Raw genomic sequence first — 144,179 nt, 5'->3', positions numbered from 1 at the left:
CACTCACCCACTTACTCACTCACCCACTCACTCGCTCACTCACTCACCCACTCACCCACCCACTCAATCAATCACTCACCCACTCTACCACTCACTCACTCACCCACCCACCCACCCACTCAATCAATCACTAACCCACTCACTCACCCACTCACCCACTCAATCACCCACTCAATCACCCACCCACTCACTCACCCACGCACTCACCCATTCACTCACCCACCCACTCACCCACCCACCCACCCACTCACCCACCCACCCACTCACCCACCGACCCACTCACCCACTCACTCACTCACCCTCCCACCAACCCACTCACTCACCCACTTACTCACCCACTCACTCGCTCACTCACTCACCCACTCACCCACCCACTCAATCAATCACTCACCCACTCTACCACTCACTCACTCACTCACTCACTCACCCACCCACCCACTCAATCAATCACTCACCCACTCTACCACTCACTCACTCACTCACCCACCCACCCACTCAATCAATCACTAACCCACTCACTCACCCACTCACTCACCCACTCAATCACCCACTCAATCACCCACCCACTCACTCACCCACGCACTCACCCATTCACTCACCCATTCACTCACCCATTCACTCACCCATTCACTCACCCACTAACCCACCCACTCACTCACCCACCCACCCAATCACCCACCCACCCACCCACCCACTCACCCACCCACCCACCCACCCACTCACTCACCCACTCACTCACTCACTCACCCACTCACTCACCCACCCACTCACCCACCCACTCACCCACCAACTCACCCACTCACTCACCCACTCACCCACTCACTCACTCACCCCCTCACCCACCCACTCACTCACTCACCCACTCACCCACCCACTCACTCACTCACTCACCCACCCACTCATTCATTCACTCACTCACTCACCCACTCACCCACCAACTCACCCACTCACTCAAACACTCACTCACTCACCCACTCACTCACCTACTCACTCACCCACTCACCCACCAACTCACCCACCCACCCACTCACCCACCCACCCACTCACCCACTCACTCACCCACTTACTCACTCACCCACTCATTCACCCAGTCACCCACCCCCTCACCCACCCACTCACTCACCCACCCACTCACTCACTCACCCACTCACCCACCCACTCATTCATTCACTCACTCACTCACTCACTCACCCACTCACTCACTCACTCACTCACCCACTCACTCACCCACTCACTCACTCACTCACCTACTCACCCACCCACTCACCCACTCACCCACTCACTCACCCACTCACCCACCCACCCACTCACCCACCCACCCACCCACCCACTCACCCACCCACCCACCCACCCACTCACCCACCCACCCACCCACCCACTCACCCACCCACCCACCCACCCACTCACTCACTCACTCATCCACCGACCCACTCACCCACTCACTCACCCACCCACCCACCCACCCACTCACCCACACACCCACCCACTCACTCACTCACTCACCCACCCACTCACTCACCCACCCACCCACTCACCCACTTACTCACTCACTCACCCACTCACTCGCTCACTCACTCACCCACTCACCCACCCACTCAATCAATCACTCACCCACTCTACCACTCACTCACTCACTCACTCACTCACTCACCCACCCACCCACTCAATCAATCACTAACCCACTCACTCACCCACTCACCCACTCACTCACCCACTCAATCACCCACTCACTCACCCACTCACTCAACCACTCAATCACCCACTCAATCACCCACCCACTCACTCACCCACGCACTCACCCATTCACCCACCCACCCACTCACCCACCCACCCACCCACCCACCCACTCACTCACTCACTCACTCATCCACCGACCCACTCACCCACTCACTCACTCATCCACCGACCCACTCACCCACTCACTCACCCACCCACCCACCCACTCACTCACCCACACACCCACCCACTCACTCACTCACTCACTCACCCACCCACTCACCCACCCACTCACTCACCCACTTACTCACTCACCCACTCACTCGCTCACTCACTCACCCACTCACCCACCCACTCAATCAATCACTCACCCACTCTACCACTCACTCACTCACTCACCCACCCACCCACTCAATCAATCACTAAACCACTCACTCACCCACTCACCCACTCACTCACCCACTCAATCACCCACTCACTCACCCACTCACTCAACCACTCAATCACCCACTCAATCACCCACCCACTCACTCACCCACGCACTCACCCATTCACTCACCCACTAACCCACCCACTCACTCACCTACTCACCCACCCACCCACCCACTCACTCACCCACTCACCCACCCACCCACTCACTCACTCACCCACCCACTCATTCACTCACTCACTCACTCACCCACTCACTCACCCACCCACCCACTCACGCACCCACCCACTCACCCACTCACTCACCCACCCACTCACTCACCCACTCACCCACTCACTCACCCACTCCTCCACCCACCCACCCACCCACCCACTCACCCACCAACTCACCCACCAACTCACCCACCCACTCACCCACCCACTCACCCACTCACTCACTCACCCACTCACTCACCCAGTCACCCACCCACTCACTCACCCACTCACCCACCCACCCACTCATTCATTCACTCACTCACTCACCCACTCACCCACCCACTCATTCATTCACTCACTCACTCACTCACTCACCCACTCACTCTCTCACCCACCCACCCACTCACCCACCAACTCACCCACCAACTCACCCACCCACTCACCCACCAACTCACCCACTCACTCACTCACCCACTCACCCACCCACCCACTCACTCACTCACCCACCCACCCACTCACTCACTCACCCACTCACCCACCGACTCACTCACCCACCCACTCACTCACCCACTCACTCACCCACTCACTCACTCACCCACTCACTCACCTACTCACCCACCCACCCACCCACCCACTCACCCACCCACCCACCCACCCACCCACTCACCCACCCACCCACCCACCCACTCACCCACCCACCCACCCACCCACCCACTCACCCACCCACCCACCGACCCACTCACCCACCCACCCACCGACCCACTCACCCACCCACCCACTCACCCACCCACCCACTCACCCACCCACCCACTCACCCACCCACCCACCCACCCACTCACTCACCCACTCACTCACCCACTCACCCACCCACTCACCCACCAACTCACTCACTCACTCACCCACTCACTCACTCACCCACTCACTCACTCACCCACTCACTCACTCACCCACTCACTCACTCACCCACTCACCCACCCACCCACCCACCCACTCACCCACCCACTCACCCACTCACTCACCCACTCACTCACCCACTCACTCACTCACCCCACTCATTCACCCAGTCACCCACCCCATCACCCACCCACTCACTCACTCACCCACTCACCCACCCACTCACTCACTCACTCACCCACCCACTCATTCACTCACTCACTCACTCACCCACTCACCCACCCACTCATTCATTCACTCACTCACTCACCCACTCACCCACCCACTCACCCACCAACTCACCCACTCACTCACCCACTCACTCACTCACCCACTCACCCACTCACCCACCCACTCACCCACTCACCCACCCACTCATTCACCCACCCACTCATTCACCCAGTCACCCACCCCCTCACCCACCCACTCACTCACTCACTCACCCACTCACCCACCCACTCACTCACTCACCCACCCACTCATTCACTCACTCACTCACTCACCCACTCACTCACCCACCCACTCACGCACCCACCCACTCACTCACCCACCCACTCACTCACTCACTCACCCACCCACTCATTCACTCACTCACTCACCCACTCACTCACCCACCCACTCACGCACCCACCCACTCACTCACCCACTCACCCACCCACTCACCCACCAACTCACCCACCCACTCACCCACCCACTCACCCACCCACCCACTCATTCATTCACTCACTCACCCACTCACCCACCCACTCATTCATTCACTCACTCACTCACTCACCCACTCACTCTCTCACCCACTCACCCACCCACTCACCCACCAACTCACCCACTCACCCACTCACTCACCCACTCACCCACCCACTCACCCACTCACTCACCCACTCACTCACCCACCCACTCACTCACCTACTCACCCACCCACCCACCCACTCACTCACCCACTCACCCACCCACCCACTCACTCACTCACTCACCCACCCACTCATTCACTCACTCACTCACCCACTCACTCACCCACCCACCCACTCACGCACCCACCCACTCACCCACTCACTCACTCACCCACCCACTCACTCACCCACTCACCCACTCACTCACCCACTCCTCCACCCACCCACCCACCCACTCACCCACCAACTCACCCACCAACTCACCCACCCACTCACCCACCCACTCACCCACTCACTCACTCACCCACTCACTCACCCAGTCACCCACCCACTCACTCACCCACACACCCACCCACCCACTCATTCATTCACTCACTCACTCACCCACTCACCCACCCACTCATTCATTCACTCACTCACTCACTCACCCACTCACTCTCTCACCCACCCACCCACTCACCCACCAACTCACCCACCAACTCACCCACCCACTCACCCACCAACTCACCCACTCACTCACTCACCCACTCACCCACCCACCCACCCACTCACTCACTCACTCACCCACCCACCCACTCACTCACTCACCCACTCACCCACCGACTCACTCACCCACCCACTCACCCACTCACTCACTCACCCACTCACTCACTCACCCACTCACTCACCTACTCACCCACCCACCCACCCACCCACTCACCCACCCACCCACCCACTCACCCACCCACCCACCCACCCACTCACCCACCCACCCACCCACCCACCCACCGACCCACTCACCCACCCACCCACCGACCCACTCACCCACCCACCCACTCACCCACCCACCCACTCACCCACCCACCCACCCACACCCACTCACTCACCCACTCACTCACCCACTCACCCACCCACTCACCCACCAACTCACTCACTCACTCACTCACCCACTCACTCACCCACTCACTCACTCACCCACTCACTCACTCACCCACTCACTCACTCACCCACTCACTCACTCACCCACTCACCCACCCACCCACCCACCCACTCACCCACCCACTCACCCACTCACTCACCCACTCACTCACCCACTCACTCACTCACTCACCCACTCATTCACCCAGTCACCCACCCCATCACCCACCCACTCACTCACTCACCCACTCACCCACCCACTCACTCACTCACTCACCCACCCACTCATTCACTCACTCACTCACTCACTCACTCACCCACTCACCCACCCACTCATTCATTCACTCACTCACTCACTCACTCACTCACTCACCCACTCACCCACCCACTCACCCACCAACTCACCCACTCACTCACCCACTCACTCACTCACCCACTCACCCACTCACCCACCCACTCACCCACTCACCCACCCACTCATTCACCCACCCACTCATTCACCCAGTCACCCACCCCCTCACCCACCCACTCACTCACTCACTCACCCACTCACCCACCCACTCACTCACTCACCCACCCACTCATTCACTCACTCACTCACCCACTCACTCACCCACCCACTCACGCACCCACCCACTCACTCACCCACCCACTCACTCACTCACTCACCCACCCACTCATTCACTCACTCACTCACCCACTCACTCACCCACCCACTCACGCACCCACCCACTCACTCACCCACTCACCCACCCACTCACCCACCAACTCACCCACCCACTCACCCACTCACTCACTCACCCACTCACTCACCCAGTCACCCACCCACTCACTCACCCACTCACCCACCCACCCACTCATTCATTCACTCACTCACCCACTCACCCACCCACTCATTCATTCACTCACTCACTCACTCACCCACTCACTCTCTCACCCACTCACCCACCCACTCACCCACCAACTCACCCACTCACCCACTCACTCACCCACTCACCCACCCACTCACCCACTCACTCACCCACTCACTCACTCACCCACTCACTCACTCACTCACCCACTCACTCACTCACCCACTCACCCACCCACCCACTCACTAACCCACCCACCCACCCACCCACTCACCCACCCACTCACCCACCCACCCACCCACTCACCCACCCACCCACCCACTCACCCACCCACCCACCCACCCACTCACCCACCCACCCACCCACCCACTCACCCACCCACCCACCCACTCACCCACCCACCCACCCACCCACTCACCCACTCACCCACCCACTCACCCACTCACCCACCCACCCACCCACTCACCCACCCACCCACCCACCCACCCACTCACCCACCCACCCACCCACTCACCCACTCACTCACTCACCCACCCACCCACTCACCCACCCACTCACTCACCCACTCACTCACTCACCCACCCACCCACTCACTCACCCACTCACTCACCCACTCACTCACTCACCCACCCACTCACTCACCCACCCACCCACTCACTCACCCACCCACTCACTCACCCACCCACCCACCCACCCACTCACCCACCCACTCACTCACTCACTCACCCACTCAACCACCCACTCAATCAATCACCCACTCACTCACTCACTCACCCACCCACCCACTCAATCAATCACTAACCCACTCACTCACCCACTCACCCACTCACTCACCCACTCAATCACCCACTCACTCACAAACTCACTCACCCACTCAATCACCCACTCAATCACCCACTAAATCACCCACTCACTCACCCACTCACCCACCCACCCACTCACCCACCAACTCACCCACCAACTCACCCACTCACTCACTCACCCACTCACCCACCCACTCACCCACTCACCCACCCACTCACTCACTCACCCACTCACTCACTCACTCACTCACCCACTCATTCACCCAGTCACCCACCACCTCACCCACCCACTCACTCACTCACCCACTCACCCACCCACTCACCCACCCACTCACTCACTCACCCACTAAATCACCCACTCAATCAATCACTCACCCACGCACTCACCCATTCACTCACCCACTAACCCACCCACTCACTCACCTACTCACTCACTCACTCACACACACACACACACCCACCCACGCACTCACTCACCCACGCACTCACTCACCCACTCACTCACCCACTCACTCACTCACCCACTCACCCACCCACTCACCCACCAACTCACCCACTCACTCACTCACCCACTCACCCACCCACTCACCCACCCACTCACCCACCCACTCACCCACCCACCCATTCACCCACCCACTCACCCACCCACTCACCCACCCACCCACTCACCCACCCACCCACCCACTCACTCACCCACTCACTCACTCACTCACCCACTCATTCACCCAGTCACCCACCCCCTCACCCACCCACTCACTCACCCACTCACCCACCCACTCACTCACTCACCCACTCACCCACCCACCCACCCACTCACCCACCCACTCACTCACTCACCCACTCACCCACCCACTCACCCACCAACTCACCCACTCACTCACTCACTCACCCACTCACCCACCCACTCACCCACCCACCCACCCACTCACCCACCCACCCACTCACCCACTCACTCACTCACTCACCCACTCATTCACCCAGTCACCCACCCCCTCACCCACTCACCCACCCACTCACTCACCCACTCACTCACCCACTCACCCACCCACTCACTCATTCACTCACTCACTCACTCACCCACTCACTCACCCACTCACTCACTCACCCACCCACTCACGCACCCACTCACTCACCCACTCACTCACCCACTCACTCCCCCACCCACCCACCCACTCACCCACCAACTCCATCACCAACTCACCCACCCACTCACACACCCACTCACCCACTCACTCACTCACCCAATCACTCACCCAGTCACCCACCCACCCACTCACTCACTCACTCACCCACTCACTCACTCACCCACTAACCCACTCACTCACTCACCCACTAACTCACCCACGCACTCACTCACCCACGCACTCACTCACCCACGAATTCACTCACCCACGCACTCACTCACCCATTCACCCACTCAACCACTCACCCACTCACCCACTCACCCACCCACCAACTCACCCACTCACTCACTCACTCACCCACTCACCCACCCACTCACCCACCCACTCACCCACCCACCCACTCACCCACCCACTCACCCACTCACTCACCCACTCACTCACTCACCCACTCATTCACCCAGTCACCCACCCCCTCACCCACCCACTCACTCACTCACCCACTCACTCACCCAGTCACCCACCCACCCACTCACTCACCCACTCACCCACCCACTCATTCATTCACTCACTCACCCACAAACCCACACACTCATTCATTCACTCACTCACTCACTCACCCACTAAATCATCCACTCAATCAATCACTCACCCACGCACTCACCCATTCACTCACCCACTAACCCACCCACTCACTCACCTACTCACTCACTCACTCACACACACACACCCACCCACTCACTCACCCACGCACTCACTCACCCACTCACTCACCCACTCACTCACTCACCCACTCACCCACCCACTCACCCACCAACTCACCCACTCACCCACTCACCCACCCACTCACCCACCCACCCACCCACTCACCCACCCACTCACTCACTCACTCACCCACTCATTCACCTACTCACTCACTCACTCACACACACACACCCACCCACTCACTCACCCACGCACTCACTCACCCACTCACCCACTCACCCACCCACTCACCCACCAACTCACCCACCCACTCACCCACCCACACACCCACTCACCCACCCACTCACCCACCCACCCACTCACCCACCCACCCACTCACCCACCCACCCACCCACCCACCCACTCACTCACTCACTCACCCACTCATTCACCCAGTCACCCACCCCCTCACCCACCCACTCACTCACCCACTCACCCACCCACTCACTCACTCACCCACTCACCCACCCACTCACTCACTCACCCACTCACCCACCCACTCACCCACCAACTCACCCACTCACTCACTCACCCACTCACCCACCCACTCACCCACCCACCCACCCACTCACCCACTCACTCACTCACTCACCCACTCATTCACCCAGTCACCCACCCCCTCACTCACTCACCCACTCACTCACTCACCCACTAACCCACTCACTCACTCACCCACCCACTCACCCACCCACTCACCCACCCACTCACCCACCCACCCACCCACTCACCCACCCACTCACCCACTCACTCACTCACTCAACCACTCATTCACCCAGTCACCCACCCACTCACTCACTCACCCACTCACCCACCCACTCACTCACTCACCCACTAAATCACCCACTCAATCAATCACTCACCCACGCACTCACCCATTCACTCACCCACTAACCCACCCACTCACTCACCTACTCACTCACTCACACACACACCCACCCACTCACTCACTCACCCACGCACTCACTCACCCACTCACTCACCCACTCACTCACTCACCCACTCACCCACCCCACTCACCCACCAACTCACCCACTCACTCACTCACCCACTCACCCACCCACTCACTCACTCACCCACTAAATCACCCACTCAATCAATCACTCACCCACGCACTCACCCATTCACTCACCCACTAACCCACCCACTCACTCACCTACTCACTCACTCACACACACACACACCCACTCACTCACTCACCCACGCACTCACTCACCCACTCACTCACCCACTCACTCACTCACCCACCAACTCACCCACCCACTCACCCACCAACTCACCCACTCACTCACTCACCCACTCACCCACCCACTCACCCACCCACCCACCCACCCACCCACTCACCCACCCACCCACTCACCCACTCACTCACTCACCCACTCATTCACCCAGTCACCCACCACCTCACCCACCCACTCACTCACCCACTCACCCACCCACTCACTCACTCACCCACTCACCCACCCACTCACCCACCAACTCACCCACTCACTCACTCACTCACCCACTCACCCACCCACTCACCCACCCACCCACCCACTCACCCACCCACCCACTCACCCACTCACTCACTCACTCACCCACTCATTCACCCAGTCACCCACCCCCTCACCCACTCACCCACCCACTCACTCACCCACTCACTCACCCACTCACCCACCCACTCACTCATTCACTCACTCACTCACTCACCCACTCACTCACCCACTCACTCACTCACCCACCCACTCACGCACCCACTCACTCACCCACTCACTCACCCACTCACTCCCCCACCCACCCACCCACTCACCCACCAACTCCATCACCAACTCACCCACCCACTCACACACCCACTCACCCACTCACTCACTCACCCAATCACTCACCCAGTCACCCACCCACCCACTCACTCACTCACTCACCCACTCACTCACTCACCCACTAACCCACTCACTCACTCACCCACTAACTCACCCACGCACTCACTCACCCACGCACTCACTCACCCACGAATTCACTCACCCACGCACTCACTCACCCATTCACCTACTCAACCACTCACCCACTCACCCACTCACCCACCCACCAACTCACCCACTCACTCACTCACTCACCCACTCACCCACCCACTCACCCACCCACTCACCCACCCACCCACTCACCCACCCACTCACCCACTCACTCACCCACTCACTCACTCACCCACTCATTCACCCAGTCACCCACCCCCTCACCCACCCACTCACTCACTCACCCACTCACTCACCCAGTCACCCACCCACCCACTCACTCACCCACTCACCCACCCACTCATTCATTCACTCACTCACCCACAAACCCACACACTCATTCATTCACTCACTCACTCACTCACCCACTCACTCACTCACCCACTCACTCACTCACCCACTAACCCACTCACTCACTCACCCACTCACCCACCCACTCACTCACTCACCCACTAAATCATCCACTCAATCAATCACTCACCCACGCACTCACCCATTCACTCACCCACTAACCCACCCACTCACTCACCTACTCACTCACTCACTCACACACACACACCCACCCACTCACTCACCCACGCACTCACTCACCCACTCACTCACCCACTCACTCACTCACCCACTCACCCACCCACTCACCCACCAACTCACCCACTCACCCACTCACCCACCCACTCACCCACCCACCCACCCACTCACCCACCCACCCACTCACTCACTCACTCACCCACTCATTCACCTACTCACTCACTCACTCACACACACACACCCACCCACTCACTCACCCACGCACTCACTCACCCACTCACTCACTCACTCACCCACTCACCCACCCACTCACCCACCAACTCACCCACCCACTCACCCACCAACTCACCCACCCACTCACCCACCCACTCACCCACCCACCCACTCACCCACCCACCCACTCACCCACCCACCCACCCACCCACCCACCCACTCACCCACTCACTCACTCACTCACCCCACTCATTCACCCAGTCACCCACCCCCTCACCCACCCACTCACTCACCCACTCACCCACCCACTCACTCACTCACCCACTCACCCACCCCACCCACTCACTCACTCACCCACTCACCCACCCACTCACCCACCAACTCACCCACTCACTCACTCACTCACCCACTCACCCACCCACTCACCCACCCACCCACCCACTCACCCACTCACTCACTCACTCACCCACTCATTCACCCAGTCACCCACCCCCTCACTCACTCACCCACTCACTCACTCACCCACTAACCCACTCACTCACTCACCCACCCACTCACCCACCCACTCACCCACCCACTCACCCACCCACCCACCCACTCACCCACCCACTCACCCACTCACTCACTCACTCAACCACTCATTCACCCAGTCACCCACCCACTCACTCACTCACCCACTCACCCACCCACTCACTCACTCACCCACTAAATCACCCACTCAATCAATCACTCACCCACGCACTCACCCATTCACTCACCCACTAACCCACCCACTCACTCACCTACTCACTCACTCACACACACACCCACCCACTCACTCACTCACCCACGCACTCACGCACTCACTCACCCACTCACTCACCCACTCACTCACTCACCCACTCACCCACCCACTCACCCACCAACTCACCCACTCACTCACTCACCCACTCACCCACCCACTCACTCACTCACCCACTAAATCACCCACTCAATCAATCACTCACCCACGCACTCACCCATTCACTCACCCACTAACCCACCCACTCACTCACCTACTCACTCACTCACACACACACACACCCACTCACTCACTCACCCACGCACTCACTCACCCACTCACTCACCCACTCACTCACTCACCCACCAACTCACCCACCCACTCACCCACCAACTCACCCACTCACTCACTCACCCACTCACCCACCCACTCACCCACCCACCCACCCACCCACTCACCCACCCACCCACCCACTCACCCACTCACTCACTCACCCACTCATTCACCCAGTCACCCACCACCTCACCCACCCACTCACTCACCCACTCACCCACCCACTCACTCACTCACCCACTCACCCACCCACTCACTCACCCACTCACCCACCAACTCACCCACTCACTCACTCACTCACTCACCCACTCACCCACCCACCCACTCACTCACTCACTCACTGACCCACCCACCCACCCACTCATTCACTCACTCACCCACTCACCCACCCACTCATTCATTCACTCACTCACTCACTCACTCACTCACCCACTCACTCACCCACCCACTCACCCACCCACTCACTCACCCACTCACTCACTCACCCACTCACTCACTCACTCACCCACTCACCCACTCACCCACCCACTCACCCACTCACCCACCCACCCACCCACCCACCCACTCACCCACCCACCCACCCACTCACCCACCCACTCACCCACCCACCCACCCACTCACTCACTCACTCACTCATCCACCGACCCACTCACCCACTCACTCACCCACCCACCCACTCACTCACCCACTCACCCACCCACTCACTCACCCACTCACTCACCCACCCACCCACTCACTCACCCACCCACCCACTCACCCACCCACTCACTCACTCACCCACTCACTCGCTCGCTCACTCACTCACCCACTCACCCACCCACTCAATCAATCACTCACCCACTCAATCACCCACTAAATCACCCACTCAATCAATCACTCACCCACGCACTCACCCATTCACTCACCCACTAACCCACCCACTCACTCACCTACTCACTCACCCACTCACTCACTCACTCACACACACACCCACCCACTCACCCACCAACTCACTCACCCACGCACTCACTCACCCACGCACTCACCCATTCACTCACCCACTAACCCACCCACTCACTCACCTACTCACCCACCCATCCACTCACCCACTCACCCACTCACTCACTCACCCACTCACCCACTAACCCACTCACTCACTCACCCACTCACTCACCCACGCTCTCACTCGCCCACGCACTCACTCACCCACGCATTCACTCACCCACGCACTCACTCACCCATTCACTCACACACTCACCCACCCACTCACTCACCCACTCACTCACCCACTCACTCACTCACTCACTCACCCACTCACCCACCCACTCACCCACCAACTCACCCACTCACTCACTCACTCACCCACTCACCCCACCCACTCACCCACTCACCCACCCACTCACCCACTCACCCCCCCACTCACCCACCCACTCACCCACCCACTCACCCACCCACTCACCCACTCACTCACCCACTCACTCACTCACCCACTCATTCACCCAGTCACCCACCCCCTCACCCACCCACTCACTCACCCACTCACCCACCCACTCACTCACTCACACACACATACCCACTCACCCACGCACTCACTCACCCACTCACTCACCCACTCACTCACCCACCCACTCACCCACCCACTCACTCACCCACTCACCCACCAACTCACCCACTCACCAACTCACCCACTCACCAACTCACCCACTCACCAAATCACTCACTCACCAACTCACCCACTCACCCACCCACCCACCCACTCACTCACCCACTCACTCACTCACTCACCCACTCATTCACCCAGTCACCCACCCCCTCAACCACCCACTCACTCACCCACTCACCCACCCACTCACTCACTCACCCACTCACCCACCCACCCACTCACCCACCCACTCACCCACCCACTCACCCACCAACTCACCCACTCACTCACTCACCCACTCACCCACCCACCCACTCACCCACCCACCCACTCACCCACTCACTCACTCACTCACTCACCCACTCATTCACCCAGTCACCCACCCCCTCACCCACCCACTCACTCACTCACTCACCCACTCACCCACCCACTCACTCACTCACCCACCCACCCACCCACTCATTCACTCACTCACTCACTCACTCACCCACTCACTCACCCACTCACTCACCCACCCACTCACGCACCCACTCACTCACCCACTCACTCACCCACTCACTCACCCACTCACTCCCCCACCCACCCACCCACCCACCCACTCACCCACCCACTCACCCACCAACTCACCCACCAACTCACCCACCCACTCACACACCCACTCACTCACCCACTCACTCACCCAGTCACCCACCCACTCACTCACCCACTCACCCACCCACTCATTCATTCCCTCACTCACCCACTCACCCACACACTCATTCATTCACTCACTCACTCACTCACCCACTCACTCACTCACCCACTCACTCACTCACCCACTAACCCACTCACTCACTCACCCACTAACTCACCCACGCACTCACTCACCCACGCACTCACTCACCCACGCACTCACTCACCCATTCACTCAAACACTCACCCACCCACCCACTCATTCACTCATTCACTCACTCACTCACTCACTCACTCACTCACTCACACACACTCATTCATTCACTCACTCACTCACTCACCCACTCACTCACTCACCCACTCACTCACTCACCCACTAACCCACTCACTCACTCACCCACTAACTCACCCACGCACTCACTCACCCACGCATTCACTCACCCACGCACTCACTCACCCATTCACTCAAACACTCACCCACCCACCCACTCACTCACTCACTCACTCACCCACTCACTCACCCACTCACTCACTCACCCACCCACTCACGCACCCACTCACTCACCCACTCACTCACTCACTCACTCCCCCACCCACCCACCCACCCACTCACCCACCCACTCACCCACCAACTCACCCACCCACTCAAACACCCACTCACTCACCCACTCACTCACCCAGTCACCCACCCACTCACTCACCCACTCACCCACCCACTCATTCATTCCCTCACTCACCCACTCACCCACACACTCATTCATTCACTCACCCACTAACCCACTCACTCACTCACCCACTAACTCACCCACGCACTCACTCACCCACGCACTCACTCACCCACGCATTCACTCACCCACGCACTCACTCACCCATTCACTCAAACACTCACCCACCCACTCACTCACTCACCCACTCACTCACTCACTCACCCACTCACTCACTCACCCACCCACTCATTCAATCACTCACTAACTCACTCACCCACTCACTCACTCACTCACTCACCCACTCACTCACCCACTCACCCACCTACTCACCCACCAACTCACCCACTCACCCACTCACCCACCCACTCACTCACCCACCCACGCACCCACTCACTCACCCACTCACTCACTCACCCGCTCACCCACCCACTCACCCACCAACTCACCCACTCACTCACTCACCCACTCACCCACCCACCCACTCACTCACTCACCCACCCACTCACCCACTCACTCACTCACCCACTCACTCACCCACCCACTCATTCAATCACTCACCCACCCACTCATTCAATCACTCACTCACTCACCTACCCACTCATTCACTCACTCACTCACTCACTCACTCACCCACTCATTCATTCACTCACTCACTCACCCACTCACTCACTCACTCACCCACTCACTCACTCACCCACTCACTCACCCACTCACCCACCCACTCACCCACTCACCCACCCACTCACCCACCAACTCACCCACTCACCCACCAACTCACCCACCCACCCACCCACTCACCCACCCACTCACCCACTCACTCACCCACTTACTCACTCACCCACTCATTCACCCAGTCACCCACCCCCTCACCCACCCACTCACTCACTCACCCACTCACCCACCCACCCACTCACTCACTCACTCACCCACCCACTCATTCACTCACTCACTCACTCACCCACTCACTCACCCACCCACTCACGCACCCACCCACTCCCCCACTCACTCACCCACTCACTCACCCACTCACTCACCCACTCACTCACCCACTCACCCACTCACTCACCCACTCACCCACTCACTCATCCACTCACCCACTCACTCACCCACTCACCCACCTACTCACCCACCAACTCACCCACTCACCCACCCACTCACTCACCCACCCACGCACCCACTCACTCACTCACCCGCTCACCCACCCACTCACCCACCAACTCACCCACTCACTCACTCACCCACTCACCCACCCACCCACTCACTCACTCACCCACCCACTCACCCACTCACTCACTCACTCACCCACTCACTCACCCACCCACTCACCCACCCACTCATTCAATCACTCACCCACCCACTCATTCAATCACTCACTCACTCACCTACCCACTCATTCACCCACTCACTCACTCACCCACCCACCCACCCACTCATTCACTCACTCACTCACTCACCCACTCACTCACCCACTCACTCACCCACCCACCCACTCACGCACCCACTCACTCACCCACTCACTCACCCACTCACTCACCCACTCACTCCCCCACCCACCCACCCACCCACCCACTCACCCACCCACTCACCCACCAACTCACCCACCAACTCACCCACCCACTCACACACCCACTCACTCACCCACTCACTCACCCAGTCACCCACCCACTCACTCACCCACTCACCCACCCACTCATTCATTCCCTCACTCACCCACTCACCCAAACACTCATTCATTCACTCACTCACTCACTCACCCACTCACTCACTCACCCACTCACTCACTCACCCACTAACCCACTCACTCACTCACCCACTAACTCACCCACGCACTCACTCACCCACGCACTCACTCACCCACGCACTCACTCACCCATTCACTCAAACACTCACCAACCCACCCACTCATTCACTCATTCACTCACTCACTCACTCACCCACACACTCATTCATTCACTCACTCACTCACTCACCCACTCACTCACTCACCCACTCACTCACTCACCCACTAACCCACTCACTCACTCACCCACTAACTCACCCACGCACTCACTCACCCACGCATTCACTCACCCACGCACTCACTCACCCATTCACTCAAACACTCACCCACCCACCCACTCACTCACTCACTCACTCACCCACTCACTCACTCACCCACCCACTCACGCACCCACTCACTCACCCACTCACTCACTCACTCACTCCCCCACCCACCCACCCACCCACTCACCCACCAACTCACCCACCCACTCAAACACCCACTCACTCACCCACTCACTCACCCAGTCACCCACCCACTCACTCACCCACTCACCCACCCACTCATTCATTCCCTCACTCACCCACTCACCCACACACTCATTCATTCACTCACCCACTAACCCACTCACTCACTCACCCACTAACTCACCCACGCACTCACTCACCCACGCACTCACTCACCCACGCATTCACTCACCCACGCACTCACTCACCCATTCACTCAAACACTCACCCACCCACTCACTCACTCACCCACTCACTCACTCACTCACTCACCCACTCACTCACTCACCCACCCACTCATTCAATCACTCACTAACTCACTCACCCACTCACTCACTCACTCACTCACCCACTCACTCACCCACTCACCCACCTACTCACCCACCAACTCACCCACTCACCCACTCACCCACCCACTCACTCACCCACCCACGCACCCACTCACTCACCCACTCACTCACTCACCCGCTCACCCACCCACTCACCCACCAACTCACCCACTCACTCACTCACCCACTCACCCACCCACCCACTCACTCACTCACCCACCCACTCACCCACTCACTCACTCACCCACTCACTCACCCACCCACTCATTCAATCACTCACCCACCCACTCATTCAATCACTCACTCACTCACCTACCCACTCATTCACTCACTCACTCACTCACTCACTCACCCACTCATTCATTCACTCACTCACTCACCCACTCACTCACTCACCCACTCACTCACTCACCCACTCACTCACCCACTCACCCACCCACTCACCCACTCACCCACCCACTCACCCACCAACTCACCCACTCACCCACCAACTCACCCACCCACCCACCCACTCACCCACCCACTCACCCACTCACTCACCCATTTACTCACTCACCCACTCATTCACCCAGTCACCCACCCCCTCACCCACCCACTCACTCACTCACCCACTCACCCACCCACCCACTCACTCACTCACTCACCCACCCACTCATTCACTCACTCACTCACTCACCCACTCACTCACCCACCCACTCACGCACCCACCCACTCCCCCACTCACTCACCCACTCACTCACCCACTCACTCACCCACTCACTCACCCACTAACTCACCCACTCACCCACTCACTCACCCACTCACCCACTCACTCATCCACTCACCCACTCACTCACCCACTCACCCACCTACTCACCCACCAACTCACCCACTCACCCACCCACTCACTCACCCACCCACGCACCCACTCACTCACCCACTCACTCACTCACCCGCTCACCCACCCACTCACCCACCAACTCACCCACTCACTCACTCACCCACTCACCCACCCACCCACTCACTCACTCACCCACCCACTCACCCACTCACTCACTCACTCACTCACCCACTCACTCACCCACCCACTCACCCACCCACTCATTCAATCACTCACCCACCCACTCATTCAATCACTCACTCACTCACCTACCCACTCATTCACTCACTCACTCACTCACCCACTCACTCACCCACTCACCCACTCATTCATTCACTCACTCACTCACCCACTCACTCACTCACTCACTCACCCACTCACTCACTCACTCACTCACCCACTCACTCACCCACTCACCCACCCACTCACCCACTCACCCACCCACTCACCCACCAACTCACCCACTCACCCACTCACCCACCAACTCACCCACCCACCCACCCACTCACCCACCCACTCACCCACTCACTCACCCACTTACTCACTCACCCACTCATTCACCCAGTCACCCACCCCCTCACCCACCCACTCACTCACTCACCCACTCACCCACCCACCCACTCACTCACTCACTCACCCACCCACTCATTCACTCACTCACTCACTCACCCACTCACTCACCCACCCACTCACGCACCCACCCACTCACTCCCCCACTCACTCACCCACTCACTCACCCACTCACTCACCCACTCACTCACCCACTCACCCACTCACTCACCCACTCACCCACTCACTCATCCACTCACCCACTCACTCACCCACTCACTCACCCACTCCCCCACCCACCCACCCACTCACCCACCCACCCACTCACCCACCAACTCACCCACCCACTCACCCACCCACTCACCCACTCACTCACTCACCCACTCACTCACCCAGTCACCCACCCACTCACCCACCCACCCACTCATTCATTCACTCACTCACCCACTCACCCACCCACTCATTCATTCACTCACTCACTCACTCACTCACCCACTCACCCACTCACTCTCTCACCCACTCACCCACCCACTCACCCACCAACTCACCCACTCACTCACTCACCCACCCACCCACTCACTCACTCACCCACTCACTCACTCACCCACTCACTCACTCACCCACTCACACACTCACCCAACCACTCACCCACCCACTCACCCACTCACTCACCCACTCACTCACCCACTCACTCACTCACCCACTCACTCACCCAGTCACCCACCCACTCACTCACCCACTCACCCACCCACTCACTCACCCACCCACTCATTCATTCACTCACTCACCCACCCACTCATTCATTCACTGACTCACTCACTCACCCACTCACTCACCCACTCACTCACTCACCCACTCACCCACCAACTCACCCACTCACTCACTCACTCACCCACTCACCCACCCACTCACCCACCCACTCACTCACTCACTCACCCACTCACTCACTCACTCACCCACTCACTCACTCACCCACCCACCCACCCACCCACTCACTCACTCACTCACCCACTCACCCACCCACTCATTCATTCACTCACTCACTCACCCACCCACTCACCCACCCACTCACTCACCCACTCACCCACTCACCCACTCACGCACTCACTCACCCACTCACTCACCCACCCACTCACTCACTCACCCACCGACCCACTCACCCACTCACTCACCCAACCACTCACTCACCCACTCACCCACCCACTCATTCACCCACTCATTCACCCACTCACCCACCCACTCACCCACCCACTCACCCAACCACTCATCCACCAAACCACTCACCCACCAACTCACTCACTCACCCACTCACCCACTCACTCACCCACTCACTCACTCACCCACTCTCTCACCCACTCACTCACTCACCCACTCACTCACCCACTCACCATACCCACTCATCCACCCACTCACCCACCGACTCACCCACCCACTCACCCACCCACTCACCGACCCACTCACCCACCCACTCACTCACTCACCCACTCACTCACCCATTCACCCACCCACTCACCCACCCACTCACTCACCCACTCACTCACTCACCCACTCACTCACTCACCCACTCACCCACCCACCCACCCACCCACCCACTCACACACCCACTCACTCACTCACCCACTCACTCACCCACTCACCCACCCACTCACCCACCCACTCACCCACCCACTCACCCACTCACTCACCCACTCACCCACCCACCCACTCACCCACCCACTCACTCACCCACTCACTCACCCACTCACTCACCCACTCACCCACCCACTCACTCACCCACCCACTCACCCACCCACTCACTCACTCACTCACCCACTCACCCACCCACGCACCCACTCACCCACTCACTCACTCACCCACTCACCCACCCACCCACTCACTCACCCAGTCACCCACCCACTCACTCACTCACTCACCCACTCACCCACCCACTCACTCACCCAGTCACCCACCCACTCACTCACCCACTCACTCACTCACCCACTCACCCACCCACTCATTCACTCACTCACTCACTCATCCACTCACCCACTCACCCACCCACTCACTCACCCACTCAATCACCTACTCAATCAATCACTCACCCACTCACTCACCCACTCACTCACCCACTCACTCACCCACTCACTCACCCACTCACTCACCCACTCACTCACCCACTCACTCACCCACTCACTCACCCACTCACCGTACCCACTCACCCACCCACTCACCCACCCACCCACTCACCCACCCACTCACCCACCCACTCACCCACCCACTCACTCACCCACCCACCCACCCACTCACCCACCCACCCACTCACCCACCCATTCACCCACCCACTCACCCACCCACTCACCCACTCACTCACCCAGTCACCCACCCACTCACTCACCCACTCACTCACTCACCCACTCACCCACCCACTCACCCACCCACTCATTCACTCACCCACTCACTCACCCACTCACTCACCCACTCATCCACCCACTCACTCACCCACCCACCCACTCACCCTCCCACTCACCCACCCACTCACCCACCCACCCACTCACTCACTCACCCACTCACTTACTCACCCACCCACCCACCCAATCACCCACCCACTCACTCACCCACCCACCCACTCACCCACCCACGCAATCAATCACTCAATCACTCAATCAAATCAACCACGTGGCTTATCATCACATCGATATTTATAGAAACCAAAAACTCTGAACGCGACCACGGGTAGAGAGACACGCAATCTCAAAATATACAGCAGGTGTGAGGGTAGGGATCGAACCCACCACCTTCTGTATAACAGGCGAGGTAGTTACTTTGAGAAAGGAGAGGGAGGTAGAGGGAGTGGGGGAAAGTGAGGGAGAGAGGTAGAGGGGGGAAGAGTGGGTAAAGGGAGGGAGGGAGAAAATGTGAGTATTGCTTGCACTCACCACGATACACTCACCATCACATTCATACCATCACTCACATACTCAACACGATACTCACACACCCACACACATTCACCCATATAAACACACCCCTACCATCCAACACACACTAAATGCTAGTCACATACTCACAAGCCCACAAACTCACGACAATGGCCGCCATTCGCCACGATGTGGCAGTGATGTCATCACAACAACCCAGGTGCCATGGGTTGACTGCTGTACCAGACTAAATGCAGGAGGAGGAGGTCACGGGACAGACCCAGGTGCCATGGGTTAACTGCTGTGCCAGGCTAGGTGCAGGTGGAGGTCATGGGACAGATCCGGGTGCCACAAGTTGGCTGTTCCAAGCTTGGTGCAGGAGGAGGAGGTCACGGGACAGATCCTGATTCTATGGGTTGACTGTTATGCGACAATTCAACTCGGGTGACAGCCAAGGGCAAAGGTCGGAGTGCAGCCAGTAAACTCCTGACCCCTGAACCTGGACCACCCAGAAAGAGGAGGGGGGATGGATACACAGGGAGAGAGTGGAGGGAGACAAAGGGAGAGAGAGGAGAGGTAGGAGGAGAGTGTGTGGAGAAAGTGAGAGCTTCGATAGAGATGCATGAGGTAAAGATGCCCCAGAATCAATGACGACTACAAGGTATGATGGGAGGCGAGGTCATGTGACCCATGTGGCACAGGGGTGGAAGTGCTGGCTGGAGCCATCGCTGTTGGAGCCGCATGGGCAGGGGACATGGAACGCATCCTTCATCCCAGTACCTGCACCAACTACAATCACCACCACAACAATAACCAAAACAACCATAAAATAACAACTATAACCACACCTCAAATTAGCACAGTTGGCTGGGTACAGTGCGATAGAAGTTCAAAATACATACAACTACCATAAACACCATAAAAACCATCATAACAACCTACACCACAACTATTACCATTACAATTGTAATGCGGGCGTAAGCGACCTTCCGGATGTGACGTCACGGGGGGTGGAGTCATGTGACGTGGGTGGAAGGTTCGGGTCCTTAAGCGGGTAAACCGGAAGGGGAAGGCAGTCGGGGTGTGAGCGGAAAAGAGTGAGGCCACGCGGGCGGGTGAGAAGAGGGGGAGCACCGACGGCCATCGGGAGCCAACCCCGAAGACAAGAGGAAGCTGCGGAGTGGTGTGCAGCTGCAGAGGAGACAGCCAGAAGGGCTGCGTGTTAGAGGCAGCAGTGTGGCTGCCAGGAGGAGCTGCGGAGAGAGAGAGAGACAGCACGAGGCTGTCAGAGCTGTGGAGAGAGAGGAGTTGCAGCGAGTACAGCCAAGGGGGGCTGTGTGAGAGAAACAGCAGCGGGGCTGCTGTTGTGGATCGGGCCGACATTGGAGTCAGCACCGTGGAGAAGTTACAGAGTAAAGACAGCCGTGTGGGTGTACAGCACGAACCGAATAAAGGACACTGAGCCAGACATCGTGGTCCAGTCGTTTATTACACTGGTGTCGGAAGTGCAACGGCATGTCGAAACAAGTGAGGAAGAAAGTTAATCCGGCGCCTGCATCGGCTTCTTCGTCCGACGACGACGAACTCCCTCCAACCACGGATCCTGTTGGGGTGGTGGAGGAGAGCCCGGCTGAGGCGACCACGGGAACGGGAGTGGAGGATGTTGGCGCGGTGGCGGGTCCGTCGACATCATCAGACGCGGATCAACGATGGCAAGCGATGGCGGTACAACTGGAGGCACTTAAGGACGTCCTGGCGCATCTATGCCATCTCGTCGCGCCAGGGACGATGGATGATGCAATTGGTGCTCCGCGGGCCGCCACGTTGCCTGTCCTGCCGCCGCCATTGCCCACGCGGCAAGAGGCCGCCATTTTGCGCGCTCCGTGGCGCCAAACCGCCATCTTGGCCACGCCGCGGGCCGACACCATTTTGAATTTGCCATCACAACCACCACCATTGGAAGACGGCGGGAAGAGGAGTCGGAGTCGCCACCTTACAACGGTTAAAGAATTTTCCGTCGGTGGGGACTGGAGCGCGTTCGCCTGCCGCTTCTTGGCGGCGGTACGCACAGCAAGATGGACCGATGCGGAGGCTTTGGAGGTGTTGCCGACTCTCCTGGACGACGAATCTGTCCGATTCTTCCGTTCCATAACGACCGATAAGAAGGCAACTGTGGTGTTTTTCAAGAAATGGCCGATGCTTATGAGCCACCAGATGATGCGCATCGGCGATTCGCTCAACGACAACGAGCACCAGAGGAGTCGCCCGTGGCGTTCAGGGGTGCGGTGCTGGAGCTGGCCATGGCAGCTTATCCTGAGACGCCACAGGACCTGCTCGAGCCTCTCATATTAGGGAAGATGTTGGAGCTGTCTCGGGATCTAGGGATCCCCATGCCTGTGTGTGGGCATGAGAAGCTTACTTCCCGGACGGCTGCTAAGTGTCTCGATGCGCAATTCAACCTCCGTCGCTGGAAACAAGTGACGGCGTGGACGGGGGGGCCCGTCAAAGAAGGGGATGCGCTGGGGTGGAACCCTGCGCAGGCTGTCTATGTTCCGGATGACCGGGGCCCTCAACAACTGACGGCCGCCTCCGCTCCATGGACGGGACGCGGCGGGCCGAGACCGCGCGCGGCGCTACCAGAACGGGGCCGTCAGGAGGCGAGGCCTGCGCTTCGGCGCAACGAGGCCGAATGTTTCCGCTGCGGGCGTAGGGGCCACTACGCCAGAGACTGCTGGGCCCGCTTCCCGGCTCCGCCGCAGCAGGAGGCCTCGGCACCGGTCAAGTCGGCTAAAGATCCTCCGAAACAGGCATGTCGGCACGCACCAGACACTCGGCAAGGCTTTACACCTCACCCATCACCGTCGTTGCGCCATCCTAACGTTGTGGTTAAAGCATGCCCTTCGACGGGGCCTTGTCGCTCGGTCACGCAGTGGCGCAAGTTGGCACGGAGAGTCGTCGCGGCCGCTACGGGCTCGTCCACTGTACCGGGGTCTATACAAGGGGTGGACGTACGCATTTTGGTCGACTCCGGCGCGTCTGCGACTATTATTTCGGATGTCATTTTCCATCTGTTGGGCATCCCGCCGGGGGCTGTGCGTCCGGTTTATGGGTCGTGCGTCGCTGCGAACGGGGGTAGCATGGGTATCGTGGGTCAGGTGGATGCTAAGATATCTATTGGGGATGTGTCGGCCTCGGGTGTTGTGTTGATATCGAGATCTTTGGCGGTTCCTTGTTTGTTAGGCACCGATTTTTTGGCTAAGATGCCCATTTTGATCAAAATCAATGAGAATTGTATTGAACTGCCGGGGGGCCGTCAAATCTCGTTTCTGCCGTCGCCCTGGGGGCGACCTGCTTCGGCCGTACAAGTGCAGGCGCTGTCCGTCGCATCTGTGGACATCCCACCTGGTACACAGATGCTTATACCCTTGCGGTATCGGAAGCCCCTGCCTGATCGGCTAGGAGCAGTAGGGGTCTTGTTGTCACCGTCCGCCACGATAACAACCGGGTTGGCGTTAGTGGGGGCACAGACCATCGTCCGGCCGGATCAATTACCGTTTTTACAGGTGCTTAATGCGGGGGGAGAAAACGTCCGTGTCCCGGCCGGTACGGTTGTGGCACATGCCACTACGGCGTTTGCGACCCATGATTGTCCACATAGCCGGGGAATTGTTGCTGGGGTTTCCGAGCCAAGGAGTTCGGATGATCGTTGGGTTGCTCATTTATGTGACGGAAATTCTTCCCTGTCCATGGAGCAACGTGGTGCGCTGCGTAAATTGTTGTTGACATATTCCGATGTGTTCAGCTCCGATGATTTGGATTTGGGCCGCACTTCGTTGCTTTACCATCACATTGAGACGGGCGATGCTGCCCCTATTCGATTAAATTCGCATCGGATGAGTCCTGCGGAGCGAGAACACGTACGGGGGGCAGTGGAAGACATGTTGGCTGCGGACATTATATCGCCATCTAACAGCCCATGGGGCGCTCCAGTCGTCTTGGTTAAGAAGAAGGATGGCAAATTGCGATTTTGTGTTGATTTCCGCAAATTGAATAAGATATCGGTGGCAGATGCGTACCCCCTGCCGCGTATGGATGACTCCCTCGACGTATTGTCGGGGGCTAAGTTCTTTTCCACACTGGACCTCTCTTCGGGATTTTGGCAGCTTCCCCTTGACGAGTCCTCACGGGAGAAAACCGCATTCCGTACGCCGCAGGGGTTATTTCAATTCAACTGTCTCCCGATGGGATTGAATGCGGCCCCTGCTACATTTCAAAGATTGATGGAGCTCGTTTTGACGGGGTTGCAGTGGGAGACGTGTCTTATATATTTGGACGATATTATTGTCTTCAGCCGCACATTTGATGAACATTTGACGCGGCTGGAGACAGTGTTCACGAGGATGCGTTCTGCCAAATTGAAATTCAAACCAAAGAAATGTCACCTACTGCAACGGTCCGTCCGCTATTTGGGGCACATTGTCAGTGCTGAGGGAGTGTCCACGGATCCGGAAAAGACGGCGTGCGTCCGGGATTGGCCGACTCCGGCCACCGTGGGGGATGTTCGGCGGTTTTTGGGATTTGCCTCGTATTACCGAAGATTTGTGCCGGGTTTTGCGACGATTGCGAGGCCCTTGCATCTCCTTACGGGTAAAGGACGGAAGTTTGTTTGGGGACAGCCGGAGGAGGCGGCCTTTCGGAGTCTGCGTGATCTATTGGCCACGGCCCCAACATTGGATTATCCCGATTTCGATCACCCATTCATTCTTGATACGGACGCGAGTGACACAGGTATTGGGGCGGTGTTATCACAGTCTAAAGGGGGTGTAGAGCGTGTCGTGGCGTATGGTAGCCGAGTCTTGTCTCCTGCGGAAACCCGCTACTGTGTCACTCGCAGAGAACTATTGGCGGTTGTTTTTTTCCTACGGCAATTTCGACCATACCTCTACGGTCGTTCTTTTATTGTGCGTACGGATCATGCGGCCTTGCAATATGCCCTTAAAATTGACCAGCCATCCGGACAGTTGGCACGTTGGTTGGACACGCTACAGGAATTTTCCTTCCAAATTCAACATCGGAAGGGAGTGCGCCATGCGAACGCTGACGCACTTTCCAGATTACCGCGGCGCGCCCCTTGTAAATGTGAGTCGGGGACGCATAGGTGTTCGCCGATTCCAAACCCCCCTCAGCCGCTTACGTTGGCCGTCGAGAAGTCGGACACTCCGATGGAACCGGGACCGGCTGACGGGGTTTTGAATCTGCCGCGGTCTGTCTGGATCCGGGAACAGATGATGGATGAGTCATTGGTGTCCTTGCGGAAGCGGTCTGCTAGGGACAATGGGAGTCCGAGTACGGCTATGGGGCCGCAAACCGCTCTCCGAGATGGTCTGCTTATGTGGCGGGAGGGGTTCCAGGAACGTTGGCGCCTGGTGGTACCAACGTCCTTGCGATTCGAGTTGATTAGAACCCTCCATTGTGACACTCTCTTACATTTAGGGGTGCAGAAGACCTTGTTGACGTTGCAACGTCATTATTTTTGGCACGGCATGGCGACAGATGTCGTAGGGCACGTGCGCGCGTGCCCTGCGTGTGCACGACGTAAGCCGCCGAAACATCCTTACGTGCCGCCTCTCCAGTCGATTCAGGTGTCTCGAGTCAATGAATTGGTGGCACTGGACATATTGGGACCTTTTCCACCATCGGCGAGGGGTAATAAATATTTGCTGGTAGGGGTTGAGTACCTCTCCCGTTGGCCGATGGCCTGGCCGTTGCCCGATCAGTCGGCCGCGGCCATTACCGACGCCTTTTTGTTTGGGTATATTATGGATAAGGGGGCGCCTGAGAGACTCCTCACGGACCAGGGCAGGAATTTCTCTTCTAAATTATTGGCGGAAGTGTGCGCGGGCCTTGGGACTAAGAAAGTACGGACATCCCCATACCATCCGCAGACGGATGGTATGGTTGAACGGCTGAACAGGACATTGTCTGCCATGCTTTGCCATACCGTGAGTGAACAACAATCAGATTGGGATCTGCACATCCCCGGGGTGCTTTCGGCGTACAGGATGACGCCTCATGCGGCTACAGGATATTCGCCGTTTTACCTTATGTATGGTCGGGAAAACGTGCCGCCGGTGGATGTGCAATTGGGAACTGGGGTGAAGGGACCTCGTAAACCACTTCCTGAATACATTCAGGACACGGTTCGCCGAGTCACGGAGGCGCGGGAGAATGCCCGCGTGGCTACGGCCAAAGCCCAGGCCCGGAACGAGCGATATGCGCGACGGTCTGAGGGGGAGTGCCCTTGGAAGGTTGGGGACCTAGCCTGGCTTCATTGTCCACAGGTACGTCCGGGGACCTCGCCGAAATTGCACAAACCCTGGCATGGTCCCGTACGCCTCATTGCGGTTCCCAACCCACAGTCAGCACGCGTCCAGATTGGGTCTCGTCGCTGGGTTGTGCATACGTCGCGCTTGAAACCATATGTTGCTCCCTTACATGATGCGTCATCCCCCAATGTTGCCTTGCCGGGGTCTGTTGCTGCTGACTCTCCCCTGCCTGCGTCCATTGATCTTGCTAGAGCGCCTGTCGTACCTGTTCCAGACAGGCCGGCCGTGACATTGCGGGGGACGAGGGGCCCTGCTCGGAGGACGCCTGCCAGGTCTGCGGGACCTTCGAGCCCTGCAGCCCTTCCGACCCAGCTGCGGGCACGGTCACAGGACAAGCCCAAGACTAACTCTTTAGGGACACGGGACGTCGGTGGACTTCCAGCTGCGACAGGGGGATTACCCCCTGTCATTCCTCGACTTTCATCGCGTTCCCGTTCTGCGAGTGGGCCGCCGACCGTCCGGGACGGGCCGGCGACCCGCACACGTTCCAAATCGCTTACGTTTCGTTGATTGTTGCTGTCTTGTTATTTTTTTTCTTACAGTTGTATTTATTGCATGCTTTTTGTACGTTCGTTGATGTTAATTGCGTTGTTGTTGTTGTTCTTGCTGTTACATTGTATGCTTAGTGTCCTTTAGGGGGGGAAGCTCGGTTCGCCGCATTACGATTTGCTATTGGTCAGCCGAGGTCGGCTGGGATTTTTCTACGGGGGAGGGTGGTGTAATGCGGGCGTAAGCGACCTTCCGGATGTGACGTCACGGGGGGTGGAGTCATGTGACGTGGGTGGAAGGTTCGGGTCCTTAAGCGGGTAAACCGGAAGGGGAAGGCAGTCGGGGTGTGAGCGGAAAAGAGTGAGGCCACGCGGGCGGGTGAGAAGAGGGGGGGCACCGACGGCCATCGGGAGCCAACCCCGAAGACAAGAGGAAGCTGCGGAGTGGTGTGCAGCTGCAGAGGAGACAGCCAGAAGGGCTGCGTGTTAGAGGCAGCGGTGTGGCTGCCAGGAGGAGCTGCGGAGAGAGAGAGAGACAGCACGAGGCTGTCAGAGCTGTGGAGAGAGAGGAGTTGCAGCGAGTACAGCCAAGGGGGGCTGTGTGAGAGAAACAGCAGCGGGGCTGCTGTTGTGGATCGGGCCGACATTGGAGTCAGCACCGTGGAGAAGTTACAGAGTAAAGACAGCCGTGTGGGTGTACAGCACGAACCGAATAAAGGACACTGAGCCAGACATCGTGGTCCAGTCGTTTATTACACAATTATAACAACAACAAATATAACCACAAATGTCAATGAATCCACCCCGACGCGACCGAGGGAAAGAAGATCGAATGGCCCTATTAGAGCCTGGTAAATTTTAGAGAAATAGTTTGAGAAAACAAAATTTAGCAAATCTTTTGGAAATGTAATGTAATGCAACACAGTGACAGAGAGAGAGAAAATTGCCTATTTCTCTCTCTAAAATTTACCAGTCTCTCATAGGTCCCTTTGCTCTTTCTCTCCCCCGGCCGCTTCTGGGTGGATTTCTACACATCTCTCTGTGTGTCTCTGTTCGTCAAATTTCACACTTAACTTCCAATTATAGCAATCTTTGGAGATCGTAATCAACCAGGCTATGCGTTAACTGTGTGTTAGCCGACTCTGTGTTGCATTACATTACATTTCCAAAAGATTTGCTACATTGTTTTCTCAAACTATTTCTCTCTCTAAAATTTACCAGGCTCTCATAGGGCCATTCGATCTTCTTTCCCTCGGTCACTTCGGGGTGGATTCATTGACATGCTAATTTCTCTGCTCCAGCAGCTGCTCCAGCAGACCCACCTCTCTCTCTGCCCCCCCCCCTCTCTGTGTCTGTGTTGTCTCTCTCTGCTTGTGTGTCTGTCTGTGTGTCTCCGTGTCTGTGTTTTGTCTCTCTCTCAAATTTAGTTCTACCTGATGACGGTTGCTTGTGTTGCAATCGCAACGTCGTACTCTATTATTTAATTTATTTTCTTTCTACGTGACTTTACAGAAAGAACCAGAGAGTAATTCCTGCAGTCACCAAAGCTTCAAATCAAGGTATAACCACAAACACCACAACCGCACATATACCCACAACCTACTCAACCACAATTATAACCACAACCAAAACCACCAAAGGCACCACAACCAGAGCCACCACAATTACAACCAACACTACAACCACCTATACAACCAAAACTAAAGCCAAGATTATAACCGCAATCACAACCACCATAACTAAACAACAAAAACATTGATGCAGATACTACACAACCACTGCATAAAGGGTCTTTATCTCTCTGTGGGTGGGTGAGTGGGTGGGTGAATGGCTGAGTGTGAAATGGACTCGAACCTGCACCTCTGCATTGCAAGTGCAGTGAGCTGACGCCCCCCGCGTGTGGAGGGGTAAAGTTGTGGGTACACCCACCTCGCTCCAACGGGTCTGGACCAGCGTGGAAGAGTAGACCAAATACTCCCCATAGCGGCCTCTAGTGGGGAGGCCATTTCTGCCACGACAACAAATCCGCCCCTCCAGATACAAAAAAACTAAATTTAACTCATCCCATCAGCCACAATCTGGCAGTGCCTCTCCTCATCATCAGCAAGGCCGCGCTCTGCTTGGAGCAGCGCCGTGAACTCAGCAGGCGCCCAGAACGTAATGGCTATGAGCCAGGCGCCTCCTCTGCCTCTCCACCACCGCCACTGCTGATGTGTCCACACCGTGCAAGGTTTTCACCTTCTTCGGGCTGAGTCGATGTAGAGGAGGACCAGCCAGCGAGCCGCCGCTTCAGCAGCTCGCGAGCCACCGATGGTGGCCGCGAGCGGGAATCCAAATCAGCCGCTCGCCACCCACAATGCACAGCGCTGCCTCCACTCGCCCCAGCCTCAGCGGAGGGAGGGGCGGGGAAGAGGGGGCGGGCCGAGGGGGGTGAAGAGGTGGGGCCAGGGGGTGGGCATGGGGGGGGGGCTCGGGTGAGGGGCTCAGGGCTCTACGTCTCGGTGGGCGTGGTCACCTGGTACCGCCCCCTCGTCTCGAGTCACGCGCTTCCCCCTGGCAGTTTGTCCGTTAGAGAGGCGGGGAGAAACTCTAGCGAAGGTGAGGAGTGGATCCTAGCTGTGGGTGGGTGGTGCGGTGGTGTGAGTCTGTGTGTGGTGTGAGTCTGTGTTTGTGTGAGTCCGTGTGTGTTTGTATCCGTGTGTGAGTCTGTGTGTGTGGAGTAGTTAACGCGCTGTCAACACCAGTGACGATTATATGAACCGGTCCTGGGCGTCCCCTAGGTCGACTCAGCCTCAAATGAGTACCTGGTGTGGTGTGTAAATATCGCCACTCGGAGACAAAGGGCGTGATGTTGGCCACCCGCGCACCGTGTATGCTTTTCCGGCCTTCATAGGTGATGCTGGCTAACAGCACTTGCCCCAACAGTTTATTTCAGCTATAAGGGGGATATTTATCTTTGTTGTTCGTGGTGGTGATGGTGGTGGTGTTGATGGTGGTGTTGTTGGTGTTGATGGTGGTGCTATTGGTGTTGTTGGTGGTGGTGCTGTTGGTGTTGTTGGTGGTGCTGGTGACGGTGTTGATGATGGTGATATTCTTGTTGGTGGTGGTACTGGTGTTGTTAGTGGTGATGTTGATGGTTTTAGTGGTGTTGGTGGTGGTGTCGGTGGTGGTTCCAAAGAGCCATCCTGGGTTTAACCTAGCTGGATTGTGTGAGGAACTCACAAATCCTTGAAGGATCTGGACACATTCCCACCAGTAAGCTCCTCCGGCAGGCAAGGCTGCGTTTGCTGGGTCTTGTAGCCCGCATACCCAAGCAGTTTCTTTTTGGCCGCATAAAGGGGGCTAAACGGCCACGACATGGGTTGTCGAAAATATGGACTGATGCTGTATGGGAGGATGTTGAGTTGAGTGGACTTGTGAAAGACTGGTACCAGCGGTGTAAATAGCATCCTTCACGAGGAAGCTCGTGAAGGAGGCTACTGGACAGTTGGAGGCAGACTGCCTCCAACAACAACTGAGGGCAGAGGAGTGACGCTCACAACGAGCGGCGGATAAAATTCGGCAAGTTGGCACAGTTGGGCATACAGCTGGTGTATCTACCAATCATCTCAGCCAACCTTTGGAACCTGGGTCTGTCCCGTGACGTCTTGTCAGCGAGCCTTCGACACTTCGTGTGGCCTGAAAGTGCACCTGGCCTGGCAAAGGCGCCGTGGTGACATCATCGCTACTTAGTGGCGAATGTCGGTTGTTCTTTTTGTGTTTAGTGTTGTGAGTGATTGGTGATGATGTGAGTCTGTGTTGATGATGTGGGTTCATGGTGTGAGTCCGCATTGTGACTTGACTCGTGTTGAGATGTGGGTGCCGTCACACCCCCTCGACTCTATGTGATCCTCGGCTTCGTCTCCTGTTTCGCACGCAGAGACCTGGACTGCGCGAGAGACGCTGTTAGTTCTGTGCACCCTGCTCTGCAATTGGCCACCATGGAGGTACGTGTGGCTCTTCGACTCGTGTGGTGAAGTATTAATGGACGTGTGCTCTCCACTCCGCGTGTGGCTACCTGTCACCTATCCATACACCTAAGTGTGCATCTGCTTGGCTGCCTGAGTGTGTGTGCATCTATCAGAGTATCTCCCCAAGATCCTCTCTGTGCACCTGCCTTTCTACGTTTTAATAATCTACTGTACTTTTATCCAGAGGTGTGGACTCGAGTCATGTGACTTGGACTCGAGTCAGACTCGAGTCATGAATTTGATGACTTGCGACTCGACTTGGACTTGCATAACAATGACTTTGTCCCACCTCTGCTTTTATCTATCCACTACTGGATGAAGGCCTCCTTCCTTGAGACCCTGCTACCCCTCACGATCCTGCGATGGAATAATCCACCAAGCACCGATTTTGTCGCTCCATCTTTTTAGCAGCCGTCCTCTCAGACGTGTTCCGATACTTGGCTGCACCTCCGTTATTGTTCTAGACCAGGGGTCTGCAACCTTTAAGACATAAAGAGCCACTTGGACCCGTTTCCGAAGGAAAAAATAAACTGGGAGCCGCAAAACCATTGCAACTATTAAAACAAATATAACACTGCATATATTGTTTCTTACCTTATTGCTATATACAGGATCGTGCAGTCAGCTGTCAATCTGAATAAAAAAAAGGACTTTTTCACTTAACAATGTAAAATATATTTTTGCAAATTAATAGCTAAATTACCTGGTTAATGGGATTTTTGCTCCTGAACCTCAGTGCACAGTGACTGCACATCAGGGCTGTAAGACGTCACCTTCATTTCCACACATGCTTGCAAGCTGTCATCTGTGAGGCGTGATCGATGTTTGTTTTTAATATAGTTCATGTTGGAGAAGACCTGCTCACATACATATGTGGAGCCGAAGATCGACAGGACTCCAAATGCATACTTTTTCATGTTTATATAAGTGTTGGGGATGGCATTCCATGTTTCGAATACAAGTTTGTCCTGTTTGGGAAGGTTTTCAATATCACTCCATTTATGATTCTGAGCCAGAATGGCCTTCTGACGGGCAACATCCTCAAGAGTAGCGGTCAAGCATTTGAACTTGGACACCCATATATCTTTGTCGGCTATATCGGCCAGTTCCATCTCAAGATCAGGTTGACTTACACCTGCAAATGCAGTCATATTCAATAGGGATGGATCGATCGCCAGGGGAGTGACAGGGAAGGATAATGTCGTTTTTTCCTCTCTGAACTCACAGAATCGTTTCCCAAACGAACTTTGCATTGTGGTGATTGCAGACTTGAAATATTCCAAATTTATCGTATCATGACTTTGTTTGAACTCTCTCAAAGAGGGAAAGTGAGACAGTGTACCTCTCTGTAAATCTTTGACAAACACTGTCAACTTGCGCTCGAATGCCAAAACCTCCTCCAGCATGTGCAGGGCTGTGCCTCCTTTCCCCTGAAGGGTTGTATTTAGCGTGTTTAGATGTGCTGTCATGTCTACCATAAAATGTAATTTTTCCAGCCACTCTGGCTGTTCCAGCTCAGCAAAGGTGAGCTCTTTGCTGCCCAGGAAGGTTTTTACTTCTTCCAAACATGTGACAAAGCAACGGCAACGTTATTGCCTGTCACCGGGCGGGCAGTGTGGAGCGGAGCGGCGACCTGTCAGCAGCGGCAACGCCAGAGCAGGTGTCACAGTGCGCCTCCTCCCCTCGCTAGCATCCGCCCCGGAGCCGCGGTCAAGGTTCAAAAGAGCCGCATGCGGCTCCGGAGCCGCAGGTTGCCGACCCCTGTTCTAGACCATCAACCATCGTTGTTCCTCGTGGCCGTTGCATGTCCTGGCCCAGCCCTACTTCTCTTAACAGTTTGAAGGATGCCATTAACCTGCGTGTGTCCTTTAAATACACACGTGTCTCATTGTTAATCAAAGTGTGACATCTGACATTGGCCAAATATCCGAACGCTGAGAACTGACATCTCAGCAGGACCCTCCTGAATGTGGAGCCCAGGATCTCAGAGATCCTGGCTCAGTACTCGCCGCTTGCACTATCCCCCACATCTTGCTAAAGCCTATGTGGTGGACCTTTGTCTTTGTGCATGAGGAAAGCTTGGCTGTTTTGCGAATGAAAGGGACAACAAGAGGAGAGGATTTATTCGCGTCTTTCATGGAGTTTGCTAAAGAAAAAAAACTACGGATGGATAATCTTATTTCTGTCTGTACTGATGGTGGAAGAACAAAGGATTTGTAGCGCTTCTCCGTGAACATGAAAAGAGAGCCATCCTAAGTTTTCATTGCATTCTGAACCAGCAGGCGCTTTGCGCTCAGACGTGTGGCCAGGAGCTTGGTGAGGTGATGTCGCTGGTCATTCGAGTGATCAACTTTATTGTTGCCCGAGCTTTAAATGATCGCCAGTTTAAAGCTCTGTTAGAAGAAGTTAGGAATCATTATCCCGGTCTGCTTTTACACAGCAACGTGCGTTCGTTGTCAAGGGGGAAGGTGCTCAGCCGTTTTGCAGCTTGCCTGAGTGAAATCCGGACTTTTCTTGAAATGAAAGGTGTCAAGCATCCTGAACTAGACAACACTGACTGGCTCCTGCAGTTTCACTATCTCGTGGACATAACTGGCCATCTGAACCAGCTCAATGTGAAAATGCAAGGTATTGGAAATACAATCTCATCCCTTCAACAAGCAGTGTTTGCATTTGAAAGCAAGCTGGAAGTCTTTCTCAGGGACATTGAAACAGGTCGTCTTCTGCACTTTGAAAGACTGCGACAATTTAGAGATGCATGCTTAGCAAGTGACTCCACTCAACATCTGGATCTCCAGCAGCTAGCTGGCTTTACGTCCAATCTCCTGCAGTCATTCAAAGCACGTTTTGGAGAATTTCGTGCGCGCACTGGTCTTTTCAAGCTCATCACTCATCCACATGAGTGTGCAGTGGAGAAAGTCGACCTGACATGTATCCCCGGGGTCTCTATCGGAGACTTTGAGCTGGAAGTTGCTGACCTGAAGGCATCAGACATGTGGATGAGTAAGTTCAAGTCACTTAATCGAGAGTTGGAAAGTCTTGCGCGACAGCGAGCAGAGCTGGCGAGGGAACACAAGTGGACAGAAATGAAAAATCTTCAACCTGAAGACCAGCTGATTCTTAAAACTTGGAACGAGCTTCCTGTGACATACCACACAATGCAGCGTGTGAGTATTGCCGTATTGATCATATTTGGCTCTACATATGCATGTGAGCAGTCATTCTCGCATATGAGGAACATTAAGACCAACCTATGCTCACGTTTAACTGATGGAAGCCTCAACGCCTGCATGAAGCTCAACCTCACCACGTATGAACCAGACTACAAGGCCATCAGCAAAACCATGCAGCACCAGAAGTCGCATTAAAAGTAAGACATATTTAATTTATTATACGTTAAAAATACTATATGGCTCTCAATGAAATATATTTAGAAATATTTGGCTTTTATGGCTCTCCCAGTCAAAAAGGTTCCCGACCCCTGCCCTAGGCCATTGAGCTGGTTCAGATGGCCAGTTATGTCCACGAGATAGTGAAACTGCAGGAGCCAGTCAGTGTTGTCTAGTTCAGGATGCTTGACGCCTTTCATTTCAAGAAAAGTCCGGATTTCACTCAGGCAAGCTGCAAAACGGCTGAGCACCTTCCCCCTTGACAACCAACGCACGTTGCCGTGTAAAAGCAGACCGGGATAATGATTCCCAACTTCTTCTAACAGAGCTTTAAACTGGCGATCATTTAAAGCTCGGGCAACAATAAAGTTGACCACTCGAATGACCAGCGACATCACCTCACCAAGCTCCTGGCCACACGTCTGAGCGCAAAGCGCCTCCTGGTGCAGGATGCAATGAAAACTTAGGATGGCTCTCTTTTCATGTTCACGGAGAAGCGATACAAATCCTTTGTTCTTCCACCATCAGTACAGACAGAAATAAGTTTATCCATCGGTAGTTTTTTTTCTTTAGCAAACTCCATGAAAGACGTGAATAAATCCTCTCCTCTTGTTGTCCCTTTCATTGGCAAAACAGCCAAGCTTTCCTCACGCAGTCTGTCACCTGCAGCATACCTGGCAATTATACTGAACTGAGCTAGATGGCTAACGTCTGTTGACTCATCTAACGCGAGAGAAAAGTATGTCCCGGCGTTTATGTCCTTAATTTGTGTTTCCTCGACTTGATTTGCCATCATGATGCTACGATCGTGAACAGTTCTTGCTGACAGAGGCATGTCTTTTATTCGTTTGATTTTCTTGTCTTTATTTGGGAAGTCATCAAACAGTTCATTGGCCACATCAAGCATGAATGTTTTGGCATAATCGCCATCTGTGAATGGCTTTCCATTCCTTACTATTGCCAAAGCACCCGCAAAGCTAGCGGAATTCCCGTCACCTTGCTTGGTCCACACACGTAGTTGCTGCTGACTCGTCTGCACTCTCCGCTGTAGCTCTTCGCATGCCTTTTTCCTGCTGTCCCCCGCTGGATATTTCGATGCAAATGAAGCATGGTGCGTATCAAAGTGCCGCTTTATATTTGACCGTTTCATCGATGCAATTTTATCATTGCATATTAGACATACCGCAGATCCTGCTCTCTCCACAAATGCAAATTCCTCTGTCCACGCAGCCTGGAATGCACGGTAATCATCGTCTTTTTTAAATCCTTTATATTAAGTTCGCATGCTTGCTTGATTGCTTGCGTGCTTGCTTGCTTACGACCGTGCAAATCTTTCGGTCGTTTTTTAACCCACTTCCCATGATCCAATCGAGCTGACATTTTCCACACAGACTCGTTGTGCCAGACAATTAATGTTCGTGAAAAAAAATTCCCAAAATTTTACACTTTTTAGGCAAAACAATTTTATTTTACATATATTCAAATAGAACTCATTCTTGGCTTTGGTTGAACGTCACAGTATAAGAGCCCAGAGCGTAACCCCTCCACAGGCCGTGGCGGAGTAGCGCAGTTGGTAGCGCCCTCGCTTCCCATGCCAAAGGTCGCAGGATCGATCCCCGCGTCCTCCACAGGCGAATATATTTTTAAATCCTTTATATTAAGTTCGCTGCCACGCATATAAAGGATTTATAGTGAAAAACTTTGTTTTTACGGGTTATACTTATTTTCTTTTCGCCATCTTTTCCGTTACAAGGGTTGAAGCGGATAAACTAGTTGGCTATCTGATCAAATGGATTTCTTCACCTTTACAATGACCCGTGACATGCTCGCGAGCCATAGGTTCCCGACCGCGGCCCTAGGTGGAGGAAAGAGTAGGATTCGTGGGGAGCTTAGGTGAGGATAGACCGAGGAGTTAGGCGGGTACCGGGACGGTCCACGGGAAGGACCAAGTGTAGAAGTGTCTACCTCGGGTGTGTTCCGGTGATACTGTACGTGAGTGTAGTAGTTAATAAACTGGCAAGAGCCCTTACAGAGAATCTCGTCTCCGTGTGAGTTTACACCACAATACACGCACAAACTAAGCCGAGGTACTATGGTTTGGGATATTAAGTAATTTTCTTCTTCACAATTTATAGTTACCGGAACCATACATGTCAACCCATACCGTGTGCCCGCATTCCTGTCCAGGGAAATTGAGTTTTCAGGTCAATACGGCATGTAGCCGTTTCAATATGGCCAAAATTAGTTTTTTATTTGTTTGTTTCTCTCTTGTGATGGGACTTTGTAGGATGCACGTTGAGATTTATAAGGGGCACGGGGTGACCAATAAGGTCTGAGTTGGTCTGTAATAAGGTAGGCACTTATAAGGGATTGACAGGTATGCGAAACAGTTCATTTGTGTGGTCGCTGGTTCAGAAACTTTTCCTAAAAACAGTGCTCCCTTGATTGGTCGTCGGCCTGTCTCTGTTTCACCGTGACTGCCACGAACCTCTCTTTCGACGGGAGAGGAAGAGTTTGCGGCAACGGTCCTCACGATTGGATGTGAACGTTTAGTGCCTCCATTGTGTGGACCGCACTGCCTCCCGCTACCCACGCAGGGGCTGCACTGCCCTCTCATACCCACGCAGAGGAATGCCCACCACGGGGTTCGCTCGTCACTTTGGAAATCGCGCGGACTCCACTGCGGTTCGTTCTGATTGGCAGCGCGGTCATTGGCGGCTGGGAGCCATGGCTTGATGAACTTGCTACGTGTGTGTTGTATGGCTGTTGCGTATGTGGACCTATATGGACGTTGAACTTCTTTCGCACCGTACGTAGCCAAACGCGCTAATCAGAGACGCGGGGGAAAGGACAACACTAAACAACACGAAGCAGTTTTAAAGGAGTGAGTTTTACACCGGAAGCCACGGTGCCGGCTCAGCTGTGCCACGGCCATCATTACGAGGCCCCGCTCCCCACCCTCGCCACGCGCCGTTCCTATGCCGAGGCCGAGGACTGCCACCGCGAGGTGCCTCCCACCCCGCCGTCGACAGCAGAGCCGATCCGGGCCTCTGTCGATTACCGCACGCGGAGCGATTTCGAGGGATCGCGATGCAGATTTTAAAAATCGATTCGTCTGCGGTCTCCTCAGCGCTGCTTGCCTCGGGCGTGCCAAGGGGCTCAATTCCACCCCCGCCCCAACCACCACCGCCACTGAGCCTCAACGAAACGACCGTGGCGCGTTGCAGCCCGTGCGGCCGTATCCTCGCCAAATGATCGCGTACCTTAAATTCACGGTGCGATTCGATTCCCTCATCATCCCGCAGCACCAACGCACAGAACGGAATCGACAGTCGCGATTCTTTCGTCGCTCGGGCCTGGACCGCCGCGCGGCGCCCGCGTCTCCCGCCACCGCCGCCGCCTCGAGGTTCGACTCCCGCTGAGGAGTCCCCGCAGAGGAGCCCCCGAGGTCCCCGCGTGACCCCGCGCGTTCCGTCTTCAAGTGGCAGAACGCGTGACCCCTCCCCCTCCGCGGCCTGGGAGCGGTGCCAAACAGCCAACTCCACCATCACCACGTAAACTCAGCGGCGCTCACCCCTCGCGACATCGCCGTGACTGAATACATCGCTCACCGTCACTGCATCACGATAACCTATCACTACTTTGTTACATCGCTCAGTCACTAAGATCACGATAACCTATCACTACTTTGTTACATCAATAACCGTTACTCGCCATCCACGACATCCTCACCATAACTACATCACCTTCACTCGCCATCACGATATCACTCACCATCAATACATCACTATATCACCATCGCTACATCACTCACCATCACTATATTACCATCGGTCAGTACCTGTACTACTCTGAACGCCACATGACTCTTCATGACATCACTGAGCATCATTCACCATCGCATCACTCGACATCATAACATTGACGCAGCAATATTACACCACTGCGTCGTGAGATAACAATCATATCAGCAATCGGCATGACATCACTAATTTCACTATATCACCCACTTCACTACATCACTCAACATCACTGTCTGACCCATTTCATATCAATCACCGTCACTGCGCCCGGGCATATCTTGCACATTTATATTTAATTGCCGTAAAAAAATGATGTTCAATCCGTCCTGTCTATGGACCTGGATTTGTTTCCCAGGAGCATTTAAACTCAAACCTTCGTATATTTTACTGTACTGTTTCTCGTCAGCCCTCTCGTGCTCGTTAAGCCAATGCTTCCCCAAATACATTGCGCGCACATTTTACTGCTTATGAAGACTCGGCGGCTGATGGACGTTATATCACACCCCCACTGGTAATGATTTTAAGTCAAAATGTTAATTTGGTTGCCTCTGCATGAGACCTGTCAGTAGTCGTTACATCTTCAATTACATCTTGGGGTGGCAGTGATGAATAGTCAAGGTGGTGAGTGGTGTAGCAAAAAGTGACTGCGTTTGATTCTGTGAATTTGGCGCCTTTCTGTGCGGAGATGTGTCTGTTCTCTACTTCTGTATTGGAATCATCCGGGTTCCCCCGGGTTTCCGCCATAAAAACAAACCTCAACGTGAGTTAAAATTCGTAAAATGAATAAAAGTATACCCACAAATTATCCTGCAGTCTTTGCATAACAATCATCGCCCCCTCGTGGCAGACTAATGCCTTATTAGGTTGTTGAGTCACCTTAGGCCGCGCATGGACGACTGCCAATCGGGGGCACGGATCTGTGCTTGGAGACGATTCGTTACACGCAATTTAATCGCACGTTCGTGCATTAAATCGCACTTGCACAAGACTTTCGACTGTGAGAGAGACATAATATTCTCCATGACCCGGCTATGTGCACCACTTATAAAATATGAGTTAGGTTGCAGTATGTTTATGGCACTGCCTTGTTCGGTTTGGTCCAGTTCATGATACTGTAGAAATGCAGTTGACATTGTATAACTTATACTTGTGTGTGTTGTAAAGTTTGAATTTGCCCCTCTGATTAAGTGTACCCTTTGCAAACGAGACATTCCATCTCGACGGTTTATCCAGGTGAAATGTTTTAATTTTCGTTGGTGGCGATGAAGTCAATGATCTTTCCTCCCACGGGGGCCCCTGGGCCATGCAGGGAGTCTCCCGGCACGAGCGACGAAGATGCCGAGGCCCCAGGCTCAGCGCGGTGCGGTGCAGGGCGAGGAGAAGCCCTACGTGTGCACGGTGTGCAACATGAGCTTCACGCAGATCGGAAACCTCAAGGACCACCAGCGCATGCACACGGGCGAGCGGCCGCACGTGTGCATGGAGTGCGGCAAGGATTTCCTGCACTTGTCCTCGCTGCGAGCCCATCACCGCACGCACACAGGCGAGCGGCTGCACGTGTGCAACGAGTGCGGCAAGGGCTTCTCGGACACGTCCAACCTGAAGAAGCACGTGCGCACGCACACGGGCGAGCGGCCCTACAAGTGTGATGAGTGTGGAAGGGGCTTCTCGCAGGCGTCCACACTCAAGGTTCACCAGAGGTCCCACCGCGGTGAGTAACTTACTGCTCATGTTTTTTTCTGGTGATGATGCATTGTTATAATCTTCAGCAGCAGCAAAATAACTGTGTAATATCGAATGTGGCTGTTGAGGGCCTTAACAAAATACGAATTAGCACACTGTGAAGGCTTGTAAAGGAAGAGGACACCTGCTCTTAAAAATCCCACTGATAGAAAATGTTTTGCGGTGGAGACTTTGCATGCTACATATTATTTTTGTTGATTATTTTTGTCCCGGCCATCAAATTTTGTTCTACCTGATGACGGTTGCTTATGTTGCATTCGAAACGTCGTACTCTATTTTATTTATTTTCTGTCTACGTGAACCAAAGAGTAATTCCTGCAGTCATAAAAGCTTCAAATACAGTTTGAACCACCTCTACGAGGAGGATGTAAGCTGTTTTCTCTCTCTCTCTGTGTTTCTGTTTGTCAAATTTCACACTTAACTTCAAATTTAGCAATCTTTGGAGATCGTAATCAACCAGGCTATGCGTTAACTGTGTGTTAGCCGACTCTCTGTGTTGCATTACATTACGTTTCCAAAAAAAATTCTAAGTTTGTTTTCTCAAACGGCCTATTTCTCTCTCTAAAATTTACCAGGCTCTCATAGGTCCATTCGCTCTTTCTCTCCCCCGGCCGCTTCGGGGTGGATTTCCACACATCTCTCTGTGTGTCTCTGTTTGTCAAATTTAACACTTGACTTCTAATTTTAGCAATCTTTGGAGATCGTAATCAACAAGGCTATGCGTTAATTGCGTGTTAGCCGACTCTCTGTGTTGCATTATATTACATTTCTAAAAGATTTGCTAAATGTTGTTTTCTCAAACTATTTCTCTAAAATTTACCAGGTTCTCATAGGACCATTCGATCTTTTTTCCCTCGGTCGCTTTGGGGTGGATTCATTGACATGCTAATTTCTCTGCTCCAGCAGTGCCCCAGCAGACCCACCTCTTTCTCTGCCACCCCCCCCCCTCTATTTCTCTATTTAAGGCCTCGACACAGAGGCATTGGGTCTCTGTGTGTCTATGTTGTGTGTCTCTCTCTGTGTGTCTATGTTGTCTCTCTCTGCTTGTGTGTCTGTCTGTGTCTCCGTGTGCGATGCGGTAGCTGTCTTGGTTCAATGGATAGCCAAAAGCCGCTGCGAGGATGACCAGAGTTTGCGTGATGGTTTATGCTCCTTGACGAGATCAGCAAGACATTGTGGTTCATTTGTGGCAAGCACTGTGTGTAATGAGTAGCACCTTATAATGTATTCGGTTGGCAACTAGAAACCAATGCAGCTCAGTGAGTCCTGGACGGACACGGTCGGATCTTGCAGTACCCATCACGACACATACCAGCAATTTTTTTACACTCTGCAGCTTGCTTATCTTTTTGCAAGAAGTTTTGTAAAGTAGTGATTTGCAATGATTATTGAGCTTTGTCGATATTATGCTACGCACCACCGTGGTGGCTATGTCACGACTCAATAGTGGTCGAATGTGTCGTAGAGCCCTGATATGAAAGGACTTGACTATATTTTGCACGTGATCAAACGACAAATTCTGGTCGAGTATGATGCCGAGGCTCTTTAGATGAGTAGAAAACTTTAATCCTGGAGTTCGTGACTGCCACACCTGATCCTCCCACACCTGATCCTCCCACACCTGATCCTCCCACAATATTTTTCACCTGCGCCTGGGTGCCAACCAGCAGAATGTCAGATTTTTCTGGATTAAGCAGCATTTTTTTTCATGCAAGCTACACGTGCACCGCTAGTGTGCAATTTTCGAGGTTGCCGAGGCTCTCAATATCTAACTTTGAATTCACTGCAGTGTACATTTGTGGAAAGCCCACCTCAAGAAGCACAACATGCTCGCCCCAGGCAGCGAGGTTGGGACGTCAGCGTCCGCGAGCCACCTAATGCAGCAAACACTGAGCCGGTCAGCAATCCCGGAGAACGCGGTGGTTGATTTTGTTATCGAAGGTGCAATCTCTTTGCGAGCCGCCGGCAGCGACAAGTTAAAGACCTTGGTCCACACATTGACGCAGGGATACGAAGGTCCCGTCGACACGCACCATCATTCGCAGGATTGTCGGGCATCACACTATCATGCTGCCCATCGTCGGGGCGTTCTTCTCCAACCTGGACGTCGCCATCTCACTCACCATCAACGGGTGGTCGAACCGCAACCTGAAGGGATTTTGGATGGTCACGGTGCACTGGATCGACACCAAATCTGGTGCGTTGAAGTCCATGCTGCTGACGATCCTCGATGTGCAGTCTGAAAGCGCTGTCGGCAAGCGCATTGGCACCATTTTGCTTGAGCACCTCCAAAGTCTCGGGCACAACGTCTCAACTAAGCTGCTCGCTGTCACCAGCGACAATGGCTCCGATACGATCAGTGCTGTCAAGACGTTGTTCGCCCTGGTCAGCGCGGATGCCGGATATGAGCAGTTGGGGGTTTGCCACCATATTCGCTGCGTGGATCATTCGGTCCAGATCGGCGTCGTCTAAGTTCTCAAACTGATGAAATCGACCAACGCCGAACTGCGCTCATCAATATCAGGTGCAGCAAGGTCGCCCGGCAGTCGTACCGCCGCAAGGCCTAGATTGCCAAGCTCGCCAGCAAGGAGCCGACACACCAGGACTCGCCGACCAGGTCGAATTCGACGTTTGACATGGGCGACGACGCCATGAAAAAGTGTGTCCCATTGGACATTATCATGGTGCGCTTCTAAGATGTGATCGGCGTCGGTGCTTTCTGAACTGCAGTGGGCAAACATAGAGGGCGTGACAACATTCCTGTGAATGCCAGGTCATGACCTCGTTGGCGGCAGACCGCAAGTCGACATTGGATCTCGTTCCGGTGACGATGGAGAATCTGATCCGTCATTGTGATCGCTCTTAGAGCGATCGATGAGTTCTTGACCGCGATGGGGATGAAGGCCGAGCTGGTGTGGTACCGCGACTTCCTGGTTCAGGAACCTGCCATTGTGGCATCCTACTTGAATCCACAGCTGCCGAAAACGAAAGACCAAGACGAGCTGGCTACACTGAAGGCCACGTTCCGCTCTGTCCTGCAGCATCGCTACTCGGACATGCACACGATCCCGACGACGGCAGTCGCTGCCCATATGGAGGAGGGGTCGCTGTTCAGCACCTTATTTGGCAACGTAGGCAGCTCCATCGATGACGGTGATGAAGTCGATAGATTTCTGAGCATGGGCGTCACGACCGCCAGTGGTGTGATGCAGTGGTGATCTCCCCGCCTGCGAACCCGTGAATAGCGGAGCCGGGTGGGAGTTCACATGCGTTCGTCAGTCGCGGTCGTAGACGCTTTTCATCCAGTCCATGTGCTTGCGCTCGTGGATCGCGGCCAGCTGCCTGAAGGTCCCGTCTAAATGGGCCGGAGCGGTGCAGGATCTTATTGCCTGTCGTTCGTCCGAGGACGACGGCAATGACGAACTTGATCAGGTCGTCATCGACCAAGACGTCTGGGATGAGGAGGTTATGGAGGACGGTGTCGTCGACAGCCTCAACACCCGATTCAAGAGTATTCTATATGAATAAAGCGGTCTACCTAGCATTTACCTGTTATAAACCTTTTTCATGTGTATTACCCCGGTAATTACCCTGTAATTGGGTAATTTGTGTGGGGTAAGTGTAAAAGGTAGGGTAAAGGTAGGCTCGTTATTTTTACCTTTTACCTTACTTTGCCGCGGTCTACCCCTGTGGTACGCCGACAAGGTACGGCACAGGCGATTACTGTTCGTTGCTCACCTTGATGAACTGTGATCGACCATGTAGGTATGACTCAATCTACCCCAGTCCCGTACCCGATACACCAAACCTTGACCTTAGCCGGCCGATATGGATCTCATGGTCACTGGTGTCGAAGGTGGCTGAGAGATCGAGGCCAACCAACGCTGCGGCACACTGGTCATCCATGGTCTTGTCGAGATCATCAGTGATCTTTGTGGAACTTCCGGTATGCCGACTGCAATGGGTGGAATCTGCTCATCGAAGTGACGTGGGGAAGAAACCGCTTAAGACACCGGTGCTCTATGACCTTGGAAATCGTACTCAGATTTGAGGTTGGGTGATAGTTTGTGGTGTCACTATGGCTCAAAGCAACTTATTGCAGGAGTAGTGTTACCTGTGCCATTTTGAACCAGTCTGTGAAACAGCTCTCGCTTAACAAAAGATTTGGCAGGTGGACAGTCAGCGGTGCAAGCACGTCCGAGCATGATTTGAGAATCGACATGTGGATGTAGTCGAACGCGATGTCATATTTTGGCAGCCGTGCTATGAACATTGACACTTCTGCCGCCGATATTGGTGCCAGTGTAATAAAGGACTTCGCCACGCACTGCCTGGTCTCTGTCACTCATTATTTGGGGTAACACCCGCACCCCGCTGGTCCTGACACCGGACCAGCTGCTCCTCACCAACTGACCCGGAGCCCTTCCGGGCTCCCACATATATCCCCTTCACCACGTGATCCTGTCTCCTTCCTCTCACCACGCCCTTCCGAACCTTCCAGATCTGGCCTCCGCATAGCGCCCTGCTGGCTCCACCCCTAGGTTCCGCCCCCTCTCACCTCGCTTCCGATTGGACCCGAGGTGAGCGGTGGACCTTCACATACGCCCCCATACTGGCTCCGCCCCCCAATACCCCGGGCCGTATGATTGGCCCAGAGGCCAGCAGCGAACCCCGCTTACGCTCGCATTACACCAGGGTCTCGAGTTTTGCATTGGTTGCAGGTTGATGAAACTCAGATGGCAGACTGGGAGAATGCGTTGCAATGAGTCACTCTTTGGTTATTTCGGTAAAGTCACGTAGAAAATAAAATGTAATAATAATAGAATACGACGTTTCGATTGCCACACAAGCAACCGTCATTAGGTAAGAATGAATGAGAAAAAAACATAGTAAACTTAGAAACACAATGCAACACAACACATAGAGCAGGACAACACAACAGCCAACACCCCACCTGGCTGACCATGCTCCTCCAAAGAATGACAAAAAGAAAGACAGCGCCACTGTGTCGAGGCTTGAAATAGAGAGAGGGGGGAGGGGTTGGGGCAGAGAGAGAGGGGGGGGATTGGGGCAGAGGATCACGCTTCTCATTCATTCTTACCTGATGACGGTTGCTTGTGTTGCAATCGAAACGTCGTATTCTATTATTCTTTTATTTTAGACGTTATTTTACCGAAAGAACCAAAGAGTAATTCCTGCAGTCACAAAAGCTTTGAATCTAGTTTTCAATGAAGTCAGTTGGCAGATCTGCAGGCTGCTCTGTAAGCAAGTCGGACAGTGTCAAAACAAGTTTTCTTCCAAAGATGCTCTGGCCTCCTTTGCATCTGCTCCGCAGCGATCGCCTCCGGTGACAACCATTGACTGCACACTTTCCCCATTCTTTTTTTGCTTGTTCGCATCGGCACGAGTACATCAAGAACAGCAGTCATGTCATTTTCTAATTAAGCTGCAAATGAATTGGCCGTCGATGCAGGATTTAGATGACCGGATCTTCTGATGGAAACGGTCTTGGTCCAGTCATTTCCAGTCTGATATCGTTGTAATGGGTGGGTGAATAGTCAGTAATACCACTTTGCACCTCACAAGACTTTGATCTGAAATACCCACGTTTTAGATAACAACATTGGTCACAGTTACGGCCTCAGTGGATGTGATCCAATATGTTTCCTAAGCGACATGTTGCACTGCTGACGTGTTGGGTTAAACTGTGACCATCGATAATCTTGGAGAGATCGCTGTCCGGGACAGTTCAGGTCACCGCAGATGATGTAACGAGAGCCAAGTGACCCACCATCTAGCAGACCGCAAAGCTCGGAAAGGAATTCCAACAGCGGTGAAGATGGCGGTCGATAGATGACAGCGATTGTAAGCCTCCGCATGCTGTTTGGTATTTTCACGAGTCTCTCAGGACTTTCACGCTGTGAATCAGTGCGCCAGGCTTCCCGCGACGGAGCTGATGTACAATAGCCTATCCTAGATTTGACGTTTTCGTGACTGCAAGGATCCAACCAAAGAGTCTGAATAGCCTATCCGTTAGGTGCAGCCTCACGCTTAATTACGTCCGGTGAGTTCTCATATACCTAGGTTTCGGTAATGGCCAATATGTCAAGTCCACAATCTTTGATTAGATCTTGGATCAGCACCATCTTGTTTAACTCTGGAGCGTGTGTTGATTAATCCCTGGTCCAGGCTTTGACTCGATATCCGACAGCAGCAGTATGGCGACGAAGGCACTCTTCTGTGATCGTGTGGATGTAGGGCGAAAGATGAACTGACCAGATCTGTAGCACAACTATTTGCGAGGCATCGCAACAAGTGACTAACACAGTCGGGTAGGGGGTCGCCATTTCCACAGCAGTACGTAGCATAGTGGGTGCGGAACTCGAGTAGTTTGAACTGGAAAGTTGACCGATCAACACTTCCTTCTGCACGGTGGATGCTGGGCCGAGTCTGCTGGTGAGTCCCACCGCAGTATCGGTGACGTTTGGATGAGACAAAATTGATTTGTCGATCTAGGCCAAGAGACGTTCCGGCGTATAGAGCGCTATTTACAATGTTTTAAACCGTCGTGTGAGCCTGAGAAACTTGGTTTAAAAAATCTACATGAAAATATCTTGAGTGGTAGCTGTGGAAGTTGAGTTTGTGTGGCGACTGCACTGCTGTGGATTTGACATCCCCACCTGAGCTGTGCAAGGGGCAGGGGCACAACAACCTATTTCACGGGGGGGGGGGGGGTGACTATGAAATATACGACTGTGGGCCCGCCTCCTTTCTGCCGACTCACTTTTACTGAAATAGCTATGGATGTTTCTAGCCCGTATACAATATGTAGGCTATAACTAGTTTAACACGTGGGCTTTCGTGACCGATATCCATTACTAAAGGTTTTTGGGTTAGATCGCGTAAGTATATATATGTGTCGTTAAAACCCGCCATGACCCAACACAGCCCCCCACATTGTGCAAGAGCGCAGAAGCGTGGTCAACACATCTACGCCTCTATTTAATGAATGAAACAGTAAGATTTCTCCACAAATCTGGCTATCGCCTGATGAAGCTAGTTGTAATTGCTGGCGAAACGTCGTACTCAGATTGTAAATGTTGTGGCTTGGCTCTCCAACACACCGGTGTACTGTACTAGTGACGAATTGGCATGTTCTGTTTACGTGACAACCTTTACTAGTTGGCTGTGTCGGGTGGTGGCGGGTTTTAACGACACATATTTACGCGATCTAACCCAAAAACCTCTATTGATTTGAAGCTTTTGTGACTGCAGGTATCCATACTCTTTGGCTCTTTCGGCAAAGTCACGTAGGTAGAATAAATAATAGATCACGACGTTTCGATCGCAACGCAAGCAATCGCCTGATGACGTTTCGATCGCAACGCAAGCAATCGCCTGATGACGATTGCTTGCGTTGCGATCGAAACGTCGTGATCTATTATTTCTTCTACCTATGTGACTTTACCGAAAGAACCAAAGAGTACCAAAAACCTCTGTTATGGCTTATCCGTGTATTGGGTTTAGAGGAAGACAGTCTTATGGTGACAGTATTAATAAGAGGATTTAAAGATAACAATACTCACAATTAAGTTATCATCCGTTTTGCTTTCATGCGCATGTCCGCAAAAAAGCCTGGTGGTGTTCAGTAGCAAAACACCAGCAGTAGTGCTACTATATTTTACGCTGTGGATGTTCACAAATATTTTTCATTTGTAATAATGCTTTTTGGTATTTATGGTTAATTGTTGGAACATTTTTTTTAACAAAAATTTCTTAACATTTTTGTCCTTGATAATTGGTTTTTTACCCTTCTATCTGGCAACAAAACTGACACCTTATTACAAGGAGTCATGTTTGCATAGACCACAATACCTGTAGTCATAATGCAAACAAAAAACACAACTCTGATAATGTGCACTGTCACCATGAGACTGTCTTACTGACAAATGAGGTTCCAATGGTGTAAAATTTTGTCCATGTTTATCATCTGTTGATTCGGGGCCCCGTTGTGGCCGACTGGGCCTCTATGCATCGCATGACACTGCATACCCCCCATAGTTGTGTCCCTGGCAGGGGGCATGTGTGATCTGAGCACTGCTGGAAATCCCCTTGCCAGTTTCTCCCATCTCTGTGTCTGTCTCATTTTCCCCGTTCCATGATTCACTCTGTCGGTACCTTCTTGTGGCCATCTCCATATTTCTCAATCTGTTACTTTGTCACCAATTCTCACTTTCCGTCTCTGCGTCTCTGTGTCCACGTTTTTGTTCACCTATTTCTCATTTTCTATGACTCACCATGAAATTCAACGTTATCTCTCTCGATGTCCCTTTCCAAAGCTCGTTTTTTTTCAATTGCACTTTCCGTCTTTCTACATGTCTCTGCAAATCCACGACTGTCCAATCTCTTTCACACTTGTGAATTAACGACTTCTAAAAGCAGCAGGGCATTCCGCTGGGGTATTGAATCCAAGACTAATCTCATTCCTATTGGTGACAGTGTGGTGACACGGACAAGTGCTAGCACATTCGCCGCTTGTTGCTGAGGTTCGCGGTTCAAATCCAGTGGCTGCCCTGGTCATGACTGCAGTGTGTAATAACTGTTAACACACTCCACGCCGTCTGCTTCGCAGTGGATGTTACAGGTCACCATTGACTCGGTGAGGCTTTCCCGAGTAAATGAGCGTAATAGTAAAAACTTTATAAAAAGAGCTTATATTTTGATTGTGCAGAGGCTGCAGAAAAGCAGTGCGTGCGCATGGCGGCTGAGAAGGCGTCTGCCGTCGACACCAAAACCCCCAAGAGGCGGCAGAGGGGCAAGGGCCAACAGCCGCACGTGTGCACAGCGTGCGGGAAAGTCTTCAAGCACCTGTCGTCCCTCAAGGTCCACCGGACCATCCACACGGGCGAGCGGCTGCACGTGTGTGACGAGTGCGGCAAGGGCTTCTCGGACACGTCCAACCTGAAGAAACACGTGCGCACGCACACGGGCGAGCGGCCCTACAAGTGCGGCGTGTGCGCCAAGGGCTTCTCACAAGCGTCCACCATGAGGATTCATCAAAAGATGCACTCCCTGAAGACGCCGGGTTCGTGTTTATCCCTCTACCCTCGCCGCACTGCACAGTGTAGGCGAGCGTTACTCATCTCGTCACACAATGTTTGCTAGGACAGGGGTCTGTAAAGAAAATAACAAGAATAGCCATTCTTTTTCGAATTCGGTAAAGAATATATATATTTCAAGAGCCACAACGCATGTGAATAATGCCATGAAGCAGTCCTTAAAGAGCCGCATGCGGCTCCGGAGCCGCAGATTGCCGATCCCTGTACTAGGGGTTCCTCGAATAGCACTTAAATGGGAACTCTTCTTATCCACGGCCCTATTACCCGAGACTCCTATTATCTGCGACAGCTGTATGATCCTTGGAAACACCCATTATCCATGGTCCAGTTTCTTCATATTATCCCTGGTAAGCCTCAATTTCGTAAAGCAACAATGCAGTGTGACCAAAGGAACTGCATGAGCACCACTTGATTTTATCACGAAAACACGTACACACACACAGACCCTTACAAAGACAGCCATACACAGACACGGATACAGACAAGCAGACAGATGGTGACACACAAAAAGGAGGAGACATACACACGGAGACACAGACACACCACGTCACACACCACACCAACACACCACACCAACACACCGTCACAATAAGTACCGTTATTTGCCACTAAGTGGTGGTAATATTACCACGGCGCTTCTGCCAAGCTAGGTGCACTTTGAGGCCATGTGCAGTGGCAAATGCTCGCTGGCAGGACGTCACGGGACAAACCCAGTTGCCATAGGTTGCCATACCCGAATAGTCCCCTCTATCCAGCCAAACAAAAGCTGTTTGTGCAGGCTGTGGCTGGACATGCGGCCTATATACCCCAGGCAACGCAGCATTGTCTGCTGGAGAAGCTCACTGATGGGATTGTGTCATGATCTTTCAAGGATTTGTGAGCTCACACAATCCAGTCTGGTTAAACCCAGGATGGATTGTAGGCACAGATGTTCCATTAGAGGGTCTCACATTTCGCAAGCATAGAGAAGGGAGGACATGACTGGCCAAGAAGACCGGAAGTTTCATGCGGATTGACAGACCCAGGTAGCTTCCACCCAGTGTTACGGAATGAGACCTCTGCTGTCAAATCGGAGCTGATCAACAGCATATTACTCAGGTACAGAAACCTCTCTACTCTCTCCACAACTGCCCCATAAGTAATAGGGAGTTGAGGGGGTGGAGTGTTAGATGACACAAAATACCTAGTCAGGTGCTTAGTTTTGGTGGGGCTGATGGTAAGGCCCCACCTCTTAGTAGTATGCTCCAGTTTCAACAGCAGTGTATCCAACTTATTTGAGTGCACAGCAACCACCAGATCATGAACATATATAACATGGTTAACCAATAGGGAGCTATCCCTCGACCGCACCCAGGCATCAATCAGCCTCCCATTGTATCTGTACAATGGGAAGTACAGCCATGGAAAGCTTTTCGAACTATGTGGTCGAAAGAGATGTTAAATAGTGTAGGAGCCAGAGGACATCCCTGTCGCATCCCAAGGTGACTCCTGGCCATGCAGTATTTACCTGGGCCTGCCCACCATCATGAAAGTCCTTACGATTGTGAGCAGTCAGGGACTCCGAAAGCACGAAGAACAACCCAGAGCCCTGGCCTATTGATGGTATCATAGGCCTTGACCACGTCAATATAGCACAGATGTAGGTCCTGTTGGAATTCCCTGCAGCTCTGCCGTAGCAGACGGCCAGAGAATATGGCGTCCGTGCACTGCCGCCCCGGCCTGAAACGACATTGGGGCTCTGCAAGCCTCTCCTCAGCGTGCTGCCTGGCAAGACCATGTTAAATACTCCTTGCTAGGACCTTTCCCGGCACACTGAGGAGGGAGATAACCCCAGTAGTTGTCACAGTCTGTGCGGTCCCCCTACTTAAATAGGGAGACCACCAGGTCATACTTTCAATCCTGCGGAACCCATCCAGACTGTGGTAATCTATATACAGTGGTACCCCGGAGATCGAACTTAATTCGTTCCAGAAGGCCATTCGAACACCGATTTGTTCGAACACCAAATTAATTTTCCCCATAAGAATTAATGTAAATGACATGAATTGGTTCCAGACACAAGAAATCTCTCATTATAAAGCATTTTTACACAAAGTTTGCAGTAATTACATGCATAAAATCATACAAGAAACAAGAAATAAATGGAATAAATGAATAAATATATGGAATAAATGAAATAAATGAACTTTGAACTTCACTTTACCTGTAGTAAGGAGAGTTTATGGCTTGAGTGGAAGGTGGTGAGGAGGAGGAGGTGGTGGTGTTATTGTTTGGAAGGGGAGTCCCCTTTGTCTGGGCAAGCATCATACACGCTGGCCATACGCGTCTCAGCCGTACAGGTTTTTTCAAGTCGCGATTGCCCGTTCAACCTCCAAATTTCGTTCGGTTTCTGGGGCAATTTTTTTTCGGAAATATTCGAACTACGATTTGTTCGAGTTCTGGTGCGTTCGATCTCCAAGGTTCTGTGTATAAAAGGGAAATTTGTGAATGTGTCTGTTAAACATGTTTAGCGTACTTCCCGACATGCAACAAATTGAAATTTGCCATGTGGGTACTTTCCAGACTGTACACCATGCAAAAATTATAAAAATAAACTTTTTTTTGGGGGGGGGGGGGGGCGCAATAATGCATATATTTTGCACGGCAAGTGAGCTGTGACGTCACATCTCTGTCATGTCACCCAAACCCTCTGCGTTGGCCCTCGCACAAATGCGCAGCTGGGGGAGGAAATAATGGATATAATATACTAGGCTACAAACTTTAAATTTGCCATGTGGCTAGCTCCCATTCTGTACACAATGTAAAACGTTTAAAAATATACTTTTGTATTTGGGGGGGGGGGAATCACCATGAAGTGTGTGGCGTCAACCCTCATACAGGACTGGCGAGAATGGATATCTGGAGAGCGTTTGTGGTATCGATTAAACGGGAATAGGCCGATTCTAAATAAATCTACAACCTTCGATTCCTTTGCTCGATTTAAAGAATCGAATATTGGCGCGCGAGCTTAAGTTTTTATTTCCACTGCGCGTTGGATTTTATTTTAATCAATGAGGTAATGATCTAAGTTTTCTTTTCATTTGTATATGTTATGTTTTTAAGTTTTAAGAAGTTTCTAAATTTATTTTTCTCCCGGGCAATCTACACACACGCCACCCACCCACACACCGTCATGCATACAACTACACCACACACACCACGTCACACACACCACACATCACAAACACCATATACACCACTAGATACACACCTCTTGACCCATACCAGTTCACACACAACATGTGACCCAAACATATAATAATGCAATTTAATCAAAAATTATACTTGGAATTATTCTATGCTACATTCAGCAAAAAACCAGGACTAAAAAACACGTGGTGCTCAGCGAAATCTGAAGGTGAAGCAAATATTCGATGCACCCCTTAACTGTACACGTGTAATTTATGGTAATTTTCTTGAAACTAATTAACATTTAATTGGTTGGAATATAGGCTTACATCTAGTTGAGATATTGTTTAACTTATCAACTTTTGGACCTGTTTATATGAGTTTTAACAGCAATATTTAGCATAAAACACAATCTGCTGGTTAACCTGATACTACAAGCAATAGCAGCCACCTATATGGAAATCCACATTGCTTCTCACCCTCTTATTAGTTAATTCGTTGTGTCTAGCCCTGTCCCTTCCCCTAGTCACCATTCTCCTTGTCTAATCCTGTCCCGGCCACCTATTCCTCATGTCCAACCCAGACACGCTTGTCCATTTCCTATGCCGAAATATAACTGTTGTCACTTTATAATTTACCTGTGCCTCGTGTCAATTCTGCTGCTATTTGCCATGTCTAATTCTAACACTGACCACCCAGGCATCAATCAGCCTCCCACCCACCCCCTCTGTCAGTCCCAGGAGAGGAGGTGCAGGTGGAGGCTGGGAGCTACGAGCTGCCAGACGAGACGTGCCCCCCAGGAGATGGACCCGTGCCCCTTGGCTGGGTGGATGGGGAGGAGGAAGCCTTGGGAGACCGGGATGTGGAAAGTGAATGTGACGTGTTCAGTGACGGTGGGTCCCAGCTCGCGACACCATTACTCGCCTCTCACAAAGTAAAATGAATGCATGAGCCTCACGCAGAGTACACTTGTATGAGCACACTTTAGTTAGCTGCATGCCACGGTGGCGAGATGTAAACTACTTCACAGGGTATATAGGAGGTTGTGGGTTCAATGCCGACCCTGACGCCTGTATTTTGTATTTGCCTGTCTCCCCATGGTTACTTGGATTTTTCTCCGAGTCCTCCAGTTTTTCCCTCCACGTTTATAAACACGTGTTTAGAGTATTTGGCTGCTTTAAATGTCCACGTGATACACCACGTGGTTAAGCTATTTCATCTGTGGCCAAGTCGCTTCTGAAAAAGAGCTATATAGCTCAGTGAGCCTTACCTGATAAAATTTAAAGTTTTAGTTTAGTTTATTGTTTTGTGGCACCATTCCTCGGCCATCCTCTGCATCCTTGCAGTACCTTAGTTTTTACATCCACTGCAAGCCATATCAAAACCAAGCTGATCTGGAGCTTGTTTCCACCATCGGTTGTATTTGGGCCATCCTGGTGCTTGAACCTTACTTGGGGGTGACTGGGCACATGGCCTGTAATCCAGCACTCTGGGCGTCGAGGTGCCATATCTTGGTTCGCGAGAAGGCGGCACAGAAAGTTGAATCATCGCCATCTGTTTATTTCCATCTATACATGGGGATATAGAGTATTGTCCCCTCGTCCAAGGCATGGGTTTGCTCAGGGAGCTCAGATTTCCTACATTTGTATGAACGCTCATTAATTGGATGACATTTTAAAATAAACACCCAGCTCTAACATTCTGTGACTCTAGTAGTAATATGTTTTTAACCTTTCAACTGGTACAAAAACTGACACCTTTTTGGCGTCATCTGGTCCAACACCAATGGAGACTAGGCTCTAAGAAAAGCTGTCTCTGGTGTGGACCAATCAACTTCAAGGACAGTGCATATCATTATCAGAGTTGTTTCTTTTTGTTTGCATTTTGACTGCTTGTGTTGTGGTTATTGCAAACATGACCCCTTGTATAAAGGTGTCAGTTTTGTACCAGTTGAAAGGGTAAAAACCTATTACTATATTTTGCCACTGGTAAAGGAGGTCTCATAGTGTAAATTCTGTGACTGATTAACGCGGCATGGATTGCTTGAAGTGCGTCACGTGACCGCGAGCAAGCAGCCAACCAGAGGTGCGCCCCTCCAAAACATGTACGCCCCTTGATTGGTTGAAGTGCGTCACATGACCGTGAGCAAGCAGCCAACCAGAGGTGCGCCCCTCCCAAACATGTACGCCCCCGGATTGGTTGAAGTGTGTCACGTGACCGCGAGCAAGCACCTCTCTGGCCGCTGGTTGTATAACCCCTCCCCCACCCCCCGCAAGCTAACGACACAACTCCCGGCTCTAAAAAAATAATAATAATTAATTTTACAAGGGGACAATGCACACACAACACGCACACGAATAAGACTTTAAAAAAGTTATCTTTGTGTTTCAAAAAGGGTTGTCATTTCAAGGTGGTGCGTTCAATATCAACTGATCGTGCAAAGCAGTTGCTGCCGTCGAGTTACATGAATAAGAAATGTTTTAGTCATTTATTTTCGTTAATTGCATAATCTTGCCGATGAATATATTGACGTATACTTTTGCCTTTGCATATTAGAGTGTCATATGTTTGTTTAGAATTAAAATTGCTTAACACGAAGTGTTCGAGTGCTTCTTTCCCAGTCCATGCAAAACTGTCTTATTCATAAGAACTGTAACCTGCGTTGAGATATGAATTTGGAGACCTAACATAACATAAACACACTAAGATAATCAATAAATGTTTAATCAAAGATAATCGTTTATCCCGATTGATACAACTCTGGATAACCAAACTAAGCCTAGTTATCATGACTGCAGACATCAACATAATCGCAAGCATTTGCATAAATTAATACGATTATGTCTGTGATTATCATAATTTATGCATATAATTATATACATTACCATAATTTATGCTAATTACGCATTTTTGAAATTTTATTAATTTTCATTTTTATCAAAATTTCATAATCCGGCATATACAACATAGTGGGTGGCATCATCCGGGATTTCTCGCAGACAGTGTTTTGCATGGATGAAGGAACAAATCACTACGTGTTAACCAGAGTATTGTGATCCAACATTGCCTTGTGATTGTAAACGGGCGTAAACCTTAAAAAAAAACGCACTCTGAGGTTAAACTCCAGAATAGCAGGTTGGAACAAATACAGTGGGATTAAGATAACATCATATCGAACCGATTGCATCCTGTGATAAACTGTGTTAGAGATACGCACTCTGAATTGAAAATAACAGAATAGCTCGAGTCAAACTGACTACACTGTGATATAATTGTTATATGCACTCTGAAAGGGAATGTCAAAGTAGCTCCTGCCACACTTGAGATGCTAGGATTAGGAGGAATTTTTGAATGGATTGTGGAATACTGGGAACTCGTATTAAAACGTACAGGCATTTCTGCTACAGAACAGACAAGGCAGAGAGACATATGAGAAGGGAGCTGTATCGATGACACTAATACACCTCAAGGGAAACTAATTGACTCGATAAAATGTGACAAAGGCGAACACGATGTAAAAACTGCAGAAAAAGCAGGACAGGACTCATGCCTTTTCACACAGGCATACAGACAGAGATTGTGGAATGAGGAAAAATTCGGAAAGGAAACGGGAGAGAAACCGTCTCTACTCAACGAGGTAAAATGTCCCCACACCCTCGCAAGGGAGGAGAAATCAGTGTTCGCGACACCAGCGAAACTCACAGACGTTGATCCACAGAATAAATATGAAAGTAAGAGTACACAACACTCTTGGGTACGTGCACATGGTCCAGGGACAGATCGCACAAAAATTATGGGTATCGACCAAAATATCCTTGACAAAGAAAATTCCTCACAATTCGAGAGAAGGGATGGAGAGATACAGAGGAAAATAAAAAAGCTGGGACTGACAACCCCGAAGCTAGAGTGAGGCAAAATGTTAAAATAAAGTTGCCAGGATATGCTCCACTAAGAGCAGAGGCAAAAACTGCAGGGAATTGGCAACACGCCCGACACAGCACAGATCAAAGTGGCAGCTCGTCTGATGACTCCTGACAATGACCAACTATCCGAATACTCTTTCAACAGTAAAACCATTAAATTGATGGACAAAGCTCTCATCAGAATTCCCGATTTTGACCCACACAATAAGAACAGGGATATACACACCCACATCGCAACAGTAGAAGAGGAGGCAATGATCAGAGGTCTGAGGAGACGGGATGAGAAAGCGATTCTGTTGAAAAGGAGTTTACATGGACAATCTATACCATGGGTAAAGTCGCTACCATACAAGGTTAGGAATGATTTCAAACAACTGAGCCTGGCAGTGATTCGGAAGTTTGGAGAATATTCGACACTCACTGAGGGGTTTTATGCTGTAAAATCGACCCAGAGCATGGACCAGGACCCACGTGACTACCTTTTACAATTTAAAAAAGCGTATTATGCAGGCGATGTGAATCGGTATCACGTAGGGGACCATATGTTCAAAATGATGTTTTTTTGAATCCTTGAGCCCAGAGATTACAGAAAGTGTGAGAATGGGTTTGAACCCAGAAACAGCCTCCTTACACCGCATAGAGAGCAAGGCGTACATGGCATGGTTATACAGAGCTAAGAATCATAATTCGGATCCAGAACACAGGGAGAGGGATAATGAACCCAGCCTCTCAGAGAGAAATAAAAACCATCAAGCTGCCCCACAATACAGAGAGGAGCGAACACGCACGCACAGACGGCAAAATAACACAGAGAGAGATTGGCACACAGATTGGAGCACAGGGCCAAACATTTATAGGAATCGCAGGATGTGGAGGTCAAGGGCAGATCCATATCAGCACCCCATGCCCCAACACACGCCAGGTCAAAATTACACACACAGATGGCAAGGTAACAATCCAGGAAAAAGGTGGCACACAAATTGGAGAAGCATGGGGCCAAAAATGTACGAGAATCGCAGGATGTGGAGGTTAAGAGCAGAACCATATCACCACCCCATGCCACGACACAAGCAAGGTCAAAAGTACACACCCCGATGGCGAGATAACCATATAGAGGGAGGGTGGCACATAGACTGCGGAGGCACAAAGGCAAACATTCATGACGATCGCAGGAGGGGAGGTCAAACACAATCGGTCCACTTCCGACCGATTCCCCCACCGGCTATACCAGGAGGGAATAGAGAGACAGATAATAAGGAAAACCTAAATGCGTCGAGTACCAATTCGAATGTGGTAGAGAACGCAAACACTGCTCCCGTAATTGACGCACGTAAAAACATGACTGCAGTGAAGTGTGATCGGACAGTAGATAACGGACAGCAGAGACAAAGAGAAGGACCGGATCGCGCAGGAAAAACAGTGCAGCACGTTGCAGGATTGCGCGATGGTGGTGCAGGGAGATGGAGCACACAGACACGCCCTGAGGAGTGTAGGCGTCAGCATTTGAATGGAAAATATCCCAATGAAACAAAAATTAATGTGGATCGGAGTGCTGAAATGGAGGAGGTGAATTTCCAGAACGTATCGAGAGTTGTGTCGAAATCCAGCACCCTCACGGACACGGAGGGGGAGACACCACGGGGCACAGAATCGACACACTGACTCGGCAAATGTGCATGTTGTCGCAGAGGGAGCAAGTGCCACTGATAACGGAGTGCAGAAGTTGGTTGTGTGCGCGAATTCTGATTATGCGCAGCACAATTTTACACCACACACTCCCACAACGCGAGAGAGTGATAGAGGAAATTACAAAAACGAACCTGAAAACCGTGATCGAATGATCAAAGCGATAAGTGGTAAACCAGACACTCGGAGCTTGGAAAAAATATGGCAAGGAGGTAACATGAGGAAAATAACGCATAAATGCGTTCGAAACCACTACCTAGTGTTTCCCAGGATATAAAAAAAAATGTAAAAATTTTTTTTAAATATAAAAAGAAAAATGACAAAAAAATTTCAGTAGTTATGATGGATAAGAACCAATGTAACTTGTTGCCTTGATGTTAAAATTTTTTTTTCCTTATTTCAAATGTAACCATGCAAAGTTTGTGATACGTACGCGCGCGTTGTAAGGAATAACCGCCGAAACACGAGGGCGGCTGATGGCTTCATAACGGAAAAAAGGGGCATTTATTTTGTTAAAAATTCGCCAGTGGCCAAATCGACCACTGATAATTTTTAAAAGGGCGGATTATTGTATCTATGCCCCGTTTTTCAAAAATTTATATTAAGAATAATTAGGCCAACATTTTTTAAATATTTATATTTTTTTATTAAATAATGAAAACAACCCACTACTCGCCACATTCCACGACAGGCATCTGGGAAACGTGGAATGCCATCAAATAGAGAGGGATCTGGCCTCGGGACGACCCACTCAGGGGGAGAAGGGGTCAAAGGGTCGCGAGGGGGGGTCTGTGCCTTGGATAGCAGGGACGTCTGTTTTTCGGTTGTTGTTTCTCTCGCAAGAGATGCGCAGAGGGGAGGGGTTCACGTTTTTGGGTTTAAAACACAAACGCACATCACGCAGTGCAGTCTGGTTCGAGTCGCGCTCAGTCTCGGGACTCGGCTTGCGACGCAGCGTTGCGACGGGGCTCGCAAGGGAGCTGGGGCGCATCATGCCTCGAGGAGAGATGGGACGACGAGGGGTCGTTAGGGCAGAAGTCTGAGTTCAGCCTGGGTCGAGGCTGGGTTTCAGCCGTGCTCCGGCTGGCGGAGCGTCGTGAGGGAGCAAACACCGATACCGATGGCCGGTGTCGCTTCTCGCAGAACTAAGTGGCGAGGTGTGGTTAAGTGCGAGTGAAGCTTGCGAAATTCCAGCTATCATTCTCGTGAGAGAACCTGAACCAGCGAAAACCTGAAGGAAGGGCGGGAGAGGCGCCATCGGGTACCCGGGTGAATCTGGTAGCTGCACTCCAAGGGAGAGAGCGTGACCAGCAACCGAGAAAGAGTGTCAGCACTGACGACCTGCGGATGATCTGCGAGCGCTTTTGGGCACCGCCGAAGGCGAGCATCGTGCCGACTCAACATGTTATCATCCAGCAGTGGAGAAGCCTGGAGCTGCCACCAATTGAAGAGGAGAGCGCCATCGAATGCGCCGTGTGTTTGATGCACACACACCGACCAGCACCCGCTGAGAACAGACAAGACGTCCAGCAGTGGACGATGGAAACAACGCACCACGACGGCGAACATCGTGCCAACGCCACTCAATCTAGCAGCGGAGAGAGAGTGCACAAGCAGCACCAAGCCCGGGCGCCATCAAGCGCCAAGCAACCAAGTTTCCTCAAGGAGCGTCGTGCCGACGCCACTCATCTAGCAGTAGAGAGAGAGAGCGCACGAGCAGCACACCCGGGCGTCACCGAGCGTTGTGCCAACTCGTCATCCAGCGGTGGAGGAGCTGCGCGCTATCCGACAACGGAATCATCGCGCACCACGACGGCGAACATCGTGCCAACGCCGCTCAATCTAGCAGCGGAGAGAGAGTGCACGAGCAGCACCAAGCCCCCGGAACCATCAAGCGCCAAGCAAGCAAGTTTCTTCAAGGAACATCGTGCCAACGCCGCTCAATCCAGCAGTGGAGAGAGAAAGCAGGACGGGCTCGCTGCGGCCACGCCCAAGCGTGAGAGAACCTCTCTGGCCGCTGGTTGTATAACCCCTCCCCCACCCCCCGCAAGCTAACGACACAACTCCCGGCTCTAAAAAAATAATAATAATTAATTTTACAAGGGGACAACGCACACACAACACGCACACGAATAAGACTTTCAAAAAGTTATCTTTGTGTTTCAAAAAGGGTTGTCATTTCAAGGTGGTGCGTTCAATATCAACTGATCGTGCAAAGCAGTTGCTGCCGTCGAGTTACATGAATAAGAAATGTTTTAGTCATTTATTTTCGTTAATTGCATAATCTTGCCGATGAATCTATTGACGTATACTTTTGCCTTTGCATATTAGAGTGTCATATGTTTGTTTAGAATTAAAATTGTTTAACACCAAGTGTTCGAGTGCTTCTTTCCCAGTCCATGCAAAACTGTCTTATTCATAAGAACTGTAACCTGCGTTGAGATATGAATTTGGAGACCTAACATAACATAAACACACTAAGATAATCAATAAATGTTAAATCAAAGATAATCGTTTATCCCGATTGATACAACTCTGGATAACGAACTAAGCCTAGTTAGCATAACTGCACACATTAACATAATCGCAAGCATTCGCATAAATCAATACGATTATCTCCGTGATTATCATAATTTATGCGAATTACGCATTTTTCGAAATTTTTTTAATTTTTATTTTTTCATCAAAATTTCATAATCCGGCATATACAACACCACTGCTGCCCTGAGGGAGAGCCGTGCTCTGTCCACTGCTGCCCCGAGGGAGAGCCGCGCTCTCTACACTGCTGCCGTGAGGGAGCCAGACGCACTCTCTCCACTGCTGGCCTGAGGCAGGGCCATGCTCGGTCCACTGCTGCCCTGAGGCAGAGCCGTGCTTTGTCCATTACATTAGTGCTGGAGGTTTTTTTGTGCTTAAATCCACTGCTGCATGAAGGCCCACCGCACAATCTTAAGGATGTACTTGACCAGTCTGTTGGGGGCCGCCGCACGCTGTGGTTGTTGGGGGGCGCCTATCCAGGACCCTGCTGAAAAAGAGTGCAATGACTGGAAAAAATATGTAAATGCTTGAACCGAGTGGAGTGTGGCCGAATTCCAATTCCTCTGAACCACGTGACCTCATACCGGCCCATCCCACTCTCCACAGCCCCTTGTTCGTCACACACCTACCGCCTGTCACCATGTACCGATCTCTCACTGGACAGGAATCGAGGTTGAGGTGAGGGGGTGGTGATAAGTTACAAAAGTTTAATTTAACTTGAGATTAAGTAAGGCTTTAGCTAAAAGCTAAAATGTGGTGTAATTGCATGATGTAGTGGCAACACTTGTGCCTTGCAGCAAGAAGGCTGTCTCTGGTGTAGGCCATTCAGTTTGAAAGGTGTGTGGTTAATGCAGACTTGATGCCTCGAAATAGGTATCTATTTGGTGTTTGAACATCTTAACACCTGTTTTATTGCCAGAAAGGGTAAAGGCTATTCTTATTTTTTCATTATTTGGATTCTGGCAAAAAGTTCCCATATATATCAATGTACTATACAGTGGTACCCCAGAGATCGAACTTAATTCGTTCCAGAAGGCCATTTGAACACCGATTTGTTTAAACACCAAATTAATTTTCCCCATAAGAATGCATTTAAATTAATTAATTGGTTCAAGACACAAGAAATATCTCATTATAAAGCATTTTTACACAAAGTTTACAGTAATTACATGCATAAAATCATACAAAAAAACAAGAAACAATAAATGTAATAAATGAATAAATATTTGGAATAAATGAAATAAATGAACATTGAACGTCACTTTGTTGATGGTTTGAGTGGAAGGTGGTGAGGAGGAGGAGGCGTCATGCACGCTGGCCATACGCATTTCAGCCGTACAGGTTCTTTCAAATCGCGATTGCCCGTTCGACCTCCGAATTTCGTTCGGTTTCCGGGGCAAAAAATGTTCGGAAATATCGTTCGAACACCGATTTGTTAGAGTTCTGGTGCGTTCGATCTGCGAGGTTCTACTGTATTTGCAAACATTTATGAATCATCATAGGTGGCTGCCAGGATTGTAACAGAGGATCTCCGCAACGCTGGTTGAGTGCTCTGACATTTAACTTTGCAAACCACCAATAATCCGCAAATTAAAGATTCACGTGTTATTCGATTGCGGATGTTTGGATTTCTGCTTGTGACTGCCTCGCTGACTGTAATACGGCCGCTAAACCGCGCTCGCTCCATTGTGTCTGCACCCAGGTGGGGTAAACGAGAAGCCGTACATGTGCACGGTGTGCGACAAAAGGTTCGCCAACGTTGGTGGCCTCAAGGACCACCAACGGACACACAGGGGCGAGCGGCCGCACGTGTGCACGGCATGCGGCAAGGACTTCCTACACCTCTCCTCCCTCAAGGCCCACCAGCGAACGCACACGGGCGAGCGGCCACACATATGCAACGAGTGTGGCAGGGGCTTCTCGGACACGTCCAACCTTAAGAAGCACGTGCGCACGCATACGGGCGAGCGGCCCTACAAGTGTGGCGAGTGTGAAAGGGGCTTCTCGCAGGCGTCCACGCTCAAGATCCACCAAAAGACCCACCGCGACAAGGAGGCGAAGGCCGCCCTGGGCCTGGCCGTGAAGTAGGCGCCGAAGCCCACGGCCCCGCTTCTGCCGGCGGCTCAGCGAAGGTGCAGGTGGAAGGGGAGTTCCGTAACTCCGACGTGTTTTTTTTATAAAAAAAATAAAATCTGACATTTTTGCATCGCACTGCAATTCTGTCACGGTTCATTCAAAAGTGAAAATGTTAATTTGCAGTGATGAGGCGTTTACTCCAAAAGCAGGAAAGTGTTTAGCTAAGAATTGGAATGTAATGTATGTTTTACAATTTTGGGAAGGGTGGTTGGTGTCTGTTTGGTGTGCTTTGTTCTATTTTGGGTTTTCTTAAAACTACAGTTGTTTTAAATTTTGATTTAAAGCTTTCGTGACTGCAGGGATTCATCTTCTTGGTTCTTTCGGTAAAGTCACTTAGAATGGAAATAATAAAATAAGTAAAAATTTGTATTTATTAAAACGTAATAAAATAATTTTCACGATGTTTCGGCCACAACGCAAGCAGCCGTCCTCAGGTGGAGAACAGGTCTGTCGAGAAAACAGAGTCTGAATGGCACGCCCCAGGCTTGGAGCGACTATTTATGCTGGGATGGAGGAGCGAAGAGCGTCTTGACAAAATAATTTGCATATCAAGAGGAATTTAGCATATTTATGGGAAATGCAGATATGCGATTAGTACTATTTGTGAAATGCGTAGGAGGTTTGGCGAGGGGTTTAAAGTCATTATGCCCATGCATTATGCAGGATTAGCAGTATCAAAGGGAGGGAGTAAGGTTAGAATTAATAAAGGGAAGGAATGTTAATAATATGGTGCCGCAGCAACTAATATGCTTATAGACTATACATTGTAATATTACACTGTATTATTCTACCCACCCAACTGTATACCACACTGCTGTATATTCACTATACAATTACGATACTATATATTACCTTATACATTGTATTAAACATTACACTTTTATACTAGGTACTAAGAGGAAGCAACAAAATATGTCAATGGGAGAGTGGTGAGAGGAAGCTTGCAGCGGAGCAAAGAATCCATTCCCTGCGGAGAATACAAGATATATAGTCAATGTCAGTGAGTGGACTGCGGTCTGAAAGTCACCGTAAACGTGATCACAATCAGTTAAGATCCGAAATGGTTTATTACGTCCTTCCAATGATTGCTGAGCCAGAATCCATCTTCTCGGTTGAAATTGTCTCTGTGTTTGTATATGTGGATCGCCTCATGGACGAATCTTTCATGGTAGCCGGATGGCTTGCAGAGAATCTCTGTCTTGGAGAAGTCAATATCATGTGAGCCCACTGAATTGTAACAATGATCTGCCACGGCTGAGGTGTTTGTCCTACCATGTTTCAAGTCTGCTTTATGTTCACGGATGCGTTCCGAGACATGTCGTTTGGTTTCTCCAATGTAACTGCTACCACAGAGGCAACTTAGTTTGTAGATGCCAGGGTACTGTATGTCTGGAACCACGTCTTTTACAGACGGGACCAGATCACGGATTTTATGTACTGTGTTGAATCGGACCTGGATCTTGTGTTTTACCAGGATTTTGGAGATCTTTTTTGTGACCCCAGCAATGTAGGGTAAAGTGATGGTTTTGAAAGGCTCCTCAACAGGATCCTTCTTGATGGTTGGAGTGATGGCTTTGCGGATTGTGTAGTCGGAGTAACCATTAGCCTTAAGAGCTTGGCGTACGTGTTTGAGTTCACTGGCAATGTGTTCCTGGTCGGAGATGCATTGGGCTCTATGGTATAGAGTCTTGATGAGGGAATTCTTCTGGGATGAATGGTGGTGGGAATCCGGTTTTAGGTAAGCATCTGTATGGGTGGCTTTCCTGTAGACAGTGGCTCATTGAACCATCAGGTCTCCTTTTAATTAGGACATCCAAAAAGGGTAGCTTGCCATCTTTTATCGACTTCCATGGTGAATCTGATGGCTGGGTGTATGGAATTGATGTGGTCGAGGAATTGGTCTAGAGCAGGCCGGCCGTGTGGCCATATGACAAAAGTGTCATATACGTACCTCTTCCATAAGGTCGGGTGTAGAGTGGCAGTCTGGATGGCGTCAGTCTCAAATTTCTCCATGAAAGCGTTGGCTACAACCGGATATAGGGGGGAGCCCATTGGGGTGCCCTCAGTTTGTTTGTAGAAAGTTCCATTCCAGGTGAAGTATGTGTTGGTTAAGCAGTGTCTCACCAGGGGGGGTACCCCAGTATCCAGTCTTTGATGAACCAAGTCTTCAATGATTGCGATGGTGTCAGGTACAGGAACTTTGGTGAATAAGGAAACCACATCAAAACTGACAAGCAGGTCGTCTGGAGACAGGGAAATTCCCTTGATTGTCGATACCAGATCAGTAGAGTTTAGTACCGCAGAGGTGGTTTTTCCAGTGAAAGGCCGCAGGATTTCAGACAAAAAACGAGCCAGTTTGTAAGTGGGGGAGTTGATAGTAGAGATAATGGGACGAAGAGGTGTATCTTCTTTATGTATCTTTGGCAAGCCATATAATCTTGGTGGCCTGGCTGCAGAAGGTTTCAACAAGAACTGTTTGGTTTGAGCTCTTAAGGCTAATGGTTACTCCGACTACACAATCCGCAAAGCCATCACTCCAACCATCAAGAAGGATCCTGTTGAGCCTTTCAAAACCATCACTTTACCCTACATTGCTGGGGTCACAAAAAAGATCTCCAAAATCCTGGTAAAACACAAGATCCAGGTCCAATTCAACACGGTACATAAAATCCGTGATCTGGTCCCGTCTGTAAAAGACGTGGTTCCAGACATACAGTACCCTGGCGTATACAAACTAAGTTGCCTCTGTGGTAGCAGTTACATTGGAGAAACCAAACCGACATGTCTCAGAACGCATCCGTGAACATAAAGCAGACTTGAAGCACGGTAGGACAATCACCTCAGCCGTGGCAGATCATTGTTACAATTCAGTGGGCTCACATGATATTGACTTCTCCAAGACAGAGATTCTCTGCAAGCCATCCGGCTACCATGAGAGATTCGTCCATGAGGCAATCCACATATACAAACACAGAGATAATTTCAACCGAGAAGATGGATTCTGGCTCAGCAATAATTGGAAGGACGTAATAAACCATTTCGGATCTTAACTGATTGTGATCACGTTTACGGTGACTTTCAGACCGCAGTCCACTCACTGACATTGACTATATATCTTGTATTCTCCGCAGGGAATGGATTCTTTGCTCCGCTGCAAGCTTCCTCTCACAACTCTCCCATTGACATATTTCGTTGCTTCCTCTTAGTACCTTTCACGTGACGGTCAATGGTATAGTGTATAGCATATCGTATAATAATAAATAGTATAAAAGTGTAATGTTTAATACAATGTATAAGGTAATATATAGTATCGTAATTGTATAGTGAATATACAGCAGTGTGGTATACAGTTGGGTGGGTAGAATAATACATAGTGTAATATTAGAATGTATAGTCTATAAGCATATTAGTTGCTGCGGCGCCATATTATTAACATTCCTTCCCTTTATTAATTCTAACCTTACTCCCTCCCTTTGATACTGCTAATCCTGCATAATGCATGGGCATAATGACTTTAAACCCCTCGCCAAACCTCCTACGCATTTCACAAATAATACTAATCGCATATCTGCATTTCCCATAAATATGCTCAATTCCTCTTGATATGCAAATTATTTTGTCAAGACGCTCTTCGCCCCTCCATCCCAGCATAAATAGTCGCTCCAAGCCTGGGGCGTGCCATTCAGACTGTCTTCTCGACAGACCTGTTCTCCACCTGAGGACGGATGCTTGCGTTGTGGCCAAAACGTCGTGAGAATTATTTTATTACGTTTTTACAGTTTTGTTTTTGTGTTCCCAACTGTGCATAGACCACTGAGGCAGGAGCACTGGGATTTGATATCTGCTGACTGTTTTACTCAAAAGGTCATGTAACGATACTTGGACCTTGTTTTAATTGCTTTTTATATCCGTTGTGTACGAGTAACCACACTACGGTAATGCTTAGCGTTCCCCTAATTCGTGGAAGGTATATGTAATGGAAATATTACAATACTGTATACGTTGTGCTCTAAATACCATGGACCGTTTTTTATATTACATGACAAAAGGCTAAAATACAAATTTCTTCAATCATCGAACATTTTTTGGCCAGAGCTTGGGGATATTTTTTAAAAAGGTGTGCCACGGTGGTGAGATGTTAACTATCTCGCCTGGTATACAGGATGTCATGGGTTCGATCCCGACCCTGACGCCTGTATATTTGTAATTTGCGTGCTCTCCCCGTGGTCGTGTGGATTTTTCTCCGGGTCCTCCGGTTTTTCTCTTCACATTTAGAATGAATATGCATTTATAGTATTTGGCTGCTATAAATTTCCACGTGATAAGCCACTTCGTTGAGCTATCATTTGTGGTCAGGTCGCTTCTGAAAAATAGTCGTATAGCTTAGTGGACCTTACCTGATAAAATAAAAATAGTTTAATGGTTCCTGTATAAAAAAAAAGGCTATTTTATACTTACGAGTGCTCCACAAGAGTACCACGTCTCTTATCCATGGCCCCTTTGTCCGAGTTGTTATCCATCGCAAAGGCGATCTGTGAATCCCACTTACCCAGGCATTGGTACTTTTTTCCTGTGATCCATGGCATAAAGGGGGGGAAGCTCGCCTAAAGACTCTGCGAGGAGATGACAACCAATTGAAAGATTTATCCGTGCTGTAGAGATGTAATGGCCCAGTTACTCTGCGTGTACAGGAAGCCTTCCCCTGGTTGTTTTGAGCAATCCGACACTCTTCCTGCAGTTGTTTTTACTTTACAAATCGCAAAAGTTTTATCCGTGATGGCGTTTGCTGTGGGTAATGATTCCAGTGAAGGTGGCGTTGGGGCTTACACATTGTGGCAAGCACTTTTACAGTGTCTTCTGTGCCTTGCATTATTATCCAAGTGATTTAAAATATATAAATTGTGGTAAGAGGAAGTTTAAAAAAAAATTACCTCTACAGCTGAAAGTTAGCCCCAGATAATGTGCCTCTGCTAAATTTGTCTGCTTGCCGGGTGCAGATTATACCCTCCCAAGATACTGTGCATTTCAACTGCTTTTTCACAACTGGCATTATTTGACGTTGAGTCTTTGTGTCTGTTTTAACAAGCTTATGCCGAGCTATTTGATGCTGCCAGAACTCTTCATCTTTTAAAATCCGAATTGTGTTTTTCGAACGTGCTTTATCGGAAGAATGTGTTTGAAGTTAGAAAATCACTGTGCTTTTAATTGTACCCTTAGAGTACTCTATAGCTGTTTAAGGGAGCCTTGAGCATGATTCGTAATGTTTTTAGAGTTAAGAATAACCACTTTAGAAAACGCACGTTTGTCTTAAAAGTTTGTACAGAACGTTTTGAGAGAGCTAGAAAGAAGTATAAGAATCAATTTTTAAACGCGGTGGTGGTGGTGTGTTGTGAATTTATGATCTTAAATCCTGCTTACCTGAGAGCACAAATATACTTTGTAAAATATCCCGCTGGGCCTAAAATGTTAAATTGCATTGTACAAAGAAATGAGTAGGGTCATGGTTCAATCCCTAGTGCAGAGGAGAACGTCACGAGACGGGCACCCGGGTGCAGTGAATCGAACGATGCTGGCGGGTGGTCACGGAGATGAGACGCGAGTGTTTAGGCCTTACTCTTCATCAGCGGATGTGGTGTGTTCTAGCGACTGTATGATACAGTTCCACTGTGCTGTGTCTTTGGTTCTCTGTAAGCCTTGTTACTGTCGATTCTGGAGGACAGGTGGCAGCCGACTGCTGGGTACTCGCGATATACAAGCCTTCTCTGTGGAGGCCGATGCTGAACTAAACACAGAGGTCCTCGCAAAGAATGGAGAATATTTCCATTATAATGTAAGACATTCAGGACATGTGAATAGATGTACTGTACTGTGTCCATTGCAGTTGAACCTTCATGAGGTATGAATGGAACATCCATGATTTTTATATTTTTTTTAATGTGGCACGTGTTAATAACCGAGTTTCAACTGAAAAAACATTTTACAATGTTGTATTGAGTTTTTAGGCTGTTCACTGCCGTGGCGGAACCAATCACAGTAATTATGTTCCCACGCCAGGACCAATCTCTGAAATCTTAATCACTGTTAGCTTCCTTGAGCCTATTGTACATGGCTCATATTAAGAGTCACTGGGATTTGCCACAGTGGTAATTTGCAATTCATGATAAAATTCAGTCTTCCAAAAATCAGTCCATCCTGCCTTCGCCGGCCTCTTCATCATTTCAGACCCAATCCACATTGAAGAATTGTGTACACGTTACACTGTTTTCTCCAGTTTCCTTCCAACAATGGTCAGACTTGAAAAAGATTTTGACTCAAAACTTTTGTGACTGCAGGAATTAATATTCTTTGGTTATTTCGATAAAAGTCACGTAGATAGAAAATAAATAAAAATAAAGTGAATAAAAAATAATAAAAACAAAACCCACTAATGTAGACTAGCCTGCTTCTTAATCTGAGTGAGTGTACTGGCAGTCTATAATGTAGACTAGCAATGGTTATTAAGCTAGGTGAGTGTACTGGCAGTCTATAATATGGACTGTATCCTGGTTCTTAACCTCGGTGAGCGTACTGGTAGTCTATAATGTAGACTGTAGCCTGGTTCTTAACCTCGGTGAGTATACTGGCAGTCTGTAATGTCGACTGTAACCTGGTTTTTAAGCTTGGTGATCGTACTGGCAGTCTATAATGTAGACTTATTCTTGGGTTCTTTTGGTAAAATTAAAAAATAAAAACCACAACGTTTCGATCACAACACAAGCGATCGTCTTCAGGAGGAAAGAGGGGGAGGTCACCAAAGGCAACCGTTTTTTAAAGGTTTAAAAAAAGTGGGCGTGGCACAAGCACTCCTGCGGTGAAAGCATGGAACATGCAGTGCCAACCAAACGTCTTGGTGGCAGAATTAAGTGGGCGGTGCAATATGTGCCCTGGGTTAAGGTAACAAAACACAAATCAAGTCATGACTTGACCTGTGCTCCCTTGACAAGAGAACGCAAATCAAATCATTGGTTGACATTGTGTCTGTGTCTGTATATATGGATGGCTTCATGAACGAATCTTTGTTGATAGCCAGTGGGCTTGCAAAGTACCATCGTCTTAGAGAAATCAATTTCGTGTGCACCTGCCGCATTCAAATAATGATCAGCCACGGCAGAATTGTTGGTCCTACCGTATTTCAAATCTGCCTTATGCTAACGAACACTGTCCGAGACGTGTCGCTTAGTTTCGCCAATGTAACTGCTGCCGCAGATACAGCTTAGTTTGTAGATGCCGGGATATTGCATGTCAGTGATATTGTTTTTCACAGATGGGATCAGATCACGATTTTTATGTACTGTGTTAAATGGGACCTGGATCTTGTGTTTGTTCATGATTTTGGAAATCTTTTTGGTTACCCCTGCTATGTATGGCAAGGTGATGGTTTTGATTGAAAAATATTCTTATTTTGCCCATAATTCACATCAGCCCAACTTTTGCAAACCTGTTTGAATGTTTTCCTATAATTTCTTGCAGTTGGCTTTCATTGGTTATAATTACCATTTCATCAACAATTATGATACATTTAATCCTGTCTCTATGTTTATGCCTCTAATCAATCCAATGCAAAAGTGGTTATTGATCTTAATGGGTGGCAGGTTGTGGCACAGTGGTAATAATTGTGCCTCGCAGCAAGAAGTACCTGGGTTTGATTCCTGACCCGGGTGCGTTGCTGTGTGGTGCTAGTGTATTATTTGGCTGTTCTGTATGGGTTTCCTCCAGGTTCTCTGGTTCTTCCCATAGCAAAACAAAAACCATAAAAAGTAACTGCCTTTGGCCACACATACCATTGCTCAAAAGAAAATATCTGCAAATTTTGACACAGCAGCAACATCTCTGACTGAAAGCTTGGCAGGACCCTCCTGAAAGAAGGTGGGTCCTGTAAAGGAAAGCCTGAGCCTCAAGACTCATTTTTCAGGAGGGTCCTGCCAAGCTTTCCTTGGTAAACAAGTGGGATGATAAAATAAAAAATAAATGGACTCTCAACTGACCAAATAAAGGACATTCAGTTACACCACTGAACTATATGTGAGAAAAGGAACATTACATGCCCTAAAACCAAAACGGCGCACACATTTCCGAGACACACCTAACATTGGATGTCTTGGGCTGTGCTGCACCATTCAGACGAATAATTACAAACAAAAGTGATCTTAGTCGGGTGGCATCCTATTGAGCTCAGATATAGTTATCTCGTGACATCAATCAAGGGTAACTGATTCATGTGAGTTTGACATATAGGCTTTCGCGACCAATATTCATAGTAAAGGTTTTTTGGATTAGATCGTGTAAGTATAAATTTGTCCTTAACCTGCTACCACCCAACACAGCCAATTAGTAAGGTTTGTCACGGAAACAAAACGTGCCAATTAGTTACTACTTCAGCCCACCGGTGTGTTGGAGAGTAAATCCACAACAGTTACAATTTGAGTACTGTAACATTTCTGGTACAACTCTGGCAAAATCGCCCGATGATGCTGTATGTTATTACCAGCGAAACATCACGGTACTCAAATTGTAAATGTTGTGGATCTACTCTCTAACACACCGGTGTGCTGAACTAATAACGAATTGCCACGTTTTGTTTACGTGACAAACCTTACTAATTGGCTGTATCGGGTGGTGGTGGGTTAACGACACGATACTTACGTGATCTAACCCAAAAAAACATGGTTCATGTGGACATCCATGGGGGAACAGATATAAACATTTCATGACAAAGTTGTTGCTGATATATTGCACAGACTACACAATAAGACATCCTTATACAACTTCGTGTTATTCACACTCCACATGAAATGTGCTTACGTACGTAGACTTGCTTTCCCTGTGACTTTATGCAGGTCTAAGTATGTGCTTTCAACCGGCACTGCATACTTTTATTGAAAGTTGGTATTTGTGAGTTTTCACCTGGAGACTGATTATATTTACCTAAAGTAACACGCAATTCTTTATGGGTATCGGTTGGAAATAGGATGAGGAAATGAGCTGAGTGACATATGTGATGGCTTTTAATTAGATATTAAACGAGTCGAGCATGTTGTGGAAGTTATAAGTAACTAAATTAAACCAATCATTAAAGCAACGTGAAATCTACACGTGGCCCATAATGCTTACACAAAAATTAATATATCGTGTTAATAGCAGCTGAGAATAAACGCTTTCGGATATACGGTGGATATTTGCTCCTGCATAATGTTTGGTAATATTGCAATAATGTAACATTTTTATTATTTAAAATGTTATTAATAGCTCATGAACATTGAATGTTATTTTCATAATTTAAAAAAAACATTGTATACTCTCGTGTAATAATTGCTAGTTATTTGGTGTAATTAAACACTAATGCCATTGTATGAACCGTACAGTGCTTCAGAGTTGACATTAAAGATCCCATAACGTCATGCAAAGAGTAGCTAGGCCATTGTGCCAGCGGTCATGGTCCTAATTGACCAAATTTGACACTGAGGCTTTTTTGCAGTAAATAAGCTTAATAATAAAACCGTGTTGTGTATTTGTATCCATGTGTGCCTCCTGTAGGCTTCTTCTATCTGTGGACTATAGCCTGGCTTGCAGGACAGCAATCATTTCTGCCTGAAGATTAGTTAGGTCCTCCTGGTTTTCCCTAAAGTGGCCCGATGGAAACACACCCGACTTTAAAAAAGCATTCGCCATATCCCTCCGTTGCCCCCCTTAGGTTTTCTTTTAAGTTAATTTCTGCAACCGGCTTGCAATCGTTAAGCGTAAAGGATGAGACGACGGGGTGTGTAAAGGTCAGATGACGGAAGCAGTCGATTGCAGATGCTCACCAGTTTGCATTCACAAGCACCTGCCCACGAACGCGTGCCGGTAAATCCCCCGGCGCTCACGAATCGCCCGTCGCTGGGCAGAGTGGATTGCAGACACTCGAGCGGGTCGGCTGCCGAGATGGCACAGGATAATTCGTCAATGTGTACACGGCTCGTGACACACCCTCCCGTCAATTGCTCGTGGTTGGAAACAGAATAGATACAAAAAAATACTGCCCTTTAAGTGGAATGCTGTGCACTTCGCGTGGGAGCGAGTCCACCTCGAATGGCTTCTGGTCTCATGGGTGTGTCGGGGTGATTGTCACTCACCATTCAACAGCCTGTAGGTTCCACTTACCGTCAATAGAGTGCAGAGGCGTTACCTCGCTAGGGCACATGCCATGGGCCAGAGAGAGGCCAACAGTGGATCCCAGTAAACGGATCCTGGGACACATTCTCCGGGTCCCCGGGTGGAGGGGGGGACCGGGGGAATGATGTCACCTGAAGAGTGTTCCAGAAGGAAGGCGTGGCCAGGGCGGAGCCGGCCACGAACGGGTATATAAGCCAGAGCTCAGGGAGCTCTGGCTCAGTTATCTACACGCCGAAGACTGAAGCCCGGGCTGGAGAATAGGACCCTGGACCCAAGCTCTGCAGCCTTCTAAGGGCTGGAGCTCAGTGAGGCCAGTGGTCAGGACCCACGGACCAGGAGGTAGGCCTCGGCAAGGTAAGGTAAAAGTTAAAAGGTAAAAACAACGAGCCTACCTTTTACCTTACCACAATACAATCACTCTACCCTACCTTTTACCCTTTAGCAGGTAAGGTGAAATGTAAGAGGTAAAAAGCAACGAGCCTACTTTTACCCTATTTTTGCTCTTACCCCATACAAATTACCCGATTAAAGGGTAAATACTGGGGTACTACACATATAAAATTTTTAAATAGTAAATGCTAGGTAGAGCGCTTTATTCATATAAAATACGCTCGATTATTCCAATTTTACACGCTTTCTTTTAACTCACTCTTGTCGTGTCCTCAAATATTGTAACTCAATTTTAACCCACTTCCCAATGTGGTATCGACTGCAAACTTGGTATACTTATGTCATACTGATGACAATACTATATTCTATAAAAAATAGAAAACATTTTAAAACATTACTTTTTATATGTTATATTTCGGCTTGGGTCTAATTATCCACGCTCAACTGACGGCTGTAATTGGCCACGGTCCCTGACGTTGTGGCAAGCCTCGGGGCCACTTCCTGGAGTCGTGGAGTTCTGCCATTACTAGTACATTTCATAAAAGCATGTTTTAAAAAAAAGTTTTTTTTAAACATTACTTATTAAATGGAGGCCACGGACTGTGCCACGGAGCTTTTAGCGGTAAACAAGGTACCGTATTTACCGGGTAACACTTCGCACTTTCTTTACCCTACCGGGTAATTCTTCCGAGCTACCTTTACCCTACCCTTTACCCAGAACCGGCCCTAGACCTTTGGGGGCCCTAAGCAAAATTTGGTTGGAGGCCCCTTTGATGTATGATTTTTTTCACCCACTAGCTAGCAGTGACTCTAGGGGGCCCTCTGCTGGCCACGGGGCCCTTTGCAATTGCAAGGGTCGCTTAGTGGCTGGGCCGGCTCTGCCTTTACCTTACCCCTTGGCATGTCGACACCTTTACCCTTTACCCTTTTACCCGGTAAAAAGGGTAAATTACCTTACCTTGCGGAGGCCTACCAGGAGGTCAGGGTCAGGTAGCCTCCCCTAGGTCCCAGCCAGAGGACGATATGGAAAGGGTCACCAGAGTAGGTCCTGTATAGTTCGGAGGCCATAGCTCCCTAGGAAGCGGATGAAGGGACCGATATACCCTTCATGCTAGGGACCCTGTAGTAAAAGACAATAAACGTGTGCCTCATAAATAAGTTTATTCGTCATATTTACAACATTCTAGAATGTAAAAGTGTTGTTTAATTTAGCACGATTGCTGGAGCTTTCCAGTGGATATTCATGATCATTACAGTTTATATTGTTTAATTTGACAGTAAAGTTACCGGTATATGTTTCAAAATATTACATTTCGTTTTTCAGTCCCACCAGGTTTTAATTTGATGTTGAGCCGATTTCAATATGCGACGGCACTTCTGATCTCCGATGGCGATGCTTTAAGAGACATCAACGTCATGGCGTTGTTCAGGTGCAGTCGCTTTACGACAAAAGGTGTAAGGCAAGCATACTTTGGTTGTGGGTGTGGATGTTTTAGGTTTCTACGATGCCTTATACTGGTAGGAACCTCCTGGTTCCACCAGCCCACAGGGGATTATTGTGTCCGTCCGTCGTGCATCCAATAATGGGAGGGGTGGGGCTGGGTGGAGAGGGGAGGGAGGGGCTGGGTGGGGAGGGGCTGGGTGGTGAGGGGAGGGTGGGGAGGGGCTGGGTGGGGTGGGGTGGGGCTGGTCACCCTGTGGTGCCCTTATAAAACTCAACGTTTAACCTACTCACGCCGGCTTGTGCCCGCCCTCACAGTCGGGCATATTTGCGGAATACACCACGCCGCCGTTGACCCTGGCCATTGACCGAGCAACCCAACGTTCCTACCAGCTCCCTCCGCAGGAATGTGTTATTGCTGCTGTAGATCTTAACAGAGTTGAGTGTACATATGTAACGTTCTTGTAGGCAGACATAGTCTTCGTAGAGGAAACACGGTTTATTATACCATAACAGTTTACACTTAAACCCTAACACAAAGGGGTAATGGCCGCTTCCAACCACAACCTGGGGAGGTACAGCCTCCGGGCTATCGTACCTAGAACTCTGACTACTCTAGCCCTCCGGCTGGCTAGACCTAGGGGAGGCTGACCCACCGCTGGCCCGGTGGGTCCCTGACCGCTGGCCCGTCCGGACCTGGCCCTTAGAAGGACATCAGGCCGAGGGAACCTCAGGGTCCTAACCTCTCGACCACTGGCACCGCACTGAGCCCTGACCCTTAGAAGGACGTCGTTGGCTTGGGGTCCAGGGTCGTCTTCTTCTCCAGGTGGCTTCTGGCTTCGGCTTGAGGCGGATTGACTCGCGCTCTCAGGGACCCGCTTTATATACTCTTTCTCCATGAGGGGCGGGGTTCTGGGGGATCATAGCTTCCCCCAGCCCCCTCCCCTCAGAGGGGTTCCAACCGCAGTTGACCCGACCGGTCCGGACCGGTTTCTACTGCTCCCCACCGAGGGGCGGGGGATTCTGTGGGATCGTAGACACTGGCCACAGCCCCCTCCCCCCGGCGGGTCCCGGCTAAGAGTACACAACCATCCCATACCGGTAAGCCCCCTGGTTGTGGCGCGTGTGTGTCAACATGACCACCACATATACACAGTGGAATTTGTCTGCGATGACCCAATTTCCGCTTGCTTTGTTTTCTGCCATTCACATTCAATGGTGGCAAGCGCGTAAGAATCGGTGACATCAAGGCGAGTGCAAGATGGTGTCGTGTCCCAGCTTTGGGCGGAGGAATACGACGAGCACAACTGAGAGAGTGGAAGTGGCATTGCCTGTTTTAATACCTGACGTGGCAACTGCGGGTTTGGTTTGTGTCTGAACGCAAGCCACTGGGAGATCCGGAGCCCTAACGGTCTGGGTCACTGTCAGAAGGAAACTCCCACGACTCAGGACTTCACGCGTCTGGGGGTGCAGCTTTTCAGTCGAGAGGTTTTGCTTTTCTCGCGTGCGCGCTTCGGACAGCCCGACGTGCAAGGCTGCTTTGTGTGCAAATCGACGAGCGCAAGTTCTTATTTTTTTATTCAAATGGACGCCGCTACTACTGTATGCCGCCACGTAAAGAGAAGAGTCCCGATGGTGCGTTGCTGTGCATTTTATTCAACGTACATCATGTACCGATGTCGTATTTAAATACTCACGATATAACTGTTCATAATGATGCTACAAAAACCGTAACAATAAATGCTTATAGGGTACCGTGGAGAGTGAATTACTTCATTATTGTGCCAAACATGAAGGCGGCAGCCTGCAGTGCAACGAGTTTTATGGGAAAACACCGAAGGCCGCTGTGCGTAGTCATGGCTCGGCCTCCCAACACTCAGGGGTCTGGCTCAGCGCTCGGCTCACAAAAATCCCCGGGCGCGGCTGGGAACCACGGTCAGCCGGCTCAAGTGCAGCATTCAGCCATAGCTCACTTTGAGCCAGTGCCAGAGCCTGAGCTATGGACGAGGAATGCGAGACCGAGTAACGCCAGCATTAAGCAATCAGGTGGACCAACAGTCGAGTTGCACGGCTTACGATGTCACCTCGCCACAGAGCACCTTTAGCACGCAAGAAAGGGGGATGGATCCAAGGTCATTAAAGCGCCCAGCTGTCACCGACACCACTACGTTGTAGAGATTATTCATAAACGTGTAATGCGGGTGTAAGCGACCTTCCGGATGTGACGTCACGGGGGGTGGAGTCACGTGACGTGGGTGGAAGGTTCGGCTCCTTAAGCGGGTAAACCGGAAGGGGAAGTCAGTCGGGGTGTGAATGGAAAAGAGTAAGGCCACGCGGGCGAGTGAGAAGAGGGGGGGCACCGTCGGCCAGCGGGAGCCAACCCCGAGGACAGGAGGAAGCTACAGAGTGGTGTGGAGCTGCAGAGAAGACAGCCAGAAGGGCTGTGTGTTAGAGGCAGCGGTGTGGCTGCCAGGAGTGGCAGGAGCGACGAAGAGAGAGAGACAGCACGAGGCTGTCAGAGCTGCGGAATGGACGAAGGAGAGAGGAGCTGCAGCAAGTACAGCCAAAAGGGGCTGTGTGAGAGTAACAGCAGCGGGGCTGCTGTTGTGGACTGGAGCGACATCGGAGTCAGCACTGTGGAGACTGAACGAGTAGAGACAGCCGTGTGGGAATACAGTACGAACCGAATAAAGGACACTGAGCCAGACATCGTGGTCAAGTCTTTTATTACACTGGTGTCAGAAGTGCAACGGCATGTCGAAGCAAGTAAGGAAGAAAGTTACTCCGGCGCCTGCATCGGCTTCTTCGTCCGACGACGACGATCTCCCTCCAACCATGGATTCTGCTGGGGTGGTGGAGGAGAGCCCTGCTGAGGCGAGCACGGGGACGGGAGTGGAAGATGTCGGCGCGGTGGCGGGTCCGTCGACATCATCGGACGCTGATCGAAGATGGCAACAGATGGCGGTACAACTGGAGGCACTAAAGGACGTCCTGACGCAATTATGTCACCTCGTCACGCCAGGGACGACGGAGGAAGCAGTCGGTGCTCCACGGGCCGCCACGTTGCCTGCCCTGCCGCCGCCATTGGCCACGCGGCAAGAAGCCGCCATCTTGCGCGCTCCGGGGCGCCAAACCGCCATCTTGGCCACGCCGCGGGCCGACGCCATTTTGAATTTGCCACCACAACAACCACCATTGGAAGATGGCGTGAAGAGGAGTCGGAGTCGCCACCTTACCACAGTTAAGGAATTTTCCATCGGGGGCGATTGGAGCGCTTTCGCCTGCCGATTCTTGGCGGCGGTATGCACAGCAAGATGGACCGATGCTGAGGCCTTGGAGGTGTTGCCGACTCTACTGGATGACGAATCTGTTCGATTTTTCCGTTCCATAACGACCGATAAGAAGACGACTTTATGTGGAGTTTTTGAAGAAATGGCCGACGCTTATGAGCCACCTGATGATGCGCATCGGCGATTCGCTCAACGACAACGAGCACCAGAGGAGTCGCCCGTGGCGTTCAGGGGTGCGGTGCTGGAGCTGGCCATGGCAGCTTATCCTGAGACGCCACAGGACCTGCTCGAGCCTCTCATATTAGGGAAAATGTTGGAGCTGTCTCGGGATCTAGGGATCCCCATGCCTGTGTGTGGGCATGAGAAACTAACTTCCCGGGCGGCTGCTAAGTGTCTCGATGCGCAATTTAATCTCCGTCGCTGGAAGCAAGTGACGGCGTGGACGGGCGGGCCCGTCAAAGAAGGGGACGCGCTGGGGTGGGACCCTGCGCAGGCTGTCTACGTGCCGGATGACCGGGGCCCTCAACAGCTGACGGCCGCCTCCGCTCCATGGACGGGATGCGGCGGGCCGGGGCCGCGCGCTGCGCTACCGGAACGGGGCCGTCGGGATGCAAGGCCTGCGCTTCGGCGCAACGATGCCGACTGCTTCCGCTGCGGGCGTAGGGGCCACTACGCCAAAGACTGCTGGGCCCGCTTCCCGGCTCCGCCGCAGCAGGAGGCCTCGGTACCGGACAAGCCGACTAAAGATCCTCCGAAACAGGCATGTCGGCACGCACCAGACACCCGGCAAGGCTTTGCACCTCACCCATCACCTTCGTTGCGCGATCCTAATGTTGTTGTTAAAGAAAGGCCTTCGACGGGGCCTTGTCGCTCGGTGACGCAGTGGCGCAAATTGGCACGGAGAGTCGTCGCGGCCGCTACGGGTTCGTCCACTGTACCGGGGTCTATACAAGGGGTGGACGTACGCATTTTGGTCGACTCCGGCGCGTCTGCGACTATTATTTCGGATGTCATTTTCCATCTGTTGGGCATCCCGCCGGGGGCTGTGCGTCCGGTTTATGGGTCGTGCGTCTCTGCGAACGGGGGTAGCATGGGTATCGTGGGCCAGGTGGATGCTAAGATATCTATTGGGGATGTGTCGGCTTCGGGCGTTGTGTTAATATCGAGATCTTTGGCGGTTCCTTGCTTGTTAGGCACCGATTTTTTGGTTAAGATGCCCATTTTGATCAAAATCAATGAGAATTGTATTGAACTGCCGGGGGGCCGTCAAATCTCGTTTCTGCCGTCGCCCTGGGGGCGACCTGCTTCGGCCGTACAAGTGCAGGCTCTGTCCGTCGCATCTGTGGACATCCCACCTGGTTCACAGATGCTTATACCCTTGCGGTATCGGAAGCCCCTGCCTGATCGGCTAGGAGCAGTAGGGGTCTTGTTGTCACCGTCCGCCATGATAACAACCGGGTTGGCGTTAGTGGGGGCACAGACCATCGTCCGGCCGGATCAATTACCGTTTTTACAGGTGCTTAATGCGGGGGTGGAAAACGTCCGTGTTCCGGCCGGTACGGTTGTGGCACATGCCACTACGGCGTTTGCGACGCACGATTGTCCGCATAGCCGGGGAGTGGTTGCTGGGGTTTCCGAGCCAAGGGGTTCGGATAATCGTTGGGTTGCTGACTTATGTGACGAAAATTCTTCCCTGTCCATGGAGCAACGTGGTGCGCTGCGTAAATTGTTGTTGACGTATTCCGATGTGTTCAGCTCCGATGATTTGGATTTGGGCCGCACATCGTTGCTTTACCATCACATTGAGACGGGCGATGCTGCCCCTATTCGATTAAATTCGCATCGGATGAGTCCTGCGGAGCGAGAACACGTTCGGGGGGCAGTGGAAGACATGTTGGCTGCGGACATTATATCGCCATCTAACAGCCCATGGGGCACTCCTGTGGTCTTGGTTAAGAAAAAGGATGGCAAATTGCGATTTTGTGTTGATTTCCGGAAATTGAATAAGATATCGGTGGCAGATGCGTACCCCCTGCCGCGTATGGATGACTCCCTCGACGCATTGTCGGGGGCTAAGTTCTTTTCCACACTGGACCTCTCTTCGGGATTTTGGCAGCTTCCCCTTGACGAGTCCTCACGGGAGAAAACCGCATTCCGTACGCCGCAGGGGTTATTTCAATTCAACTGTCTTCCGATGGGATTGAATGCGGCCCCTGCTACATTTCAAAGATTGATGGAGCTCGTTTTGACGGGGTTGCAGTGGGAGACGTGTCTTATATATTTGGACGATATTATTGTCTTCAGCCGCACATTTGAGGAACATTTAACGCGGCTGGAGACAGTGTTCACGAGGATGCGTTCTGCCAAATTGAAATTCAAACCAAAGAAATGTCACCTACTGCAACGGTCCGTCCGTTATTTGGGGCACATTGTGAGTGCTGAGGGGGTGTCCACGGATCCGGAAAAGACGGCGTGCGTCCGGAATTGGCCGACTCCGGCCACCGTGGGGGATGTTCGGCGGTTTTTGGGATTTGCCTCGTATTACCGAAGATTTGTGCCGGGTTTTGCGACGATTGCGAGGCCCTTGCATCTCCTTACGGGTAAAGGACGGAAGTTTGTTTGGGGACAGCCGGAGGAGGCGGCCTTTCGGAGTCTGCGTGATCTATTGGCTACGGCCCCAACATTGGATTATCCCGATTTCGATCACCCATTCATTCTTGATACGGACGCGAGTGACACAGGTATTGGGGCGGTATTATCACAGTCTAAAGGGGGTGTAGAGCGTGTCGTGGCGTATGGTAGCCGAGTCTTGTCTCCTGCGGAAACCCGCTACTGTGTCACTCGCAGAGAACTATTGGCGGTTGTTTTTTTCCTACGGCAATTTCGACCGTACCTCTACGGTCGTTCTTTTATTGTGCGTACGGATCATGCGGCCTTGCAATATGCCCTTAAAATTGACCAGCCATCCGGACAGTTGGCACGTTGGTTGGACACGCTACAGGAATTTTCCTTCCAAATTCAACATCGGAAGGGAGTGCGCCATGCGAACGCTGACGCACTTTCCAGATTACCGCGGCGCGCCCCTTGTAAATGTGCGTTGGGGACGCATAGGTGTTCGCCGATTCTAAACCCCCCTCAGCCGCTTACGTTGGCCGTCGAGAAGTCGGATACTCCGATGGAACCGGGACCGGCTGACGGGGTTTTGAATCTGCCGCGGTCTGTCTGGATCCGGGAACAGATGATGGATGAGTCGTTGGTGTCCTTGCGGAAGCGGTCTACTAGGGACAATGGGAGTCCGAGTACGGCTGTGGGGCCGCAAACCGCTCTCCGAGATGGTCTGCTTATGTGGCGGGAGGGGTTCCAGGAACGCTGGCGTCTGGTGGTGCCAACGTCCTTGCGATTCGAGTTGATTAGAACTCTCCATTGTGACACTCTCTTACATTTAGGGGTGCAGAAGACCTTATTGACGTTGCAACGTCATTATTTTTGGCACGCCATGGCGACAGATGTCGTAGGGCACGTGCGCGCGTGCCCTGCATGTGCCCGACGTAAGCCGCCTAAACATCCTTACGTGCCGCCTCTCCAGTCGATTCAGGTGTCTCGAGTCAATGAATTGGTGGCACTGGACATATTGGGACCTTTCCCACCATCGGCGAAGGGTAATAAATATTTGCTGGTAGGGGTTGAGTACCTCTCCCGTTGGCCGATGGCCTGGCCGTTGCCCGATCAGTCGGCCGCGGCCATTACCGACGCCTTTTTGTTTGGGTACATTATGGACAAGGGGGCACCTGAGAGACTCCTCACGGACCAGGGCAGGAATTTCTCTTCTAAATTATTGGCGGAAGTGTGCGCGGGCCTTGGGACTAAGAAAGTACGGACATCCCCATACCATCCGCAGACGGATGGTATGGTTGAACGGCTGAACAGGACATTGTCTGCCATGCTTTGCCATACCGTTAGCGAACAACAATCAGATTGGGATCTGCACATCCCCGGAGTGCTTTCGGCATACAGGATGACGCCTCATGCGGCTACAGGGTATTCGCCGTTTTACCTTATGTATGGTCGGGAAAACGTGCCGCCGGTGGATGTGCAATTGGGAACTGGGGTGAAGGGACCTCGTAAACCACTTCCTGAATACATTCAGGACACGGTTCGCCGAGTCACGGAGGCGCGGGAGAATGCCCGCGTGGCTACGGCCAAAGCCCAGGCCCGGAACGAGCGGTATGCTCGACGGTCCGAGGGGGAGTGCCCCTGGAAGGTTGGGGACCTAGCCTGGCTTCATTGTCCACAGGTACGGCAGGGAACCTCTCCTAAATTGCACAAACCTTGGCATGGTCCCGTACGCCTCATTGCGGTTCCCAACCCACAGTCAGCACGCGTCCAAATTGGATCTCGTCGCTGGGTTGTGCATACGTCGCGCTTGAAACCATATGTTGCTCCCCTACATGATGCGTCATCCCCCAATGTTGCCTTGCCGGGGTCTGTTGCTGCTGACTCTCCCCTGCCTGCATCCATTGATCTTGCTAGAGCGCCTGTCGTATCTGTTCCAGACAGGCCGGCCGTGACACTGCGGGGGACGAGGGGCCCTGCTCAAAGGACGCCTGCCAGGTCTGCGGGACCTTCGAGCCCTGCAGCCCTTCCGACCCCGCTGCAGGCACATTCGCGGGACAAGCCCAAGACTAATTCTTTAGGGACACGGGACGTTGGTGGACTTCCAGCCGTAACAGGGGAATTACCCCCTGTCATTCCTCGAGTTCCATCGCGTTCCCGTTCTGCGAGTGGGCCGCCGACCGTCCGGGACGGGCCGGCGACCCGCACACGTTCCAAATCGCTTACGTTTCGTTGATTGTTGCTGTGTTGTTGTTCTTGTTCTTACAGTCGTATTTATTGCATGCTTTTCGTACGTTCGTTGATGTTACTTGCGTTGTTGTTCTTGCTGTTATATTGTATGCTTAGTGTCCTTTAGGGGGGAAGGTCGGTTCGCCGCATTACGATTTGCTATTGGTCAGCCGAGGTCGGCTGGGATTTTTCTACGGGGGAGGGTGGTGTAATGCGGGCGTAAGCGACCTTCCGGATGTGACGTCACAGGGGGTGGAGTCACGTGACGTGGGTGGAAGGTTCGGCTCCTTAAGCGGGTAAACCGGAAGGGGAAGTCAGTCGGGGTGTGAATGGAAAAGAGTAAGGCCACGCGGGCGAGTGAGAAGAGGGGGGGCACCGTCGGCCAGCGGGAGCCAACCCCGAGGACAGGAGGAAGCTACAGAGTGGTGTGGAGCTGCAGAGAAGACAGCCAGAAGGGCTGTGTGTTAGAGGCAGCGGTGTGGCTGCCAGGAGTGGCAGGAGCGACGAAGAGAGAGAGACAGCACGAGGCTGTCAGAGCTGCGGAGTGGACGAAGGAGAGAGGAGCTGCAGCAAGTACAGCCAAAAGGGGCTGTGTGAGAGTAACAGCAGCGGGGCTGCTGTTGTGGACTGGAGCGACATCGGAGTCAGCACTGTGGAGACTGAACGAGTAGAGACAGCCGTGTGGGAATACAGTACGAACCGAATAAAGGACACTGAGCCAGACATCGTGGTCAAGTCTTTTATTACAAACGATAGAAGACTGAACAATAACAAATACCGATCATGGATGTGGACCAGTAGAAAATGACGTACAGGAAAAAAAAGTGTGAATCGGCCCAGGCATCATTGGAGATATTGACGTCGTCTTATTCCAATTGTGAATGGTGTCTTAAATAGAGAGCAGTGCTCCAGGGAGGCAGAGCTGTTTAATCGTTACACAAGAGCTCGCCAGATGGTGTAATGTGGCATTTTGGATAGATATCAGTTCGACACGTAGGCTTTAGGTATGTTGAGACAAGAGGTTGGATAGAAGTGTTGAGATAGAGTATGGATTTGACTACACAGAATATATTAAACATCGAAAACGTAACGTGCATTTATACATATAAAATATGTCTATATACAAATGTATATGTGCTATGTACAGGGATGTATACGCTGTAAGAATTGTATATAACAGTACATGTGTTTTATGAATATGTAAAAAATTGCCCCAGCACGCAGACAGGGGGATATAAATGGGGATTAATCGTGAAAATTAACACCGAATCCATCAAACGGCAGCCTTGCTCTGCTGCCTGGGCCTATTTTATGGATGCATCCAGATTGGCTGAGTGGTTCCGTAGCAGCAAGGTCACTCGCTAACAATGCTCACAAACTGGAGAGGAAAAGTAAATAATAATCTGCTTCCATAAAACAGCAGTCCACTTGGATTAAGGTTTCCGAAGGTCGTGCCTTTTAAAGTCATCATCAGCCATGATCAATCCACTGCTCGATGGAGGCGATCCCAATCTTCTGCCTCCACATTCCTACGATGTAATAATTCACCTGCACACAAACCGTTTTCGTCGCTCCATCTCTTTAGTGGACGCATTCCATTCCTTGGCTGTCACTTATCCTTGTCCTGCCCAAGCCCACTTTTATGAACCTGCACATGTTCTGTCATCCACGTGTTCCTCTCCCTGTGTCTCAATGCAAATCCAAGCGTGCATCTCTCCATGCCTCTTCTGTGGGCTTAAGTGTTGTTCTCCGTTTCGTAACGAGCGTGTCCCTGAACTGTGCATCGTGGTACGCACTCGTTAGAAACTTCCTCCGGGAGCCACATTCGTACGTTGCTCTTCAAGTCCAGCATTCCCAAACAACTCCATCCTGCCTCTCTCCTCCACATGTTTCACCTTCGTTGAATTCAGTCCACTTTCAACCGTTGGTCGAGGTATACACATTCTGCCGTGTTATCAAGTGCAGATTTTGCTACAAATTTTCTGGCACGCGATGTCAGACCCCACTTGGTGGACTGCTCTTGCTCAAAACCATTGTCGTTGGGTTGACGGACTACAAAGTAACTGATGACACCGTGTTGAAGTTGAAACCTTTTCAGGGACTCGCCGTGTTCGGATGAGCACCATTGCGCTTAACTGATCGCTGTTCAGCAGTGACCCCACGTTGGCAATACACACACAGGACACCACATGCCCACCTTCACGTTCATTCATGTGCAGAGCACAGTGGACTAGGGAGCCAAGAAACACGTCGCTAGTGATGTCTTTGAGGAGGAAAGGGGCCTCGCTGTGAGCCCGACTGAGCCCATAGCAAGGGCGCTTTAGTGTGGAGAGACACTGGGGCCATAAGAAACGAAGGACACTGCCGGTGCCAGGCAGTTTCCCCCATAACTCCTGAATTACCTGAAGAGTTAATATACTGTCTGGCAAAATCTTCCAAATGTGCCTTGTTGGCTCGCCCTGCCCGTGTGACGCGTGCCCTCTCTCCAGCATGATGCCAGTTAGCCACCTCAAACCTCACGGAGGATACGGGCACTGGGCGCCGAGATTTAAGGGAACACCGGTGAGGCCGTTCCAATCGGTGTCACAGCTGGTCAGAGCAGAGAAGCGCTAGGAGGATCTCGGAATAGGCAGCATTGATCGCTCCCTCCACGTGGAAGGTGGTGACCGGGAGAGCGCTTCTCCCATCCACACGGGACCTCGGGATTACCTGACGCGCAGAGAGGGCACACGTCACGTGTTGAACACACCGTGATACAAAGCACAAACATTCCGCGTGTAGCCTTAACAGACTGTCGGGGAAAGTGCTGTTAGCGAGCACCTATGAAGACAGGAACGTACACGAGGGGGTGGGTGGCCAGCACCATGCCCGACCGCCTTTGTCTCTCCAGTGGTGATGTTTACACGCCGCACCAGGTACTCATTTAAGGATGAATTGACCTTGGGGAGGCCAGGGACCAGTTCAGATAATAGTCACTGGTGTTGGCTGTGAGCGGGAATCGAACTCGGATCGCTGGGTTCGTAGCACAGCACACTAACCGCAATACTACCGCTGTACATACCCCACTACCCACACCCGCTACAAAGACATAGATCCCCCGTATAGTTTTGAGAGACTTTTGGGGAAAGTGCTATTAGTGAGCACCTATGAAGGCTGGAACGGTACACGAGGGGGTGGCTGACCAGCACCACATCCGGCCGCCTTCGTCTCCCCAGTGTCGATGTTTACACACCGCATAAGGTACTCATTTGAGGCTGAGTCGACCTATGGGAGGCCCGGGTGAAGCGAGCGCGGGTAAAGCGAGCGCGGATGAAGCGAGCGCGGGCGAAGGGAGCACGCGGATGAATTGGGCGAGGGGTTAAGCAAGGGAGAGGTGAAGCGGGTGAAGTGAGCGCGGGTGAAGCGAGGAGGAGTGAAGCGGGCGAAGCGAGCGAGGGGTGAAGTTAGTGAAGCAAGCGAGCGGACCTCATGGAAGTGGCAGCTGCACTTGCCGGGCAGGAACTCTGCAGGCCGAGCCACGGTTACGTTCCACGTGTCCACGATGGAGAATCCGAGCGTGCGCGCTTCCTGCACGATGCCTACATTGCGCTGCCACAAGGCCCTCTGCTCACTCTGCAGGGACACACAAATACAAAATTCCCTGTATAGCCTGGAACAGACTCTTGGGGCAAGTGCTGCGAGCGAGAAACCCATGAAGGCCAGCATGGTGCACGAGGGGGCGGGTGGTCAACACACCCGGCTGCCTTTGTTTCCCCAGCGGTTACACCTTTTATACACCGCATTTGTACTCATTTCAGGCTGAATCAACCTAGGGGAGGCCCAAGATTGGTTCAGATAATTGTGACGATTATAATCATCACTGGTGTGGGCGGCGAGTGGGAATTGAACTTGGGTTGCATGGTTCATGGCGCGGCGCGCTAAGCGTTCCCCAACAGACGCACAAACACGCACGCGCACAACCTGGTATCACACTTCCGTATGCAATGCACACCCTCAGACACGATAATGTCCCAGAAAAGTGTGGGTAGAGGACGTCATCAGAGAATCATCGTTGATCCCGAGCTCTCGGCCTCCTGGCTCCTCCTTTGCACAACCCTCTCCCACAACCTGTCACCTGCTTCGCCCCAGCTGATGCTGCGATTCTCATCAATGTCTGGACCACCTCTCAATATCATGGCCTCCCCAGTGGCCTCACCTCCAAACCTCAGATGATCCACGTGCCATCTGGAAAACTTCTCGCTCACACCCATGGACCTGTTTCCCCATGTTAGTGTGTAGGTCCCTGAGGGGTGCTGAGAACCAAAATCCCTTCAACCATATGGTGGGCTTCTGTCCACGGAAGTCAAATGCGGATTTCAGGTGGATGGAGCGGGCTACGGGTTGAACTCTTGGTGGCCGGAGGGCAAGCCAAGGCATCCGTGTTGGTGAATCTGTGCTACTGTGGCCGACGGCATTTGTGCAGGAGTTGTCCTTCCCACGCACCTTCCGATTAGCACGGGTGGTTATACTTACGGTGCGAAAGAAGTTCCACGTACGTACATACCATAACTCTTGAATCCCTCCGCTGGCTTCAAATTCAGTCCTGGACAACATCACCCTCAACATCTTCCACGTCCTCCATTGCACTGGCCCATCTGACTCCTCTCCACGCACTCTGCCTACCTCTCCCCTCTCCTATCACTCGACATCTCTCGTATCACTGGCAGTGCTGGCTGCTACAGCAACTATAATTAATATATATAATAATTGAAACTTATATAAGACGCATGTTATTCACTCACTCTGAAAGCGGCGCAAGGAGGAAACACAGACCCAACACCAACAATTTCCCAAGCTCTGCAGTCCTCTATATATTATGGAGCGTTATTGGCAAAGGAATGAGTGGAAGAAAACTGGAGCACTAAGATAACCCCCACGTGTGCAAAGGGGGAGACATACCAGGTCGAGTCCAAATGTTGCTGTACTGCCTTCTGGCGTGATAGAATACAACTCTTTGACGCCCACTGGAAGGGACTTTCACAATATTCTTCGTGCGATCCACCAACCCTCGCCTCCAGTGCTGGATTACAGGCCACGTTGATAGACCCAAACGCCTAGCTACGAAGGCCTTCCATTGAAGGCCGGAGTGAACTTTTCCTCTGTGGGGAAAGTCACTTCTCCGCATCTGGAGCTTCCATCAAGCAGCCACGCACGCTCAGCTCCCTTACCCTAGCCACGGTCACGTGCCCGGTGGACGGCACGAACTACTTGGGATGTTAAAGAGAGGTCAAACTGCAAACACGTGCTCATTCTAAGTCTCTCTCCCACCTCCGGTCTTTTCTCTTTCTGGCTGCCGTCTCGGGGTTGCCGTCACCTTGAGAGTTGTGTGTGGGCCTAGGGATAGCTGGGGCCTCGCGCGTGGCCAGTGCCCCTTGTGCCGGACGCACTCACCAGAGACAGGGAGCGCGTGCTCTCCACTGGCAGGCCAAAGCCCATGCTCAGCGTCTTCACCAGCACTCGTGCCCTGGACAAGCCCTCCCTGCGGCCACAGGCATTCGGCAACGTACATCGGGCAAGCAGCGCGCATCAATATTCCGCTCACAACTGGGGGTATGTACATTTATTTTAAAATATATATATATTGCCGAAACATCAAAGATGTAGCTCATGGCAACGAATTTCGGTAGATACCGCCGCAGTAGGAGGTCCAGTGAGCGCAGGTGGTGGGGCCACAGCCAGTGCACGCCGCCCAGCAGCAGCACGGTGCGCCACCCGTCGATAAGGGGTCGCGAGCTGCACACCGCACGCACAGACGGCACACACAACGCACGTGCACACCACACGCACACACACATCGCACGTGCACACCGCACGAACACACACACCACACATGCACACCGCACGCACACACACAACAGCCTCACACCGTGAGGCTCCTCCTGAACGAACCGAGGCCGTGCAGCAGCTGGCTGTTGCTGCTGCTCTGCGTACGACGATGAGTGATGGGGACACGCGGTGCCGAGGGTGCACGTTTGTGCGCAGCATGGGTTGTGCTGCAACTCGCGTTAGCGTGCATGGACCGACGAACGTCGCAGTGGCAGATGCCGCTGCTTGGGGCCACAGAGACAATATGAGGAAGGATCTTACGTCGCGCCAGTTACCCTGCTCCGCTTACGTCGCACCAGTTACCCAGCTCCGCTTATGCCGCACCAGTTACCCCGCTCCACTCACGTCATACCAGTTACCCCGCTCCACTCACATCACACCAGTTACCACGCTCCACTCACGTCACACCAGTTACCCCGCTCCGTGCACGTCGCACCAGTTACCTCGCTCCGCTTACGCCGCACCAGTTACCCCATTCTGCTTACGCCGCACCAGTTACCCCGTTCCACTCCCGCTGCACCAGTTACCCCGCTCCGCTTACGTTGCACCAGTTACCCCGCTCCGCTTACGTCGCACCAGTTACCCCGCTCCGCTTACGTTGCACCAGTTACCCCGCTCCGCTTACGTCGCACCAGTTACCCCATTCCGCTTACGTCGCACCAGTTACCCGCTCCACTTATGTCACACCAGTTACCCCGCACCAGTTACCCCGCTCCACTCACGTCGCACCAGTTACCCCGCACCAGTTACCCCGCTCCACTCACGTCGCACCAGTTACTCCGCACCAGTTACCCCGCTCCGCTCACGTCGCACCAGTTACCCCGCTCCACTCACGTCGCACCAGTTACCCCTCACCAGTTACCTCGTTCCGCTCACGTCGCACCTGTTACCCGCTCCACTTACGTCGCACCTGTTACCCCACTATGCTTACATCGCACGAGTTACCCCGCTCTGCTCACGTCGCACCAGTTACCCCGCTCCGCTTACATCGCACCAGTTACCCCGCTCCGCTCACGTCGGACCAGTTACCCCACTCCGTTCACGTCGCACCAGTTACCCCGCTCCGCTTACGCCGCACCAGTTACCCCGCTCCGCTTACGTCGCACCAGTTACCCCGCTCCGCTTACGCCGCACCAGTTACCCCGCTCCGCTCACGTCGCACCAGTTACCCCGCTCCGCTCACGTCGCACCAGTTACCCCGCTCCGCTTACGTCGCACCAGTTACCCCGCTCCGCTCACGTCGCACCAGTTACCCCGCTCCGTTCACGTCACACCAGTTACCCCGCTCCGCTTAGGCTGCACCAGTTACCCCGCTCCGCTTACGCCACACCAGTTACCCCTCTCCGCTTACCCCGCACCAGTTACCCCGCTCCACTCACGTCGCACCAGTTACCCCACACCAGTTACCCCGCTCTGCTTACGTCGCACCAGTTACCCAGCTCCGCTTATGTTGCACCAGTTACCCCGCACCAGTTACCCCATTCCGCTTACGTCGCACCAGTTACCACGCACCAGTTACCCCGCTCTGCTTACGTCGCACCAGTTACCCCGCTCCACTTACGTCGCACCAGTTACCCCGCACCAGTTACCCCATTCCGCTTACGTCGCACCAGTTACCCTGCACCAGTTACCCCACTCTGCTTACGTCGCACCAGTTACCCTGCACCAGTTACCCCGCTCCGCTTACGTCGCACCAGTTACCCCGCACCAGTTACCCCACTCCGCTTACGTCGCACCAGTTACCCCGCACCAGTTACCCCACTCTGCTTATGTCACACCAGTTACCCCGCACCGCTAATGTCACACCAGTTACCCCCCACAGCGAACCCCGCTGCTCTTGACAAACTATTACAGTGGAAACCCTCACAATGGTCAGAGGTTTACAAGTCCTGCTGGAACGAACATTGCAACGGTGCTCATCTCCTCTTAACAGAGCTGAGCCAGTAATGGAAATTCCACATTCCTCTGGCAGGGGGCAAGTATATACATAGGGCAACCGCTGTTGATCTTCGCACAAAGCGGTACTAATTTTATTGACCCCGGAAGGATTGAGAGGCTGCGTCAACCCCCCAAACCAGGAACTGAACTCGCAAACCTTTTCCGAATGTAAGCGGCTCGCTGTACCGCTGTGACCCGCCTGGCCAGTTGAGAGGCTGAGCAGGTGAGACGCAAAGCCCTGAGCACAATCACCAACGACTGCACAGATTCATGACTCTCAAAGAGTAAAAATGTTGCACCGACGATACCGTTGGTAGCTGAGCTGGCACGGCCGAGATCCGCAGAAGCAGCCACCCATCATTAAACCGGGGCATAATAAAAAAAATTCTAGCAGCCAAATACACTAAACGTATACATACTCTTAGTTCTTTCGGTAAAGTCACGTAGGTAAAAAATTAAATTAATAAAAATAAAACAATAAAAATCACGACGTTTCGGAGGCAACACAAGTCTCCGTCAGCAGGTGGGACAGTCACAGCCAGATTTGCTGCATCAAGTGAGGCAAGGATTCCAGATGTAATCCCTTAAATGCAAGTTGTGGGGGGGAGGAGAGGGGGGGGGGGGAGCTCATCAGAATGTGGTAGCCAATGAATGGGACGTATCGGGAGGGAGGGGGGCGGGGCTAAAAGAAGGCACGAAGTGCTACGTAGAACGTATCGGGAGGGGGGCCAAAAGAATGCACGAAGTGGTACACGAGAGTCGGCGACGTGGACGTGGTTGTGCGCAAGCAACTATTGTTGCACACGCCAACGTATTGGATGGAGAGGGGGAGGGGAGGCCAAAAGAGAGTGTGGGGTGCAAGTGTACGTGGACATGTGTATGTACAAGCACCTGTTGATACACATGATAGAAAATAACGAAAATGCCCATGTTTATACCAGTGCTGGCTGAACAATAAAAAGAGTACTGTTAAACACTGGGGATGTTAACACTCGGTAAAATAAAGTAAAATAGTGCCTGTCAGATAAGATGGTCCAAAAATGTGTAATTAAGTCTTTTTTGCATGGTTGATAACATCTTTCCAATGATTACTAAGTTTGTACCCATCATCACGGTTGAAATTATGTCTGTGTTTGTATATCTGAATGGCTTCCTGTACAAACCTTTGATGGTAGCCAGAGGGTTTGCAGAGCACCTTAGTCTCGGAGAAAACAATCTCATGAGAGCCCACCGCGTTGTAGCAATGATCGGCAACGGCGGAAGACTCAATTTTGCCGTGTTTCAAATCTGACTTGTGCTCGCGGACACGATCAGAGACATGACGTTTCGTTTCCCCAATGTAACAGTCACCACAGCTGCAACTCAGTTTATAGACTCCAAGGTATTGCAAGTCAGGGATGACATCCTTCACAGATGGAATTAGATCACGGATTTTATGTACTGTACTGAATCGGACTTGGATCTTGTGTTTGTTTAGAATTTTGGAGATCTTTTTGGTCACGCCTGCTATGTATGGTAACGTGACAGTTTTGATCGGAGTTTCAAGTGGCTGTTTCTGTATGGTGGGAGAAACAGCTTGGCGGATGGTGCGTTCAGAGTATCCATTCATCCTGAGGGCCCGATGTACATGTCTCAATTCACTGGCCAGGTGGTGTTGGTCAGAAATGCCATGAGCTCTGTGGTATAGCGTTTTGATGAGAGAATTCTTTTGAGATGGGTGGTGGTGGGAATCTGGTTTCAAGTAGGAATCTGTGTGGGTGGCTTTCCTGTAGACAGAATGTCCCAAGGATCCATCAGGTCTCCTCTCAAACAGAATATCTAAGAATGGTAGTTTGCCATCTTTCTCCACTTCCATGGTGAATCTGATGGATGGATGTCTGGAGTTGATGTGGTCCAAGAAGTGGTTCAATGCTGGGAGGCCGTGTGGCCAAATGACGAAAGTGTCATCCACATACCTCTTCCACAGGGAAGGACGCAGGGTGGATGTCTGGATGGCGTCTGATTCAAACTTTTCCATGAACATGTTGGCTATCACTGGTGACAAGGGGGAGCCCATAGGGGTACCCTCATTCTGTTTGTAGAAGGTGCCATTCCAGGTAATATAAGTGTTGGTGAGGCAATGCCTAACCAGCGCAGGTACATCCGAATTCAATCCATGTTGGACCAAGTCCTCAATTATTGTTAGGGTGTCAGGCACTGGAACTTTGGTAAACAGAGATACTACATCAAAACTGACGAGGATATCATCAGGAGATAATACCATGTCCTTGACCAAAGAGACTAGTTGGGTTGAGTTGAGTACTGCCGAAGAGGTCTTGCCTGTGAAGGGAAGTAGAGTATCTGATAGAAAACGGGCTAGTTTGTAGGTAGGGAAGTTAAACGTATGTTGATTCTAAATGTGGAGGGAAAATCCGGCGGACCTGGAGAAAAATCCACACGACCAGGGGGAGAACATGCAAACTCCAAATATACAGCAGGTGTCAGGGTCGGGATCGAACCCATGACCTCATGCATACCAGGCGAGGTAGTCAACATCTCGCCACCGCATGGCCAACTCTACAGCAGACGGTGGAGGACAAGAAGGCTCTGCGCTGCGGGACCACTGCGGACCTGGCGATGAGCAGCATCACCGTCTCCTCGAAGGTCCGCTGGTGCTGCGGCACCACCCAGAACTGCGGGAAGTAGGCGAAGGCGGCGTGCGTGAGTCCACGGTTCAGGAAGCGGTAGTGCTTGGAGCCGTGAATCTGCTCCCAATGGGCCAGCGTGCCGTTGAGGCGTTCCATCAGGTAGAACATCATCCCACGCGCCGTCGAGTCTCCCACCACCAGCAGCTGCCGGGCGAGAGAGTGGGAAAAACGCAACAATCCCCGACCTAGAGTTTGACGGAACCCGCTTTGTGCTCTAGGAGTCAAACCGATTGATTATCCGGTTCGGTTCGCGTTAACCCAAAACCCGTTTTGGCAGTTGCAGTTCAGTCAGTTCAAAAAGGGCTTTAACTGTTCAGTTCCATTTAACCATCTGAAATAAATATTTGAACCAGTTCAGTTGCATGTACTAAGTTAATTCAGTATGTCACATATTATTATGTACTCATAATACCCGAAGTTAATGCTGCACGCAATGCAGTGAACAATGCCCAGTTAACGCTGTGCATAAAAGTGTGCACGTCACTCACATTATCTGGGCAGTCTGCTTCACAATCAGTCGCACAAACTCCAATTTCCTCGGCTAGTTAAGCCAAAATCGGAATCAGAATATTTATTTATACTGGATGAATCCGATGAGCTATGAAGCTCTTTTTTCAAAGATGTCCAATAGGGGCGGGTAAGAACGTTACAACAACAACAAACAATACAAATACAGTGATACCTCGGTTCACGAACGCTTCTGTTCACGAACAACTCGGTTCACGAACAGAAAAGTTCATAAAAATATGCTCCGGTTCACGAACTCCGCTTCGGTTCACGAACAGGAGCCGCGGCCATTTTAATGCTATTTCCAGGCTGTCACATGGTCGTGACTTCCTGTAGGAAGATCGTGGAGAGAAGAAGAGACACAGAAAGAAGTACTGTGAGTACTGTGAAGACACTTTCAGTGACTTTTTGCTTTTTGGTGTGCTTTTTAGCACATACAGTACTGTACTGTACTACTGTACTGTACAATACTGTACTTACTGTATTGTACAGTTCACCCGTTTGAGTGCTTACTGAAGTCATCTCAAGCAAGGTTAGTGTTCTCTCTTTATACATTACTATACTGTACAGTACTAATGTGTATTGTAATTTGTTTCATATTTTTGTGCTTCAAAAACCAAAAAAAAAGGTCAGAACGGATTAACCGGATTTACATTGAACGCTATGGGAAAATGTGCCTCGGTTCACGACCAATTCGGTTCGCGACCAGAGTCAGTTCACGAATTAAGTTCGTGAACTGAGGTATCACTGTACATGATAGTAGTGCAAAGTACAAGAAAGGTAAACAAATCACCCAAACACATACAAATACAACTAAACCATCCCCATCCTACCAAACAAAGCCCACTGAGGTATTAACTTATTTTTCGGAAGCGACCTGGCCACAAATAATAGCGCAACAAAGTGGCTTATGATTTGGACATTTATATCAGCAAAATAATCTAAATAATCTCAATGCATGTTTTTAAATGTGGAGGGAAAAACCGGGGACCCGGAGAAAAAATCCACACAACCACGAGGAGAGAGACAACGCAAACTCCAAATATACAGCAGGTGTCAGGGTCGGGATTGAACCCCCTATCTCCTACATATCACATGAGGAAGATAACATAACAGCACCAATATAGATCGCAGATGGCCTCGTGCCGTTGTCCGCGAGTTCGAAGGCGATGCTGTAATACGTCATTGTGGCGAATGTAAAACGCTCCAGCAAGAATCCACCCACGTATCACGGTAGGAGAGTGACGCCGCCAATTTCTCTCCACACATCTCGCCGGATGGTGCCGTGGCCAGGCTTCTCGCTCACGGTGGCTCCGCGGCGACGGCCCACCCGGCCCATTCTGCTTGCGGTGCTGCTTATTTAATGAGCACCCCTGAATACATACGTTGAACTTCTTTCGCACTGAACGAAGCCAACCGTGCTAATCGGAAGGTGCGGGGGGGCTTTGTGAGAAGCGTTGCTCGCTGTGTGCCAGAAAGACATCACGATATGCTTACCTTCACTCCCAGCATGCACTGCTGCAGCTGTTGCTGACTAAACCGAGGGTGGCGGCAGCCGGAGACCTCCCAGGCCGCCTGGCTCCAGTCACACGAGCTGCTGTCGGCACAACTCAGGCACGGCAACACCCACGAGCCTGCACGCCCCCGCCGGGGAAATGAATTGACACTTCGTTTTGTTATGCGCGCACTGTTAAAGTAACGTGCTCCGACGCGTTGGCCGTGATGTAGGGAACGCGCTGCGAGATGATCGTTAGTCGAGCGGCAAAGTTCAGTAGCGGTCTTAAATTTGGAGCTCGAGCGGCAAAGTTCAGTAGCGGTGCTGCTTGAGGTGCAGCAGCAGTATAACGACCACAAGTGCGGGCAGCAGCATCAGTCAGCATCTCCTTCTCGCGTCCCATTTTGAAGATCTTGTCCGCATGAACTTTGTCTTGTGCACACGTTTGTCTACCAATGTCTGGTAAACATGTTAAAAAATCTTTTAGTTGTACTTTACATATATTTTACTTCCTTTAAATAGGCTGTTACTATCTTTAATTCACGAATGGTAGTATTGTAAATACCATACATAACATAACCTGTAAAATATGTAGATGTAAGAATGAGGTTAGAAAACATGCACACCTCTAACCACCAACCATTTCATTTACCTATTATGGGAAAATGACTTAAAATTTAGGCGATTTCGAGTTACGCTCAAGAACCCCCCCCCCCCTCCTGTACAAAACGAGAGGGTATTCGTAGTACCTTGTAAAACGAGATGGTAGCCGTAGTACCTTGTAAAAAGAGATGGTAGCTGTACCTTGTAAAACGAGACAGTAGCTGTACCTTGTTCGTGTCCCTGGCAGGGGGGGCTCTGCTCATCGAGCTGCGCGGAGCCCCGGGGAAGTGGCCTCAAGCCACATGGCTGCCTGTCCCACAGAGCAAATGAACAGTCCTGCAATGGCACCAAAAGACAAAGATCCCCCGTATAGTCTTTACCAGACTTGGGTGGAAGTGTTGATAGCGAGGGGGGTGGGTGGCCATCACCACACCCGGCTGCCTTTGTCTCCCTCGCGGCGATGTTTACACAAAGCATCAGGTACTAATTTGAGTCAACCTCGGGGAGACCCAAAACCCATTCAGATAATTGTCACTGGTGTTGGTCGTGAGAGGGAATCGAACTCAGGTCGGTGGGTTGGTAGCTCAGAACGCTAACCATTGCACGACCGCTCCCCACACACACACATCACGGAGGCACTAGCGCACGCACACACAAAGACAAAACAAAGATCCCTCCTGCGCAGCGTGCTAGCCGCTACGCAGCCACCCCACAATCGGCGAAGAGCGGCGATTCTTCAACTGCGTGGTCTTCGGAGATCAGCAACAGGGCCAAGGTGGCACCGGTGCAGTGTGAGCACCCCCAATAGTTGAGCGTGGTTAAACGAGGCCCCCCCCCACATCCCCCAAAGTAACACAGAGGTGAGGACGCGACCCAACAGCAAACAGCATTTACCTTGTAGCTACGCGGACAGTCTGCGCGTTGCGGATTGTGTCACTCCAATGTGAAGCTTCTTTATCAGGCTCGCGTTTCTCAGGAACACCGCCTTGAGCTGTGCCAAAGGGGTACTGCTATTCACGTTGTCGCATCACGGAGCTGCGCCGAGTGCTGGGTCTTTGTACATAACGGTCAGGTTTGAGAGAAACGGTGGCTTTTGTTTTTTTTCTGTCGCATTCTCCACATGGTGAACAAAGTAGGGGCAGTGACACGGCCCGGCTGTTGTGCGGCCGCTGTTCATCCCAGCGGTTTCACGGTTCGAATTACGGAAGGGCTGTCCTGATTAATACCGCGGGTGTATTAAATATGAAAGTGCCCCGTTGGCTCGACAGCGGACGACGTAGATCCCGTGATCTCATGCGAAACGAGGAGGCCGTTGTGTGTTCCCGTTCACGGTATAAATTGTCAAAGTCTAAAAAGTCACAACGCAAATTGCTGAATTTGGGATCACGCGTGGCAACATTGCCCCCTCCATGTCCGTGGTGACACAGCAGCGAGCTTCCTTTGCCACGATCGCCTTGCGCTTATAACAATGGCGCGAATACCGAAATGTACTAAATTATTATCATTGTTAAACTCCTAGGATAAACGCTGCTCCTTAGTTGCTTTTTCCATGCAGTGCAACCATGGCCCATGTCTATGCTTAATAGAGTATGGGCAGGGAGGCCCAATCAGTCCAGAAAGCCTGGTAAGGGACCCGGGTAAGGAAAGGCACATGCTCCCCTATCAATACATATACAGTATTAAAATAAATATGCAGGCTTTCAAGGGGAATAATAGGAACGTGATTAAAAAAATTACTGCGGTGAGTATGTTCCTCTGCCTACGTTGACAAAGGCAAGATTAATCGAGTTCCTATAACCAAACACCTCCACGCCATCAAAATCACGAAAAATCACACGTCAGGACCATGCTGTCGACCATGACCACACGGCCCTATCGAGCGAATGGGAGGGCGCGCGTCGCGCAATCGTCAAAGGCTGTTTGATTGAACGATGATGTTGTGTGCACGTTGCAGAGCCACGTGCAAATTTACTCGCCCAGTGTTGTACCCAACGTGGAATAGAGCAACCCAAGCAATACGGTGGCTGGCAGCATTATTATTATTATTAGTGGCATTCAGCTTGTTTACCCAGGGAAGCCTGAACGTGTCTCTTTTGCTGAAGAGTCCTGCCAGGTTTTTGCAGTAGTGGGCGATGTTGCTGCTTGTGTGACCACAATTAATTAATTTTCAGGTGATCTTTCAGCATTGAGATTTGTTTGTTTGGCCAATACCAGTTACAAACTGGAGAACCCGAAGAGGAACCGCTTGTAAAACAGGGGGAGAACGTATAAACTCCACGTAAAAAACGACTAAGTCGGGAATTGAACCCTTACCCTTGGGGCGCCGCGGTGGCGAGATGTTAACTCCCTCACCTGGTATGCAGGAGAACATGGGTTCGATCTCGACCCTGACGCCTGCTGTATATTTGGAGTTTGCGGTGTCTCTCTCCCCATGGTCGTGTGGATTTTTCTCAGGGTCCTCCGGTTTTTCCCTTCACATTTAGAATCAACATGTGATTAGAGTATTTGGCTGCTATAAATTTCCACGTGATAATCTACTATGTAGAGATATCATTTGTGGCCAAGTGGCTTCTGAAAAGTGCTTTATAGCGCAGTGGGCCTTAATTCAAATAAAATAGCTTAGTTTATTTCTTCCTATGAGGCACAAGTGTTACAACTGCGCTGCCACCCATTGTACAGGAAGCCTGTGTGCTATTTTAACGTTGGCATCGTTTCCCGTACTCTTTGGGGCCGTCCATAAATGACGTCACGCGATTTTGGACGATTTTTGACCACCCCCCCCCTCGTCACACGGTGTCACAAAAAGTCAGACCCCCCTCAAATATGACGTCACAAAGGTCTGCCCCCCCCAAAAAGAAAACATGCTTCAAATCGCTTTAAACTATTGTCATTGTAATAGTGCGTATTTAATGTGGCGTTGCACTCTGATTTTGTAGGAGAAAACATTTATTAAAAAGTCTATTTAATTCAGTAGAACGTGTTGTCTATATTTATTTAAAGTTGCGCATTTTGATGTGACGTCACATTTCTTAAACCCCCCCCTTCCCCCTCGTCACACATCGTCACAAATCTCGGACCCCCCCCCTAGGTGCGTGACGTCATTTATAGACGGCCCCTTTGCGTCGCGATGGCAAAATTGATGGCGTCGCGCTGAGCTCGGGCACCTGCTGCAGGCCGCAGACCGTGCCGTTCCAGGGCCGAGTGAGGCTGGAGCTGGGCCGCGGGTCACGGAAAACGCGGAGGGTGTAGACCCTCGCGACGCCGCCCACTGCCATCACGAACACGTTGACCTGCGTCAGCCCCACGCCGAGCGGCCAGTGCGCAGCGCTGCAAGGCAAAGGGCACGGCCGGGGCCTCGAACCGCGCGCGACGACGACGAAGGTCTCCACCTGGTCACTCAGCGATCGCTGAGTGAAAAAAGAACATTTTGAATGTAACCCGTTCTCAGAAAACGTAATTTGAACTGCCATCATAGCATGGCGTGCTAATTAATATCCAGATTTACGGTGCTCTGCTCTGTCATAGGCTGCCACTTCTCTAAGTATCGCAAGATTACTCTGGTAACGACTGGCGAATTGATGGTACAAACGGACTGGCATTTCAGAGCACCCACTGCCTCTGACAAAGACCCCCTGTACAGCTTGAATAGACTGTTGGGGCAAGTGCTGTTAGCGAGCACCTATGAAGGTCAGCATGGCACACGAAGGGGAGGATGGCCAACACCACGCCGGACCGACCGCCTTTGTCTCCCCAGTGACGATGTTTACACACCAGGTACTCATTTGAGGCTGAGTCAACCTAGGGGAGGCCCATGATCGGTTCAGATAATCGTCACAGTGTTGGCCGTGAGCGGGAATTGAACTCAGCTCGCTGGGGTTCGTAGCGCAGTGCGCTAACCGCTACACTACCGCTCCCTATACTGCCTCTGACACAAACGCACACACTCACCCCCTGCTCACCCTCTGCGCCCTGTGCTCTCCCCGATGCGCACATGCTCCTCGCAGTGCTGGGCGCTTGCGACCAGGCGCAGGAGCAGCACGGGGAACGCCGCCCTGGCCTCGTAGCGGCACACGCGCGGCTCGAACAGCGGCCACAGCTCAAGGGGCGGCTCCAGCGCCAGCGAGCCGAGCACGCCCCGCGCCTCTGCGTCTGATGGCGCCACATGCACACGCGCGCGTGCTGATGATCACGAGCTCGTGACCACACGCACAACACGCACGCGCTTGTGACCACTCGCTGGTGACCGCGCACGTCGACATACGGCATCACACACAAGCGGATCCGTACACGCACTGCGTACAAGCAGGCGAACTCAAGCATGCGCGAATCACCAAATGAATGTGCCAAGGGTTTGCGAGCAATTAATGTTTAAGAGAGTAGGCACAAGTGGACTAGGTAGACAGGGCACTGTGGCCAGCACCGTGCGAGGTATGCCTTTGTCTTCCAGTGGTGACCCGAACACAGCAACACGGGGTACTGCTGCGGAGGGATTAGCAGAGCTGGACACACGGCCTTTGCAGACGCTTGTGAAAGACGAATTAAAGTTATCCAAGATCGAGATGTTGAAAAAGGATCAAGATGCTGAAAAAAGGTCGGTTATTTCCTGCCAAAATGAGCAATGAAGCATTGGTGCTCGTCTTTTGTCTGTAGTCCTGAACGAGTGGTGGAAATTGCACATTCCTATGTGATTCCACATTTCCACATGACATTTACACAAAACGCCACTCATTTTATCGACCCCTCAGAGGGATGCTGGGCCGGGTCAACCCCCAACCAGGAATTGAACTCACAACCTTCTGATCACGAGCCGCTCTCTCTCTACCTGCAAGCCACCTAGCCGGTTAGACCATCACGGCGTGCGCATGTGCGCGTGTACGTTTTGTTAAAATGCTCTCGATGTTCCCTGTGAGTTCATGCTGCCCGTGGGCAAGGGCACACGGCAGCGAGAGGGCCACCGCAACTCGCACGCACCAACCCTCTCAAGAGCGAGCAGACGGCCCTGAACGGCACAGCAGTGTGAGCGTCCCGAGAGCAGGAGGCAGAGAAAGCAGCTTGAGGTTCCAGTGGAGTGACAGGCATGCACGAGTGCGCATCTAGGAAGGAGAGAAGCACAACAATGCCGCAGCGTTGAGACCTTCGCTGTGGCGGCAGCGCCGCAATCGCAGGGGTTACATCAGTGAATCATGCTGTGGAGGGATTAGTAGAGCTGGACACATGGCCTTTGCAGACGCTTGTGAAAGACGAATTAAAGTTATCCAAGATCGAGATGTCGTCGTGGCCAAAGCTGTTCATGCCACCGCACCTTGCCCCTCCGCCATATCCCGCAGCCCCTGTAGAGGTAACAAATGCGACCTCCCAAGATGTGCCCTGACAGTCTCCTACCGACTGGCCTTAGGTCTTCCCCTTGGTAGCCGGTGCCCGTGGAGACCGGTTACAATGTCTGTCTAGGCGTTGGGCCCTCCCTGTCCTGCTGCACAACCCCATCCAGCGTAGCCGTTTTTGCCATGCGATGGTTTCAGTATTTAGAGGGGCAGTGGGGGAAGAAAGGCAGGGGCGGTAAGGGTTGGGAGGGGGGCAGCAATATCTGAATCTACGTTGGTTTTATTTTACCAGGTAAGGCCCACTGAGCAATGTAGCTCTTTCTCAGATGCGACCTAGCCACAAATGATAGCTCAACGACATGACTTATCATGTAAAATGTAAAACAGTCAAATACTCTAAACGCATGTATCTTAATGTGGAGGAAAAAACTGGAGGACCCGGAGAAAAATCCACGCGAACATGGGAAGAACATGCAAACTCCAACTATACAGGCGTCAGGATCGAGACCGAGCCTACGACCTCCTGCATACCAGGCGAGGTAGTTAACATCTCGCCACCGCAGCACCCCGTGGTGACGAGTCTGAACTGGTTCTGCCCTACAAAGTTCGCTAAACAATTGGGATATATCTGTGGGAGAGGCACAATTCGGGAACATTTACCAAGGCGACGTGGTGCCGTGGGTTGTTCGGCTGTCTCTGAAACAGACCAAACTGGGTGCAAGTCCCGCAGTGGACCCTCTGCGCAATTACTCTGCAATATTTGCGTGGCCACGTGTGCGTGGCGCAGAGGCTCCAGGCCCGTGAGGTGAACCCAGAGTCAAAAAGGGGGGTAGATGTTGGGAGTTGAAGGAACCAGGAGAACACCGGTAAAGAGAGGATGGACAGGAAGTAAACATTTGAACGTGCGAGACATTTTTCTAATTATTTTGCACGATTCTAATACATTATTTGACCAAGATAAACGACTCATGAAGCCGTGTTTCAATATTGAAGGTGTAAGCAGTGGTTTAGTGGCCAAGCCAGGGCGATACCAGCGATAGCGATCGCAAAGTGCGGTGAACACGGCGCAGCTTTGTTGGAGATGGCTGTGAAAACCGATGTTTCCGTCGAAATGGTTTCAAGAGCAAATTAAAGGATAAAACTTCGTTTACTATCAAAATGGAGGGACTAAAACTAAAACAAATTACAGAGAAATGAATGCCCGTTGACTAACGTTGAGGAAAACTGGAATGGTCATCGGGCTAACATTGAGAAATGCCAATAAGATTACCTGGTGGAAACCGGAATAGTTTAATAGCTCATTGGCTTCCTCCAGTCTAAATAAAGATTCTGATTTCTACATCGGTTTTTTTAATCAACGTCTCGGTTTGCGAGAGCTCTCAGACCACACCATCAGTTTCAATTGGTTCACGATGCAATTTACTACGCACGCTCTGTGCGAGCGTGCATCGAGGGGACGCAGCATTTCTCTGACACGTTAAACACTGGGCGATGGTACGGCAGAGATTAACAGTTGCGTTCGGCCTTTGCAAGGAGTGAACGACAAAACGCGTAGGGAATGCGTCACCCACGTTCGTAGTTGCGCCCACTTCCCCGTGATGCCCCCCGTGTCGTGTTCACAGGCTGGGCCGGGGGTTCAACGTCGAGCTGGGCTGTCGGGCGGGCGAGCCTCTGCGGTTTCGGAGATGCCGTTTGTAACGTGGAAATGAAGGTTTGCTTTTGTGTGTGCACACAGCTATTGTCAACGTCATGTGCGCAGCAATCACTCGTCGGACTTGTACTCTTGCAGTGGCCGCTTTGTCCTCGACCGCACGCCGTCGGCGTTTCCGTATGTGGCCAGACGTGCTGCTGTTCCCACAGGCTGCTGGGGTCAAGAATTGCATTCCGTAATTCTGACTGCGTTATATATCAACAATGACCACCGTTTTTGTGGAAGGAATGCCATTGCAAGATTTTTACTGATATTCAATGCACCTTAGGGGACAGCACAGTTACACTTAAGATCATCACCGCATCATACCGAAAGCGTTTGTCTAAAAGTAACACATCGGCAGAAACATTGTTGGTCCACAGCTCCTTACATTTACGATTGCGGTTTAAATATTTGGACGTTTTTCCATCGATAAGTTCACAACAAACACCTACCATTACTGCAGTTGCTTCTCAGCTGTTCATCTGTAAAACAATACAAGCACAGCATCGGTTACTGTTGTTTGAAACAAAGTTGACCAAAAAAATGCAAATATGTTAAATATACTTGAGCCCAACTGTAATGTTGGCAACGTTAAATAATCTTTAATACCATTGTGTGACCTGCATTGGTGACATAGGCCTGGAGGCGATGGAGTCGGCCTAACGCATGTTGAACTTCATTCGCACCGTACATAGCCAACCGTTGCTAATCAGAGATGCAAAAATGTGCGTAGTTGGCAGGATGATGAAATTGTATGCTAACAAGGCTTTCATACAGCAAATCAATTCATTTATGTGTAAGGGATCTGCGAGCCATCCTCACGCACTTGCACCACGTAGACATTAAATGTCCGCACTCAGCATAGCACGCACCAATCACACGCACGGGAATACACTAGACGGGAGTCAAGGGTTAAACGGCACTGACGTCACACGGACCCGGCAAACGAGACCAGGAGGATGTAGAATGGGAACGAGGACGGGAATAGATGGTTTAAAGGGGCTGCGAGACGCATGTTCGGGGTTGGTTTTAGGAGCGAGTGTGGCTGTGGGTTGAAGAATAAACCAGTGCGTAAAACAGTCTCCGACTCCTCTTCATATGTATAAACTTCACTTATTTATTTTGTACTAGCAGAAGTACCCGGCGTTGCCCGGGTGAAACATATATTTCTTAATAACCTTAAATATATACACAGACTAGCATAAGTACCCGGCGTTGCCCGGGTGAAAAATATATTTCTTAATAACCTTACATATATACACACCCTCACCACTCACCCTCACCATTCACCCTCACCACTCTCCCTCACCACTCTCCCTCACCACTCATCCTCACCAATCACACCCTCACCAATCACCACTCACCACTCACCCTCAACACTCACCCTCACCACTCACCCTCACCATTCACCCTCACCACTCTCCCTCACCACTCATCCTCACCAATCACACCCTCACCACTCTCCCTCACCACTCTCCCTCACCACTCATCCTCACCAATCACACCGTCACCAATCACCACTCACCACTCACCCTCAACACTCACCCTCACCACTCACCCTCACCATTCACCCTCACTACTCTCCCTCACCACTCTCCCTCAACACTCATCCTCACCAATCACACCCTCACCAATCACCACTCACCCTCAACACTCACCCTCACCACTCACCCTCACCACTCACCCTCACCACTGAACCTCCCCTCACCACTCACTAATCACCACTCACAATCGCCACTCACAACCGACCCCTCACCATTATATTTTTGCCCCAGTCAACGCCGGATATTTCCCATTCGTAGCAGTTTATATCAACTCTATAACGAATTTATATGATACAGGAAGCGCGATCCTAAAGTAATTTACAACCTTCGATTAGTCCTTTGTGCGATTCAAAGAATCGATTCCTGGCATGTTGGGGGTTTACATTTTGAATGATAGAGTTTCATTTTCATTGTTATGTTATGTTTTAATGTTTTCAGGAGTTTTTAATTACATTTTTGCCCCGGTCAACGCCGAATATTTCCCGATCGTAGCAGTTTATATCGACTTTAACCAACTTATAGTAAACGGGAATCGTCCGAATCTAAAGGAATCTACAACCTTCGATTCCTTTGCGCGATTCAGAGAATCGATTCTTGGCGCGTCGGGTTTAAAAGTAATTACACAGTTGTATTTTCATTGCTATGTAATGTTTTAAAGTTTTCAGAAGATTTTAAATGTATTTTCACCCCGGGCAACGCCGGGTATATGGAGTTTATACCACAAAGTCGTCGCTTGACGCAGGTGGGGTGTCGAGGCCTAGTACCGTGCAGAGCCTCCGGCCTCGCCTAGATTGCCCACCCGGCTGAGGCTGGGTACAGGGGCCGTTACCCCCCCCCCCCCCCCGCGCTACAATAATACCGTGTAATCGCTATAATTTTATTATCTGCCGACCCTATAATAGTAATTGCACACATTGTGGTGGGGGGGGAGTGAAGAGGACGTGAAACTTTGATGAATTTACCTCAGAGTCACGTGGTGGGTGTCGAGGCCTAGTACCGTGCAGAGCCTCCGGCCTCGCCTAAATTGCCCACTCGGCTGAGGCTGGGTACGGGTGCCGTCCCCCCCCCCCCCCGCGCGACAATAATACTGTCTAATCGCTATAATTGTATTATCTTCCGACCATATAATAGTAATTGCCCACATTGGGGTGGGAGGGGAGTGAAGAGGACGTGAAACTTTGATGAATTTACCTCAGAGTCGCGTGTTAATGCGTGCGCATATTTTTAACGGGAATTAAAAATGGTGTCCACCCCGCAGCGAATGCGTTGCTACCCGTTGCCAGGGGCAACCGCCGTCCAATGAAACTGCGTATGGTCCGGCGACACACAGACACACACACAGACAGACAGACAGATTTGCGATTTAATATATATAGATACTAAGGTATTGTCAAAGCCCGGTGGGCTTTGACAATACCTTTCACCACTCACAACTCACCCTCACCACTCATCCTCACAACTCACCACTCACCAATCTCCCTCACCAATCTCCCTCACCACTCACCCTCACCATTCACCCTCACCACTCACCCTCACCACTCACCAATCACCAAACACCCTCACCACTCACTCTCACCACTCTCCCTCACCACTCTCCCTCACCACTCACTCTCACCATTCACCATGACCATTCAGCCTCACCACTCACCCTCACCACTCACCGTCACAACCACCACTCACCCTCACCACTCACCCTCACCACTCAACCTCACCCTCACTACTCACCCTGACCACTCACCCTCACCACTAACCCTCACCACTCACCCTCACCACTCTCCCTCACCACTCACTCTCACCATTCACCCTCACCATTCAGCCTCACCACTCACCCTCACCACTCACCCTCACCACTCACCGTCACAACCACGACTCACCCTGACCACTCACCCTCACCACTCAACCTCACCCTCACTACTCACCATTCATCCTGACCAATCACCACTGACCAATCACCACCCACCACTCTCCACTAACCCTCACCACTCAACCTCACCACTCACCCTCACCACTCACGCTCACCACTCACCCCTCACCGCTCACCACTCACCCATCACCACTCACAACTGCCACTCACCCTCACCACTCACCCTCACCACTCACCCTCACAACAACCACTCACCCTCACCGCACACCACTCACCCTCACCACTCACCCTCACCACTCACCCTGACCACTCACCACTCATCCTCACCAATCACACCCTCACCAATCACCACTCACCCTCACCACTCTCCCTCACCACTCTCCCTCACCACTCATCCTCACCAATCACACCCTCACCAATCACCACTCACCCTCACCACTCACCGTCACAACCACGACTCACCCTCACCACTCACCCTCACCACTCAACCTCACCACTCAACCTCACCCTCACTACTCACCATTCATCCTGACCAATCACCACTGACCGATCACCACCCACCACTCTCCACTAACCCTCACCACTCAACCTCACCACTCACGTTCACCACTCACCCTCAAAACTAAACACTCTTTCACCACTCACCCTCACCACTCAGCACTCACCCTCACCACTCACCCTCACCACTCACCCTCACCACTCACCACTCACCGCTCACCACTCACCCATCACCACTCACAACTGCCACTCACCCTCACCACTCACCCTCACAACAACCACTCACCCTCACCGCTCACCCTCACCACTCACCCTCACCACTCACCCTGACCACTCACCACTCATCCTCACCAATCACACCCTCACCAATCATCACTCACCCTCACCACTCACCCTCACCACTCACCCTCACCACTCACCCTCACCACTCACCACTCACGCTCACCCTCACCACTCACCCCTCACTAATCACCACTCACAACTGCCACTCACCCTCACCACTCACCCTCACCACTCACCCTCACCACTCACCCTCACCACTCACCCTCACAACTCACCACTCATCCTCACCAATCACACCCTCAACTATCACCACTCACCCTCACCACTTACCACTCACCCTCACCACTCACTACTCACCCTCACTACTCACCCTCACCATTGACCCTCACCACTCACCCTCACCACTCTCCCTCACCACTCATCCTCACCAATCACACCCTCACCACTCACCCTCACCACTCACCACTCACCGCTCACCACTCACCCATCACCACTCACAACTGCCACTCACCCTCACCACTCACCCTCACAACAACCACTCACCCTCACCGCTCACCCTCACCACTCACCCTCACCACTCACCCTGACCACTCACCACTCATCCTCACCAATCACACCCTCACCAATCATCACTCACCCTCACCACTCACCCTCACCACTCACCCTCACCACTCACCCTCACCACTCACCACTCACGCTCACCCTCACCACTCACCCCTCACTAATCACCACTCACAACTGCCACTCACCCTCACCACTCACCCTCACCACTCACCCTCACCACTCACCCTCACCACTCACCCTCACAACTCACCACTCATCCTCACCAATCACACCCTCAACTATCACCACTCACCCTCACCACTTACCACTCACCCTCACCACTCACTACTCACCCTCACTACTCACCCTCACCATTGACCCTCACCACTCACCCTCACCACTCTCCCTCACCACTCTCCCTCACCACTCACCCTCACCGCTCACCACTCACGCTCAACACTCACCCTCACTACTCACCCTAACCACTCACCCTCACTCACCCTCACCGCTCACCACTCACCCTCACCCTGACCACTCACCACTCATCCTCACCAATCACACCCTCACCAATCACCACTCACCGTCACAACCACCACTCACCCTCACCACTCACCCTCACCACTCAACCTCACCACTCAACCTCACCCTCACTACTCACCATTCATCCTGACCAATCACCACTGACCAATCACCACTCACCACTCTCCACTAACCCTCACCACTCAACCTCACCACTCACGCTCACCACTCACCATCACCAACCATCCTCACCCCCACCACTCTCCCTCACCACTCTCCCTTACCACTCACCTTAACCACTCACCTTCACCACTCACCCTCACCACTCACCCTCACCACTCACCCTCACCATTCACCACTCACCTTCTCCACTCACCCTCACCACTCACCCTCACCACTCACCCTCACCACTCAGCAGTCACGCTCACCACTCACGCTCACCACTCACCCTCACCACTCACCCTAACCACTCACCACTCACCCTCACTCACCCTCACCACTCACCCTCACCCTGACCACTCACCACTCATCCTCACCAATCACACCCTCACAAATCACCACTCACCTTCACCACTCACCCTAACCACTCACCCTCACCACCATCCCTCACCCTATTCCCGTTTAAAAAAAAACTTGCTTACGTGTCGCCAAGTATGCTTAACATTTCTTATAGACACACATTCACTAATTTAGCTTTTGACATTACACATACAAAACGTCAGCTTGTACTACTGTCATGATAGCAGGTACCACCACCACAGTGATGGTGAGCGGTGAGGGTGAGTGGTGAGGAAGAGCGGTGAGTGGTGAGGGTGAGTAGTGAAGAAGAGTGGTGAATGGTGAGGGTGTGTGGTGAGTGGTGAGGGTGAGTGGTCAGGGTGAGTGGTGAGGGTGAGTGGAGAAGGTGAGTGGTGAATGGTGAGGGTGAGTGGTGAGGGTGAGTGGTGAGAGTGGTGAGGGTGAGTGGTGAAGGTGAGTGGTGAGTGCTGAGGGTGAGTGGAGAGGGTGAGTGGTGATGGTGAGTGGTGAAGGTGAGTGGTTAAGGTGAGGGTGGGTGGTGAGGGAGAGTGGTGAGGGAGAGTGGTGGGGGTGAGGGTGAGGATGGTTGGTGATGGTGAGTGGTGAGTGGTGAGGGAAAGGGGTGAATGGTGAGGGTGAGTGGTGAGGGTGAGTAGTGGTGGTGAGGGTGAGTAGTGAGTGGTGAGGGAGAGTGGTGGGGGTGAGGGTGAGGATGGTTGGTGATGGTGAGTGGTGAGGGAAAGGGGTGAATGGTGAGGGTGAGTGGTGAGGGTGAGTAGTGGTGGTGAGGGTGAGTAGTGAGTGGTGAGGGTGAGTGGTGACGGTGATTAGTGAGTAGTGAGGGTGAGTGGTGAGGAGTGAGGAAGAGTGGTGAGGGTGAGTGGTGAGGGTGAGTGGTGAGGGTGAGTGTGAGTGGTGAAGGGTCTGTGGTGAGTGTGAGTGGTGAGGGGTCTGTGGTGAGTGTGTGGTGAGTGATGAGTGGTGAGGTGGTGAGGTGGTGAGGTGTTGAGTGTGAGTGGTGAGGGTGAGTGGAGAGGGTGAGTGGTGAGTGGTGAGGGTGAGTGGTGAGAGTGAGTGGTGAGGGTGAGTGGTGAGTGGTGAGAGTGAGTGGTGAGGGTGAGTGGTGAGGGTCAGTGGTGAGTGGTGAGAGGTGAGTGGTGAGAGGTGAGTGGTGGTGAGTGGTCGTGGTGAGGGTGAGTGTTGAGGGTGAGTGGTGGTGGCGAGGGTGAGTGGTGAGGATGAGTGGTGGTGGTGAGGGCGAGGATGATTGGTGAGGGTGAGCGTGAGTGTTGAGGGAGAAGGGTGAGTGGTGAGGGTGAGTGGTGAGACAGTGGTGAGGGAGAGTGGTGAGGGTGAGTAGTGGTGGTGAGGGTGAGTAGTGAGGGTGAGTGAGTGGTGAGGGTGAGTGATGAGGGTGAGTGGTGAGGGTGAGTGATGGTGAGTGGTGAGTGTGAGTGGTGAGTGATAGTAAGTGGTGAGTGGTGACGGAGAGTGGTGAGGGAGAGTGGTGAGGGTGTATATATTTTTGCCTATGATGACAGCAGTACATGCTGACGTTTTGTATGTTAAATGTAAAAGCTAAATGTGTGAATGTGTGTGTCTGCGACACGCAGTTTATTAAAAAGGGAATAGGGCGATTCTAAAGTAATCTACAACCCTTGATTCTTTCGCAACGATTGCAAAGAATAGCTTATTTTTGCGTTTGGGCTACATTTTTAATTACAGAGTTTTATTTTCATTGGTATGTTATGTTTGAAAGTTTTCAGGAGTTTTTAATAATATTTTTGCCCCGGTCAACGCCGGATATTTCCCATTCGTAGCAGTTTATATCGACTATATAATCAACTTATATTAAACGGGAACAGAGCGATTCTAAATGAATCTACAACCATCAATTCCTTTGCGTGATTCAGAGAATCGATTCTTGGCGCGTCAGGTTTAAAAGTAATTACACAGTTGTGTTTTCATTGGTATGTAATGTTTAAAAGTTTTCAGAAGATTTAAAATGTATTTTCCCCCCGGGCAACGCTGGGTATATCGAGTTTATAGCACAAAGTCGTCGCCTGAGACGTGTGGGGTGTCGAGGCCTAGTACCGTGCAGAGCCTCCGGCCTCGCCTAGATTGCCCACCCGGCCGAGGCTATGGGCTGGGCCGCTACCCCCCCCCCCCCGCGCTACAAAAATACTGTCTAATCGCTATAATTTTATTATCTACCGACCCTATAATAGTAAGTGCACACATTGGGGTGGGGGGGAAGTGAAACTTTGATGTATTTACCTCAGCGTCGCGTGTTAATGCGTGTGCATATTTTTAACGGGAATTAAAAATGGCGTCCACCCCGCAGCGACGGCGTTGCTGGCCGTTGTCAGGGGCAACCGCCATGGTCAGCGCCGGTCGGCAATAGTAAATAAATAAAGAGAAATCGCACAAAATCGATAATCGGACCGATTTAACGGCGACGGACGAAAAAAAATTTCTTCCTAAACCCCACGGCCCGAGCGCCAAATCCCTCGAAACCGAGTGTACGCAAAGGGACAGACGGACAGACAGACGGACAGACAAAAAGTGACGTTTATAGGTAAGATGTTTGGAGTCGGATGTTCACCCTGGCTCTGAAGGTTTATTGAATGCGAGGTTATCTACTCGGATAGTGGTGCAACGGAGCGCACAGTGAGGCTGAGACAACTACATACTATTACGTACTATGACATACTACTACATACTACGTACAACTGAGTACTACTACATTCTACTATGTACTACTATCTACTACTACATACTATTACTACGTACTACTACATCCCTTTGCCAAACCCCATGCCTCCCACCCACCCACGCCATGCCTCTGGTAACCCTTCCGCTAACGTTCGTGATGTTCCCATGGAAAAAACAACTCACATCCCCCCCGCCCGCCCTCGGACACGCAGACATTCTTGGCAAAAAAAGAAGAAGTTTAAGATGTACTTGCAATTTACAAGGACTTGCAACAATAATAATTATATAAAAAACTCGGGGAAACATCCAGAGGGCGCGGATAATAAACGACACTGGGGCTTTTGTGTGTGATTCGCGGAAACGTACAAATGTGCCGCAGCATAAAACTCTTCGTACATCGACTTTCCAAAATCTCCCCCCCCCCCGGGGTCGTAGAGACATTGCGGTGTGTAGTACAACCCGGACATCACCGGAGCCGTCGCCGTGCGCATTGTGAGGGAGCGCTCACGACGAACGCCGAGAGAGTCCCTTTGAGTTTGTGCGGGGTCAACAAACGGAGACTTCATGCTCACTTGCTCGATGTTACATTCACACAATAATAAAACTATTTAAAACTAAACTATATTTTATTTTACATTTTAACCAGGCCAGGCCCCACTGAGGTGCTATAGAGCTGTTTTTTTCAGAAGCGGACCTGGCCGCAAATGATGAGCTCAACCAAGTATGGCGTATCGTGTGCAAATTTATAGCAGTAGCCAAATACTCTAAACGCGTGGTGATGTTTATTTTAAATGTGGGGGGGGGGGGGGGAACCGGTGGACCTGGAGAAAATCCATGCGATCACAGGGAGAGAGAGACACGCAAACTCCAAATATACAGCAAATATACAGCAGCAGCAGCAGGCGTCGAGGGGTCGGGATGGAACCCACGACCTCCATACCAAGCGAGGGAGTTAACATCTAGCCACCGTGATGATAATGATGAGACAGAGAGAGACATGCAAACTCCAAATATACAGCAGCAGCAGGCGTCAAGGGGTCGAGATGGAACCCACGACCTCCTGCATACCAGACAAGGGAGTTAACATCTCCTAGCGCACCAGCGCCGACCCCTGATAGCGAAATCGTCCTTGGCAGCGAAGGGTCAAATGGACATTTGCCGCTCACCAGGCGACAAAGTCTTGCACAAGTAACGTCTCCAACTCAACTTCTCTCCTCAATCCTCGCGCCGCTTGCCTCCCTAACGCCTCCCGTTGAGATGTCGACTCCACTGAAGGCGACCGTCGCAATCCGAACCGGGCACAACCGATTTGGCGCGCAGCCTCTCGCGTCCGATCCTACCCTCCACGAATGGTATCATCTGCGCCAGCTCGCGCGAGTTGCAATGCCCGAGGGTGTCATGAAAGTCGCGGGCGTGAACGAAGCAGCCAGTAAAGCATCGCCCTGAAGCGCAGCGGTGTGCCGGACCCAACAGACTGCGTATTCGCCTGTGTCTGGAGGCCAGAGGGGCGTGTGGCAACACACACACTGGCATTGTACTCACACGACTTGAACCTTTAAAAAAATATATAAGTGACTGTTTATTAAAATGTGTGATATGATGTTTACCTCAGGGTCGCCTTCTAATGTTTAATTTTAAGTCGACACAATCCGTAGGCCACAGTTCACTTATGGTGAAAATAATGTCGCCTGGCTTCACAGCAAAGCCGGTAGCAATGCTCACCTGTGGTTGCATGGTAGGTTGTCTATCTAGAGCAGGAGTCGGCAGTCTTTCAAATAAGATGCCTTGTTTTTGTCTGTGATCAAAATAGTTCGAGAGCCGCATCACATGCAGAGCCACTTGTACACAAACAGAGCAGACGCCAACAACAACACATTCGGACTCAAATAAACAAAATAGATGATGGAATAAACTGCGTCTTCTTATTTCCTAGCTTGTCGTACATTTTCTTGTCACCAAGACATTCCACAGTGACCCATTCACTGCCATATTTAATTAATTATCTTGACGTTAAATTACGTTGAAGATTTACATTTTAAAAAACCCGTCTGCTCGCAACGAGGAAGCCAACGAGCGACCGGATGCGGCTCCGCAGGCCACAGGCTGCCGACTCCTGGTCCAGACGGGCAACTCTGTGCGTCTTCTTTGGGCCTTTCGGTAAATTCACGTAAATAGGTAAAAATTAATGAAAATAAAATAAACAAAAAACTACGACGTTTCGATCACAACACAAGTGATCGTCATCCTCCTGATGATCGTCATCCTCCTGATAACGATCGCTTGTGTTGTGACCGAAACGTCGTAGTTTTTTTTATATTTTTGATTAATTTGAACCTATTTACATGACTTTACCGAAAGACCCAAAGAATATGAATTCCTGCAGTCATGAAAGCTTTAAGTCAAGATTTAACTCTATGCATCCTGCCAGGTAGAGAACGCCTGGTCAATTGTACCCAAGCACAGACGAAATACTGTTCGAAGCAGGACTTTGTTTTTATCAAGCCCCTGTTCATCAGAATCCCCTCCCCGGTCACGAGAATCCCGTGCCTCTTCTGCACTCAGTTGCTCCACCCGCTCTCTCACTCACTAATTCCTTCTAGCGCCACGGTGGCCAGGAGATGTGAACTACCTCCCCTAGTATACAGGAGGTCGTGGGTTCGACCACGACGCCTGCTGTATATTTGGTGGCGATCACTACTTGAGCTCGACCACTGGCAAGGCAAAGTGTTTGCTGACTTTGTGGGTCAATGATTGACCCCTGAGCTGGCTAATGGATCGGCCCCAGTAAAGTAGTGGCGTATACCATTCTCCACGTGCAGATCGGACCACGCCGACTCCGGAGAACCGTGGTCCAGCCTCACTGCAAAGTCACCTGCCAGGGCTCGACCTCCCTGCTGCTGCACCTGCACTCCTCCACCACCACCACCACCACCACCAGAGAACACACAGGGGCAACACGCACGGGGTTGAGTTCACGCAATGGGCAACACTGCGAAATTGAGTAGTGTGATGCCGCTGCCACGAAGCCGCTCGGCGGGCGCCCCATCTATGACCTCGCCACCACCAAGCTACGGAGCCAGCCCCGCTTCCCCCTCACCTCACCTCACATAAACACACCCGCACGCATTTCCCCCCCCATAGAGCTCCGAGGGGAAGTCACCTGGCCGACCGGTTTTAATCCGAGAAGCCCTTATCGGGATAACTTTCACGGTTTCCGGTGACCAGGGAATTGGACGTCCTCCCCCGATGCTACTTCGCGGCGCTGCGACCGGCATTAAGATTGCAAGGTCGCGGCGAGGGGCCACTCGGCCACTGTGATTGAAACGCACCCCCCACACCCACGCACGTATCGACGAGGCAGGCAAGGGAGGGATGGGACGGCATGATTAGCATGACCGCAGGGGCTCTTGCGCGTAGTCGCTGATGGTTAGGATAATTACGCTTGAGTGCGTAGGCACCATTATTAGGGAAATGAGGGAAGTTGGGGAGTCAAGGCTGGAATTACGAATGAGCGGAGGTATGCGAAGGTCCGTGCATAAATTCCCACGGCAAGCCTTTGTGATGGACGCCGCCGCATAATTTGCATAACCAAGGCACCATGCATGAGAAAGGGATTAATTAGAATAAGCGCCGCAACACGCAGCGCATCTTATTAGCATAGCAGGGGCGCCCCGGAACCGCCGCACGCACCCTGACTGGCGCGCGCCCATTGTTAAAGAAAAACTGGGAATGCATAACAACAGGCGGGGCGGCATCTCTTTGATATAGGGACGATAAAAGGGGGGCGCAAACGGGTAGATGGGATCTCACTCCAAGAAGCCAGCGATCAAGGCAGCTCCCAGCTCTGCCCTCCGGACATCCGTGCGACGTGCCCAGACGAGCAGCGAGGAGAATCCACGGGACACCGGATACTTCGAACCAGCGTGTGATTGGTGGAGAGACAACGCAGCGTTTACAGGTGAACGAGAGCGGGCGGCGAGCTATGCCTCTCACACGAGCTCGCGGAGGGGCGGACCAGGGAGGGGAGCCGTCGGGCGATGAGCCCAGCGACGGCAGCAGCTGGTCGCAGAGTAGCGAGGGGTCGGCAAACGGCGGAGCCCCTGCCATCGGCACGCAGCAGGGAGGGACCTCGGGGACCAGCGGCCCCAACAACTTGGTGTCAGAAGTCGTACGAACCCTCACATCTTCCCGGGAAGGTGGCGCGCTACTCCACGCAAAGGTAAGGCATGTGTTCACCAGCCAGGGGACTCCTACATGGAAAGTGTTTTCCCGCAATATCATAGGGGCTACAGAGCTTAATGGCTGGTCGGACGCGCAGGCGTTACGGCAACTTACGTTGAACCTGGATGGGCGGGCAGCCGACTTTGTAGAGGCACTACCCGAAAGCGCGCAAACCCAACTAGAGGAACTAATGCGTAGATTAGACGTGCGTTTCGGCATGCGCAACGCGATACGGGCAAAGACGGCCTTAGAGGCGCGCCGACTTCCACCCGGCGAGGACTTCCGAGACTACGCCGAGGACGTGCGATCACTAACCCGGATCGCCCGTCCAGAGTTCGCGAAGGAGGTCATTGACGCGCTAGCTGCAGACAAGCTGCTCAGGTACCTAGCTCGCACCGCGTGGTGGCAGCCCAAAAGGGGTAGCGCAGGCCTCCCCTTCGATACCCTAGTCGAGCACGCACTTGAGTGTGAGGAGCTCTCCAGCGAACGCGCGCAGCTCCGAGGGTCGGGACAGGAGTGCACCGTGTCGAGCCTGATCCCAGACGAGGAGGAGGAAGATGAGGAGGAGCCCGCCAGCCCAATAAGGAGACGGGCAAGAGAGCCCCAGAGACCCCGCGAGACAACCCCGGGGTGGGTAGCCGGGTTACAGGCCGGCATGGGAGATATGATAACCCAAGTAGGTAAGAGGGTAACCCACGTAGGTGAGAGGGTAACTCAAGTACGCGAGGAAGCGAATAAAAATATGACCAAACTGCAATCCTCCGTTGAGACCATCCGATCCGAAATGGGGGACCTACGCGCCACGGTAGGAGGGTTATCGGGAAGGGTAGCCCGACTAGAGGCGGAGGGTGGACAGTGGCGTAATGGGGGGGGAGGGAGTGGGCAGGGGGCCCACTACGGAGCCGCCCCCCCTCCCCGGACATGTTACATGTGCGACCGCCGAGGGCATCTAATGAGAGACTGTCCTGAACTCACCCGGGCTAGGCAGACGCGGGGGTTAAACTCCAACGCCCCCCTAGAGCGTGGACCAGCTAGGGGTGCAATCGACGCGGTCCCGATACAAATAGACGATAATGAGAATAATGGCGAGCAAGTGATCTCCACACAGGTTCCAGCAACAACGCCCACGGAAACGGTGACTACTGGCGACTGGCTACGAGAGCTGGTGGCGGGGATCACGGGGGCCACGTCGCTGGTGGAAGGGGAGGTAAACGGAATGCGTATGCGAATCCTGCTGGACACGGGGGCGGTGGCCTCGCTCGTGAGCGCATCGCACTGCAGCACGATCGGGGTCGACGTGCGTCACCTGCAGGCCCCGAACCGCGCGCTGCACACGGCGAGCGGAGCCGGAATGGGGCTGCTGGGGAGAGCCACCCTAGAGGTCCGCATAGGCAGCCAGGTGTGCACCCAGGAGTTCTACGTGTCGAGTGTGTTGTGTCACGAGTGTATTGCAGGTACCGACCTCCTAGAGAAGCTGGGACTCAACGTGCAACCCCGCCAGTGATGCGCCACCATGGAGAGCAACGGCGAGCGGATTCCGTTCCTGGGACGAGAGCCGATGCGCCCCCGCTTTGCACCTGTGGCCGCTATCCTGGCGACGGCAGTCACCATCGGGCCGCTCACCGAGATGCTGGTGCTGGTGGCAACATCCCCCACCGACCCCGCGCTCCGACCATCTGGGGAGGTAATGCTAACTCCTCACCCGGAGTTGGCAAAACGGTATGGGGTCGTGGGATCAGCCACGTTGGTAAACGCAGATGGGGACCGATTGTTTATGCGGATGTTTAACCCTCACAGTACCCCGGCGATGCTGCGACGGCGCACCCCGGTAGCCACCGTACACCCCCTGCACGCACGCCACTCTGACGACTCGGTGTTCGCACTCTGGGCTGAGGACACCGGTCGTCCCGAGGGTGACCAGGACCTGGCCTGGCGAGTCGGCCCGACTCCCCGAGCCGAGGTCGTTCCCCTGCTCGACGCGTTACATGTACCATGGGCAGATTTACCTAAGGGAGGGGCCGATCGGCTGCGCAAGTTACTGCAGGAGTATGCCGATGTGTTCAGTGAACACGACTCGGACGTGGGGCGGACCGACCTTGTTAAGCACCAAATTGACACCGGTGCAACCCGACCCATCAAACTCCCTGCGTACCGAGTGGGCGCACCTGAACGCGCCCAGATCAAAGAGGCAGTTGGGGACATGCTTCGCGATAACATTATTCAGCCCTCGGCGAGCCCCTGGTCAGCCCCAGTGGTACTAGTAACAAAAAAGGATGGGTCAACCCGGTTCTGCGTCAATTACCGTAAATTGAACGCAGTCACGCTCGGCGACGCCTTCCCCATACCCCACATCGACGACACTTTGTGACAGCCTCGCCGGAGCGCGATATTTTTCCACCCTCGATCTCGGGTCCGGGTGCTGGCAGATGGAGATGGTGGAGGAGGATCGGCCGAAAACCGCATTCACCACCCCGATGGGACTATTCGAGTTTCGAGTACTCCCGTTCGGACTCACCAATGCGCCGGTGACGTTCCAGCGGCTGATGGAGTTGGTGATGCGGGGCTTGCAATGGGAACAGTGCTTGATTTACCTGGATGATGTGATAGTGTTCAGTAGATCTTTGTCTGAGCATTGGTCCAGGTTACGAGAGGTATTCCAGCGACTGCGAGCGGCTCATCTCAAGCTCAAGCCACGTAAGTGTTACATTGCACAACGTGAGGTGGGGTACCTTGGGCATCGCGTTAGCGAGGCAGGCGTGCACACCGATCCGGAGAAGGTACGCGCCGTAGTGGAGTGGCCACGGCCAAGGAATCTGACGGAGATCAGATAATTTTTGGGGCTCGCCACCTATTATCGTAAATTTGTAAAGGGATTCAGCGAGATTGCACGCCCCCTCACCCAACTCACTTCCCCTAAGCACCCCTATCAGTGGACGGGGGCCTGCCAGACGGCCTTCACCACTCTCAAAAACCACCTCACCCACGCCCCCACCCTCGCTTTCCCCGATTTTACCACCGATTTTATTTTGGACACCGACGCCTGCAGCAGCGGGCTGGGCGCGGTGTTGTCACAGGTGCAGGATGGGACGGAATGAGTCATCGCGTACGCCAGCCGGACCTTGAGTGGGGTCGAGCTGAACTATTACGTGACCCGCCAAGAGTTGTACGCCGTGATTTTCGCATGTAAGCAGTTCCGGCCATATTTGTACGGCAGGAGATGTCGCGTACGCACTGACCATTATGCTCTGCAGTTTCTTCTTACATTCAAGGAGCCGCGGGGGCAGATGGCCTGGTGGCTGGCGCAGTTGCAGGAGTACAACCTGCAAATCGAGTATCCGGCTGGCCGGACGCATGCAAACGCGGACGCCTTGTCGAGGCGGCCCACGGTGTACGCCGAGACAAGGCCGGAGGAGGCCTGCCCATGTTTCACGGGGGGACGCTGCCTGCAGGCAACGGACCCCCGAGAGGCCGCGGCCACTGATTCCCCCCTAGCGAGAGAGAGTGCAGTGTGCGCCACAGAGACCCTCACAGGTGGCACAGAGGATCCTGTCGACCGCCCGGCAAGCGCGGGACCCACGGCTCGGGGCCCGGCAGACCACCCCGCCCCCATCGGATGGATCCAGGAGGACATAGGGTGCACCTTCCCGGGCCTGAACGACGAGCAGCTGAGACAGACCCAACAGCGGGATCCGGATCTGGCGGCGGTGGAGGCGGCACTGCGGGAGGGAAAGAGCGCCCTACTAGGACCCTGGAGCGGTTTGTATGCCCGGTTGTGTGTGCAGAACGGAGTGGTACGGGAGTTAACCGAGGCCGGCCAGCCGGTGTGCATCTGTGTTCCTGCCCAGGTGCGACCCCAGCTGCTACGGCTGGTGCATGACCACCCATTCGGGGGCCATGACGGGGAACGGCGCACACGAGAGACCCTACGTCGCCAGTATCTCTGGCCTAAATTGACGCAAGACGTGGCTGCCTGGGTACAGGGTTGCTGCGCCTGTCAACAATGCGGGCCGAAACCGAACCGCTATCAGGTACCCCTAAGGCCGTTCCGCGTAAGCCACATGAACCAACTGGTCGGGATCGACCTACAGGGGCCATTCCCGCGGTCCCATCGAGGCAACCGGTATATCCTAGTCGCAGTAGAGTATTTCACCCGCTACCCCGTGGCAGTGGCCATCCCTGATAAAACGGCCCTGGTGGTGGCCCGGGCATTCGTGGAGCATTACGTACTTAAGCATGGGATCCCAGAACGAGTCCTCACCGACCAGGGTAGCGAGTTCGAGGCCGAACTGTTCCAGGCACTGTGCCGAGAGTTCGGAATCCAGAAGGACCGAACCACATCGTACCACCCCCAAGCGAACGGTATGGTGGAGCGCATGAATCAGACCTTAGCGGGGAAACTCAAACGTATGGCGGCCGCAAATCAACGGGATTGGGACGAACACCTCCCCTACGCCCTTTTCGCCTACGCCACCACCGTACACACGTCGACGGGACAAACCCCGTTTTTAATGATGTTCGGCCGTGAGTCTCGTTTACCCGCAGACCTGTTGTTCGGCGTTCCTTCCCGCCAGCCGGAGGAGGGAAGCTGCCCCGTGGAACACCTGATGGAGACCCTGCGAGAAGCCCGAGGCCGAGCATACCCGCAAGGGGAAGCCGCGCATCGGCGGCAAGAACAGGGCGCCCGACCCCGCATGGAATCCCCCTTTTTCCTGACCGGTGCTAAGATATGGCTACACACCCCTTGCGTCGGGGCCGGGCAGGTGGGGAAACTGACGACCTACTGGCGAGGACCCTGGACCGTGGTGCGACAGATCTCCCCCTGGACGGTACTAATCTATGGCGGGGAGAGGGGTCGAGAGACGGTGGTCAACGTCCGCCGCTTAAAACCATGGAAAGCGGCCCCGGCGAGAGAGAAACCCGTCCCCCGAAGGCCCCGAAATCCCGGGGTACCCGCACCCCCCGTGTTTGGGGGCCTCGCACACTACATGGGCCCCGCCGGGCCCCCGACCCCGAGACGCCCCGATCTAGTCAGGAGACGGCGCGGACGACGGCCCCTAAACCCTTCCGCTGCTGAGTTTGTGCCCCAGCCCACAGGTGCCGGAGGACGGGGAGAACCGCTGGAGTGGAGGAGGAGGCCGTCGCAGGAGCTACAGAGGACGGAGCCACCCACCCCGAGATCAGCCACGAGTACCGGACGGATTCCCCAGACCCCGCAGCGTTTGCTCGTGGGCGCGGCCCAAGCAAGGTGCTCCAGTCAACCCGAGATGGGGACCGGCACCTCGGGGGGCTATGTGATGCCGCCGCCACGAAGCCGCTCGGCGGGCGCCCCATCTACGACTTTGCCACCACCAAGCGATGGAGCCAGCCCCGCTTCCCCCTCACCTCACCTCACATAAACACACCCGCACGCATTTCCCCCCCCCCATAGAGCTCCGAGGGGAAGTCACCTGGCCGACTGGTTTTAATCCGAGAAGCCCTTATCGGGATAACTTTCACGGTTTCCGGTGACCAGGGAATTGGACGACCTCCCCCGATGCTACTTCGCGGCGTTGCGACCGGCATTAAGATTGCAAGGTCGTGGCGAGGGGCCACTCGGCCACTGCGGTTGAAATGCACCCCCCACACCCACGCACGTATCGATGAGGCAGGCAGGGGAGGGACGGGATGGCATGATTAGCATGACCGCAGGGGCTCTTGCGCGTAGTCGCTGATGGTTAGGATAATTACGCTTGGGCACGTAGGCACCATTATTAGGGAAATTAGGGAAGTTGGGGAGTAAAGGCTGGAATTACGAATGAGCGGAGGTATGTGGAGGTCCGTGCATAAATTCCCACGGCAAGCCTTTGTGATGGACGCCGCCGCATAATCTGCATAACCAAGGCACCATGCATGAGAAAGGGATTAATTAGAATAAGCGCCCCAACACGCAGCGCATCTTATTAGCATAGCAGGGGCGCCCCAGAACCGCCGCACACGCACCCTGACTGGCGCGCGCCCATTGTTAAAGAAAAACTGGGAGTGCATAACAACAGGCGTGGCGGCATCTCTTTGATGTAGGGACGATAAAAGGGGGGCGCAAACGGGTAGATGGGATCTCACTCCAAGAAGCCAGCGATCAAGGCGGCTCCCAGCTCTGCCCTTCAGACCGTCCGTGCGACGTGCCCAGACAAGCAGTGAGGAGAATCCACGGGACACCGGATACTTCGAACCAGCGTGTGATTGGTGGAGAGACAACGCAGCGTTTACAGGTGAACGAGAGCGGGCGGCGAGCTATGCCTCTCACACAAGCTCGCGGAGGGGAGGACCAAGGAGGGGAGCCATCGGGCGATGAGCCCAGCGACGGCAGCAGCTGGTCGCAGAGTAGCGCGGGGTCGGCAAACGGCGGAGCCCCTGCCATCGGCACGCAGCAGGGAGGGACCTCTGGGACCAGCGGCCCCAACAGTAGCATCGCCACTGCCGGCCTGTGCCACGCGCTTCCATGGTTCGCCGGGAAGCGTGCCGCCTCAGTGATGCAGGCGGCTTGGCTGAGAGACTGCGCTCGGCGGGTGTGTGATGATGTATACATGGAGCGGTGGTGTAGCGGTTAGCGCGCCCGTGCTACGAAACCCAACAACCCGAGTTGGATTCCCGCACACGGCCAACATCAGTATCTGAACCGGTCCTGGGCTGCCCCTAGGTAGACTCAGCCTCAATTGAGTACCTAATGCTACGTGTAAAAACATTGCCAGGAGGGAGACAAAGGAGGCCGGGCGTGGTGCTGGCCACCCATCCCCTCGTGTAGCGTTCCGACCTTCATAGGTGCTCGCTAACGGCACTTGCCCCAACAGGCTGTTAAGGCTATTCAGGGGATCTTTGTACTTTTTGTATGTATGTTGAACATCTTTCGCACCATACATATCCAACCATGCCTCCTTGGCCCAGCCAAGTTCACTCTCCCTTAGCGTAGAATTATCGTCACGGTGGCTCCCCACACAACAGCTCTCTTCCTGCTCCCCCCTATCCGAGAGGAGCTGGAGCCCTGCCAGGCCGCTCTGACTCCATTGAGCCTGGCACCCGGGCACAGTTTTCAAGGCGTGGGTCAAGGACGTACAACGAGCAAAGAGGTGAGAGCATTAGGGAGAGGGATGTTTTGTGGCGAGAGCTGTGTGACAGAGACAGGAGACTAATGTATCAGAACGAGAACCATGTGCAATGTGCAGTGGATCGCGAAAACCTTGCACCGCAATTGGCAGAGAGCGACGTTGGTGAGGCTTGAGAGTGTTTGCTCGGAGTCTTAACTCGGGGAGCCCACAGTTTATGGAGGAGTCTGCAAGAAAGTGCCAATAATTTGCCCAATTTGAATTTGAGTACAAATGATGGTCATTGCACACCGAGCGGTAGTTAGGGTGACCGTGGGAGCTGTTTGGCGCCAGTGAGCTTGGTGGGGAATCGGCCACAGCCGGATTGGCCTCGGGTTCATGCGGTCAATTATTACCGCATTGGGAGCGCTGTGGGTCAGGGTCTGCATTCCTCAAGTCCCCCGGGTCGTTCAGCGGCGCATCTCCATGGGCCGCCTCGTCCCTCGCTCCCCCTCCAGCGCGAGAAATATGCACCCCTCAGGGGAGTTCTCAGCACGTGAGCAGCACTCGCGTGCTGAGTGTTAGATTTTCCAGTAGGTTCCCCTTATGTTGCGTGTATTATGTTGCTTGTTTGATTAATAAGTGTCATTGCAACGGCGAGTTACTGAAGAAAAAAATTATGAACATGGACTCTGAAAGCTAAAATGTTTTTTTTACCAGGTAAGGCCCACTAGGCTAAATATATTTTTCAGAAGCGATTTGGACACAAATGATATCTCAACGAAGTTGCTTATTCATGTAAAATGTTTGAAGCTACCAAATGCTCTAAACGCATGTTTCTAAAAATGGAGGGGAAAATCGTAGGATCCGTAGACAAATCCAACCGACCACGAGGAGAACACGCAAACACCAAATATACAGGCGTTAGGGTCAGGATTTGAACCCACGATCTCGTGTATACTAGGCGAGGTTGTTAAGATCTCGCCACCGTGTCGTCCTTTTAATGCCAGGTTACCCAGTGCCAGCGCTGGTTGCGCCACCGTGCACATCACGTTGGGATTGTCGCTGATATACAGGCAGCTTCTCCTACAAGTATAACCCGTTTTGGTCAAGACATTCCAATGCTGAATAAATACCTGCAAATTACTCAATTGGGATTACACAGCAGCAGCAGCGACATCGCCCCCTACTCCGAAAAACTTGGCAGGACCATCCTGAATGAATCTTACTACTCAGTGAGGCTTTCCTGATAGATACATGAATATGTATTTGTTTGCAATCGATTAATGTCTCTGCTTCCAGGATGCGACTTTCCAGCAGCTCTGTGAGAGACGAGGCTTTAACATGAAACAGATGTGACAGCGCGAAGAACCGGCATTGCGGAAAGCGCCCAAAGCAGTCCATCACACTGGCCTGGTCCTCGTAAGCAGCAGCTGCTGCTGCTGGCTGCAAATGTTTCCTCCACATTTTGTATGAATGACGTGACTTTGTCATTAAAAAATACCCTATAGAAATAAAGCACGCCTTGCCATGCTCATAGATGAGTGAACAGCGCACACCGTAAAGGTATAAAGTATCGTGCACACAGTGATGGCAGAGAACAGGTCTCACTGTGGCATCGTTGCCAGAATCAAATGTCAAGCAGTCAACCGGTGCTCCTATTCCCGAATGAGAATGAGCATTAATAATAATAACCTCTACTTTAAAATAATAATAACCTCTACTTTATAATAATAATCTCTACTTTAAAATAATAATAACCTCTACTTTATTATAATAATAACCTCTACTTTATAAACCGCCTGTCATATTGAAGTACCTCAAAGCGCTAGACGTAAAAATAAAACTACACTCACAAGTAGAGATACAATATAAGCGAAATACAAAGCTGACAATAACAATATTAATGATGACTCAAAATTCCCATCAAATGATGAACTATGATAAAAGCCAATAATAATTTCAGAGTGATCCAATCAGACAACGGAATAGTTTTTTTTAATGTTAAGTTACAGGGAAAGCCTGCAAGTACAAATCGGTGAGTTTTAAAAACTGAGACGGACGAAGGGGATTCCACAACTGCGCAGCCTGGCTGCAAGAAGGCTCCGTGTCTCCCCTAGAACCTCAATACCACCGCAGTCTTCTTGTCTTTGGAATTATAAGCAGACCAGCATCAGCTGATCTAAGTTGTCGCAGTTGTATATACAACTTGAGCAAATCGGCGAGATAGCTAGGAGCCAGCATTCGGCACTCATCCACCTCACTACGCGTAGCATGCGGTGGCTGGGCATGCCGACTACGTGACCCAGGCTACGCAACCCAGGCTATGATCCAGCCTGCTGGAGGAGCTCACTGATGGGGCTGTGTTCACACATACACGCACATACAACAAAGCCACATGTGTAGCCTTTAACAGACTATTGGGGAATGTGTTGTTTGTTTAATGCCGACACGGCACACGAGGGTGTGGACGGCCAGCACCCCGCATGACCGCCTTTGTCTCCCCAGTGCTGATGTTTGCACAACGCACCAGGTAACTCATTTTACGGCCAGATCGACCTAGGCGAGGCCCAGTTCAGATATTTGTCACCGATGTTGGCCGTGAGCGGGAATTGAACTCGGGCCGTCGGGTTCACAATAGCGCAGTGCCACTACTAACGCCGCATGTCACTCTATCAAGACACGTCCCAAGTGGCAGTCCATCTATCAGACAACAACGTCTACACGTGGAGGAGTCTTCTTTCACGTCGTGAGGGCCTCCACTCGCGAGAGATGAATAACTCTTCTGGAAGACAGCGAATGGTGAAACAACCTCAACGCCATCATCAAAGGCGAAACGCCCTTGGATGAGCGCGAGTGGAATTTCTCGTTCTAAAAACCATCCGATGGCATTTGTAAAAAAAATAGGATGTCTGCTGCACGCTATTCAAATTGTCTGAACAAGAAACATATGTGTATGGAGATCTATAGCTAAATATATGTTTAGCTATTTACAGTCGATCATCGATTACCCGGCGGCTTGGGGGTGCCGAATTTTCAAAAATGCCCGATAATCACGAAATCATTATTTAAAAAAATGTTTTAGCACATTTTGATATAACGTTACGTTTTTAGGTGTTGTTATATATTTGTTTAGTGTTTTTAATTTGTTTACTATGTGAAATGGGCATAAATAAATATACAAATAGACAACTAAAATCCAACTTTAAAAGGTTTACTGTACCTTACCTACCACTCCAATCTCGAAAACTCTGAGTGGGGTAATTTAATTGTTAAATTGTATTGTTAAATTGTATGTAGTGTATAATGTACTGTATGTAATATTTAACACTGAAATTAATCACAGCTACAGCCTTTGGAGCGGTTTGCTCGGTTCGCTGGATCTGCCCGGCACCACCGGATAACTTTATAAGCAGCCGGATAATCGCACGGTTAATCGATAATCAACTGTATGGAGAGACCTGTGTACCCGTATATTGGTAAATACATTGTTATACATTTCGCTGATTAGAATAAACACAAAATCCACCCCATTTGCCCATTCTCAATTCACCGGAGATGTAACATCAGCGTGCGCCCTCTGTAATATCTCTGGTATTGCATTGTTGGTAATGATTGTAGGGGGTGGTAGGTGTCCTCCCGGAGCTTGTTGAAAAATGATCTTTGTTTTGCTAATATTCAATGATGTAAACATGTTGACGATGTCATGAATGTCAGCTTCTGAGCAGGCACTGACTTGGGCATCATCAGCATATTGGAATTCAATAAAGGATGTGATTGGTGTTATCGACTTGGCTCTGATACGGTTGATGTTAAATATGTTCCCGTCTGTCCTATATGTAAGATGAAGCATTACCACCAGGATGATGGAGAAAAGAGTTGGTGCAATAACACAGCCTTGCCTCACACCGGCCCTTCTATTGCCTGAGGTTTCACCATCAGAGAGGATGACAGCCTTCATACCGTCATGCAACAGATGGAGGACATTAACACATTTTGTTGGGCAACCATATCTCAGAAGGATTCTCCATAGTGCATCACGATTCACAGAATCAAAACCTTTAGTCAAATCAAAAAGGCCATGTACAATGGTAGTCTCTGCTCCTGGCACTTCTCTTGGAGTTGACGGGCTGAGAAGAGCATGTCTGAGGTTCTCCTGCCAGGTCGAAAGCCACTCTGCGATTCAGGAAGGAGTTTTTCAGCAAGTGGTAGAAGTCTGTTTAGTAGGATTCTTGCCAGTATTTTTCCAGCAGTGGCAAGAAGAGAGATGCCTCTGTAGTTGTCACAGTCTGACTTGTCACCTTTTATGAAGACGGTGACAATGATGGCATTTTTCAGTTCGTTGTGAAGGTCTTCATCATTCCAAATCCTGGCCGCGAGGGAGTGCAGGTGTTCTAGTAGGCGTTGTCCTCCATGTTTGTAAATCTCAGCAGGAATCTGGTCTAGCCCACTCGCTTTGTTCTTTTTCATCTGCTTGACAGCTTTAGCCACTTCAAGCATCGTTGGTTCTCCAGCTAAATCCTCAGTGGTAGAGTGTTGCGGAATCTCACTGAATATAGAGGCGTTTACAACAGCGTTGCAGTTGAAGAGTGCTGAAGTGTTCCTGCCAGCGGTAGATGATTGCATTTTTGTCTTTGAAGATTTCTGTCCCATCCTTAGACTGAAGTGGTGCAATGCCCTGTTTTGATGGTCCATATAAGACTTTGGTTGCTTTAAAAAAATTAATGTGTGTTATTGGAATCTGTAAGATGTTGTATTTCTTCTGCTTTGTTTCTGAACCAGTTCTTCAGTTCCTGGATTTTAGTTTGTACTTCCGATTTGGCCTCCTTATATTATTGTTTTATTCCGTCTAGACGGTTTGTTTTGTTGCCAGGCGATGAATGCTTTCCGCTTCTTGTCAATGAGGCCTGTGATTTCCTGGTCGTTGTCATCAAACCAGTCACAGTTTCCTTCTTGTGTAGCCAATGGTGTTTTCACAGCTGGTTATAACTGCCATCTTCAGTTGTGTCCAGTACTCATGAACATTTCCTGAAGCCTGGTTGGTGCTGAGTCTTTGAGCTAGTTGTTCTTTCAGTCGGGCCTGTACTGCTGGGTCTTTTAGTCTGGTTACATTGAGTCTTTTCCTCCGTAGTTTTGGTCGGTTGGTTTATTTTCATAGTCATCACTGATCGAATTAATCTGCTGTCAGTCCAGCAATCGTCTGCATTGATCATGGCACGAGTGATGCAGACGTCTGTGCTGTAAAGCTTCCTGACAATCACATAGTCCAGTAAATGTCATTGGTGTGATCAAGGGTGGCACCAGGAGGTCTTAAGGCTATTCTTCTGCCTGAATAGGGTGTTGGTGATTGTTAGGTCGTGCTCAGAACAGGTTGTAAGAAGAAGGTGACCTTTGGAGTTGGACTTTCCAACTCCCTCTTTACCAATTACACCGTTCCACATTTGATGGTCTCTCCCAACTCGAGCATTGAAGTCGCCGAGGAGAATCAGCTTGTCAGTTGTTGGTGTACTCTGAAGAATTTGGTTGAGTTGACTGTAGTAGGTCTCCTTGGTGTCTTCTTCACAGTCCAGTGTTGGTGAATAGGTGCTGATGATGGTTGCATGTTGGTCTTTTGCGAGTTTGAGGCGTAGGGTCATAACACGCTCATTGATACCAATTGTAAGCTCACTTGAGCTGCTGATGAGCACATTGTCTATTGCAAACCCTACACCGTGCAGGCATCGTTCATGTGCTGGTTTACCCTTCCAAGAGAAGGTGTAGCCTCCAATTAGCTCGGTCAGTTGACCTTCATCCACCAGATGGGTTTCGCTGAGGGTGGCAATATGGATATTAAATCGTCTCAGCTCGCGCGCCACAAGAGCTGTTCAGCGCTCTGGACGTTGCGAGTTTGGGTTGTCTCTGAAGGTCCTGACATTACAGGATCCAATGTTTAGGTAATTTTTGTTTCGACCACAATTATTGATGCTCGCTTCCTCTGGTCACGGTAAGCCAGACAGGATGTTGCTAGGCAGGCTATGTTTAGGGCACATTTTTTAGCCCCCTCCCCATTTGGGGTGAGCAGAGTGGATCCTCGTGGGCTGTTCAGTCACAGCTACAGCTTCCGGGATGCACTCCTGCCTAATCCGAGTGCATGACGACTTTCTAATAGCTGCCGTCTTGGTGCTGGGTTGTGACTAGGAGCTTCTAGCTGCATAGGCCTGCCCCGCTCGCCACTTGCCAATCGCCCAAGGGCTTTGGGTGTGTAGTGTGGTGGTGCGATGGCACAGTTTTCCTGGAGGGTGCCAGTGCATGAATTGATTTACGTGCAGTGTCTGTTGCACACCACCTACCGCACGGGGCTTAACCAGGAACCAAGCCTGGGTCCAATGGCAAGACGATTGAAAGGCTTGTCCTGAAGCACCAGACATCCAGTGGCTCCTCCGCCATATGCCATTGGCCATCTGGACCGTAGCTCATCCGCCCCACCGAGGTGGTCCATTTGCCACTTGGTATCCACCCTGGATTTTATCAGGGTTTACTCCCTTAGCCTAAGTAGATAACCAGAGCCCCGTTAGCCAGCTGCATTTCAGGTGAGTCCAGACAGACTTTCTTGGTTACCGAAGCGGGCCAGGTGGGCGAACCCCCCACCATACTTAGCCCTGTCTTGCAATCCTGTTATTTACTGTAGGCGTATCTATATTTTTCAGTGAGCTCACCTTTATCTTACTGCATATCCTAATAACTCGAAAAACATCTTCAGACGGAGTTAGGAAGCTGTGAAGGACTGTTCCCACAGTGCTTACACACTTGTACCTCAGAAAAAGGGCCTCGGTTCGATTCCCGACTCGGATGCCTTTTTGTGCGGAGTTTGTAACATGTGTGTTCAGAAACTGTGTGTTCAGAAACTGTGTGTTCAGAAACTGAACACACAGTTTGTAACACAAGTGAAGATATAGTGAAGATATATTTGGACCAAACTAGGAGCTCGCACATCCTCTGGACGTGACCATCTGTCTGTATCACATACCCTCCAGCCAGAAAGATTTGTTTTGTTCTAATATAGTATGACATTAAGTGAACATGTAATGCCCACAAAGTAAAGTTAACACGTTCATGTCCCTTTTAGCTGGGCCCTGCACCCCTGCTCCTTCCCCTCCCCTCTCCTGTGCCTCACCTGTGCGTGGATCGGCGTTGACGAGTCGAGCGGCGCGCGGTTCGCGGCGAGGAGCAGCAGCAGTAGGAGGAGGCAGCAGAGCGCAAACGCAGGCTTGGTCGGTGGATGAAGCGGCCGGGTCCACCAGCCAATCTGGGACATCCTTCTTACGTCCGGACCAGCTCTATCCAAACCGGGCAGTTAACCCGCTATACAGTTCAACGGAGCAATGCCAGATGTCGGATGCACATCAATTCATGGCGATTCAATCTCTTGCCACTCGAGCAAGACGGGCCTCGGGAGAGACCCCCCCCCACCCCCTACCCATGGCGCTTCATGGGTAAAGGGGGCTCAGGAGGGCGCAGGTCCAAGGGCTCAGAGGCACACGCTCGGCCCGGCGGTTGGCAGCGCTCGTGTGGTCCCGGCCATGGGAGCGACGCACATCCTGCCCGTTCCGCGGTAGACGCACAGGCGAGGAGGGGTCGGGAATGCAGCTCCAGCGGTCCAAAATTCACCTTCGAGGTCCCACTGCGCTTTAGGCGCAGTGTGTGTGTCTTTGGTTCGTGTCGTGTTATCCGTAGTGCTGTAGATTTGTGTTTTGCGATGTATGCGCTTTATGTGCGCATGATGGTCATGCTGCTGCTGTGCCCGTGCGCTCTGTGTGTGTGTGATGGTGAGGCTGCTACTGCTGTGCCCGTGCGCTGTGTGTCTGTGTGTGCGATGGTGGAGTGAGCTGTCACCGCTGTACGTGAGCATGCACCCCTTTTTGGTGTGAAGCTGTGGGGCGGAGAGGCTGTAAGTAGAGCGTCTGGTCAGAGCAGGATGAGGAGTGGCTGGGGGGTAGGGGCCCCGAAGGGGGAAGTGGGGAGAGTTGGGCAGAGTTGGGATGGGGGAGGAATTTGGATCCCGAGCCTTTTGGAGCGGTGCGAATGTTGATTTTAACATGTGCACCACAGCTCTCAATCAAACCATTAACGGCTATACAGGATTACAGCTCGAGTAAGACAACCAGCCCTCGACGGCACAGGGCTCAATGCTCTGATAATGACCGACTCTGGATGCGCAGAAGAGTGAACATATAAAAAGGCAACTTTTAATATAGTACAGAATTGCAGCTATGCGCAGACTGTACTCGTCGTAAACGGTGGAAATGCCTCCTCTTACTTGCAACTCGTGTTTATCCACGTGTTATCCATCGTGTTATTCATCGTTTTATCCACGTGTTATCCATCGTATTATCCACGTGTTAATCCATCGTATTATCCACGTGTTATCCATCGTGTTTATCCATCGTGTTATCCACGTGTTATCCACGTGTTATCCATCGTATTATCCACGTGTTATCCATCGTGTTTATCCATCGTGTTATCCACGTGTTATCCACGTGTTATCCATCGTATTATCCACGTGTTATCCATCGTGTTATTCAAATGTTATCCACGTGTTATCCACGTGTTATCCATCGTGTTATCCACGTATTATCCATCCTATTATTCACCGTATTAGCCACGAGGTTCGGTCGATCTTGGAGTGTTTCATGTGATCTGTGGTGCCACGACCGCGGAGCAACTCCGTAAGCGCCGCGACTCCCCCCTGCCCCTCGCACTAAACACACACCCGCATGCAGCGCACCCACGTAGTGTCCTGGTGGGGGGTTGCCTGGCATATCGGGTTTTAATCCCAAGGGCCCCTAGGGGGAGAGTCCCACTGTTTCCCGGTACGAGGAGGTTGGCCGACCCCCACAGGACAGGTTCCATTGTGGTGCCCCTAAATTGGCTTAAAATTTTATGGGCGCAAAAAGAAAAGGTTCCCTGGGCCAACCGCAATGAGTTACTCACAACATTGGGGGGAGGACGGAGGGTGCAATATTAGGTGTAAAGAGAAAAACCGAAGGCTGAAACTACTGGGCACTGGAAAACAATGGGTAAAGGGTGAAAAGAGCAAAAAAATCGAAGGCACGAACTAAGAAAACGATGGGTGTAAGGAGTAACGGACGCTCCAGATAAGGGCGGGGCATCAGTTTCGCCGAATCGGTCCGGGACCGCCGGGGTTAATGTCGAAAGCTGCCGGATAATCGCGCGGTGTCGGACAATCGATGATCAACTGGAGTTTGACATTAGGCATGCAATGCTCGCAGGGTTAAGCACGCACGTTAGTGTATTCGCTGGGCCCTGCTTGGTGGGAGCGGGTGGCACCCCTCCCCCGCCCTCTTCCTTCCCCCGCACACTCCGATTAGTACGCTTGGCTATGTATGGTGCGAACGAAGATCGACATAGATGCGGTACATACATTCTATGGCTCGCCTGGAAAAGGCAGTACAGCAAAGTGCGGACTAATCGCCATCTGTTTCCATCTGTACAGGGATACAGCGTTGCCCCCTCGTGCACGTGGGTTTTGTCCGAGTGCTCTGGTTTCCTCCCACTTGTGTAAACACTCATAAATTAGCTCAAGCACATCTTAAAATAAAAATCCCAATGCAAGACCCTGCAGTCATACGACTCGGTGTGGATCTCCGTGATAAAAAATATACTTTTAGCATTATTGTCAATGTCCGCTCAACGTATTCCGCGGGTGGCACGAGCTCTCCCCTCCTCCTACTCTGCTGAATCTCCACCCCCCCCCCCCAAGGCCGAGACCGCGAATGATCCGGCACGCACGGAGGAGGCTGTGGTCCCGTCAGCGATGGTGCTCGGCTCCGCTTTCATCTATCCCCGGGGGGGGGGGGGGGGGGGCGCCGCAGGGCTGGGGACGAGGGCGTCCGTTGCCTCCCTGCGTCAACTTTGATGTTAAGTCGGCGTAGAGGGGGGGGGGGGTCAAACCTCATGCCGAGTCATTTTTTGTTGTTGTTTGAAGAACATTTGAGGAATAAAAAATGTTGTTGTCGTAGGGGTCGCGCGCCACCTTTGCCGCAGAACAAACTCGGGACGATTTCTCAGTCAACATCAGCGAGGGTTGGTGGATCACCACACATGCAGATGTTGCGAAACGTCCTTCCCGCGGCCGTCAAGAAAGTGTCATGCCTTGACTCGCCAGGAGAATGCAGTACAACAAGTTGACTATTCGCCACTGTTTGTTTCATCTGCACGAGGATAGAGCGTTGCCCCCTCGCGCAAGGTGTGGATTTTCTCTGGGTGCTCCGGTTTTCTCCCTACTTGTAAAACAAACACAACGCATCATACATTGGCTGACATCTTAAAATAAAAACCCAATGTAGCAGGACCGTCATGCTACGTTGTCCTACGACTCAGTGTGTGACTCGTCAGGATAAATAACTACTTTACATTATAAGTCGTGGCTGAATGTGTCTCAGGCTAGTGGGAGCTGCCAAGATAACATTGCGGCATTACCGCTGCACCACATTGCCACGTAGGCGTACAATCGTGCCAAGTGCAATGGTTCGCTTTCCTTGCAGGCTATTCACAAAATAAAGCAGTGGTCAGTCTTAGACAAAGTAAAAAGCTACCGCTTTCCTAACACCCGCTGTTCTGGCTGATGAAGTGTCGGCTCCCGCCTTCCCCAGACGGTGAATGCGTTGTGTGCGCTCGCGACCTTGCAGGGTGAGTCGCGTAGCGGTGAAAGCGATGCACTACGAATCCTCGTGATCCAAGTTCCATTCCCGTCTACGGCCACCAACACCAGTGACGATTATCCGAAGCAGTACTGGGCCTCCCCTAGGTCGACTTGGCCTTAAATGAGTGCCGAGTACGATGTGTATAACACGTAGGCTTTCGCGACCAATATTATTCATAATCAACGTTTTTGGGTTTAGATCGCAATTGCTGGATGCAATTACCAGCGAAACGTCGTACTCAAAAATGTAAAATGTTGTGGTGTCATGCCTCAACACACCGGTGGGCTAAAGCAGTGAACTATTTGTCTTTTGTCAACGTGACGCTGATTGGCCGTGTCGGGTGGTGGAGGGTTACGACACATTTATAAATAACGCGATCTAAACCCAAAAACGTTGATTATGAACGATGTGTATACATATCAACTAGGGAGACAAAGGCGGCCGGATGAACCCCTCGTGTGCCGTGCGGACTTTCAAAGGTTCTCGCTTGCAACACTTGCCCCAACAATCTGTTAAGGTTTAACGACACATATTTTCGCGTTATAACCTAAAAAAAAAACCTTTAGTCTAGACTTCTTTAAGGCTACACGGGCGATCTTTGTCTTTTGTGGGGATTTACTCCTGGTCTGCGCGCACACACCACTTCGTCTAATCGTTTATATAATTGCAGGTAGCAGGTCTGCATGTGAAATTGCGCGGTGGGCTCCTGTTGTGATCCCAGTTTCTCAACATCACTGGCCACGGTTTCTGTTTGTGTACCGCTGCCAGCAGCTCCTCCACATGTTCTGTAGTAGCTCAGCGTTCTTCATTCATGATCAGATGGGGAAGGAAGGGGGGGCTAATGAAAAAAATTGGAACGTTTTGTGACTAACACGACTTGCTGCTGCTGGAGCAAACACATCACGTGGGCCAACGGGGGTGAGAGTCAGGGCAACGCCAGACTCCAAGAGGGATGGTCTCCATATATGAACCTTATTGCGGGACCCCGAGGTCCCGAATAAACGGAAGTCAAAATCTTAATTAATTAATAGCTTTTTGGCGACTCGGTCCCACCGCGCACATAAACGCCGCGACCCACCTGGCGCGGATCATTCTGTTGTCATATCGTCCAAGCGCAGCGAGGACGAATGCGCAGAAGGAACAAAACTTTGAAACTTTTATTTGCGCATCGTGTAGAGCTCGTCGAGAGGAATAGATTGCCGTATCGTTCGCCTTCAATAAACATAAAATGACGTCGCAACACAGTTTATGCGAGAGCCGGGGGCTTATGGGACCCCAGGGTTCCGCCATAATGTTTATTTGTCAAACGCCTCGTCAGTGTTTGCGCAGAATTGCGGGGTACGAACTGCACGCGTTATGTTTAGATACGTCTCGGAAGCGACTCTCCTCGTCACGCCGGGTGGCTTCGCCGCGCACGTGGCTCATTCGCTCCCCTCCACCGTGTCCATAACAGGCGCTGCTGGCTTGCTGTTTATGAGCAGCTCCATACTTGGCGCTCGCTCGCTCGCCCGCTCTGCAGGCATCAAAAGTCGAGCGCCTGAGTTACTACGACCGTGCAGGGGACACTGTAGACGTCGTCGTGTGTGCCATGGGGGGGGTGGTCTACAGGCGGAATCGTCCCAGCGATGTGGCTCGTCTCGATGTTTTTGTGGGGCTGCTTCCGACGTCGCATGCCGTTGAGGACAGAGCCCTTTCTGCTTTCCCCTACCGTAAAAGCGTGGGTGGAGTTTGCCAGGCACTTTTATTAATTTACTTTCATTAATTTACAATTAAAATGTTTAAGTCATTAATTATATGCACCCGCGATTCCTGTGAGGGACAAAGCGAACCACTGCACCACCCCCCCCCCCAAATATAGAAGTCAAACTCCGCCTATATCGGTAAAAGTAGAATGGCTCATGTTGTGACTGACATATTGCGATTTGATTTGCGATTACATTTTTTAAAGTAAAGCTTCAGTTCAATATTCACTGTGTAATAGATTTAAAACATGTGCTGGAGTATTACTACATGATATCAAAATATGAACTGCTCTATATATTCTAATGCAAGGATGAGAACCTAAAACACATTCCTGCGGAGGGAGCTGGTAGGAACGTTGGGTTGCTCGGTCAATGGCCAGGGTCAACGGCGGCGTGGTGTATTTCGCAAATATGCCCGACTGTGAGGGCGGGCACAAGCCGGCGTGAGTAGGTTAAACGTTGAGTTTTATAAGGGCACCACGGGGTGACCAGCCCCACCCCACTCAGCCCCACCCTCCCCACCATCCCCACCCAGCCCCTCCCCACCCAGCACCTCCCTCCCCACCCAGCCCCTCCCTGCACGACGGACAGACGGACACAATAATCCCCTGTGGGCTGGTGTAACTAGGAGGTTCCTACCAGTAAGATATGAATTACTTCCAACATGTATTTATTAAAATGTTTTAATTGAATTAGAACAATCAAATATAGAACAATTGTTAAGTTAAATAAAGAAAGTTATAAGAATAAAAAAACAGCCTTTGCGATTTGCTAATCGCATTGTTTCAAATTGCGTTTTCGATTTGAAATCGATTAATCGTTCGGCCCTAGTTTCCAATCGAGCAAATGCAATATCTGCAACATGCCCTATTCGACGGCAACGGCTAAGGCTTCGGAAGGCAGCGCGGATGGCGCCGCCGAGGCGAATTCAAACTGAACGCGAGGAGCAGAAGGAGAAAAAAATATTTTTGGGTCCGCTCTCAAAAAAACAAACAAGCCACCATAGTGGTCACGGCCGGGCGGACCTTCGAGTCGACAGAGTTCCACTTCCAGACCGCCGCGGAGGCTACAGACTCCTGCTATGTGTGTGTGGGGGGGGTCGCAACGCGGCAGCAGGTGAACGTCAGTGTTATGCCACAGCAGCGAAGCCGCTCCGTCGGCGCCATTTCTGCAACACCACCACGAGAAGGCGTCCGGGCCGACACTGCTTCCCCCCCACAACCCCCCACATGAACACACACACCGCCATGTAGGACCTCGAGGGAAGTCACCTGGCCTCCAGGTTTTCACCCAGGGGCCCTCCTCGTGGGAACATCCCCCACGGTTTCCTGGGGCCAGGGAAATGGCCGAGGCTTCCCCGAAGTTAAATGTCACTGCAGCGCCGTGAATTAACGAGCACAGGTCACGGCCAGGCCATCTGGTTACACCAGCCCACAGGGGATTATTGTGTCCGTCAGTCTGTCGTGCAGGGAGGGGCTGGGTGGGGAGGGAGCGGCAGACAAAAGCGGTCGGGCGTGGTGTTGGCACCCACCCCTTCGTGTGTCGTGCCGGCCTTCATAGGTGCTCGCTAACAGAACTTGCCCCAACAGTCTGTTAAGGCTATATGGGGGATCTTTGTCTTTAGTGCGCGCAATAAGAGGCTGGAGCGGACACGTGGCACACAGTCGGGCATATTTGCGGAATACACCACGCCGCCGTTGACCCTGGCCATTGACCGAGCAACCCAACGTTCCTACCAGCTCCCTCCGCAGGAATGTGTTATATGTGTAGTGACATCTCTGGATGTCACCATGTTGTGGGTGTAGTACCGGCCCTAGAGGGGCACGGTGTGCGTTGAGTAACATCGCTGGATGGCACCATGCTGTAAGCGCAGTGCCGACCCTAGAAGAACACGGTGTGTGGGTGCCGACCTAAGGGGAAGGTCATATGAGGCCATGGTACTCTGGTTGACCCGGGAGGCCACATGACCAGTTATGATAACAGGGGGGCCCCCAAGAGGGGGCTAGGGAGCCAGGTCCTTCCCGATGGTTCTAAAAGGGGGATGTGGCCAAGGGTGGAGCCGGTCACACAACAGAAAATATAAGCCGAGTCCCGAGAGGAATCGGGGTTGTTCATCCCGGGAAAGAGACCCTTCGTCTACGATGTCTGTATTACGAGTCTTCCAGCACGTGGACCCGGGCAGTATGCTGTTGGTCCCGCGTCTGTAGTTAATAGTTACGTAGTAACTAGTGTAGTTAGCCAAGTGGTCACCACCCTAGGTTGTTATTGTGTTAAGGGGAGAGTTTGCCCTGTGTGTTGGAACTAATGCAGGCGCGCAACAGGCGCCAGGTTGAAGGGAGATTGAGGCGATAGCGGCGGAAGCCACCGGCAAGAGGCGACAGGAGGTCGCCAGATTAATTAGAGACGAGTTAATGAGAAGAGGGATAAATACGGGAGTGTGTGAGGAGAGAGTCGAGTTGGTCGGAGTGAAGACAAGACGAACGACAAGAGAAGTCCAAGGCTCCGCTCTCCACACCTCGCCCTCTCCAGCGGTGATGGCTGTGTTGGGTATATGCCCCTTTTTCAAAAATTTATATTAAGAATAATTCAGCCAATAATATGTTTTTTTTAATAGACACGGGGGAAACTTGGTAGCAAACAAAGGAAATGAAAAAAAAACCTGTTTCCCCGCTTCCACAGGCAGATGCACGCACACCTCGCTTAAAAAGGCCAGAGAGCATGAAAGAGACAGCCATAAAATGTCACAAACCCTCCCCGAATTGCACACAAGAGGAAAAGGAGGGGGGAATTACAAAAGGGTGTTAAAACCATACCCACACTATAAAAGGCCCCCTCACAATACAAGCAATAGGCGCCACAAGACATATATAATTATATTCTTAACGGCTAAAAGTTCAAATTGGCAACGAGGAAAGCAAACAGACGGGTTTTGAGCCATATTAGTTAAACAAAGTTACCAACTTAGCCATGAAGATTAAGCAAACATTATCTATCCTCACTCCAATTGAAAACCAGACTACAGTCTGCACCAGGGGGTCGTGAGTCGATCATAACTAACCAACATGTAACACCCCAGGGAAAGGGGGCTCACGACCGTCTTTGTCTTCCCGCAGCACGGACAGCAAGATTTGTGCACATGAGCAAATAACATCTCCCCATAAAGAAATCAAACCACGATGGAAATACCGTGAACACGGCTACAACATACCTTGAATCACTTACAATCAAATCACAATTATACAAAGCAGTAATATGAGTCTCATTTTAACTTCCAAACCAAACGAACAGCTTAAAGCTGTGTGAAACAAAGGATAATGCCCAGAGCGAGGGAAGGGATTATATAACTCGCTTAATGCGTAGGCTTTCGCGCCCAATATTATTCATAATCCAAACCCAAACGTTGATTATGATTTTGTAAATCTCGGTGCGAACGCGAATCGTCAGTCTGGTTTAGCCTGATAACCCATATGTGACGCCGTTTCGCGAGGAAACCCCCCCCCCCCCCTCTTTCCAGAATTATTACGGACAGCTGCTTCTTTGAAGAACTTTATTCCTCCAATAAATCGCACACACGGACACACACACGACACACACAGACGCAGGCAAAATCCCGTCAATGATATACCACCGGGGGTCAGCGTCCCACCGGGGCTCAGCTCCTCACCTCGTCTCGTCACCGCCAACGAAGAAGCTCTCTCGTCATCCAGAATGTCGATGTTCGCGGAGTAGCGACGTGCATTGACAAGCTGAGGTCTGCACCATCTAAGAAGAATCGCTACATTGAGCCGCCGAGCTGCGAGTGAAACTGACGGAGATTCCAGTTATCATTCTCGAGCCAACGAAGACATCCAACGTCCACCCAGCAACGAACGAAAGCATCGTTCATCGCCGGAGCGACAACCAGCAAGCAACCTGGAGAAAGGGCGGAAATCGCCAAGCGTCGACCAAGCGAGCAAAGCAGAGAGCACAAAGCAGTGGAGAAAGCCTGATCGAACGGCCGTGAGGAAGAGGACAGCGCCAGCGCATGCGCCGTGTGTTTAACACACACACACAGATCGACCAGCACCAACGAGAACCGACTCGTCATCCAGCAGTGGAGAGAGAGAACGAGCCACCGCGCCGTCAGCTACAGAGAACGAGCCACCTCCGTCAGCTACAGAGAACGAGCCACCGCTCCGTCAGCTACAGAGAACGAGCACCGCCGACGCCGCTCATCTCCCAGCGGAGAAAGTCGCGGCTGCAACCCGCACGGGCGAGAGGAAATCTCCGAGTCGGTCGTATCACCTCTCCCACTCACAAACCCAAGGAAGCACATACACACACACATCTACATTCCCCGGGGCATGCGAGAATTTATCCAAGAGATAATCCCCCTCTCTCACAATGGGACCGACCCTAGACAATCATCAGAAGACTAATTATAAAGTTTTAACACCAGCTGGCCGTGAGGATCGTGGCCCATCGTGTGATTAAGAATCCGTCGGTTATAAGAGTTTGAAGTTTTTTCTTGCCTTTTCCCTTGTTTCTCTTATCGCATAAACGAGCAATAGATTCGTCGATGCAAACTAAAACTCTCGAAATCCTCATTACGAATCGACACGTTTACAGAGAGAGAATATCGTGTCAAACCTGTTTCTTTGTCATAGAGTTTCGCAGAAGAATTAATTAAAGCAGAGCCAGATACGCTCTCCCACAAAAACACGCACCCACCCACCATTGTCTCAAACATTCCGTTAACAAATATAATCTTGCCCACGAATCGATTGACGTATACTTTTGCCTTTGCATATTAGACAGTCCCTCCAGAAAAACGCGGAGTTTTTTGGTGATTGTTGCGGGCAAAAATCGTTGATTATGCGGCACGTTTTCTTAAAAAATGCGATGGAATATGCGGGATATTTATGCAATTTTATGCGATTAAATTGCGGGAACTTGCAAAAATTGCGGGAACTTGCAAAAATTGCGGGAACTTGCAAAAACTGTGGTTTGATGAAAAAGAGAAAAAAAAGTGATTCCCCCAACACCCTATTCACTAGGCTACTACTTTAATGTAAAGAGTCATTTCTTATTACTTCCTATGATAAGCAAGCATACTACATCACAGAAAGTGCTGGGAATATTTAAGTTCTCATCTTGTTTTATTTCAGACCTTAACAAACAGATGGCTCAAACTTACAAAACATTGAGTCGAACAAGTTCTGTAGCTTTACAAAATGAATATGCTACTTCTGTAAAAATGAATAAATAAAATATTAAAAAAGTAAAATGTGTGCTTCTGTGGGGGCCGTTGGCCCCCGGGGTCTCTCCCACCATCATTCCCTATTCCGTTTATGTTACCCCACCTCCCTAATACCCGCTAGGGTTTCGCCGGCCTTCGAACGCGACGCCCCTACCCATACGGCTTCACGCAGGGCTCCCACGCCGCAAGCATACGTGCGCACGGCATCATCAATCAAACGCCATACTCCCCCTCTTTACGCCGCTACGTACAGCGCTCGCACGCTGCAAGCGTGCGCCCGTCTACAGCCCTGTGCGGCACTCGCCTCCACGTCGAATAACCACGTTACCAATGCGCACCCGTATCCGACACGTAGCGAACGTACGCGCACTCACGCACACAGCTCCCCGCGGCACTCACTCACCACGGAGCACTCACGTTGTGATCGCGCACCTGTATCATACACGTAGTGAACGTAGGCGCACTCACGCACACAGCTCCCCGCGGCACTCACTCACCACGGAGCACTCACGTTGTGATCGCGCACCTGTATCATACACGTAGTGAACACACGCGCACCCACACGCGCAGCTCCGCGCCGCGCTCACTCATGTGGCGAACCACTGTGTACGCAGGACCACACACGTGCACACCTCTCCACGAGATCACACGAGGCCACGATTCGCTATTAATGATTTATTGTCCGCTACCTGGAACTAGGTGTTAAATCAGTGAGTCGACGAGGCTGGCCCACGCTGATACCTTTATGCCTATTCCCGATTTATCTGCTATGATTATAATTCACCTCCTTACTCACTGTTAGGTGCTCACGGCGGTCCGTTGATCCCCTGCTCGCAGCGTACCTCGGTGCGTCCCACGGACGTCCGGGTCGCTGGGCTGGAGCTGCGTCTTGTCGCCTCGCGCTGGAGTGAGAGCCCGATTTCCCCTTTGCGCCCCCTATTTATCCTCCCTACATCAAAGGCTCCGAGCGGGATGGTGGCCCACAGCTTTTCCTTAACAATGGGCTCGCGCCCTCTAGCACGCGCACCGCGGTTCCGGGCGCCTGTGATATGCTAATCAATGTGCGGCGTTGCGCAGCGCAAATTCCAATTAATCCCTTTCCCTCCCTAACAATGGTGCCTGCGTGCTCAAGCGTAATTATCCCAACCATCTGTGACTATGTGCAAGAGCCCCTGCGGTCCCGCTACTCATGCTATCCCGTCCCTCCCCTGCTTGCCCCGTCGACACGTGGCTGGTGTGTGTGGGGGGATGCGCTTCAACCGCGGTGGCCGAATGCCCCTCGCCGCGGCCATACCATCTTAAGGCAAGTCGCAGCGCCGCGGTGCAACGTAGCGTCGGGGGAGGCCGTCCAATTCCCTGATCGCCGGAAACCATGAGAGTTAATCCCGATAAGGGTTTCTCGGATAAAAACCGGTCGATCAGGTGACCTTCCCTTCCAGCTCTATGGGGGGGGGGGGGGGGGGGGAAATCGTGCGGGTGTGTTCATGTGAGGTGAGGTGAGGGGGACGAGGGGTTGGCTCCGTAGCTTGGTGGTGGCAAAGTCGTAGATGGGGCGCCCGCCGAGCGGCTTCGTGGCGGCGGCATCACATAGCCCACCGAGGTGCCAGTCCCCGTCCCGGGTTGACTGGAGCACCTTGCTTGGGCCGCGCCCACGAGGAAATGTTGCGGGGTCCGGGGGATCCGTCCGGACCTGGTGGCTGGTCTCGGGGCGGGTGGTTCCGTCCTCTGTGGCTCCTGCGGCGGCCTCCTCCTCCACTCCAGCGGCTCTCCCCGTCCTCCGGCA

At 51.8% G+C, this 144,179-nt stretch overlaps 2 protein-coding genes across 9 annotated transcripts; one reads left to right on the top strand and one right to left on the bottom strand.

The window, feature by feature from the left end:
- Positions 1–31,640: 31,640 nt before the first annotated feature.
- LOC144946242 (uncharacterized) lies at positions 31,641–65,232 on the top strand. 2 transcript variants are annotated; one of them, XM_078875132.1, is made up of 7 exons: positions 31,641–31,769; positions 33,091–33,157; positions 39,876–40,124; positions 41,683–42,084; positions 50,848–51,201; positions 55,138–55,296; positions 64,253–65,232. In XM_078875132.1, exons 4-7 carry the CDS (start codon positions 41,709–41,711, stop codon positions 64,636–64,638), a joined length of 1,275 nt encoding a protein of 424 aa, XP_078731258.1. In that variant the 5' UTR covers positions 31,641–31,769; positions 33,091–33,157; positions 39,876–40,124; positions 41,683–41,708; the 3' UTR covers positions 64,639–65,232. The 2 variants fall into 2 exon arrangements, with proteins under 2 accessions (XP_078731258.1, XP_078731259.1); XM_078875133.1 differs by lacking the exons at positions 31,641–31,769; positions 33,091–33,157; positions 39,876–40,124 and adding an exon at positions 40,848–40,884.
- A 20,346-nt stretch (positions 65,233–85,578) lies between these two features.
- Positions 85,579–132,615, bottom strand: CPED1 (cadherin like and PC-esterase domain containing 1). Of its 7 annotated transcripts, none has more exons than XM_078875125.1 (14): positions 131,866–132,615; positions 116,237–116,336; positions 105,402–105,431; positions 105,023–105,120; positions 102,907–103,028; positions 101,895–102,084; positions 101,100–101,262; positions 98,163–98,271; positions 97,335–97,471; positions 95,254–95,474; positions 90,511–90,612; positions 90,271–90,358; positions 88,306–88,452; positions 85,579–87,549 (listed from the first exon to the last, which is right to left on the bottom strand). In XM_078875125.1, the coding sequence occupies exons 3-14, from the start codon at positions 105,402–105,404 to the stop codon at positions 87,424–87,426; spliced, it is 1,506 nt and encodes a 501-aa protein (XP_078731251.1). In that variant the 5' UTR covers positions 105,405–105,431; positions 116,237–116,336; positions 131,866–132,615; the 3' UTR covers positions 85,579–87,423. The 7 variants fall into 7 exon arrangements, with proteins under 7 accessions (XP_078731251.1, XP_078731257.1, XP_078731254.1 ...); XM_078875131.1 differs by having other exon boundaries at positions 88,332–88,452; XM_078875128.1 differs by having other exon boundaries at positions 105,023–105,117.
- Between the last annotated feature and the right edge of the window lie 11,564 nt (positions 132,616–144,179).

This window comes from Lampetra fluviatilis, chromosome 40, assembly GCF_964198595.1.
Source record: "Lampetra fluviatilis chromosome 40, kcLamFluv1.1, whole genome shotgun sequence".
Lineage (NCBI taxonomy): Eukaryota > Metazoa > Chordata > Hyperoartia > Petromyzontiformes > Petromyzontidae > Lampetra > Lampetra fluviatilis.
The sequence above is the reverse complement of the archived record's forward strand: the minus strand, read 5'-3'. Positions and strand labels throughout refer to the sequence as shown.

Coding starts and splice junctions, on each gene's coding strand:
- LOC144946242 (XM_078875132.1), top strand. CDS start 41,709: ATGCCGAGGCCCCAGGCTCAGCGCGGTGCGGTGCAGGGCGAGGAGAAG. Junction 42,085..50,847: donor TCACCAGAGGTCCCACCGCG/GTGAGTAACTTA, acceptor TTGATTGTGCAG/AGGCTGCAGAAAAGCAGTGC. Junction 55,297..64,252: donor ATGTGACGTGTTCAGTGACG/GTGGGTCCCAGC, acceptor GTCTGCACCCAG/GTGGGGTAAACGAGAAGCCG.
- CPED1 (XM_078875125.1), bottom strand. Junction 102,085..102,906: donor GCTCGCTCTTGAGAGGGTTG/GTGCGTGCGAGT, acceptor TGGCGCCATCAG/ACGCAGAGGCGCGGGGCGTG. Junction 101,263..101,894: donor GAGAGCACAGGGCGCAGAGG/GTGAGCAGGGGG, acceptor TTTGCCTTGCAG/CGCTGCGCACTGGCCGCTCG.